The sequence below is a fragment of the Oenanthe melanoleuca genome, chromosome 5, assembly GCF_029582105.1.
Source record: "Oenanthe melanoleuca isolate GR-GAL-2019-014 chromosome 5, OMel1.0, whole genome shotgun sequence".
Taxonomy (NCBI): domain Eukaryota; kingdom Metazoa; phylum Chordata; class Aves; order Passeriformes; family Muscicapidae; genus Oenanthe; species Oenanthe melanoleuca.
Window position 1 is genome coordinate 57,156,746 of NC_079339.1, and position 144,179 is coordinate 57,300,924.

The following is a 144,179-nucleotide window of genomic DNA, read 5'->3' on the forward strand; positions in this document are numbered from 1 at the left end:
TGTCCTTCACACCAGGACAGGAGCACAGCACCCAGAGCTCTGCAGGAGCCCTCTGCTCCTGTCCTGTACCCCCAGCCAGCCTCACTCAGGGTTGGGATGCAGCTCCTGGGGTGCTGGGCATCCAATCCCACCCCAAAACCTTGCTCATCTCTCCCCTCTTCCCCAGTGCAGCTGTCTGGCATCAGAAAATTTTGCTCTTCCCCTGGATGTGCCCTCCCTGGCCCCAGGAGGGGAGGGGGTGTCCAGCCATCCCTCATGGCATTCCCTGTGCCCCTGCACCAGCCCTAAAAGCCTTCAGCCCTGCAGGTTAAGCTGCTGGATCTGGGAATATCCCCAGCTGGCTCCTGCCTTGCATTTGTCCTCCCTCTCCCATAAATCCAGAGATCCTTCAGCACTCAGAGCCCTGCCTGAATATTCACTGGCAGCAGCCAGAGCACGATAAATTCCCTCGTCCCTCTCTGGAACAGCCACATGTAAACCCTTCCTCCATGATTTAGGTGGAGGTGGGAGGGATTGAACACAAGCTGAGCTCACTTTGGGGGATCCTCTTCCACAGCTCCCCAAAACCTGCCGGGTCCAGGAGAGTCTCAGCATCACCTGGAGGAGGAATATGCTGTGCCAAGCTGAATCCATGGAAAACTGTACCTGGAGATGAGGAAGGAGGAAATCAGAGCCTCAGCTGCTGCCAGAGCCTGGCACAGAGAGGTTTTACTGCCCTGCAGAAATAAATTGTCCTGTCCTCTGCAGTCCTTGTAATTCCGCCGGCGTCCGTGTGCCCATGGCTCTCTCCCAGGCAGCTCGAGATCACAGCCAGGGCTGCTCCAGACACTTGCTGGGGCTTTTTTCTCAAAGAGTGTGTTGTCAAAACCTACAGGCTTTTTGCAGAAGGTTTAAAAGGGTTTTTAAAGGGAGTGAGGCTGCGATCTGCTCTTCCCAGCCACCCCAGATGGATCAGGATCCAGGAGGATGCTCCTGGGACAAACTGCAGCCAGTGGGTCCCCTCAGGCCACCAAACACTTGGCTCTCCCCACTTTCCTCTGCCTTGGCATCAGGTTTGATCAAAGAGATCTGGCTCCTGGCCATCCCACCCACGTTTCACTGAGGTTGGAAAAGACCTCCAAGATCACGGAGCTCAACCTTGGACCAAATATATTTGGTGAGTGCAGGGGGTCCTGTCCCCTCAGTGCCAGGCAGAAAAAAATCTGTCCCACCCAGTAATCCCAGTTCATCCCAGCCTGGCTGCTTGTAATCCCACCCAAATTTAAATATAATGGCAACAGTAAGTGCCTTGCATGGAGCACAAAATTCTTCCCTGTGAGAGTGGTGAGGCCCTGGCACAGGTGCTCAGAGAAGCTGTGGCTGCCCCTGGATCCCTGGAAGTGTCCCAGGCCAGCTTGGACAGGGTTTGGAGCAGCCTGGGATAGTGGAAATTGTCCCTGCCCATGGCAGGGGTGGGATTTGTTGAACTTTAATGTCACTTCCAAGCCAAACCCAACTCTGAGATGGAGAGATGTAATTGGTACAAGCATTTTTTTATTGCCCCCTCCCATTTTTCCCCTTGGCTGGACAGAGCCAGATGGATTCATCAACACCTGGGGAAGGGGATTTCAGCCCCAGGCTCCCTCCCAGCCTCACACTTGTTTTATTGCCCCATTGTGGTTATCATAACCTCCATGTCCCACCCTTTTCCCTCCACATCACATTTTCCCTCCATCACTTCCAGCTCCCTCCCCTTCTGCCACAAAGCCAGGAATGTTTCCAAAGCCCAGGAGTTTGCCCTCAGTGGGTTTGATGTGAACAAAATCCACATTGAAACACATCCAACCCCTCCAGGTACAATCCCACCCAGGGCTCTGAGCACCCACCCTATAGAAATCAGGAGGAATTATTGCCAGGAGCTTAAAATGGGTTAAATGTTCCCTGTGGCACCCCTAGATGGACCACAGCAAGATCCCACTTTGGTTTTTGCTTCACCAAAGCCCCAGGGCACTGGATGAGGGAATCCATCCCCAAAAACCAGCACAGGTGTGCAACAGCTCCAGATCTTTGTGTGGTTTTGAAGCACTTTCAAAAAAAAAAAAAAAAAAACAAACAAAAACCTCATTTGATGCCCATCTCCAGGGCAAACAATAGCAAAGGGCATTTTCAACCACACTTTTCAAACTACCCAAGCTTTCCTTGGTGGGGCACAGCTGAGGGGTGCAAATCTCAAAATTTCCCTCTGCTGTTTTCTGTAAAATGAGGCTTGAGCACAACTTTTGATTTCTCAGGGATCAAGTTTCATGTTGGAATAATTTTCCTGCTTTAAGTGTTACATTTTGGAGGGTCCATAATCAAATGCCTGGCAGGGAAGGGGAAAATTAAATTAATCCCCTCAGATTTTGACCACAAATGCTCCAGGGCTCAGATTTTTCCAGCTCATCTGAGAGCCAGCCCCTGTCCAAACACATCAGGTTTTCCTGGGAAAGCTGCATCTTCACACACACCACCAAGCCAACAGCCCCTGGTCCCTTGCAGCAATCCCAAATCCCTGCAGAAAATACAGATTTTTATTTATTTATTTATTTATTTATTTATTTATTTATTTATTGTCTGGCAAGGAGGATAAAGAGGGAAATGGCAGAATTAGCAACCCTTCTGGCAAGAAGGAGCTGTGTTTTTTGGTTTTTTTAGGGAACCAAACAACATCCCTGGCTCCAGCACGGGCATGGGGCACTCTACCAAAATCCCTGCCCTGATAATGAGATCCTTCCCTCCCCCACACCCCTTTCCCCCCTCTTTGCCAAGTCCCATCTGCACAGAAGGTCACTCAGTTCACTTTTTTTTTTTTTTTGTTGTTGTTGTTTATTCCCTTATTCGATTTTCCTGTCCCCAAATCCCTTGGTATTTTTGAGCCAAACCAAAGCCCTGCTCTAGGTTGGGTTATTGTTTTTAATTACTCATAATTAAGTGATTCTTGGCAGGGAGGCCCATGGAAAGAGCATTATCCCACAGACAGGAATTCAGCTAGGAATTTCCTCTTAGCCTCCTAACCCTAAATACATCTGGAAAAACGTATAATCACTTTATTACAGCAGAATTTCCTTGGGAATAAAGCACCACAGGGCCTTTATCACAAAACCAACAGCAAGGCCTCGAGCTGCACCTTTGGCTCCACTTTTTCTCCTGCCAAAATCACCAGGAAAAACCCTCCAGATTATTTTTGGGAAGGGGGTTTGAGCACCCTGGGATAGAGGAAGGTGTCCATGCCCATGGCAGGGGGCTGGGATGGAATGAGCCTCAAGGTCCCTTTGAACTCAAACCATTCTGGGATTCTGATTCCCCCAGCTCTGAAGGGGAATGAATTTTTTAATAAAATTGCTATTTCCTCCCTTCTCTCAGCATTTTAGGAAGGCCAGGTGGGTCTCCTAAGGGTGCAGGATTAAAACCAGCCCCCAGTCCCCTTTCCAAGCTCAGGGCCATAATCCAAAATGCTCAGAGCAGATTTCCTAGGGTGGGCTGCTCCCCAAAACCTCAGTGCCCCTGGGTGCCCAGAGAAGTTGTGGATGGCTCATGCTTGGAAGTGTTCCAGGACAGGTTGGATGGGGCTTGGAGCACCCTGGGATAATGGAACTGGATGAACTTTAAGGTCCCTTCCAACCCAAAGCACTCCATGGGATGGTGAAACATCACCCTCCCTTGAAACCCCCCAAATAAAGGAACTGAGTTCACACAACTCCAACACCCTGAGCTGCTCTGAGCTCATCACTCACTGGAGTTTAGCACCACTTTCCCAAACCAGCCCAAGGAAAAGCCTGTATCCAGGACTGTCAGCTCTCAATATTCATAAGTCATGAGACTGCCTTCAAAGTCAGCAGATTTTTTTAAAAATCTCACTCATGCATTGCTATTATTCAAATATGTCTTTTTTTTTTTTTTTTTTTTTATGTTCTATATTTGGCTTTCTTTTGATGTGTGTTCTCTTTGGGGCTGTGCTTCCCCCTGCAACCACGTGGGTTTTTAAAAATGGAAAATAAAGGATAGCTGCAATTCTGATACATTCACACAGCTCTAGATGCTAATCCTTAAAACAAAGCAGAGAGGAAAGGGGAAAAAAAATCAGGATGATGTCACAATAGCTGGTGGGGAGCTCCAGGAATTTCCTCCCACATCCAAAATCCTGGAATCCTAGAGTGCTTTGGGGTCCATGTCCTGTGCTAAGAGCAGGACAGGGACCAAGGTGGGGCATGTGCCAGGTTCCTTTTTCTTCTGACAGGTTTGGATTTGCTAGAAAAGTAGGAGCTGGCCAGAAACCTGCAGGTGAAATCCTGGAAAAAATCTCTTTGGGGTGTGAGGTTTTCAACCTCTGGTGCTCTAAGACACTCTGGAGCTCTTGGCTCCTACTTTGTTAGGTTATTTTAAACAAGCAAAGCAGCTAATAGTTAAAAAGGTTATTTATTACAGAGCACATTTTATTACAAAGTACATTAGTTTCAAAAGGCAGTGGTAAAAAGCAATGGTAAATGTAGTGGTAATAAAAGAATGGCTAAAAGTTAGAATGGTTAAAAGTACTAACTCCTTCTAATACAAACTTTTATATAGGATTTTTCTAACAAGTTGAGATGCAAACTCAGATCACTACTTCTTAACTTGTTAGAATTCCAGTTTTTTAGTACACTAAGTTCCATATAGAACTATGTATCAAATTTATCTTGTTTTATTTCAAAAATGGAAGCAATACTTTTACTATAGCTTTTTTATGACTAAGTCTTGTTTACAGCTGTGAGCTTGAAGCTTTTTGTTGAAAACATTAGTATGTTTTTAACTTTTACTAAACTTGAACTACTATTGTGGCATTTAAAACTTTTTACTTACTATAAGCATTACAGTTCTTACTAAAACTTACTAACTTACTTTTATTTAAATGTCTACTTTATATGTGAGTGGCTTAATATACATCAATTTATTTAAAGGCTTTATTTAATTCAATCCCTGCACTCTGATTTCTGTCTGAAAAATTCAGAGAGACCCCTGACTCACTGACTCCAGCACTGGGGTGAAATGAACCAGGAATGGATGAGCATCCCAAAAACAGCAGGACAAGGAGAATCCTCATTTCCCCCAGCAGCATCCTCCCCCCAGGATGAGAAATCCCAAACCTCTGTGATTCCTTTGCTGAGGGAATTAAAGGAAATCCCTGAGGAGCAGCGGGGGGGGCTCAGCAGTGCCTGCATCCCTCATCTCCATCCCCAAATCTGAGCTCATCCCAGAGCTCGTCCCACCGCAAACCACTTTGCATAATCCCATTAAAGAGAATGGAGGCAGGGCACGGGGCTAATCACCAGGGAATAAAAACAGCAAAACCTCCGGGGCTTTGATGGATGCTGGTGGATTCTGCAAGAGAGGCTTTACCTTGTGAATCCTGGAGTAGAGAGTTTGGTTTTATCGCTGTAGAAAGGAAAAGAGGAAAAAAGGAAAAGAGGAAAAAAATAAGAAAAAGAAAAAGAAAGGAAAAGAGAAAAAAAGAAAAAGAGGAAAAAGAAAAAGAAAAAGAAAAAGAAAAAGAAAAAGAAAAAGAAAAAGAAAAAGAAAAAGAAAAAGAAAAAGAAAAAGAAAAAGAAAAAGAAAAAGAAAAAGAAAAAGAGGAAAAAGAAAAAGAAAAAGAAAAAGAAAAAGAAAAAGAAAAAGAAAAAGAAAAAGAAAAAGAAAAAGAAAAAGAAAAAGAAAAAGAAAAAGAAAAAGAAAAAGAAAAAGAAAAAGAAAAAGAAAAAGAAAAAGGAAAAAGAAAAAGAAAGGAAAAGAGAAAAAGAGAAAAAAAGGAAAAGAGAAAAAGAGAAAAAAGGAAAAGAGAAAAAGAAAAAGAGAAAAAAAGGGAAAAAAAACGAAAAAATAAAAAAAGAAAAAAGAAAAACGAAAAAAGAAAAAAAGGAAAAAAAAAAAAGAAAAAAGAAAAAAGAAAAAGAAAAACGAAAAAAGAAAAAAGAAAAAAAAAAGAAAAAAGAAAATGGAAAAGAGAAAAAAGAAAATGAAAAGAGAAAAAAGAAAAAGAAAAAAGAAAATAAAAAGAAAATAAAAGAAAAAAAAAGAAAAAAGAAAAAAATAAAAAGAAAAAAAAAGAAAAAAGAGGAAAAAGAAAAAAATAAAGGAGAAAAAGAGGAAAAGGGGAAAAACCCAAGCTATTTGGGATTTTTTCAGAGAAACCCATCAGTGTGAGGTGTCACTGGTTCAGAAGGGCAGGACCTGGCTGCTCTGATCCTTGCTGATGGAGACACTGCTGGTGCTTTTCCCCCCAGGCTCCAGAGAACTGCCAAAGCCCCAGAGCTTCCAAACCTTCCCTTAACAAAGGGCAGGCCCAGAGCAGGCAGGTGCAGCAGCTCCATCCACCCTGCAGCAGCCAGGGCTCTGTGCTGGGCTGGGAATGGGCTTTTCTCTCCTGCCATTAATTGCAGACCTTGAATACAAAATATGCCAAATCCTCCCTATCTGCAAACAGGGTCTGGGTTCTGCTCCCAGCCAGTCTGGCACCCTGAGCCACTTGGAAAGACTTTGGGCTGTAGAGGGAATTTCTGCTGTTTGCTGGCACCTGTGATGTCTCTAGTAACCAGAATCACTGGGGAGTCAATGAACCCCTGAATTTTTCTGTAAATGTCACCTTAAGGATGTTTGGAGTATATTAATTTTGTTCTTTGAGATAAAGGTAAAAATGCTGTGAGCTGCTACAGAACAAACCACCCCCAACATTTGTGTTTGGAACCTGATGGAGGAGGGAGGATGCTCAGTGTGGAATTCACTCACAGCCAGCTGGTGGTGGTGTTCTGAGTTGGGAAACTTTATCCAAATCCAAAGTTTTTCTATTCAAAGCAGCCTGCAGTAGTGCAGCTTTGCATTTTTGAGCAAAGACCAACAAAAATTACCTTCCCTGGGAGCTGGATGGGATAACTTGGAGGATGCAGACAACAAGCTGCTCCTCTGAATACAGCACCCTGACACTGAGGCTGCAGATCCTGGGGCTTTGAACTAATTACATTTAAATAGGAACCTCCTCTTCCTCCACCTGAAAATCCCATCCAAGCAAAGAAAAAAGAGGTTTGGATATTTGTGTGCTTCCACATTCTGGAAATCTCTGGCTTGCAATGAGTCTTTAGGTGGGACTCAAAGACTGAGCTGGGTCCTGCACGGGCAGATCCAACCTGGAGTCTCTCAAGTTCAGGTTCTTGCTGCTCCACACGTGTCCAAGCCCTTTCTGCACTCCCTGGACACGGGAATGTCCTGAGTATTGCCTGGAAAGGCTGACCTAGAACAGAGACTGGGCAGAGCAAAAGGGATAAAATAGGAATTTATTGAAAGGATTCACCTTGGGCAGTGCAAGAGTCCTGGCTGGGGCTGCACCCAAATCAAATCCAAGATGGGTCCTGGTCATGAGTTTTTACACTTTTGTAAGTTTTGGTTCATTTACACATTTGGGTCAATTATCCAAGCACAGCCCCAGGCTGTGAAGTCTCAGCCCCTGCCTTGCCCCCTTTCCCTCACTGTTTCTGCTTTTTGGGTACTGGGTGTCCTTGATTCTCCAGCTGGGAAGGGATTGTTTTGTCACTACCCTGTGAAGAGAACTCACTAACACCTATTATGAAGTTTCAGAGTTACACACCAAGCAGCAGAGATTCTGAAAAATACAAAAGCTCAAAAGGAACAAGCAATGTCACAGTGGGAAGGAGTTCACTGTCACCACTCTGTCCACGAGCTCAGGATCCTGCAGATCACCATGGTGAGCACCAACATCTGTCCCACATGTGTGCTGGGGAGGAAAGATTTCCCCTCTGCTCCAGGGACTGCCTGGAAAAATCACTGCTCCTGCACTGGAGGCTCCTGGCTGTCTAGACACGCTGGGATTCAGGCACTCAAATCCCCCAGTGCTCCTGACCTGGCTGGGAGGGACCCTGCTGGCTCTGCTGCCAGCACAGCTCCCCAGCCAAGGGAAAGTGCCTTGGGTTGCAAGTACAGGATGTGACCAGCAATGTGAATTCTGTCCCCATCTGTTAACCCAGCTGGGGCAGTGACCCTGATCTCCTGGCACACATTATCTGCTCATGGGCCATCTTTAAACCAGCTGGGCAATCATCTTTATCTTCCCACAGCCCATCCTCCCTCCAGGAGATATCTCCTGTTAATGGCCAGTGAGTCCCAGGGCATGACTGATAAAATTCCATCATCCCACTGGGAGATGCTCCAGCCAGGGGAGGAGCCAAGCCTTTCCTACCCAGATAAAAACTGACATTTTGGACACCAAGGCACCTTCTTTCCACTGGATTCCAGAGGAAAACCAGACCTTTGCACATCATCCCTGCAGCCTTCAGAGGAAACTGCACCTTCTCCAGGAGCACTGCTCCAGCTGAACCACATCTGCCCCTGCAGGAGGATGCAGCCACCATTGAATGGGACTGTGCCAACACCCTGACTGACTGACGGGTGTCAGCTTGGATTCTGACTCTGGCAGGGCTTGGGATTGTTCTGTGTAATACTGCATTGCTATTTTAATTTTCCTAGTAAAGAACTGTTATTCCTAATTCCCATATCTTTGCCTGAGAGCCCATTAATTTCAAAATTATAATAATTTGGAGGGAGGGGGTTTCCATTCTCCATTTTAAAAAGTAGCTTCTGCCTTTATTGGTAGAAACCTGTCCTCCAAACCAGGACAGAAAGGCAGGAGGATCTCCATACCAAGGGCCCAGCCAGAGCACTCCAGGGCTGGGGTGGTGTATCCTGATGGGAAGGGAGAAAACAGATCCTGCCACAGGGACAACACTCCTGGGAGCATCCAGAGGGGGAGGGAAGAACAAACACTTGAAGGAAGACACTGGATTCTGCAGAGAAAATTCCCACTGGAAAAAAAAAAAAGGGACATGTTTATTATCTGCTTGCTGGGAGGGGATAAAACCACTTAGTGAAAAGCCAGATTTTTTTTTTTTTTTTAGAAAAATCTCGAATAGTTTCAGGCAGTGCCAGGTAGCCCTGTAGTTCCTATTCTCTGGATAGAAAAGGGGAAATGAAAACCAGCCAGCCCGAGGGCTGAGCAGGGAAAAGCCAAAAGTCAAACCTGCCCTCCTGTTATGTTAGCTCATTACTTCCTCTGGGAAAGGGGAATTTTTTAGCTTTAGGTGCCTGTGCAGCTCCTGTGACATGGGATGGATTTGGCAGCAGCCCTTGGTGCCTTTCTGCCTCTGGGAGCTGGAAAGGGACTTTATCTGGATAAAGGTAGAGAGACAGGACACAGGGAATGGCTTCACTGCCAGAGGGCAGGGATGGATGGGTATTGGGATAAAATTCTTGGCTGTGAAGGTGGTGATGCCCTGCCCAGAGAAGCTGTGGCTGCCCCTGGATCCCTGGAAATGTTCCAGGCCAGGCTGGAGCAGCCTGGGACAGTGGAAGGTGTCCCTGCCAGGGGATTGAATGAGATGATCCTTCAGGTCCCTTCCAACTCAAACCATTCCATGATTGCTCCAGGCCCACTCACAGGTAAGGTTTGCTAAAGCCAGAACAGAATCCCTGTGCACAGACAGAGTTTGGACAAAGCTCAGCTTAATCCTCATCTGGACCCTCTCATCAGGGGAATTGCTCTGGCCCATTCTCCTTCCTCCAGCCCTTCCCTGGCTCCTCACTTCCATTTAATCAGGCAGGAATACAGAGGGGAGGGGATGCTCCACAGCCCCAGGATGTGCCAGATGTTCTCCCTGCTCTCCCTGCCCAGCTGAGCTGGATTTGTGGCCTTTGCTCAACAGGCACCTTGGCCCAAATCCTGTCCCTGCTAACACAGCTGGATCCCAGCAGCCTGCCAGGGACACAGACCCTCCCTGAGGAAACCCAGAAACCCAGCAGCACATCCCATTTCTGGTCCCTGCCTCCCTTTCTGTTCCCCTTCTGCCCCTGTAGAGGACAATTCCTACCAGAATTAGCAGATTTTGGCTCAGTTCAAAGGCCAGGCCTTGCAGTCTTCTTTAAAAATACAGCATTTCAGGCCAATAGTCCCCAAAGAGTATTTCTTTGCATAAATAATTATTTAATTATCTACAGGCATATCTGAGATTTTAAGCCCTGATGTAACTGGAGTTCTACTGAATTCCTTTCTGCTGGGAAGTCTTTTCTCATCTCAAGCCTGTCTTCAGACAAGTAGAAAAGAAAAGAACTATCAGGCTCAGACTCCTCTGTCAAACTTCTGTCTTCCTTAGTTTTACATGAAAGAGATTTCTTAAGAAGTTCCTCCTAAAAATATGCATCCATACAGCCATGCCTTGAAAGGCAAAGAAAAGCAGGAGTCACAGATGCCCTGGAAACCTCTCACAAAGATGATTTCCCAGCAGCACAAGCTGCAGTGAGTAAGTAGTGAAATTTTACAGCCAGGTAACACAGATAGGAATCGATGCTCCCTTCAGAGAGAAGAAAAAAAAAAAAAAAAAAAAAAAAAAAAAAAAAAAAGAGACCACAACATCTTTAATCAGGGAGCTGGAGGGATGAGGAGAAAAGCAGCAAGGGACTGGGATCATTAGGATGATGTGTGGCTCTGTTGTCTTGCTTAAAATGAAGAGAGAATAGGCTGAAAGCTGAAGGTTTCAATTAAAAAACAAACCTGTCACAGAACTGATACAAAACCCGCACAATCTGCATTACAGCTCCCAGAGGGTCAGTCCTGAGGGGAACTGAGGATTGCTTCAGGATATGAGCTGGGACACTTCTGCTGCTCTGGAGCCAGGCTGGGAGAGCTGGGGGTGACACCTGGAGAGGAGGAAGGATCCAGGCAGAGCTCAGAGCCCTGCCAGAGCCTGAAGGGGCTCCAGGAGAGCTGGAGAGGGACTGGGGACAAGGGATGGAGGGACAGGATACAGGGAATGGGACACTGCCAGAGGGCAGGGATGGATGGGACTAGTGGGAATTGGGAATTCCTGGCTCTGAGGGTGGTGAGGCCCTGGCACAGAGGAGCTGTGGCTGCCCCTGGATCCCTGGAAGTGTCCCAGGCCAGGCTGGGCAGGGCTTGGAGCAGCCTGGGATGGTGGAATGAATGAGGTGAGTGATTCCCTAAGCCCTCTCCCCAGGCTGGGGCTACAGCAGCAGCACCTCAGCTCTGACCTCTCCTTGTTCCTGCCTTGAGGCTCTTCCCCCTCCTCTGAGGAGCAGCAGAAACATTTCCCTCACCCAGGCTCCCAGAGCTGCCCTGAGGCTGCCTTAGAACCCTGGGATGGTTCAGGTTGGAAAAGACCTCAAAGATCATCTCATTCCAACCCCCAAACTTCAACCCTTTCAAACCCTGCCTGTCTGTGCTCATGTGCACTGCCTTTCTCCAGGCACAGAACTCCTGCCCAGGAATCCACCAGGACCACATCCATGCCACAGGAGCATCTGTGGTGTCCTGGAGTGGAGCTGGACACAGCAATCCCTCAGGAAAGAGGGTTCACTCTTCTGTTGGGAGATGGACAGTGACACCCAAACACCCCAAAGCTTCCTGCTCACCCAGGAGCACCTTCCCTGGAAAGGATTTAGCACTCTTGACTTCCATGGAAGCACAAACTAGCAGATATCCTCATTTCCCTTCCCTGTGCTGCACACCAACACTCCTTTTTTCCAAGTCCCAAAAAACCCTGACAATTCATTTTAGCTCCTTTTAAAAAATGAAGCTCCTGTACTCACAGGGGCCACCTGCAAAAAAGGGACACAGAATACACAGATGGAAAACAAACCACTGAATTCCCATTATGGAAATTAATTTTAAGAGTCACAAAGCATATTATTCCTGGAAATTGCTTTTATTTAGCAATTACATTAACACTGCAAGAAGGCAGCTGGCACTGAAAACAAACAGTTCAATTGAAAAATCAGGGAAGGGAATTAACTGAAAATCCCAGGGCACTCACACCCAAATACGCTCCACTACCTCCAATATTTAAGAATCCTCAATCAAAGGCTTCAGGTTTTGTTCACTGAGTAGAAAGGGGATGAAAAAGTAAAAGAAACAATTTATTTTTGAAACTGTTTATGGTTTTTTGCAAATCAAAGTCAAGCTTAACCAACATACCAGCAGGGAAAATAAACTGAAGGAGTCAGTGACAATACTGAGATAATATTTTAATTCATTTTATAATTTTTTTTTTCCTGTAAAATGGCTTGTACTTCCACAGGTACAACAGCAAAAGAAATTATTCCAGTCCATTTCACACGGTGTATAAAAAGACAGATTTTACAAATATACCCAGAAGTTGAACAGCTGCTCACACTGTTTTGAAGGTAAACATCACCCAGGGCTCGCTGTGGGAGAGGCTTTTCCATGCTGGATCTGACCCAAGGGCAGAGCCATCCCCACCCCAAATCCCCAGCACAGCAGCAGGGGGGGCTTCAGGTGACTTCAGACTGGCTGGGCCACCAGGAAAGTGGAAATGCTCATCGAGGGAATCTGGACAGACACTGCTTTTTCTGGTGTTTGGGTGTCCAAGCAGCTCCTGTTTTAGTTCTGCTGCCAATAAATGAAAACTGAGCAGCTCAGGCAGTCAAGCTCCACCTTTACTGCCTGTCCAGGGTCACTCCACTGCTCTTCCCACTCAGTGGGACAGTTTGCAGAGCCACTGATTCCATCCTAGAAACTACCCCCTCTCCACCCCCACCCCCCAAAACCAGCCTTACCTTCTGTTTGTCCTTTCCACTCACATCACCGTGTGCAGAATTGTAAAATTGTAAAAAGACACTGCAACCCCAGGTTGTGTTTTGTTTCCTTCCAAACTATATTTATTTGTGTACCTGAAACTGTGTGGATAAATAGAAAATGAGGAGCCAAGGACTCATAGGAAGGTGAAAAACTGAGGAAATGAGAAGGAAGAGCAAGGTCAGTTTTCCTACCAGGCTGAAAATGGATTTAAATGCTGCCTGTCCTCACCACAGCCAGGTCACTACCGGTGGTTCTCCAACCCCAGGAAAGGGTTAAGACTGTAGGATGGAGGAACAGAAACATGATGGTCTTGGAGAAGTTTCCTTCCACTTCCAGAAGAATGAAAAGATGGTGAGGAAGTCACCAGCTACTGCAAGAGCACTAAAGGAGAGTGAGCACAGCTTTCCTAGGAGTGGTGTGAGCACTAAAATACAATTCAGTTCTGTTCACAGTTCCATTGCAGGTTCTCACTACCACACACTCAGCATCTCTGGCTCCTCAAATTCCAGGAACTGCCCTTAAAACACCAAGCAGTGTCTCACTGGGAAGGGCACAGGCTTTCCACAGCATCCCAGAATTTCCTGACAAACTGAGGAGAATCCTTTTCAGAGCATGGATGAGGACAGCTCCAGTCACATTTCCAAGCAGTTCCTGGCACACCTTTGCTTCAAGGTGGATCTGTCCCTCCTGGAACCAGCTCAGCCATGGCTTTCATCTCTTCTGATCCCCATTCCCACCCTCATAGTGGAAAAAAAAGATTCTTCTTTAATTACTCAGCCTGTACAGCACTACGACTGTACCCTGATGCATAAAGTGATCACATTTGAAAAAAATTAATGAGCAAAACACAGTCTTGTGTGAGCTCTCCTGTACAACTGGACAATAATGCTGTAAGAACAACATTCACCACTCATTTTATTTAGACTTCAGTGTTCTCCAAAAGCTGCCAGGAAAAAGGGAAGTGTTTCAGCTCCAGCCTGCATGGCTATGACAAATATAATCTTTTTAAAAAAAAAATCAGACTAGAAAAATACTTTTAGTTCTAAGTTATGCAGTCAAAGCTGCTTTTGAGGCATTCAAATAGAATCAACAGTAACAGGTGATAAAAAAATCCTCGTGGAATACATTGCCAGCATTGGAAAGGGGATGCAAGGAACATCATAACACTGAAATAATGAATAAACTTGAGGGTGGTTCTCAAGTTTACTGACTCCAGTTTTATTTATCCACAAAAATCCTTTTTTCTATTGAGGTACAGAGAAGGTGCTTATGGAGCTGAGGGAAGGTGAGGGCTAAGAGCTGAATGCTCCATCATTTCACCAGAGAAGGGTTTGAGGAAAATCATGTCACAAACTCTTCTGTCTCCCCAGCAAATCCAACTCTGTGAGACTGACCCTGGATTTGAACAGCAAAGTCCCTGAATTCCACACAAGCTTTGGAAAATTGCTTCCCAGCAAAGAATCCTGCCCCTCTGCTCAGCCCTGTGAGGCACACCCAGAGTGCTGTGCCCAGTTCTGGGCTCCTCAGGACAGGAGGGACACAGATGGATGCTGGAGATGCTGGAGCAGGAACAGCAGAGGGCAAATCCTCCCACGAGGATGGAGGGAGGGAGGAAAGGCTGAAGGAGCTGGGCATGCTCAGCCCTGAGAGGAGACAGCAGAGGGAACCTCATCAATGTGTGTAAATATCTAAAGGGGGTGCAGAGAGGATGGACCAGGCTCTGCACTGTGGGATAAGAGGAACTGATGCCCACAGGTTCCACCTGAACATGAAGAAGTTCCCTGTGCAGTGACCAAGCCCTGAACACAGACCAGACAGGTGGAGTCTCCATTACTGGGATATTCCAGAGCCATGTGGACACAATCCTGTGCCCCAGGATGGCCCTTCCTGAGCACAGAGGAGCACCAGATGAGCCCCTGTAGTCACTTCCAGCCTTGACTGTTCTGGGATTCTGGGAGTTTTCCTTCCTGCAGTACTCCTTGTGTTATACAGAACTGCTGACAGCAAAAGAAGAGGAAACAAAAAAAAAAATCTTGCTTAAACAGTTTTGAACAGACACTTCCCTTGGATACAAACCATTATCCAGAGTTCTGCTTCACACAAGCCAAACACAGCAAGCCTGGTGGTGTGCTGTTTCCAGAGAGGATTCTTCCAACAGCATACATTCACTCTCCACAGGGAACAGGATGGGATATGAAGCCCTGAAGCAGCAATTAAACTGCACTGGTGAAGGGAAGGAGCCAAGCAGCTGGGGGAGGGAGGGGGTCAGAGGAGACACCACCATGTGCACACCCTGCTCAGCTCAGCCCAGGGTGAGCAGAGCTGGGAATGGTGCACACAGAGCTCCAGGGCAGGAGCAGCTCCTGCAGGCGAGTCCTGAGCTTCTCTTCCAGCAGCAGGTGAAGCCTTGCAGAGTCCAGCAGGGAGGGGGTGAGGCTGCCTCTCCAGGTGAGGTATCTGTTAACCAGGAATGATGCTGCACTTGGGACCTGAGGAACCTGCACGGGCACCTCCACGTCCACAACTGAAGGCCAAAGGTGTTTCTTGCCCCACCTGGCTGGGCTGCCACTCTCCAAGGTTGCCTTGTGAGAGTAAGGACCTGGAATATGGAATCACAAGAGGATCTCTTTGAAAAGGCACTAGGAAGAAGCATAGAGTTGTAGGGTTAACAAGGTTTATCCTGTTTCCAATCACTGAGTGGGACAAAAAAACTGTACAGTTTGGGATTTTTAGAAAAAAAATGCTGCAGAGTTATATATATATATATTTTTTTTAAGACAGCAAAAGCATAAAAAGAAAAGTAAAGCTATTTTCAAATTATTAAAATGCTGAACATGTATACAGCAAAATCATATTAAAAACAGCAGCAGACAAAGTCCATCCCATCACCATTGGCAAGGGACATGTAAAATGTTTATAAGGTTAACTATAAAACAATTTTACAACCAAAATATGAACAGGCCAATTCAAGTATATATATATACAGAATATATTAAAATCATATAAATTATATATTTATACAAAGGGCACAAATATAGCAAAAAGCTATAGTTGATTAAACAGAACTGAGCTTGAATGATCAATTTCCTCTAGAGATGTTATAGATTTCTCCCAAATTATTTTTTTTTTTAAACCTGGATAGATTGATACCTCAGATACCAAGAATACAGAAAGCCTAAAAAAAAAAAAAAGAAACCCACAAATCAAAGTGTTATCATTCTGCATGAAATGAGTCTAACAGTGGGCAGGGTACACCTCATATGAAATTCTGATTTAATTATTTCCATAGTAAACATTTATCAGCTCTCTTAAAAAGTCACGAATTTCAAGTGATCCACTTCAGATGTACCACCCTGGTGCATATATTTGATTACATTTGAATGTTGTTTGATTTGCAAACATTTGGGGGGAAGAAAGAGATACAAACACAACTCAATCTGCAAAAGAAAAGGTGACAGATGGCAGCAAGTTGAAAAGTGAACAAAAATGCTCAGCTGAACTAGAAATGATGCTCTCCCTTCTAGTGAAAATGCTTTAAAGTGAGCTTAAAATAATTTATTTTAAATTGCTTTTTTTTTATTTCAAAACATAACAGCAAATAACCGCAATGCACTGAAGCTCTTGAGAATCTAAACAGTCCCAGCCGTGGGCTTGTATTTAAACACAGACTAAGTGCTTTCCTGAATTCAGGTTTATGTAAATAAATTCTGTACCAGCAGTACCTGAACCTCATGCTGTGCTGTGGCACCAGCCCTTCAGCACTGCAGTAAAGCCTGGACACATTTCTGGCTCCATCAGGGTGCCCAGAGCAGCTGTGGCTGCCCCTGGATCCCTGGGAGTGTCCAAGCCAGGCTGGACAGGGCTTGGAGCAGCCTGGGACAGTGGAAGGTGTCCCTGCCATGGCAGGAATGAGGTGAGCTTTAAAGTCCCTTCCAACCCAAACCATTCTGGGACTCTCTGGCCTCCACTCACCCAAAGGTGCTGGGTAAGTAAAGCAGAAATAAAAAGGCCAGACTGCACATACACAGAACATCAGCTTAAACCCCAGGGCTAAGAATGGAAAAGAGTAAAGTGGTTTCACCAGATGCAGGTTAAATGGAAAAAAAAAAAAAAAGACAGAAAATAATCAGCCATTTCCCATACCTAATAGCCAGTGGATATCTACTACACTGAAAGGAAATCAATGCAAACAGGATTTCCTCAGTTTCAAGTAATCTTTGATGCCTTTTTGGCCAGCTGTGTTATACCATAATAGATATTTTAATAGCTTTTATCCTCTACACTTTAGGCAGCTAATTTTTCTCTTACATATCCAATTATCTCTAGTGAACATTCACCTATGGCTGTCCACACATTCTGCATTTGCTCCTTGAGAAACTATTCAAGTTAAATTATATTGCAAATTAAAGACAGTTACATTCTGTATGTTCCTTCTAGATTTGAAAAATAGGTTTTAAAGGCTTGTCAAAGTTTAGAAGAAAAAACCTTTCCATTAAAAAACCTTAGCTTAAAAAAATCATTTAAGACACCTTTTTTTCTGATCCAGGGTACTAATAAAAAGATTACAAATATACTACAATTTGACCAAGAAGACTCCATGAATATGCTGCTTTTGAGCATGCAACACCACTGATATCTGTCAACTTCCAGGTATCAATGTATCCCAACTCCACCACGTTTCCTCATCGCCTCCCCCATCCCCACCCCACCACCCCCTATTAACAACATTATAAAAAAAGGTAAAACCTAGAGTTAGTGGCAAAAATCTTCACAGTAAACCGTTAAAGAAAACACTTTTATTGTGGCCAAGCCGTGTCTCAGTCGATGGGGCCCTGGAAGATGAGCTTGACGCAGCCGTTGTCCCCGGCCAGCTGCGTGGCGCAGAAGGGGCAGGCGGCGTGGAAGGCGTGAGTCCCGTGGGGCAGCGGGATCTGCGACCAGTACTTGGCGGATTTCTCGGAGCACACGTGGCCGCAGGGCGCGAAGGCGTGCGTGGGGGGCCCGGCGTCCACGTAGAACCCGGCCTCGCAGCCCAGCCACAGCGGCACGTAGGGGCCCACGGTTCTGCACATGGGGCACTCGCGCTCGTTGGCCTCCGTGTCGCTGCGGTGGCCCCAGTTGTGGTAGCCGTGCACGTGGCCGCAGCTGAGGTAGGCCCAGGGCTGCTTCTCCTCCAGCACGTCCTTGCGGTTGATGCTGGGGAAGGCCAGGGTGTTGAGCCCCACGGGGCACTGCGGCCGCGCCGCGTTGATCTCCTGCCGCAGCGCCTCGATGTGCTTCTGCGTGGGCGTGAGCAGCAGCCCGTCCGCCGTGCGCCACAGCAGCGTGGCCCCGCACAGGTCGATCAGAGAGCCGTCCTGCAGCACGTTGGTCTCGTTCTCTACCTGGGGGCAGGACACAAGGGGAGGCTGTTTAGCCTGACAGCTTTCACAGACACCAGCTGTGGGGTTCTTTCTGACCCCCGCTGCTCTGAGGCTCTATAGGCTCCAACTCTGAGCCCTTAAGCTTTTGGTTGTCAGGCAGTTTTTTAATAAGCAAAGCAGGTAACAGTTAAAAAGGTTATCACAAGGCACATCAGTCTTAAGGCAGGCAGTGGCAAAGGCAAAGGCAGTGGCAAAGGCAAAGGCAGTGGCAAAGGCAGGCAGTGGCAAAGGCAGTGGCAATGGCAAAGGCAGTGGCAATGGCAAAGGCAGTGGCAATGGCAAAGGCAGTGGCAATGGCAAAGGCAGTGGCAATGGCAAAGGCAGTGGCAATGGCAAAGGCAGTGGCAATGGCAAAGGCAGTGGCAATGGCAAAGGCAGTGGCAATGGCAATAAACAAACAGCTAGAAGCCCTGGGAAAAGCCAATAGCTAAAAAGCAACAACTCTCCCTATACATACTGTTATACAGGATTTTTCCAACAAGCTAAGATGCAAACTCAGACCACCACTCTGTTGTAATCCAATATCCAAGAGGTATAAGGAATGGTTTGTCCTAAAACCCCTGTAAATGTCCCACAGTATGACCCTTCCTCTCTGTTTCTATCCCATTGGCAAGGCCAATGCTTCCTCCAACCTTGCAACCTTCACTAGAACACTCTCTACTACTGTGGCATTCGGACCTTTTACTTACTAAAAGCATCAGAACTCACTCTAAGACTTATTCAATCCCTGCACTCTGATTTCTCTCTGAAGAATTCAGAAAGACCCCTAACTCACTGACTCCAACAGACACCATTTTCAGCATTAACCTCTGTAAAAGCTACTGAATTTTGTCTTGTTGCTGTCCTGAATCCACCTCACCTCCTAACCTACATCTAGGATTATAACAAGCCTCTAACAAGGTCTCTCATTCTGTGCTTGTACAGGGGATTTGCATTTGCAGTCGCAATACAAATTATTATACACAGTCTTTGGGCCCCTGAGCATGCATTTTTTTCTCCAATATTGATTTTCTCTGTGCCTTTGTCATATTTCAGTAAGTCCTGATAGACTGAAGAAAAGACATGTCACTCCCTGAGGGCTGCATTAGCAGATTCTCTCCTGGAATTCTTTGCCCACACAGACTGACAGAAGCTGCTCACACAGTTAAAAAAAAAAAAAAAAAAGTATTTTTGGACTAAAAACTGCTACCCAGGACAGGCCAGCTGTCCTGCCTCTCAGATATCATTTTTCCAAGCATTTTGCAGAAGCATGAGCTCCCAGAGTGTGCCTCAGCAGCAGCACAGGTACCTGCATGGCTCAGCCCTGCAGCAGACTGAATTACCAGCTGAATTTCTCAGGTGACAAATTTGAAGCCACACAGGCTCAGCTTATGAACAATTACCCACCCCACTCATTAGGCCTTTTATTTAATGAGGTATTCCAAGCAAATACAGCCCCAGTGTGCACTGCCTAAAGGCTGCTCTCTGATTAAAAGCAGGTACTTAAAACATTTTCAAGGGATTATGCCAAACACACGTTGCACTTGATTGAAATATTCTTTATTTTAATGTCACAAACATAAGCAACCTGTGCTTTTGGTATCAGTTCATTAATGATGAATATATATTAAAAAGGCTCTTTGTAAAATTAAAGAGAAAAACAGACCTGCTGCCTGGCTTTATGCACAGAAAGTATGCAGAAAATACCACTAATGCAGAACAAATAGCCAAATACAAACAAATGCATTAAGTAGGTCACATGAAATCATCACATCTGCCTAAGAATACTATGAATGACAACCAATTTAGCATTTACATTTTAATCCAGTTTAAATTCACAGATTAACTGTGGATCACCCTTGCACAAAACACCTCAGTGGAACAATACAGACTACAGATAAGAGGTCACCAGTGCAATTCCAGCAGAAAAATGTAGTGGTTCAAGTAAAGATGAGAGAAGCCTTGATCTGATGCTCTTTTCAGATAATTCCTCCACAAACAGCAAAGCAAAAAGCTCCCTCATATGCAATGTGCTCAGTTCATTATACAGCCTGCATTTGGTTTTATGAACCCAATCAACGAATACTGATCACATCAATACCAGTGTGCCATGCAATTTTATTTAAATGAGAATTCAACTCATTTTGGATGCAGGGAGGGGGATTCATTTGTTTTGCTGTGCCTCTCTTTAGCAGCACTAAAAAGGTGTTTTGCTAACCAAATACAAAGGCTGCAATTGCCACATCATCTGTCCAGGTCCCCAGGCAACGTTTGCCTGCCACCATCAGTGTGACAAAGCAATTTATGTCCTGCAGGGTGTCTGCTGAAAGCAGAACAGCCCAACTCCATTCCCCTAACTCTTTCAGCAGTCAGCTTCCTGCAAAGCCAATGGCAGAGTTGCAAAGTCAGTTCATTGAACTTCTCTCCTGGTTTTGTGTCACAAGTCCCTGGCAGCTGAAATCTCTCACTTCTGGGAAAGGCAAAGCCTGTCCTCTCTCACAAGAGAAAACAGGAATATACTTCCAGGGCTCCTCTTATCTTCCCAGTGGCAGGTAAATCAAACAGAAGCTGCCTTACCCAAACTGCTTTTGCACAGAAGTGGACTCTTCTGGCAGCACTGCAAAAGACAGCTCCACATGCAGCAACTTCCAGACATCCCCATGCCCAGGAGAACATTTCACAGGTGGAGATTCCAGAGCAGAGTTTATTTAACTTTTGCACTCTATGCTATTTCAGTTGGAAAAGTGGCATTAGCAGAAAGTTATGAGTGTTCTCCCATACAATCAGTACCAGAACAGCAGTGCAAAATCTGCCCTAACACACAGATTTAGATGCATGCAGTGTTCACTACTCAGGGACAGTCACCTTGTACCTGCCTCCATCCAAGCCAGAAAAACAAGTACCCCTTGATTAATCTGAGTTACTATAAGAGCAGTAGGAGTTTTGCACCACTTATTTAATGGTTTGTCTCAGTCTCTTCTGCCTTCACTCAGAGCCAGGATTAAAAAATACATGAAGGAAACAAATTTTCTCGTGTTCATGCTTGGTTGTTTATTAAATCTCATTAAAAGTACAGAAAGTTCAGCAGCACTTCTAGCTACCTGCCAGAAGTGAGCAAAATGGAGCCAGATCCAGCTGCTATAAGGTCTCTTAAAGCTAAACAGTCCAGTAGAGAAATAATTCCTATATGAGTTATCCTTTTAACCCAATAACCAAATTCCCATGACCCTCAGTGTGACACTGACTGTCCAACCAGAAACTACTGCCTGAAACATGAAGAAGGAATAAAAACACCAAAAGGAGATATCACCCAAAATCTTTCTCTTGTCCCATAGCTATTTCTATATTATAAAAACCTTAAATTTAAACCATGTGAAAGCACACACTTCTATTTAACTACACACCCATGATTTTAACTCCATCACTCAAATTTGGAAGCTTCTCCATGGCCTCAGCTCAAAAGCAGTGTTCCCCAGGGGGTCAGTGCCAGAAAGCACAGAAAGCTGAACAAGCCCAGGTTTCTGGGAGCCACCCAGCTCCTCCCACTCACCAGTTTTCCTCTCTGCTGGGCAGAGCGGGTCTCCCGGAGCGTGTAGACGTCCCCGCAGACGGAGATCTCCCGCCACACCCCGGGCTTGGACTCCTCTGTGAAGCCTCCCTTGGGGTGCATCACCAGCACCCCGTTGGTTGTCAATCCATCCATGTGGCCATCGGGGTTTTTCCATTTGGCTGCTTTTTCCTACGTGTGACAGTCACAGTGACTATCAGAAACACATCAAACCAACCTAAAGAAAATCCACTAACAGTTACTAAAGTGCAGCTTCATTGCTAAAGCTGGGGTTGTTTAGCCTGGAAAAGAGGAGGCTTAGAGGTGACCTTACTGCTCTCTACAACTTCCTGAAGGGAGGCTGCAGACAGGTGAGGGTCAGTCTCTTCCACTGGGCAGCATCTGACAGAACCAGAGGACACAGTCTCAAGCTACGTCAGGGAAGGTATAGGTTGGATGTTAGGAAGCAATTTTTCACCAAAAGAATAATAAAGTACTGGAATGCTCTTCCCAGAGAGGTGGTGGAATCATCATGTCTGGAAGTGTTCAAGAAAAGGCTGGACATGGCACTTAGTGCCATGTTATAGTCTAGACTCTGAGTTGAGGTGTTAGGACATAGGTTGGACTCGATGATCTTGGAGGTCTCTTCCAACCTCAGTATTCTGTGATTCTGTGTAAAGACAATTATGACCACGAGTGATAACTGGTGGTAACTCAGGCACATAAAAATGCAGTTTCTACTTAACACTGCAGCTGGTGCACTGGAGTAATAAAAGTCTAATGACAACACAAGTTTTCAACCAGCACAAGGAGATTTGGGGGCTGGAAAGTAACAGAATATAAACCAACTTGCTGGTTTAACATCATTATTAGCAGTACTTACACCAAGAAATATATTTTTAGACGAGTCAAAGCCAGCTGCAAAGATCCTTGCTGTGTATGGTGGGCTCCTGTCACAAACAATCCTGCAGGCAAATCGGGAGATGGTGCTCTGGGTAATCTGGGCTTCATCATTATTTTGATTTCCTGAAATAGTATCTGTTACTACAAAGTCTATAGGGCTTTCTGTAGACCTCCCAACCTGCAAAAAAATTAAGATAATGGTATAAACTAGAAATACCCACAGAAATATGAAGCACTGAGGACACAGTTTTGCCAGGTTAATATTGATAACATCAGTAAACTGTCTATTGAATTTTTGGATGGCAAGATCCAACCAGAGACTGCATTTCCACATCTGCCCTAGGCAGAAATACATCATAGACATGGAATGACAAATTTTTACTTACCACAAGTGATGTTCATGCTTGCTTGAAATAAATGCACAGATGATCTGTTTGATAAGAGTATTGTCACCAGAAAAAGTATTCTCACCTTGCTATTTCCTCACCCAACCACAGCAAATTACCTGCCACTACATTCTGTCAGTTAAGAAAACACTAGCTTGGATTGACAAGTTTTATTCACATTTTCCAGTTCCAAATATATTTGCCATGAAAATAAAGGACTTTTTTTTAGACCCAGAACTAGGTTATTTTGATATGTCATAAGAAAGAGCTACCCACCTTCATGTTTTCAGGATTTGTAGTTCCAGAAAGAAGAGTTTTCAGGCAAAACCCACCATATGATGTAATTTACTCCTAATCATGGACATGTATGACTAACAGAATTAAAAAAATTTCTTGAGTTGAGCAGAAATGAAACACACTTATCAGAAGACAGGAAGATTTTTCCATCTCGTCAGCTAAAAATTTTAATTCTAAATCTGGAAACATCTGGGACAGAAAACTTCATGACTGCATTGATGGAAGGATCTGACTGCCAGACAGACAGTGAAGCTTTATCAATATTTCTACAGTCAAATTAGTGTTACACCAACTTTGAGCTTAACTGGGAGAGTGGAGCTGAGGAACAAGAAGTGGAACAGAATATTAATTTTACAGACACCTGGTGATCAAACAGAATTAGGAATACTCATCACATGAAACTACCTTCAGTATCAGGTATCTGTATTGATATTAAATAACCTCCTCACTAAACATGATCTCATTGTCTCCCAAGAAGTTCCATTCTGCTCAGATCTTGCTCTTGAAAGCCACCTATGGGGAGCCATGTATGGTTCCATCATTAACAAACATCTCTGCAAACTAAACCTGCTTTAAAGAAACATTGTTCAAGAGTCAAGGAAATTAATATTATCAACACCTAAGCCTTGTAACATCTGGATTGACAGCAACAGTGCAGGGATCTCTGCTGTACTTCTCTCCTGCTTCAAGCTCTGCTTTGCAGGGTTTCACTCTCACACATGTCAAAATTCGTGTCTCCAGTGACACATCCAGTTACTGTCTCCATATCACAGGATTCAGCACAAGCAGAAAATGGGATGAGCTCCCTGCACAGGAAATACTCAACAAGGCCTAATCAAAAGTCTACATTTCAATTTCTCACAGAAAGTGTCTACTAGAATACCCAGGAGACAGAGTTTAGAAACTATTTAATATGGGATATTTCTGATTTATATAACTTGACAACTTGAAGTTAAATCTTACAAAGTAATATTCTTTTTCCTTCTACAGTATTATTTCTACCAGCTTCTATTTCCCATCCAAAGCAATTCCTGCTAAGAGTCAGCACTGAGAGCAGCAGCAGGAGCCTCATGAATAACTTTTGGTTATTCTCTATCTGTACATGGAGTCCCTTGAAGGATAATCAATAACAAATATGAAATTAATTTGTTCATAATAAGTTTCTGCCTCTTGCAGTCTCTGAAATAGATCATTCTCTCAAAGCTTTTAGATGCAATTAGAGAAAAATCTGCCTCATTTTTCCTTAAAGGATGACAAAGCACACAAGTGTGTGCTCCCAGCCTTTCTTACATCACACTAATCATTCACCATGAAATTCAAATTTGTTTGGATATAACCATTAAGATCTATAAACAATGCATGTATGTGCTTTTTTAAACCTCTAGAATGATATGTAGTATTTTATATAAACATTTAAGTACTTATCTCATTTGTGTCATAAGTATGTCTATGCAAAATCAAATATTTTTAAATATTTGGTTTTCTTCCCTTTTCCAGCTGAGAAAGCCTTCTAGAGGGTCAGTCTCATGTATTGTGCTACTTTTCAGCATCTGAATTTATTTGAAGAAGTGGCCTTCAAAATATACCAGTTTTCTCAAGCTCTGTATTAAATCAAGAATCTGGGTTTGAGATTACCTGAAAAGCAAGTACCTAAGGAATAAATGGAAAACTTGATGCTATCAACATCCACCTCCAAAACTTTTAACTCATCTGTCACTACAGACTGAGTCCATTATTCAGAGCTGCTCTTTACATACTTCATTACTCATTTCCCTCCCCTTTCCCTCCACAGCACAGAACACTTTCCTCTTCTAGCAATTTCAGGCTGTATTTTTGGACCCTTCTTGTTAACTCTCATATGATTTCCCTAAGTTGCTTCCAACAAGAACCCATAAATGTGCCAGGTGCTGCAGAGGCAGCAGAGTTGTGTCCTCTGCAGGTGATTGTTAAAGCTGTGTGAGAGGCAGGCATCCCAGGGTCTGCTGTCACTAAAACACTGCTCCTGACAAGGCAAAGCCTGCCAGCACAGAATTTAACAGAATTTCATCTGGTGAGAGCAAGAATTGGATTCTGCATCTTCTGAAGGGCTGTTCTTCAGGAAAAAAAAAATCAATGCTTTGTATTGAATGTACCTGCTTCTTGTATAAACTTGTAGTTATTTAGGGTAGGAGCTGCACAGTTTGTTTCTTTGTAGTGGTATGAACAGGTATAATCAACCCATTCTCACCCCATCAAACCATGATGGAACAGGTTTGACTTCACCTAATGCATCATCAACAAAATGGTTAAACTCTGAAGAAAATCTTAATTTATAGCAGCACATGGATGCTGGAGCATACAGAGTCTGGGAGATGCCAGAGGAACACATTTGTAGATTCTTTTTGTAATTAAATGAAGAAATCTGACCTGGATGTCACTAGGACAAAGGTGCACAGCAGCATTTGCACACAGATTTCATAATATAGTTACATTTAAAAAACCCAAACCTACAAACAACACAGCAGAACAAGAGCTCAAGAAGCACAGTGGGAATAAAGAACAAAAAGCCAAGTGATTTGCCCAGGATAATATATGTCAAAGTGGGGCCTCAAGGCTCAGGATAATCCTGTGGTCTAGGAATTATCCTTCTCTTTTCAACTTCCACTTCCTACACAAGCCAAGAACACACATTTGAAAAGCAAACATCAAACTCCAAGGATTGTCTGACCAAGTGATGCCTGAACCAACAATGAAATTCTACTCTGTGGATCAACAGACATGAATTTTGTCATCATGTACCCCAGGGCTGCACCAAACATCCTCAAGTAACTTTTCTCCAACAGATTCATGAGAACAGTTAAAACCTAAAGGCTCATATAAATAATGGAAACCTCTTCAACTGCTCTGGCATAGCTTCAGTGGGGAATTACTGCCACAGTCCTCCAGACCACTCCTGTTTCCATTCTCCCCAGCCATCAGCCCCTGCAGACCAAAGCATGGAATGCAATCCTCAGGAAACAGCCAGAGAGCAGAAACCTGAACCAGGACACAGCACTCGAGGTCACACTGAGATCAAGTCACAGCATCAAGGCTCAAATGGTGTCTTTTCCCCCCCAAAAAGCTGCACCCACCACTAGGACATTAGTCTATAAAGTATGCCCAGAAAAAGCAGCTGTTCTGCAACTCTTCATTCATTTTTTACTGTACTCAAGAAGAGGAAAAAATCCAGCTTTCAAAAATGGCTTTTCAAAATTTATATACAGGAAAAATTTTTACTGTAGCTACTCAAGAGCTAAACAAGCATCACACAGTAACCCCAATGGATGGGTTACATTTTTCTGTCACTAGTCAACACAGAAAAACCTATTTCAGCTCACCCTGGCTGTTCAATCCTTCATCCTGCAGCAAATGAATAAGACTGGGTTTTAATCAATTCCTATTTGGACCTAATAGTTTCAGTCACACTGGGAAAATTTAATATAGAGCAAAACACAGAAGTCAAGAGAAGAAATGACATCTCCAAAGAGTTATTTCCTCTCTGTCAACAGCACTCAACTGCTCACCCTTCTAAAAATGAAGGGCTGAATAAAGAGGGATAACAATTCCTGGTGAGATGCTCTGATTAGAGGTCAAAGATAACACAGATCTGACCAGTGCAGAATGAAAAAGGTTGTTTGGCATGTTTGGGCTCCCCAAATTAGAAGTCTGAATTCACACAGAATTTCTGCTCTCTCTTATATGTAAAAATAACCATGGTACAAGAAAATCTCTCAGGTTACCAGAATGTTAAATGATGCAGAAAAACACAAATGCAGACAGGGGACACTGAGCAAATGTTGGACAATAGATGGGAGCTTAGAGAAACTCAGCCCAGTCCCCTGCAGCACCTGAGAGATCTGCACACCCCTCAGGAACAGTTTATCATTTCTCACTGGTCTGTCTCTCCTACTGCTCAGCTCCTTTTACCTTCCTCCTTCCCCATCCCATGTCCTACCCCTCCCACTTCCTCTTTCCTCCAGCTCTGTGATTAACTGGAAGGTGGTGGGTGTAATTCTGTGCTCATTCATGAATCCAAACAGAGCACACATTTCTCTCCAGTACTGTTTGTCTCGGGAGAAAAGGCAGAGCACAATTGCAGCAGTAAGTCAGTAAGAATATTAACAGATGCTGGTGTGGGTTTGCAAAGAGCAGAATAATGCAAAATTTCCAACTGATCCCATATTAATGCAGCTGGGTCAGACTGTGCAAATCCCACAGGTCATGGAGAAAACCCAGAGGATAACACAGAACTGGGGTTTCTTATGTTACTTAAAAAAAATATAATCCAAGTATTTCAGAGCCTTACCTGAAACATGTCTGTATCTTTATCATGAATATATTCCACTATAACTGTCTGGCTCCTGGATAATGTGAAAGAGATACTGTGGTGACCTTTTGCGCTGATTGCCTGGTGGATTAAAAAACAGATGTCTATTACACACAAAAATATTGTAATCACATTCATTTTGCTACATAAACACCTTTGCTATGATCAGGAAAAGCAGTGTATTGTAACATGTTATTACAAGGTTGGGTAAGCACATAGAAAAGCATTTCTTTTGTTTGTTTTTAATGGAAAACTCCAAGCTTCATTTGTTTGTTTCTAGTTCAGAAGCACCCACCAATACTTACCATTTTTACAGTTTGGACCCCAAACACCTTTTTTCCCCTGAAATGATATTCAATTCCTAACCTTTGCAGCAACTTGTACCCTAGCAAGGACTTGAGGGAGTTTTGGCTTGTCTGTTTTTGAAGTAAGTGAGCAATAGAACTGATTTCCAGTTAAAAGCCAGGACTTCAGATTAAGTAAATTTCAGCCCAACAATTTTATATAACTGGTGACAAAATCCAAACACTTTCAGTGTGGTTTTCCTCACTAAAGGGTAGTTCTTTGTACCTGTCAAAGTAGAGTGGTGTCTGTAGATATGGATTTAGCATCCAAGATTAAATAGGATTTCAGTACTTAAAAGACAAGAGGAAGAAGAAAAGAAGAAGAGGACAGCTCCTGTTTTCTGCTTTATATTACCAAGACTGAGGGAAATGAGCTAAAAAAAACTGAATCTATTGGCTAACAGGGAAATAGATGTAAATATAAAGGTCCATATAACCACACACAATTCTGGAAGGTAATGACTGTTACTGCTCAGAAAACACTCTGCAGACACTTAAGCAATGAATTAATAGGTTAATTAAGGCTTTCTCCAGTTTTCAGCTAGGAGGATAATTTTCTCCAAGCAGTTCTCTCACTTGCTCCATTCCTTTGTTCTGCTTTTCACCTAAAGAATTCAGAGATAGGGATGATTAAACTAAACAACTGAATATATTCTACTCATCTGCCTGCCATCTCTCACTAAAGCCTAAGTTATGCCAAAGCTACATCAATTATTGAACAAATCATTAAAAATCCTTCTGAATGCTGGAGGTATTAAAAACATCTATGTGCATACTAAAAGCCTACTAAGGGTTAGCAAGAGTATTTGACACAGAATTATTGAAAACACATAATGGAAGAATTGTTTTTTGCAAACTTCATGCATTTTCAACCAGACAATGCTTTTACAAAGAGCCTCCTGCTGGAAGCTCCAGCACCTGGTCTAGTGGAAAATGTCCTTGCCAATGGCAGAGAGGTGGAACTGGATCCCCTTTATTGTCCCTTCCCACTAAACCATTCTATGATTAGGCAAGTACTTTCCCAGTACTTCTTTTCTGCAATAAAGCTTTTAACAAGACAAAGTGTAGGAATTGTAACAGCTGAAAAGTGATGTAAACACACTTGGTAACCAGTAATAGCTATATTCTGAATTCCCCAGATTATTTATAGTGTTTTGTATAACCACTACAGTGGCACACAGTTGCAAGAACAAATGGCACCAAGATGCAGTTTGGATTAAGTCACTAACACTCTGTGACCTGCCAGGACACTGAGCTGTGGTCTCAAAACTTTTTCCTCTGTGTCTGTTTGACAACGAAGGAAGGGATCTCAAACCCTGGGGAGGTCTCTGGTGCTCCTAGGATATAAAAGAAATAAAGTGATAAACAGGAGACCCTTATACTTAAAGTTTTATGCTTAATATAGCACTAATCAGTTCATACTCATATTATCAGATATCACCATTTCCACCATCAGAAAGCAATAGCTTTCATACACAAGGTTTCACTCATCTCCACAAAGCTCTGCTGCAGCTGGAATACAGCAGAGGACAGACTGTGAATGTGACAGTCCTGCCTGCAGCTCCAGCCCCTCTGTGCAGCACCCAGGCACAACTCCCAGGCAGGGATGTGTGCCCCAAGCTCATGCTGGTGTCAGACAAGCTCCTGGATTACATGGAAGCTTTGGTGAGAACACAAGCTGAAAGTTTTAAGGTCTGATGGAAAAAACACAGAGGGAAACACAAGGACTTCCTGAATTACTGAGTAAGGTTGTGCCCTACGCCTACAGAGCTCAGGGCTTAGATTTATTAATAATACTGACCAGGGTCAGTGTGTCCTCTGAAATTCCAGGGTAGGACATAATCTTCTTTTCTGTGTGTGCTCCTTTCCCCTCCCAACTTTTCTTCTACATCTACTTCCCCTCCTCTTTGTTTTCCACTATTTATACCTAGTTATTTTCAGTGAAGAAATGCTACATTTAATTTCCTGGAATTGTGTAATCAGTTTTGGAAAAAGCCAAGAACATTATGAGAAATGTTTCAACTTGTGTGCTTTCACAGCCGGCTCAGCACCAACAATTCCTCTAATTCAGACAATTCATTGGTATTTTAAGTGCTTGTCTCAAAGCAATTGGCCACTTCCAAGTCAAAAAAGAAAAAAAAAAAAAAAAAAAAAAAAGACAAGTAACAGTATTTTAGGAACTACACAAAACAGTGGAAGTTAAGACTCCTAATAAAACACTGTTGTGAGTGGAATGCAGACACAGGCAAAATCATGAAGGATTTTGACTGCTTGAGGAAATATAGAACCACACTACTACAAGTCCCAAAAGAGTCTGGAGATTGATTGCACAAATCTGGATTTTTTGCAACCAAAACAGTGAGCTTGCCCTTTTTACTGCTTTTAGCATTCCAATTTCCAGACTGTTTTTCCTGTCAGCAGGATTCCCTCCTCAAAACCCCTTGATGCTGTCACATAATTGTCCTGGTGCAGCAACTGAAGTTGTGAGAAAAGCCCTGACTCCCACAAGAACTACAGCAGCTTCACAAGTTCTAGCAGATAAATTCAGAGCTTCAGGCTGGACAACACCATGTCCACCTTCCAGGCAGGAAACAGGACAAGAAGAACAAGAACCTGGCACTAAACTCTACCTCTGTCTCTTCACCTCCACTCCAAGGCTGCCAAGATCCACCAGAGCAATACTGGGTATTTTCAAAGCTTTTTCTTAGAATCCACGAAGTGGATTTCTTAGAATGACTTCTGAGTGAGTGGAATTGTAGAACCATATTAGTTTTAAAACACCTTTAAGATTATTAAATCCCAACCATAAAGCCCAGGGTTGTGGTTTCACCTGAGTAGTCATGGAAGAGAAATCTTCCTTCAGGCACTTTCAGTATTTCAGGCTCCTTTACTCTTCCCTGCACTTACTTTGAACAGTTTGTTCCTATTTTTCAGGTATTTAAAAGTTTAATGAAAATTATAAATTGAACAGGAAAAAAAAAAAAAAAAAAGAACAAAAACTCACTCTGAATTGGTTTCCAACAGATACAAATGCTGGGAAAACCTGGCCATTATCCATAGCCTGAGCCTCCCAAGCCAATCCAAACCTTGGCCAGCAGGAATGTTGGTGGGGAAGCACAGGCAGGGTAAATTCTGCCTACACAACAGCTGGTTTCATACATTTCACTGCCTCAAGGTGCTGAGTTCCAGTAACTCCCTTTGGAGGAAACAGCAAAGAGAAGATAAACTGATCAAAACACTGGGGAGGGACAGGGGGAACAAACAGCAGCAAGAGATTTTTCCAGAATAATTCCACTGTCAGTGACTATGTCCACAGTGGGGCTGAGGGATTTTTAAAAGTCCAAATGCCAGAAAAAAGCAGCAGGGGAACCCTGAGTGCCACATTCAGGTGGCATGAAGGGACAGATTTGCCCAGCACTTTTCCAAGACAGAGCTCGTTTTTGCACAGCAATCCATCCATCTCCATGGGGTTTCCCAGATGGATGCTCCAAGCCCCACTGTGAGCAGGAAGATTCCTCCCTATTGCCCCCAGGCAAACCCCACAGCTCAAGATTGGTGATTTTGGATCAAACCTGCCTAATTTTAACAGAGACTGAAAGGAGAAGGCCCATGACCTCACAATAACGTGGCCCAAGCAAATCTTCCTTTTTGTTTTTATTATTATTTTTCATTTATCAACTTTGCTAGTAGCTCAAGTTTCCAGTTATATCCTTCCTGCTGGCTGGAATTTCACTTGGCCATGGTTTCTCCCCAGCCTCCTTCCACACACTTTTTCATTCTTGCTCCTTTCTCTCCGTTTTGAGAACAAAACCTCGTTCCAGCACTTTGCCCTCACAATCAAAGCAGCAGCTAAAGGCTATGACTTACAAATCTGTCAGGTCTCAGAGGAGCCAAGATCAAATAGAGATCAAACAGAGTCTGCTTTCCCAGCAGCAACACTGCAACTCTGCCAGCCCCTGGAATATCTCAGTCCATCTGAATTCTTTGCTCTCCACTCACTCCCCTGGAAAGGGGATGCTATCAGTTTTATCATCATTTCAAGAAGTGAGAAAACAGAATTCCCTCACCCCATGTAAAGTCACCTCGTAGATAAAAGGAATAAGAATATATAAGGGTTGTATTTAAAACCAGTGTTTCTTAGTGCTCTGCTTTTTTATCAAAGATACAGAAAAAGGAGGGAACAAAACTTAACAAATCTTCAACAGATTATCCCCAAGAGCAGAAATGTGCCTTTAGTCAGAATTTCCACCTTTTTCTCCTACACTGAATTTACATCTGTGCTGAGCCAGATGTCCCCTACCTAGGATGCTGTCCTGGTGTGCCACAGCAGAGCCCTGCACACTGACAGTGCTGCTCCTTCCCCTCTGTCACCTCCAGCCCCAGAGTTCAGGAACAGGTCAGCAGCTCACAGCACGACTGTATCAACTTAACACTATTAAGTCAAACCTTCCGTGTCAGGAGCGTGTCAATGAACTACAGAAGCAGATCCCAAAATTCTCAGAGCCTTGAGGCTGCTGCTTGCAAAGCTTGCAGGGAACAAGTCTAATCCACTTCTTGAAATAGAGATTTTATTGCTTCCTCCTGGCTTGCAAACCATGTTTCCAAGGAACGGAAAAAAATAAAAATCTCTGCATTTAGAAATTTAAAATTAACCACTCTCTTGTGCCAGGTGAGCTCCCCAAAGAGGGCAAGAGGGACTTAATGTTATTATGGTCACCAACTCTTATGCACTATAGCAGAAATAAAAGCTAAAATCCATTAAGAAAGAGGCAGATGTCTCACAGGAAGGGCTGCTTCATCAGAATAGGAGTTTTAGTTTAGTTAATTAGGTTGGATTAGGACAATAAAATGATTTATGGGAACACTTTAGTTTTCTTTGTTGGTAGTCGAGCTGACCGACACCACAGTGACGTGTTTAAAATTAATGACAGCAGAGCCTCCATGAGTTAAATGCTTTCAGACTTGGCTGCCAGCCTTCCATTGCTTTTATAAAAAGAGAACACAAGAAACACTCAGGGATGTCAGACAAAAGATCTTGCAACTTAAAAGGAAGCTTTAGCCAGGCAAGGAAGGAAGCCTTCAAAAGCAAAGAACACATCCCATTTCCACTGGATTTTTGGACAGATTGACTGCCAGAGCCAGCAGACTCTGAGTTATCATAAGAAAAACGTAACAAAAGCACATAAGCATCAGCCACTGATATTTTACCCACACCAGAAAAGTATGTCCACCACTTGGGAAGTTTCCCAGCAAATTAAGACAAATGCCAATTCATAGAACATTAGCTAAAGACTGTTTGCAATTTCACTCTGTCTCAAACCTAACAGTAATTGCCCAGAATTACTGCTTCCCTAACACAGCATTTCAATAAATTTACACTGACCTCTGCCTACTAACACAGCTATTATATATATACTGTAATTTTCCTATAGCCTTCTGCAAAGAAAGACACATTATTATGGAAACCTTAAGGGTTTCATGTGCCTGTAAAAGAGGCTGAAATGTCTGCATCAACAAGAACCACTGGCCCAGCTCTTCTAACTCTGCATCTGCTTCCTGCACAGCTCCACACAAGCCCATTCTTCCAGGGTCTTCCCTTTCCTCATAAACATTGCAACTGCAACAACATCTACACAGTCATTTTTGAAATACCAATGTTAACACCTTGTCTGTCTCTAATACTTCAGCTGTCAATATTCTCTTGACAACTAAATGAGTGTTAGGAAATGGCCAAAAAAAAACCAATAGCCAGTAACTGCATGTAGGGAAAGAAATGTGCCACCATCAAGAAATTAAATTTTGTCACTTTGAAGCGACCTGCATGTGGCACTGTCTGCAATGCCTGTCACAATGAACGAGTTGAAGCATGCAAATAGCAGCTCACCCACCCCACTTCAATCTACTGAGTGCACATCACCCCCCAAAACTCAAGGCTCAGTGAATACACACAAACAAAGTCAGCACAGCATGGTTTATTTACACTTCACGTTTTTATGGCTTTTGAAGCACTCCCAGGTTTGCTCTGTGCACCCTTTCCTGCTGAGGTTGGAGGGGGCAGAAGGGACAGCACATTTGTCTCAAGCACATGTCAAAGCCATCTGCTCCAAGTGCACATATGGGGCTGTGTGCTGCCACTAGAGCACTTCACCATTTATCAACTCAACAGGCAGATGTTAAACCATTTTCTCCATTTGCTGAATCTGTGTTGTTTTAGACAACCAGCCAATACCACACACAGCACCCTCTCCAGAGAGGCAGCATCAAAACATGCCATTCCCTAATTCTCTGCTTGGGTACTGCAGCAAGGAAGGAGGCAGAAAGGTTCAAGTTTTCCTAGATGAGCTACTGTAAAGCTACTGTAAAGGGCTGATGAGATACTTGGCTATACTCTGCTTTTCAGAAGAATGTGGAGTAGGCTACTCCTCCAACAAAAGGGAGTATTCAAAACATCTTCAAAATGCACAGGGGGTACAACTTTATAACACAGTAGCTCAGGAGTTGCTTTGTAAATCACCAGCTTTTGGTGGTTGTGAACCAACACTTTACAGAACCAACCTACCAATCATTTTCCTCCCCTCATCTCACCTTTCCACTTTCCTAGCCTGCAAGATCTTTCTTCTCTCCAATTTCTTCTGTCCATGTTCAGTGTTATTTTATCCTTCTTTGAAATCAGCTGTGTTTTTCCTCCTTTAGTCAGTTTGCTGAATTTGCTCCAAACAGACCAGAGACAGCTCAGAGGCATCACACAAAGCTGCAGCAGTGCCAGATACATCAACTACCCAAAGCACAAATCATCCTTCCCAAAATCCAGAACGCTCCTCTGGACACATTAGTGCCTGCACATTGCTCTGACACTTTCTGTCACAGCTGCTCTGGAGCTGCCTGCTGGGAATCTTGTGTTGAGGAACATTTCACCTGCTTTGGAACTTCAAGAGATATTTCTGTTTATCACTGTCCTATGCAGAGTTTCATCTGTTTGATAGGAGACCTTAAGTATTGTTGTATCAGACTGTCACGTGTGTATTTTTGGAAGTTTTCCTTTTTTTTTTTTTTTTTTCATATTTGCAGTCAACAATAACTTATCCATACTTTAAAAATAAAAGTCCCACTACTTCTTATTTATTCTAGCAGGGATTCTCTTTTCATTGTCTTAACTGATCACTACAGACTATATGGGGATCCCCCATTATATTACAGGTTAGATTTCTATATTCCAATATGGATTACAATCAAATTATTAGGATAATTTTTGAGATCTTCCCTCATGTGACTTCCTGAAAAGCAAAACTTCTGACCCCAAAACTCCTGGCATTAATTTCCTAAGAGTAGGATTTCTCTAGGAAGACTACAAGCCTATAGATTTAAACATGAAGGCATAAACATGATTTTGTCCCTGCAGCTGGATCACATCCCCAAAACTCTTGACACACCCACAAAAATATCAGTAATTAGAGAAGGATGCAACAGTGTTTGTAACTGAACATTCTGGTGCCAACAGTCTACAATTCATTTATACACATCAGGAACAAAAGCAGCAGATGCCTGGCTACACTCATGTATTTGGGTATGCCAAGCACACAAAATAGCCACAAATTAGAATCCTTAACTAAAAGCCAGACAAAAAAAAAAATATTGATAAAGTCCCCTCAAGGGCTTCTATCAATTCACAGCCTGAAAGATTTGTACACTGGCTCATCAGCAGTGAATGCTTCTGTGAATCAAAGCACCCCTGAGCACCAAGCTGTGCCTGCCTGCCAAGGGAGAGCACATAATAACCAGGAGAGGCTGCAGATCATTCCACAGCTCCCAGAAATCACCAACTGCATCTGACACAAGCCAGTTTTACATTAAGACAGCCAAAGACTCTCCAGACAGTTACCTTAACAGACCTGTTAAGCAGCTGCACAAAACTCTCTCAGGAGGGGAAAAATAAAGCAAATTCTTCTTGCCAAAAAGCCATTCAGTGCTTCTAGAAAGCAGTTTCATTTTATAGAGCCCATCAAGGGACAGAAGCTGCTTTCTAGAAATCACACTATGGAATATTGTGTTAGAAGGCACTCTGACAAAACAAACCCAAAAGCAATCAGGTTCTTTTTTACTGGTCTGAGATTGCTACAAGAACTGCAACAAGTCATTGCGAACTGGACTTTGTGGCAATTTCCTCCGTGGACACTTTCAATAATAAAAAAAAATCCTGTAGAGTAGTTCAACTGGTACTTGAACCAAGCTGGGCAAACTTGACAGTAGCTCTTGGGAGAAGTATGTTACACCCACCTTTCAAACAGAGCATCCTTACTGCAAGGGATTTCTGGGGGCAGAAGGTAAATCTGTAGGATCTGTCTCCTACAGGGACGAAAGGGATGATCTGACCTCTAAATTCACTAAACTAAGTTAATAGCCCACATCTTGCACGTGGAAAATTATCACTTTGGGTTTCTTTAGCACTGCAAGTGCACAGTGAACACAGTATTTGTAACCTTCCCAGTTCTCATTTATACACACTACCGAGCATCTTCCTGGGCAAAGTTCAGAGCTTACATTCCTCACACACAACTTAGTGTATTCAAAAACACACACACACTGAACTGTGTTTAACTGAGCTACTTAAGTGATTTAAGTCAACAAGATAATACATTAAACAGCAGTCAGAATTAAATCCTCATTTAAGTGCTGCACGGGAGTTGAAAAATCAACTTGCTAACAAGGGGAAGCAAGGAGCTTTCCTCTCCACATGTGCAGCTGCCAAGCTCATTTCAAAACACAAGTGACTGTAAACCCCTCTGGTGCTGTCTATGTGCAAAACTGAAAATAAGGCTAGCTCAGATTCCCAAACCTTTCTCAATTAAGGGAGGAAAAAAAAAAAAAGAGCATCTCAGCAGCCAGGAGGTATCACAGGCTCTGAAAGGATTTGGGACCAGTGCTGCCCCTCCAACCTTGCAAATGGAGAAAGACTGAGAAAGCAAATCCTACCTCATCACTCACCAGAGCTACAATTAAGTGCTTACAACAGAATTTAGGGTTCCTTTATCCCAGAATGTTTTGTCCCTGAGTGTTACTCCAGAACTTCCAGTGTCCAAGATACCAGCCAGCTTCACAAACACGAGCAACACCAGTACAGGGAGGTTCAGCTGAAAACCACACATTTAACTTCAGCATCTCTGTGTATTTACTGAACTCCAGTGTGGAATAAGGGATTGGGGAAAATTTCAATATCAACAGCACACTACAGCAAAGCAAGCACAAAAGAACTGGCTGAGAACACTTGAGCCAAAATACAGGTCATGTCTGCCACTGAACAGCTTTGATAGCAGCCTGGAGCCAAAGAGAACTTTCACAGGAGAGTCCAACACAAACAGTCACTGTTGTAAATGCGCCACATCCTCAGCCCCCATGCCCAGAGCAGAGGGCTCTGCCCCATGGTTTATAAAATCATGCAATTGTTTAGTTACATTTCAAACCCCAGGGTGTGAAAGGGCGAGCCGAGGGCAATTAAGAGCCAGCAGAATTCCAATCTGTAGGCAGGCTTTGACAGAGCAGCCACATCTGCTTGGCTCCCATCAGATAAAGACCACCACAGCCCATTACTATTCCGAGTTGGTAGCAAAATCCCTCCCTTTACAGCTTTGGAATGGAATAAATTTAGCTTACTCTAGATTGTACTGAAGGATATTCTGCAGCCCAATTCCCAGTGTTCAGAGAAAGTAATTAGAGGATTAGTCGCCTCCATTGCTCTCTGCTCCTGTTATTTTCATTGTGTTCTCAAATTCGAATCTTCTCTCGTTTTTCAGTAAGATTGATACAGACAGAGGAGAGGAAGGGAAATTTATTTCCCTAACATTTAAATCTATCATGCCAGCTTAAAAATTCAAGACACAAAGATTCGTTTTAAAATTTATGATCCTGGAATTTGGGTTTAGCAGGCTGTACTAGATGCATCCACATCAGGAAATTACCACTTATCTTTCCTGCAGTTTATTAAAATTTAAAGCAAGCTTTACAGGCAACTTGCTTTCTATTCATATGTAATGTCAGATAAGAGAACAGCTCATCAGAAGCTCTGCACTTCACACAACATGATTTTACCACTGATATGACCTGCTTTGCCCCTCTCCAAAACAGGCTGGCTCAGACAGAAGCCAGGCACAACTCCATCCCATATTAACACTTTTTTTTCCAGATGTACCTTTAGTAATAAGGCCCAAATTCTCTGAACACACACAAAGATTATAATATTGAAAATTATATTTTATTTTTATAATTTTATTTTTAAAATGAAGAGATAGAGCACAAGACTAGAGTTGCATGAGAAAAAAATATGGGATATGCCACTACTTCTATGAAAAGTACTATTTCCCCAGTGGTAGGTGGGATTTGGGGCTTTATATTGAATGAAACAAACACTGAGTAACTGTCTTAAATAAAGACACAATGCACTTAGCAGGCCCACAGTGTAAATAAGGCACAGTTTTAATTAGGGTTATAGAATATCCAGTGCTTCCTAGGATAAAAGAGCCCACATTTATGTGGAGAACAGGTTTATGAAATTACATACAGCAAAAAGCACTTCAAGGATCTTTCTTTTCCCCGCAGCATGCCTGGGTGGAAATTCTTTACATAAAAATTAATTGTGTTTCCCAGTATTAACTGATTTAAAGCATGGTTTTAATTTGGTGTCTTAAACTACTTGGTTTCTTAAATCAGTTGTTTAAGCTAGGTTTTAACAAGGAGGAAAATCTTTGCTGTGTTGATTCTTCTCCTGGCAGAGATCTGAATCCCAATCTCATGACAGTTAAGGGGATTTAACACACAGCACTATCAGGCTGCCCATAATAAAGATAATAAATGTGTTCAATATTACTGCTTAATTTAAGAAAAATTCATGAATTTACACAGGTTTGAGAGCAGTACTTGACATGTTTCAAACCACTTCACTATCCCAAATTTACAGGTTTACTGAGAGCAGGACTTGGAACAGCCATCACCCATTTCACACACAGCTCAAGAGATCACTGCTTACTCACTCATCATTTTTATGCTGGAGATAAGAAAGTTTCCCTTCTGCAACCCTCTGCCAAAAAACCCATTTTGACTTTGCAGAGAGCTGCCCCATAAATCCCAGAATCATGTAAATAATTTCCACTGTCCCTTTCCTCAGCAGTAACCTTCATCTCCAGACTTACCTGCCCTTTACACTCTCTTGATCACTGCTGTAATGTGATTTGGAAAACATACATTGTATACATATATATAAAATTGAAACCACTGAAATCACATGCTTTGGGTGCAGTGTTAGTCACATTCCTGTGCACTTCTGGAATGCCTGGATGGCATCCAGAGGAAGCCCCAATACACTCTGCAACTGGCAGTGAAGTCAGCTGTGGGTGAGTGAATTAAGAATCAGCTCCAGTGATTCCTTGGAGCAAACACTGCCTGCAAATAAATTATCAAATCATCTAATGCAGGCTGTAGAAAAATCATGAGTAGTCTTTTTCTTTTTAAATAAACAGCAGTGGCTGTAAGGATCAAATTGCAGGAACTCTGCCACCACTCTGCTGAGCTAAGAAAGCAATTTAAGAATAGTAACCGTGGGAATCTGTACTGAAATCAATTGATTCTTTCACAAGGTATGAACTGTAAAGCTACAAAACTCAGCAGGAAGCCTAATTAAAGACAACAGATGAAAATGGCAATCCAGATCAAATGCCAGATAAAAAAAAATAATTAAGAGCTTACATATTTTTAGAGCAAATATAATAAATGGAAATCCAAAAAGATAATCTCTTCAAAGTCAATATAAATGAAGAGTATATTCAAATTCACATTTAATATAATTATAACAGAAAAAAAAAACCTTAACCATTTTTCTAACAACCACCCAGCAAGCTGGTACAGATTCACTGATCCTTGAAAACAAGAACTTAATAGCACAGCAATGCTGAAGAAATGCAGACCATAGAGTGCAATGCCAACACAAAAATTCTTTATAGGTACAAATTGTACACAAATAGTTGGCTTTACTTAAAGAATTCCCTTCAGAAAACTGCAGCAGAACCTCTCTTGGGCTCTATAAACATTGAAGGAAAGGTTGGAGTGTCTCAAAAACTGAATGCACTCCCCACTGCAGCATGACTTCCAACTACCCCTGTCTCAGTGTATCTTGTCCTATCAAAACATTCATTTTTGCACTGACCCTCCAATATTTTATGAAATCTCTGGATAATGGCATGTATTCTTTAACAAGAAAGGTAATATGTAGAAAATATTTCACTCCTAAAAGGTGTTTTATTCAGCTACATTAACCCATCCTGCTCTCTCAACCTCTACTATTATTATTAATACAGCTATTACATGCAATAGGTAATTCAGAACAACTTTTATCACACTATCTCATTTTGACCTTGTCATTTCTGTATGTGGCAACAGATGTAAAATTATTTCCACTCAGGAGATTTGCCCTCTGACTGTTAAGTCAGGTCAGGGGGTGTGGATAAAAGGGAAATGATGGCACAGAAATCATAACCCAAAATTTGTGGTTGATTATAAACTACATTTTACACTTCATACAGTATCATTCCAAATTTACAATTCCCCAGACAAAATATGAACTCGAGTTTGAGGCTTTTTGGTATTGGATTTTGTTGCTGAGCCTCTGTAAGAGGAGCAAATAATCCCTTAAATCTCACATCTGCTTTGCCTAATGAAGCTCCAGGAACAAAAGGCCCCAAGAGCTGTGAGGGTTTCCCTGCATCCATCAAGGCTCAGAGCTCTCACCCCTTCCTTGATGTCTCTGCACACAGAGTGAAGCTACAAATCACATATGGGCTGTAAAGATGGGATCTTCCTTTAATCTTCCCACTCTAATGTTTCCCAGGTTTGTTTTTCCCCCACATTATGTACACAGAGACTTTCTCTCAATACAAGCATCACCATTTTCTACACAAAAAAAAAAAAAAAAAAAAAAAAAAAAAAAAAAAAAAAAAAGCTCCATTTTGGCATTTACTCACAAGGCAGCCCTAATTTGTTTTTACAACAGCCATTACCCTCCCATTCCACACACTGCACACAGTGACTACTACAGCACACAGCAACATTCTCCATCATTTTCAAAGCCCAGTTACTGGGATACAACTCACCTCCACCCAGACCCTAAAGACAACACTGAACACCTGCTTCAGAATAACCAAATACTTTTGCACATCTAATATTTTCTCTAAAACAGCACAAAGAAATTATAATTTAGATTTTTAAACAGGATTACTTCATCAGGTTGAATTTTCCCCATACCAGCTATTTTCCAAACTCATCCTGTTGTCCCCCATATTTAATTGCACATTTGCCTAAAATATGAAGCAGACTGACATGCTAATTTGGTTTCATCAATGAAGTGCAAAATATACTGAATTAAAAGCAAACCAGATTTCTTCAAAGAAATCAGTTTTCATACAGCAGCATGTGAAAATTCCTAGGCAGTTGCTGGAGCTCAGAATCAAATTGGTGAGGTGTTTTCTGCCAGGGTTTTTGGGTAGTTGTGATGAGTAACTTGTGGAATAGCTCATTTAAGCTGCCAGTTTTCATTTGCTGCTATACCAGGCAGAGTCTCTCCATTCCCTCCTTCAAATCAGTTTTGCTGCTCCTGTTTGAATGCTCTCCAGTATTTCAGAATCCTTCTGAACACCTGACAGCAGATCTGTAATGGGCAATGCAGCCTCAGCACAGACTGTCCAATTCCACAATTCCCTGCCCATCCCAGCCCAGAAATCCATTACATTTTTACCAACTGGAGACAACTCTCCTTTCCAAGGCACAGTCCCTGTTGTAACAGCTATAGGCCCTATTGAAATCCTCTCAAATATTTCACTTTGCTAGTATTTTGGTTACAGTTAATTAAAACTAATGTGTTTTTTTTAAAAACCCATATCACCAAGCCATTCAGACAACTCCATGCAGCTGTTTTATTTACCCTTCTAACACCTGAACTGCTACCAATTTTGTCAAATTTAATTAATGGGGTTTTCTTTGTTGTTTTTCATAGGTTTTCTTTCAGGTGATGCATTTAATGCTGGAAAATTGCTTACTACTATGGAATCCCATTAGTAACCAGCTCAGGAATTTCAATTTCACAAACAATTTACCGGGATTTAAATTAATTAATAACCAGCTGATAACAGTGAAGATAATATCACCTAAAGCTCCTTTCCATTTCTCTCTTTTTGACTTTTCATGCCAGTGTTCAGTGGTGCTGTATTCCCCATCCTGCACAGGGATCTGGTCCCTCCTCATCCCTTTCCAGCTCTTAGCAGACCATTAAAGCTCTTCAGGAATTCCCCACTGTTCTCACTCCAGCAATCAATTACCAAGCCAGCAGGTGCTCTCTCCCTCTCTCTTTAGCCACTTAGGATCCTTGGGAACACACTCATTTAGAAAATGGTATTTCTAGGAAGTCCTCAATAAACCAGGACTCACCTCACAACCCTGCAGTGAACAGACACCTGCTGTTCTGCTGTTTTCCCCAAATACAGGGAAAAAATGTGTGCAGAGGGATGGAAAGGCAGCAGGGAGGTGCTGTGCAAGCTTTGCCATGCCCACCTTCCTTTGGGAAGGGCACAGCCAAGGCTTTCCCCTCAAACTCAGAGAATGCCTCCTTACAGAAAAGGGATCCAATCCAACCCAAACGGATGAAGAACTCATGAACATAAATAGAATTCCTCATTCCTCTTCACTGTGTCCTCTCACTTTCTCAAGGTGTTTTTTATTGTATCAACGTCTCATTTACACTCAGCAAGTCACAGAAATGTCAGATTCCTCACATTATTATGTAAGCAAGCAAGGAATTCTTGGGACTAGAACCTGCTAAATGAGTTTCTCCCATTTGCAGCTTACCACACTCACCTGGGCTCACTCTACCTTGTCTTCAACCCCAATGATAAATCCCACCTGCAGAAGGTTGGGGTGATCCTTCATATAATCCATTTTCCATTGAAATGCAACAAAATAATGCACAACACCAGAGCATTTAATTCTCACTGGTCTTGGTTCATTTTTTCCCCCTCTCCTTGCTAAGGGCATCTAGGAAAGCCAGAACTTGCATCCTGCCAAATCTATGTATTGACATACTCTCTTTAAAGTAAAGTATTTTGAATAGACCTCTCCACATTACCACAATTTCTAAAAATAAATATTGAACAATAGCTAAAGCTCACTTTCCAGGCACAGAGCACTGTGAATTGCAGGTAGCTACTTAAGCACATTCTTTTCAAAATACTACAGACATTCCCTTAACAAGGAGTTAGAAATGCATGAATGAACTATTCAGTTCCCCTGACTTGCACTCAGTACTTAAATGCTGGCAAAGATATCACTATGAAAAAAGAACTATGTCCTACTAAAACACATAAACAAAAAAAGAGCATTTATTTGTTAAAAAAATATTTAAAGGGTCTTGAAACAACAGGTGTACAACAGAATTTTTTGCAGTGGAATGTACAAATGGAAGAGTTTTTGTTTCTGTAACCAAATGTATCCTCATTACAGTTTTGTGCTGCCACTCAAGCCTCAGCTTTGATAGCAAAAAATTATTAAAGGAGGTTTAAGTGTTATGAAAAGACAAAAGCACTACCTGAAGAAGGAAATGTCACAATGAAGTGTAACTAACAGCCTGGAGGGTCTGCAGTATTAAGTACTTGCCCTTAGGGTTGGATCAGCAAATCTAAAGTTCAGGAAAGCCTGCTTAAAGCCACACTAGTCCATCATGAAATTGTTGTTAGAGCGTGAGGCTTTAGGAGTTAGAGCATTACGTGCCTGTCAAATGGCATTAAGCAATATTAGAAGTGGAGCAGCTAAAGCCATTTTGGGGCTGGAGTGCCCTGTCTTTGGCTGGTAGCAGTGCAGCAGCTGAGGCAGCAGAACTGTCGATACTTCTGCCACATCACCATCAAACAAGTCGGTTTCAATAACACAAGCTCCGTCTGAACTCTCTCCTGTTACTAAAACAGCAAGAAAAACAACATAAAACAAACCCTCAGTTAAATGTTCCATCAGCAGGGATGAAATAATACATACACACAGAAAATAATAATTTGTTGTGTCTGTTGAATCCTGAACTTCACCTTGCTGGGACACGGCAGCGGGGAGAGAGGAGCTGCTGTAATGAAGCCCCTTGGGAGTACAAAGATAGAGATAATTGCAGCTTTGTCTCACTGCACATCAACCTGACTAACTTCTGTTAGGGAGTTCAAACACCATTTCACACATTAATTCAAGATTTTTATTTTTAGTGGGAAAACAAATGAAAAACCCACACGGCACTTATGGGGAAGGCATTCAGAAAAGAGCAACGCACTGGAGTTGTAAGAACAAAAGGCAGGCATTCCTCCTGGAGAAATGAGCTGAAATTCTGTCCTGACCTGGGAAGACTCATTTTATTTGTGACACCAGGAGATGACACATCAGTGTTGTGCCACCAGACACACAGATCCATGACTGACACTTTCTGCTCAGACTGGCTTCCCAGGAAAATAATAATAGTTTTGAGGAAACAGAGCTATGAAAGAACAGCATGTATCCTACATTTTTCCCTTCAGCAGCAAAAGGACTCAGTACCAAGGAAAATATCAAGACAGTGGAAGAGTTTCAAGTGTAACATGTAATTTTTAGTGCTTGTCTCTGTGCATCTCACGTAGTGAATGGGAAAAGTACTGATTTTCAGGAAAGCTGAAAGAGGTGATCTAGTGTAACTAATATGGTAATTACAGAATCATGTCTCTTAGGCCAGGATTCCCCTTCACAGAAACGTGAAAAAACCAGCAGTGCAACAAAATCCTATCATTTCCTGCTTTACAAAGTTAAGATCTGTTTATTCATGAAAATTTAAACCTAGGAGTCAGTGAAGATTTTAGGATTTAAGCCAGAACCATCAGGGCTCTGAAGTACTTTCATGAACACAGGCATGTGTTCATGAAAGGCATTCAAAACAAACAATGAAGAGATGAATTTGTAGTTCTAAATTTTTAGATTAATAAAAATCTTTTCTGGATCTAATATTGTATCCTGTCAATACATCCCCTCTATTCTGTTGGTGCACTGCTGCAATTTGTGTTCAGAGACCAGCAAAGAAACTCACTATGGCAAAAACAAGGTTCTCATTTTGCCAGCTCAAGAGAAAAGAAATAAAAACCAAAATACAACCAGCATGGAGTGACCAACACAATGCAAGTGTGATTGTACAAATGAAAACTGGGACACATCAAATTTCACAATTCCTGAGCACACCAGACTATTTTTACTTTATGTGTATTCCAGTAGGAGCAAGGCTCTACACCAGTAGTGAGTGCTAAGCACAGAGGATACATGTTTTATATATTAAATGCAAACTGAGAAGGAAAATTCTCTTTTAAAGCCCCATGAGTACAGTTTTAACATTTTTCTTTCCAAAAAGAAAATGTTCAGCAAGGTTTTCTTAAAAAGTTCAAAGGCAGCTCACTGATAAACCAACCAGAAAAAGCAAAAAGCAACATCTAGATTCCAGGTGTCCCTCACTTCCCAGGGACAAAAAAGCCAAGGAGAGGAGCAGCACAGGACAGGTCAGTGGCAGGAAACAGGAGAGGGGAGGTTTGACGGGAAGGAAAACAACAGCAGGACTTTAACCCAGGTTTACAAACCAGTTCATGAAATTAATTTCTTCTTTACATTCTGTATTTTGCCTGCATTTATAAGATGCACAGGAGGTGATGCATAAGGGGAAGAAAACAAAGCATAAGCTTCTGTATCAGTTTATTTCCACATTAAATGTCATCCTCTGATAAAAAGTTAATACTATACCTCCTTCCACAACTGTACCACAGCCAGGTTCTGTATGTCAATTATCAAAGAGTTTGATTCAAACCCTTTGGCCCCAACTTTATCCTTTAAAATCTTGGTAAATTTGGAATTAAGTGCCAGCCCAAGAATTTTGCAGCAGGAACACCACATCAGAGAGCAAGTCTCACTGTTTACACAGACAACCAACCCATCTGCCACTTGACAAGGAGACACAACCTGCCTCAGACAGGTATTAACCTTAGTTTCTGCCAAAAGCACTTTAATATAACCACAACCCCTATTTCCAAGGCAAGGTGTTTTCCCCCAATGTAGAGCAAAACATACTCCTGGTATAAGAAACTATTAATAGAGAACTAGTACAGCAAGGCACAATCAGAAATTAAATTAATACAGTACTATGATGCCAAAACATTCAGCACATTCTGGGCCTTTTTTGACTTTGCATGCAATTTCTTGCTGTTGACAAAGTTATCTCAGTGAATTCCAAAGCTGAATCTTATTCCACTTCAAGTCTCCACGAGCCTGCATGAAAAAGCATTCAATCATCATAGTGGCTATAGTTAGCAGGCACTAAATAAATAGATTTTAAACTAGTGAATGCTTCATGAGAAAGAATCATAATTGTAAATTACATTCCCCCTCCCAATAGTTTGTATGTCTTCTTTAACACTGCTCATCTATTTCAGTAATAAGAGGAACATGGTATCTAGATCAATGCATAAAAAAACAAAAAAAGAAAATCAGAATAAAGAAAGCACATATACAGCAGACCATCATGGCAAATAAATGTGCAAGCTTTTACCAGTCTGGAGACTGTGAGTACATAAAATATTTGAATGAGGAGGATTTCAGTTTTAAAGAAAATCTACTTTTTATCTTCACTGTTCTCCAAATACACATTGATACACAACAGGAAAAAAAGTTACCTAAGTGATAAAGAAGAGACATCATGTACCTGTAACAAGTGTTCTAAGTGCTCTCTCCTTCCTGTTAATCAAGCCTGAGAAACACAAGACTGAGACAATCCTGGAACACTGGACAGGCTGATCAGATACACAGATTATATCTGTGATTTATGAACTTTTACTGGTGTTAACACCACATTTCACAAGTAGGCAAGTGAAAGCTGGGAAAGTACTGCTAAAGGACAGCCTATGCACCATTTATGCACAATTAACAAATGATTCTGGATGTGACATTTCCTTGAAAACAACTTCCTTGACTTCAAAACAAAGAGTACCCGAATCTTGGCAGGAGCTCAGAAAATGACTCTGCAGACACTCAAGGTTTTGGCAGAAAAATGACTGAAGGACAATGGATTACATGAGGCTCCCAAGCTGTCAAACATCCCATGTACACAAAGTGGCTACAGCTCCTTCTGGAGTGACCTTCAGCCAGGGCTGTATCAGCAACTAAAATACCAAAACTGTTGCGACCTTCTGGACACATCTGAGTCACCAGAGCCTTGACCACATCCATGTGCTCTAAACCAGCTCATGCTGCTCAGCTGAGCCACCCCTGAGCCTCCACTGAGCCAAACCTGCACAGCCAAGCCTCCAGCATCTTCCCACTCAGAAGTTCCAGCACAGGCTCCAGCCTCAGCCCCAGGACCCTGGCATGGCTTTCTCCAGATTCAGGTGCTGCTGGCACAGCTGGGCTGCCACAGGGAAGGACTGTCTCCACTGCTGCCCTGGAGCATCCTTGTGGGGTTTCACCTAATGCTGAGTGCCTTATGCAGAACAAAACTAGGCAGGACTGTTACCCCTGAGCTGGGAGCATCAGAATCATCCAATTCACACTACTGCTCCACCACCAATGCTGCAGCCAAGCATTACCTGGTAAACACTGGAACAAAATGGATTACAGCTCCATGGAAACTCCAACATCCACTTACTGAGGCAACTATCACCTCTCATCCTTTGCACAGCCCCAGTCCAACCTGAGGCAGAAGTACCAATGAAATTTCAAAATCATCTTCTTTTCACAGATGTGTTTGAAGCCATCAAAGCCTTTCACTGAGGAAGATGCCTCCATACTCCTGTTTCAAAGTGGTTTAGTGTTTTTAATGCTAAATGAGGTAACTCACTGCCACCAAGTAAGAATCAATTACTACTTCAGCCTGGAAAAACCTCAGTGCATTCATAGTGCCACACTGTATGATGGTGTTCTCCCTTCTCATGCTGTATTTGGTATGCACATACAGATTTTCATTTACCACTATGGCTCAATTTTAATCAGAGGATTTCTACACAGAATTTCTCAGCAGTCAGAGAAAAATCAGAGCCCTACCTCTACATTTAGCAAGTACATCTTCATCTGGAGATGAAGAAAGGTTCCCTAGAAAGAGCCTTGTTTTTATATGTATCACATAATGGCACAGTGACACTTTCAACCCCAGCAGTATTTGCTACTACACTGCAAAGATACCAAGAGACAGCATTAAATAACCAAGGTATTTTTAACCAAGGAAACAGAGTTAGAGAGTTAGTTTCCAGTAACAGGCAAGATCATAACACAGGGATATTTTAAGACATTCAGCATGGGCCGTCTCTCCAACAAAATTGCAAACATTTTGTTTTGACTTCTGCAGTTTATTTATTATACTCAAGTAGCAACAGAATCAATTTTTGTGACAAAACACCAAACAAAGATTTGAGAAAGCTCTGAGAAGGAGGAATGAGTTAGGGAGAACACTTTATGTGCTTTTACAAGTTGTGCAACCCAGCTTTCCAAGGCCAGCTTTTCTTTGGGAACAAACTGGGAACAGCTGCCCATGCTGAAGCAAGGTCAGCTTTGTCCCTCCCTGCCTCCCACCTGGACCACCAAGGCACTGCCTCATTCCTGACCTTCAGCAGTGGAAGATTCTTTGGTAGGCTGAAGAAGAGACAGAGGTGTGGGAAAGCAAATGCTAATGTAGAGATGACAGGGAGGAGGAAAAACTTGTGCATGTTTTACTTTGTAGCCTGTTGTCCAAAATTTATAATGGTAAATGCCTTTACTGGAAGGCTACAAGTCAAAAGTAATCCACAAAGCCTCCCCAAAATTTCTTCCAGGCTCCCTTCCAGCTTTTGTGCATTTGCTCTCACTGCCCTATTCAATATTCCATCCAAACCTTTGTAGAAAATTCAAAACTGCATATTTGAAGTCCAGCACCTCAAAGGTTCAACCTACAGAAATCAGCCCATAACTGCTGTAGGATTTTTTCATTATTCACACAATTTTATTTGCATTTATGCAGTAGAGAAGTTTTGCTTTAGTAACACTCAAACTCTCTAAAAACCTCAAGCACAAAAAAAGCACCTCTCCCTCACCTTCTCTGGACCATATGATCTCTTGAATTACCCCTTCTGGAATCCTGGATGAATTCAGCTGAAATAAAGCTTCAGCAACAGCACTGTTAGGAACACTGTCTGGGGAAGGGCAGAACAGCTTCCACAGAATTTCTCAAAGAGCTGGAGAACAAGCAAGCTGCTGCAGGTTCAGAAATTCCCTGGTCATCCAGGGTGTAAATGTGTGTGCTCTGGTCCTACAAAATCCTGATTTTCAGAGCTCTGATACTACAAAACAAAGCTTCTCTTCAGTGAAACTCCTCTGGGATTTGAGGTTAGCAATAAAACCCAGAAATTTGCATTGCTGTAGTGCAAGTATAAAATCTGGCTTATCTCACCAGGGAAGCTCCATATTCTTTTCATATTTCCCTGCTCAAGAACACGCCCAACCAATGCTGAACAGAATTGTTTTAGACACAAGAGTTATCCAAGCTGCAAACTGGGAGTGCTTTGTCATCTAAGCCTTCCATCAGTTGGGAAGGCTGGGAGGAGAAACAGATTTGTGCAGCTACTGGCCCTGCAACCAGAGTTTCTTTGGCCACATGAGCTTCATGAAAGAAAATTAAATACTTAGAAATCAAACCTGTACTTGCTTCCCCCTTTTCTTATCCTGGGTTAGGGCAAAAGAGAAAGAAAGTGTCTCTCAGTATCTTAAACTTACAAAACAGGAGAGGTTGCCAGGAAAATCTCTGGGACTCTGAAGTGGCAGTTGTTGTCAACATTCAAGGCTGAGAATGCAACAATTCAGGATGACCCCAGTGTGAGACAGATCCCTGTTCAGACACTGGCCTTGTTCTCAGGCCAGTGAGAGTTCCCAGGAAATGTGCAATCCTGAGCTCAGTGCACCAAGTCCAGAGTTTTTCAGGGGCCAGAGAGTGACCCCTTGCTGCCTGCTGGTATCAAAAAGCAGAGAAGAAAGCATCCATCATTCCCTGGCTGTGCTGAACTCAGTGCAAGAGATCTCTCAGAGCTGGGGGAAGACAGAGCACTGAACAACAGAGCAAGCTGGCAGTGCTGGGCCCATGATGAGCTCCTCAAGTCAAAGTGATAGGCATCTGCTGCTACTGAAATTAGTAAAGTATAGATTAGCACAAACATTATCTCACAGCAAGCATCTGCAGAGCCCAGAACTTCCTGAAGAACTGGCAGAATCACTGTGGACAAGAGACATGCAGAATTTCAAGGCAAGTCTGTACAGAACACAGTCTGACACAGAGGTCACCTAAGTACAAGCTCTGATGTAGGTCCAGTGGCTGGACTCATGTTTTCATGGAAGGACACCTCAGGGATGATAAAAAAAAAAATGATCTTGTAGAAGCAAAGCCACAGTGCTAGAGAATTCTGAATTGCTTTATGACTGCCAGAGAATTTCTGCATGCAGAGCTAAGAGCTTGGAGCATCCAGCCAATGAAGCATCACCATAAGCACTTTTCTGGGGATACATCCCTTCAAAAGAGATTATCAGGATAAAGTACTCCCTGTTTTCTCCTAAAATATTTGTGAGGTCTTTGGTGTCGAATAGGAACAAACCAGCAGGATCTCAACACAAAGTAAATCTACAGCTAAAAGAAAGCATAAACATGTCTCAGACAAGAGACCTACAGAGTGGAAAGAGGAATCTCTGAATGTCACAAGAGAGTCACCCCACTTACTTCTTCTCTTGGCAAGCAGACAACATTACTCATTTTACAGATGGAGCCATAAGAGACTCCCAAAGAGAGAAATATTTAGATTGTGTTCTTTCCATCAACAAAATCTCTAAGCACTCTGGAAAACAAGAATTTTCTAATTTGTAAAACAGGAGTAGCAGCTGTTTGTTTCTTTGAAAAGTTACTGTTGACCCATGATGCTTCAATTGCTTTCTGTGTTTTCAAAATAATTGCCCCTCTCAACAAAGCCTTGGAGCAGAGAACTCTCATCTCCTCTTTGATGCAGTTCCAGCTCCCCTGTTCCAGGAGAGCAATTCCACACTCTCTGACTGAGTACACACTACCTGACTTCTCCAAAACACAATGTTCCATCCATTTAAGACAATTTCATTTGAGATAACAGGAAAAGCATAACCATCATCAGCTGCCATGTTCCCCTTGCCATGGCATCTTCTTCAGAGCATGAAACAACCTCTACAGAGAAGAGGAACTCCTGTATTACAGATGCTGACAGTCCCAGGCTCTAATAGTTGTACACAAGCCCCAGCAGCCATCAGGCTGTTCCCAACTGTGCTCCAGCACAGCCCACTCAAACCCTGAACACCACAGCAGATCCTCACCACTTCAATGCTCTACAGAGAATCCCTGAGCTCTGCCAACTTGCAGGGTGAGTTATCCTGACAAGTTCCAAAGGCAGTACCACCACACAGGCAGAATTACTACCTATGCTCAGGCCATCCAGCTTTATTTGATCCAAAACCAGACTGGGGAGTTTTCCTGACTTTCAGGAGGCTCAGAGCAGCCCAGCTCTCAGCAGACATGCACTTCTAAGACCAGATCCATTCCAGCCAATTGTGAGTCCAAACAGAATAAATATAAAACAGGACAGAGCTTCACTACTACAGTAGGTGGTCCAAAATTTCCACTCTAAATTCTGAGGAACAGTGGGGAAGCATGCAGGAACCAGGCAAACTGGAACAAGACAGTTTTAAACAAGTCATGCTACATTAAGCTCAAGCTGTGAAATCTTCATTTTCCAGTGAAACAAGTGGCTCTGCCATCTCCAGTACAAATCCTACTTGTGGCTTTTCCTGTGGCACAAAAAAAATCAAGGACATTCTGTGATGGACAGCAGGATTTTCAGTGTCTGACCTTACACTACAGCTGAGATGCAGCCTCTTCTTTCCCTGGTTCTGCATTATCACAAGCCCAAACTCCCCAGGTTGTTTCTGACATGGTCAAGGAAGCTGCAAAGTGACAGATCCTGCACAGCAGTGCTTCCACAGCCTGGCTCCCTGTGGGAAGCCAAGGGGAAGCAAATGGGGAAATGAAATATTCCCGAGTTTCTTGACACCAGCCCTGGTGATCACTGCATCTTCCTCTGCTTTCAAAGGGCACCACATTCAAGTAGAATCTGCTCTAAAATATTGATTTAGAGCAGATGTAGTTTAAAGAGAGTTTACGAGGAAAGCATTTTTTGATCTTTTTTTTTTAATCCTCTGAAGGGAGAGCATGAAAACAAAAAGCAACGTTAAGTCATAAAAAAATAATTGTTGTAGACCTCAGCAATTTTTAATTCCCCTTCCTTCACTAAACATCTGGGTTTTGTTAGAAAACACTATAAAATGATTTTCCAAAACCTTTGACATGCATTTCTGCTCAACAGGACCCAAAAGCTCAGGAGGGAGTGTTTCAAACCAAGCAAGGGTTGTTATTTTATTCAGCCTAACCAGTAAAACTGGTGCAACCATTTTCTCCTGCCTAACCATTTTCCCTGTTACATTCAAGGGCATAGGGGTAGGGAGTTAGCATGTTAAGATGATGCTCATTTAATAGAAGAAAAGGACATTACACCAAGGAAACTGTTATTCAAGCAGACTCAGAAAAAGCTGCCTCTGCACAAGCCAGGGCTCTCGAGACACCTATGTGATTAAGTTACTTCAGAACAAATTAGTGCTCCATGAACTGATTAGACCATAAATAAGCCCAACAGGAAAGAGAGAAGCCACTGACAGACACAGCATCCTCCTGACAGCAGCTGAGCTCTCATTCAGAATGAGCACCAAAAAGCTGTCAGTGCCAAAAGGATTTGTGGCCTTTTTACTCCCAATTCAAAGCAGATGCAATATCTACAGTAGATAACTCATCACAAGAATCCCATACTTTCATTTTCTCTCGTCACTCAAAGCACAAATTGCAGCTCTCTCCCCGACCTAATAATTATTCATATGGCTGTGTTTTGTTCTTCTCCAGCAGCAGCAGGAAACTTGATTAGAGCTGCAGGAACCCAGCCAGTGACTACCCAAGCTGCTGTTGTGATAGCACAAAGCAGAAGCCAACTCGGCAGGTAATTGGACTTGGAAGTCAGAGAGATCTTCCTCAGTCAGCTTGAAACAGTAATTTCATAGGGGAGAAAATAGGTTGCCTTTATCTACCACAGGTTACCAAAGGAAAACTTTGATCCTAAGAAAGACAGACATAATAAATACCAAGACACACCACCATAAAAAAGTATTAAAGGTGGGGTTTTTCAAGTCTTCAGCAATTCAAAAGGCATTTGGAATCTTTTCTGGAGTCACTGTTACACATGCAATCACTTAGGAAAGCACAACATTCCCCTGTTAAAAAGGAGTACTTTCAATGCTCAGCAGTTATATTCTCTTGCCCACTGACTTTATACTTTGGAAAATCTCAATTACAATCCACACCATACCAAGGGAATTCAGTCACCTTTTCAGAGTAATCCTAGGGAATCTTGGAGGGCTACTGTCAACAATTCCCACTTCCTAATGCCATACTTCAAGTAATTCAAATGCACACAAAGCCCCTTCTTCATATCTCTAAGCTTCACACCCATGGAAATAATTCTGAAACATCAGAAGCCAACAGAGAAATCTAAATGCTTGCAGAGCCAAAATCCAGGGGGATTCCAAGATCAGAGTTTTCAGTAACACCAGTGTGCTCAGTGTTAATGCCAGCTGCCAGCACCTCTCATATGGGACTGGGGGAGTTCTCTCCCACTGTTGCACAAAAAGAATCCTGACTGACAACATCCAGCAAGAAGCCAGGGATGATCATGGAGAGGAGCAATGAGGAGTGAAGATTCCCCTGTTATTGTACAGGGCCAAGTGTTAACCTAGTGATCCACTGACTCAAGAGACTGGGTGTGGACTGGAACAGGAACCTCCACACTTTGCAGAAATTGGGATCATACAGTTTTATTTTCATAGAATATTACTGGCCTGTTTAAGATCTGGAAGAAAAATACACTGTCCTCAAATTATTCCACAGTGATATTAAGCCAGTTTTGTTCCCAGTCAGACACCTCTTTCCCTTTTAGACTCAAATATAACCAACCAAAAAAAAAGTCACAAACTCCCAATATACAAAAAACCCTTATGAAAGCCTCTCCTATTCCTCCCAAAACCCAGTGAAGTCCAGTTCAGCATCCCATAATTCCCAGGTGATTATTCTAAAGACAACCTTTTATCCCACTCTCACCTGAAGTTCAGCACTTAGAGGAAAATTTCTGCCCAAGTAAGCCCTGTCATCATTTCAGACACCAGCAGACACTGACTGGAGTTTCACAGCATAGAATATTGTGCACAAAATCAACAGTTAACACCACTCAACCAAATGAAATAAACATAACAACTGACTTCTGACTTTGTTAAAACAGCTCCAATAGTTTGAAAATAAAAACCACCAACCCTAACTATGTTATGATGAGCCAACAGCAGCTGTGAGTTTGGTAATCAGAGGAAGCTTCTCACAAATTCTGTTATCATGACTGATAAACCTTCCTCTTCATCATGAGACTCAGGTCAAGAGGCAAGGAATGGCCTCTCCTGTGATGTGATGATTTTGAAATAAACTCTAATTCATCAAAGGGGATTATTTTGAGGAACATTTTGAGAAAGATCCATATGCAGTTATGAAGACTCACAGTCCCCCATTCCCCAGACATGTCCACACAGACAAGCTTAGGACAGCAGAACAGATCTAAGCTCTTTCTTATAGTAAAACCAATTTTGGCAAAGCTGGGTAAAGTCCATCTCAAATAGTCTGATTTTTGTCAAATAGGAGACATCACAAAATTTAGGCTGAATGGTGCCCTAGCACAGAGTCAATGAAACAGGTTTTAAAGTTCAGTGCAGAATGATGTAGATATGCCTCTGTATTTTAACAATGATAACAACTCTGAAAAAACTTGAGACTTACTATCCCTATGCACTGCTTATTCCCCTAAATACACCCATATACCCTCAGAAGGCCAAATATTTCTGAATTTTCCTCAGCACCTCAGAAGGCAGAGTGGCAAAAAACAAATGCTCAGTGCAAAAAACAAAAGGCAGTGATTCATATGCAATTAGCTCAGCTAAATTTACTACTGAAGCCATTGCTACTCCAGCTGTCCTTGACACCTGCACAGCAGGGACAATGGAACATGACAAGCATCCTCTTACCATCTACTGCAGTGTTCAGGCTGACACACCAACTTGAAATTGGTGACAGCTACAGTTCTTGAGCTGCTGCATTAATGCAATCAGCACAAAACCAGCCATGCACCTTATTCAAACCTCCATTTGCCACAGACAAAACCAATGGAGGCAGCCAGGGCTTCTCCCACTCTGCTAAAACCACCACCCAAAAAGCATCAGTACTCTACACTCACAGATTCAGTTTACAGTGACAGACAAGCAGAACAAAACAGAAAATTGTTACCTGAAAAGTTAAATGAAGGATGTAAAGGGAGGAAACTTGTTAACATCCTAAGCAGCACAATTTCTGCTGGTTTATCTTTCTTAAATAAAAGACTGAAAATCTGAGAGCACAACTAAACCTTTGAGGTCAAGTTGCCCATTATTTTCTAAGAACTAAGCAGCTCACTCTTTTTTAGCCTGTGTTTCTTTAGCCATTTACACAAGTTACATACAGAAACAATTCTCAGTAAAACAATTGGGCTCTGGTGCCTAAGATGTGAGAAAAGCTGATGACAGCATCTTTAAAAGATAAGTGTTCTTCCTGTGCATGGAAAGAGCACTCACTGAGAGCCACTGCACCACTGCTCTGGCACACATCCACCAGCCCTGCCCCAGACAGCAGCACAAATACACAAAAGCTCTTTTCTGAGGGTTCAGAGAAAGTGCAGAATACATTCAACTTGACATATCTCCCAAATCCAAAAGCTCAGAGGAAAGGCTTTAATGTCACAGATCCTTTGCTATCTTTATAAGGACACTAATTGGTACAGCACACATATTTTATCTGCACTACAATAACACCACAGATGAACATTAACCAGATTCCTTGTGGTGTCTGCCAGGTGTTTAAATATTTTGCAACTCAAATGCTGAAATACTATCTGCAGTCTAAATGCTTAAGATCATCCTGTTAGAACATGTGTATATTTTCATCCACTATTTAAAAAACATTTTTCCCCACTTGTTACATTTTAAGCAACAAACAGAATTACCAACATATGCTACAGGTCTGTGCTGAAGGTTGATGTCATCAGGAAGATTTAACTCACAAAACCTTTCATTTTGATACCAGAAATACTGAAAAATATTTACTGTAACTTTTAATCCAAAAGACTCCACATTTATCTGCAGGAGGCAAGCCCTACACAGTGTTCAAAGAGAACAAGCTCTGATATTGTGTATTTTGATAAGTTTAGGGATATACTGTGTATGGTGTCTATTAGAAAACAATCCCATACTATGTATTAAACAACATTCTTCTCTTGGTCCAAGTCAGACAACACATTTTTGAGCATGGTGTAGATTCTCAGTCCCAAGAGAAATTTCAGTGAGGTACATTTCATACAAACCATCCTCCTGTGTGAGTGCCAGCACATAGCTCCCCCTCCACTTTAGCATAAACTCTACTCACTTCTTGCTTCTAAGAAAAAGGCTTTGAGAAGAGATCTTTTGCAGCCTGAAATACATTCCACCACCAGAATTCTGACCTGGCCAGCCCTATACACTAACGTGTTAGTATGTTAATATATTAACTTTGCTGCTTTTCCTCATTCATCTACACTAAACTTCAGGTGAAAACTTGTACAGTATCATTATTAGCAAGAAAAATGAAAGGCCTAAAGGGATCAGAACACTTTTTATAGCATGTCAGTTATCTTTCTGAAGAGGAAAGAAATATCACTCCAGTGAGAAATAAACTAAAATACTTTGTGTTTTTTATCCCCTGTGTACTCTATGGCTCAAATGAAACAGCACTGACAGCCAGCTTTCTGAACTGGGCCAGGAAGGTCAGATTATCTCATACCTGAGCTTACAGACTATTTTAAACAGGTAACTGGATTATAGATATAAACCCCAGAAATCAAATCCACTGCAGCCTCCTCATTAAACAAAAGTATTCTACAAGCACAGAATAAACTGGCAGCAAGGTAAATCAGCAGCAATACCTGAGTTATTCTCCACTCAGGAGCATCAAAAAGCAGGACTTGCCCAGTGTCACATACCTTTGATGCTTGAGGAGTGGAGATGACATGAACAGTGCTGGGTTTAACTCCATTTGCCTTAGGTCGCTTATAAAGGGCAAATCTGCTTTTCCTGCGCCCCCTGTCACCATTAGGGAGGGATCCATTATACCTGGAAATAAAGGAAAAAAGTTTAGCATAAAACTCCACCAGGCTGGAATACAGCAAAGGAGAGAGAGGTAAATAGGCCACAATATTCTGGCATCAAATGCATGGGGCAAACTAAAAAGTAACAATCAGGCTAAGTTTTACTTCCTGAATTGAGCATTCAAACATTCTTTAGCTACCAATGATTGAAATTCTATTCTCATTAAAAAGGTATTTAACTACAAATTAAATACTCAGTTTTCCAGCCACAGAAACATCTCCTCACCTCCAGAATCAAATGAACTTGGAAAACCAAACTCTACGTCTTCACTTTAATTTCAGAACATGAGGAGTTCTAAAGTGTTTTTACCCTACCAGCCATCTCCCCATGTCATGCAGGAATGGAGGAAGAACAGAGGCAACATGGAAAACCAAAGTATTTAGGGGCAAGTAAAACTATGTGAAAAGAAATTTTACTCATATAGACTGTTTTGCTAGTTGTGTGTCCCCCCCCCATTTTTTACAAAAACTTTAATCTTAAAGGCTTCATCTATTATTAAGGAAAGAGGATGCAAGTGTTTTTAATTTATGTGACTATCTGAAGCCTCACTAATGACTTTCTTTATCAGGTGTAACATAGGAGCCCTTGACAGTTCTTTCATCTCTCCCTGAGGACACAGACCCAATGGATTAATTATTCAGAGAAGTCTGAAGCCTCAAGGGGACAGAGTTCCTTCCCCAGGGATGGGATCAATTGGCAATTTCTTTGCAGTGCACAAGTCCAGAATTCACGATCATCTCACTCCCAAGATTTAGGTCAGGTAGAATTTTCACCACCATTCCTGCCAACCCTCAGCTGGAAGAGCTTTCACAGCTTTACTGACTCTTCCATTCCTGATCCTCAGAGATTTCAGACTCACCCAAGAAACTGCACATGTTATTCCACTGACAATTCTCTTCTGTCTTACTGGTGAGGTCTGTTCTGTCCTGCTCTCCTACAGTAACCCAGAGTGTTTATTTTTTATCATTATATCCTGTACATGAAACTATTTGTATAACAGGGGAATGCACTTGGAGAGCCTCCTATCCTTCTAGGAATCCCAAAGGCAGGACTGCTCAATGACTGAGCACAAGCAAGAACAGATTTAAGATAATTTTTATCTCAAATCTCACAGCTCTAGAACTTAAAACCCAGGCATTTAAAAAATGCACATTTAATACATGATGCTAAAGTCACATAGAAAGATGAGAGATTTCCAGCTGAACTTGTCCTCTCACTCCCACTTTCCCAGGGAAGACTACAGTGTCTTCCTAGAATATTAAAGGAGATTTCCTAACACAGCACAAAACCAACAGGAGTTAATCACTATTTCATGCCAGACCTACTTGCACCTTGGAAATTTGTTATTAACTCTGCTCCAGAGAAGTGCAGCCTGTGGATCCTTATCACAAGGGACCAATCTCTAGAAAGACACATCAAAAATGTTCCACAGGCAGCTTCAATACCAGCACTTAAAATAGGAGTTATTTGATTGAATCTCCCTGGGTATATGCACATGCTTTCTTTTAAAGACACTATTATCAGGAATATGCCAGCAAGTTTTAACTTGTTGAAGACAAGATTCTTCCTATCACTATTTTTACCTAAAAAAACAATTCCCTCAGAAATAATATGTAACTACTATATATTACCATTTCTAGTTTTATATCCTGTAATTATTGATTTTCCTTATGCTTCTGTAACTGCTGAACAGTACTGAATTAAAGTAGTTTCACTGGAAGTTAAAATCAGGCAAGTGGTGTTCTATTGTTTGGGGTTTTTTTTCCTCATTTTCTGAACATAATTTTAAGTGGAGAAGGCCAATCTGTTTCATTTCAGGTCTCTGTGGGGTTTAATTACTTTTAAAACAGATAAATGGTAAAAGACCTCTTGGAGTCTTCAAATAGGAAGGAAATACAAGCCAAGTGAACACTGAACTCATTCATCCTCATCAGCACTGACAAATTTTCATGAAGGTTTTCCTTGTGCCCATTTCTACATTTCCACAAAGGGCAGGAAGAAGTGAGTGGTAGTTTTATGATTTGTTATGCTTCAGTTACAGACCTGCAAGTTTGATTTTGATCCAGCAGTGGTAGAAAGAGCTGGGCCTGTTCCTAGGGATACACATGTTTTACAAGGGAAAAAAAAAAAAAAAAAAAAAAAAAAGGTGGTGTGAGAAGTTGTCTCTTTCCATAATAGTGGTTCTGCATATTAGTAGCAGCTTCTTTCTTCCTCTGCCTTCACTCAGAGTCAGGATTGAATGCACAAGAGATGGATTTTCTTGTTCAGACTCAGCTGTTTATTAATTCTTATCTACAGTACAGAGAGTTCTGCAGCACTTCTAGCTAACAAGCTAAAAGTGAGAAAATGTTGGTAGACCTAGCTAGTTACAAGGTCTTTTAAAGGCTATCCAACTAAAAGCTAACATCTATATTATTTATACTTTTGACTCAGTAATCAAACACCTGTGACCCGCAGTCTAGTGCCAAAACTACCTGAAATCATGAAGAAGGAACAAGAAGGAAGAAGCGACAATGCCAAAGAACTTCCATCTTGTCCCACATCTATTACTATATTCTAAAACCCCGAATTCCAAGCCCTTCACCATGTGAAATCACACACTTCTAGTCAAACTACACACCAGTGATTCCAACTCCATCACTCAAATGTGGAAGCTTCTCCAAGGCCCCAGGTTAAAAGCAGTGCTCTTTGAGGGTCAGTGTCAGAAAGCACAGAAAGTTCAGAACTCCCAGGCTTTAGGGTTCAACACTTCCACAGCCAGCAGACACCTTCACTTCTAGGCCAGAACTCTCAGGCTGTTGGCCACAAACCAACCCTCCCCATGGCACTGCAGCCATGAACAAGCTCCCTGCCCAGCTTGCCCTGGGATGCTGCAGCCATGGCAGGATTGCTCCCTCCCAGCCTCTCTGTGCCCTGGCTGTGCCACAGCACACAGCTGGATTCAGCACCCAGGAGGAGGAATAGCTGCCCACACCTTGCTGGGTCAGCTTTCCTAAGCACAGGCACGAGGAGCTACAACAAAACCTGCCCTGCCCTCTCCTCTCCATCGCTCTCAGCAGTGCCTGGGTGAGCAACAAGCGCCTCCCTCGGAGCAGCAACAGCATGGAATCCCATATGGAGAAGGGACAAGGACTGAGGACACAAATGCCCCATCACCAAACACTTCCTCTCACAAAGCTGCTCCACAAGCAGAAGCCATTTCCTTCTCCTTTGCACTCTTCCAGCAGCTTCAGCTTAGGCACCAGCACATCAGCACACAACTTTTTGCTTAACAAGAAGTCCAGTACCAAAAGAACCAGCAGCTGGAACTCTTCACCCCACCAAAATGCCTGGATCAAATGCTGTTTCCAATTAATACACAAACCAGGAAAAAAAAAAAAAAAAAAAAAAAAAAATCTATTTCACAGCGACAGAACAACCATTTCTGAGAGCAACCTGCCCACAAACAGATCTGTAGGGCACTTTGGAAGTTCTCCAGATGTTCATCAGACCAACACACATGGAAGGAACAGTCCTATGCTTTTCCCAAATGCTTCTCAGTGACAGCAGTACTGGGACAAGCCGCATCATGAAACCTCCTGGGATAATTATCTCAGTTGATAGCACTATTCCTTGCAAATAAGGGAGTGGTGCTGGCATGGGCTATGGACACCATAATTATCAAAGCCAGTTTCCTACAGATTTACATCAAACACTTGAAGAGTTTGGGATACAATGAACTGCAAACTCCAATTAAGCTTTTCCCATGGCTGGGATATGTAATGAAAGCCTCTCCTCTGCCTGGATTCAGGGCTGTCTGGAGAGCAAGACCACACATGCTCTCTCCCACAGTCCACTGTGGCAAGCTCCTACTTTCTACAAGTCTTGTACTACTTGTACTACTACAAGGACTTGTCTGCTTCAGAGATCAGCAACAAGCTTTGAACTGTTTGTCAGAAGGCTTGTTACACAAGCTTGTTTGGTTTATGTATATTTTGGGTTTGTTTGTTTAAAAAAATTCAGCATAGACAGTGGCAAAGAGTAAATGACAGCTCTGTTATGTGGAGTAAGAGGTCTAAATCTTGACCTGCACCTTGGAAAGTTTGACTTCAACTTGAAGAAGTCATCCTTAGAATTAAGGTATCTACTAGCTGACAATAAAGGTGCTGCATGCAGCTGAGTTTTTTTACAATACTATCAAAATACCAGCCATCATCAACTTAAATACTTCTGCATACCTATGCAAACTACCTCCCAAAAGACTAAAACTGAACAACTCCTGGTTTTCACCGGTAACATTTCCCCCAGACAAACAGGAGTAATTTTATTTTGCTTTCCTTGTCTGTTACTAACAGATCTACAGCACACCTCGTTGGTTTTGGATGAAAACCATCCCAAATGACAGACTTGGGTACAAACAGATGAGATGCTGCAGTTCACTTGTTTCCACAGCTCTAGTGAGTCAAACAGCACATCTTTGCTCACTGAACAATAAAGCTGCAGAAGTGAAGTCAGACTTGAGGCAATCATCCCTTTTAAGTACACTCTGATCCCATATTTGGTAGAACCCTGTAGTACATAGTCCAGATAGCAGAATTCAGTTTGTGCTTACACTGTATTTTCACCATCCCTGAACCAGTGTGGTCCCACACTGCTGCCAAAAGCAGCAATCTCACCTTTTGTTTGTTAGTTGGTTCCCACTACTTCTCTCCTTGGTTCACATGAAGGCAAAACAAAACTAGATTTATGCTTTAAGTTCAGTTTTAAAACCACATTCCTCACTCTCCAGCCCACTGCAAAGCCAAAGAAGCACCTGTATCAGCAACATGGAAAACAGCAGAGAGCAGGAGAGATTCCCTTGGAAGTACTGTGAGTGTACAGCTATCATGACATCCCCCACATATGAAAGCTAAAATACATTATTCACCTTTGCAACACCCAGTCCCAGAGCTTTTCACAGCTCCACACTCAAGTCCTGACTAACTGGAAAACCCTGTGCTGCTGAAGCATCCAGCACTCCCTCTCTTGAACACGTTAAAAGGGAAAAGTTACACTTATAGTTTACAGCAAAGCACAAACAGAAAGCTTCAACATAAGCAAAGCTGACAACAAAATAATTGTATTTGTGTTTCTCTTTATATAATATCACTGCCAGCCAGTACTTCATAGTCTTTACATCCTCTTCCCCTGTATCAATCTCAACAATACATTTTGTATCTAGCAATATCTCAGCAAAAGAAAGGCTAAGACCTTTCTACAAAAAGGCAAGAATTGTTTCAAACACATTTTCTGCATCACAGCTTCAGAAAACAAGCACTTGCTGTCTGCCAGCTATCTGAGAATTTCAGTGAAACAGAACAGTGAAGTTATTCTCAAACTTGATCTCATGGGGAAGAGTTGCCAAATGGCAAAAGCAAAGCTAGGGAGTATTCTGTACCAACAGGATACTCCTGGTTCATTTCCTCCTTTGAACTGTGTTCTCTGCTGCTGTGTCAGTGTCTCAGATATTAACTCAATATGAATTTCAGTCTCAGCTTGTCTCCAGCTGATTGTATACATCCATGTCTGTCCCAGGAGCAGCCTCCACCACCAGAGGTATTGCTAATCCCATTCGAGTTTTGGCAGTGAGCACAACTGCAGGGCTCCACAGATCACTACAACAGATTGCAACAAACACCTTTAATGCTGAAGTTTCTTGGAGGCTGGAAGGAGGATATTGTTTTCTCCTTGTTGCCCTCATCCCCAGGCTCAAGGCTTGACTGACCAGAAGGTTCCCTTTCCCCACTACATCACAGGCACCTCTGGGAAAATGTACAGCTGCTTTCTGACCACAGAATACAGAAAACAGAGCTGGCAGAGCCACCTGCTCCATCCCCAACTCAAATGCCTGATCCAGCCAATCCATGACACCTCTGTTTAAGTCAGGCTGGAAGATCCAGGCCTCCCCACTGAGCTTCAACATCTTTAGAGTTAAGAGTTTCCCCATGCACACAGCAAGGGAGATCCAGGTCAAGCAAGTCTCTTGCACTTCCTGCCAAATCCACCAAAGAGCTTAAACAATCTGTTCTCTTCTTCTCACAGCAGGCTCACGTGCTAGAAGATTAATTCCCATTAGATTTTCTGAAGGAAAATATTTTAAGTAGTTACAACAGCAAAACTAATGTAGTATTAGGTAGGAAGGCTACAGCAATAAGCAAGTCATGGATAACCAAAGGGCTTCCATCCTTTGATTAAGGAAAAGCCACTGATCCAAGACCTTTGGTTTATGCAACCTGGGAGGGAGCCCTGAATGAAAAACACAGTCCCACCTCAGACTCTGCTGGCTAAGACATCTCCATAAGCAAAAATGCTTCCTAATCACTACCAGTTGTACAGCTTAACAAAGCCAGTCTTCCTGCAGAGCAAGAAAATCCAAACCAACAAGTTCCAAAGTTCCAAATAATCTCATCTCTTTACCCAATTAAAAGCAATGTTTTTGCATCTGTGAACTTGATTATCCATAAGAAAGGTATGCTGGAGTTGTTAATGGTGGCTATAATTAGATTGGGGTTGTTGGGGTTTTTTTTGGGTTTTTTTGCTTCTGAGACAAGTATTTGTTCTTACAACTTGCATCTGTGAAGTCATTTTACTATGATAAAACACTTCAGGAAGCATTCTCTTCTCCAGCACTTCTGGAACACTCACTGGCACAGTGATCAGCCCTGTGTGTGTTCACCACAAGACTTCTCTTCCCCAGCACCCAATTTTAGTACTCCTTGCTTTGTTCACTGCTCCCTGAACTGTCCTGGAGCCTTCAAAGAGGCTGCAGTGATTGAGTGAAAGGCAGCCTGACCTGATTTGTGCCATGACCCCAGATTTTTTCAGAGAAAAGGCTGATTTGCATCACTGACTCATGATTAGGAGTTACTTTTAATTACTTTTTTCAGCTACCTTTCAAAAGTTGCTCCTACCATCAGGAACCCAGCAGTGAGCTGGCCCCAAAGCCTCATGCTACACCCACAGAGCTTTTATGTTCACATCCACTCAGCCAGCCCCATGGATTAGCTGAGCACACACCACAAAAAAAACAAAAAAAAGCTTTCAGAGGCACCTACTGCAGATCAGATAAGCCAGAACCCACTTTCCTCCTTCACAGAGTATACAAATTAAGTAGAACCTTATCTACTGGAAACACCACAAGAAGTCACATGTGCAGTAGCTGAGGTTCTCCAGGTTGACCTTAATTATTCCCTGCTGTTCTGGAACAGAACTGGTCATTCTTCTGGTCTGGGGAAGCAAGGCTATTCCTGGCTGCTGTGACCTCCTCCTGTTCCCCTACCTCCACCCACCAAGAGAGGAAAGAATCTGGTGCCCTACAGATCAGATCATTATTTTTTAATCATTCCACTCCACACATCCCCCTCCAGCACCAGCAGGACTGCTATTATACAGTGGTAACATAAGAGTAATAAAAAATCAAGTTTGTTTCAGGGAGAATATTTATAGAAACTACAGCTGACTAATCTTCCTGCATGTTTAGCTTATGTAATACAGGCACTTCAAGGAAAATGCACCTGATCTGTGATAACCTCACTCTATACAAAAAGTTAAAGGATGCTCTTGGCTTGCAAATACCAAATGGATTGTGCAAGAACTGCTTTTAAACAGCTTCATTTACACCACACATCCAGCTTCCTCCAAGATTCCCAAAACTCTTTGGTATTTTGGTATTTTCTCCTCACTGAGGGGCAGAGGGAGAAATTCTGGAGTAAGAAAATACAGAAGTAGCAGAAGCAACCAGTCCTCAAGTGAGGGGCACAGGAGTCAGGGTTTTATTACTGCAGCTACTTGGCACAAGGGAGATCCAGTCAGGAATTCAAAAGAGCTGGTGTTTCTTCTGGGCTGGGAAAAAGTTTCTGCAGAAACTTATTGTTACCCTCTTTCCTTTTTCTTAGCAAGTGGTTTGTTACTTTTCCCAGATTATTCTTCTCAAGATAATTTTTTTTTTCAAGAATTTGTTCCTTTTGTTTTTGTGAAATCAAAGACAGCTGTGTAAGTAGCACAGGAGTTTGATTAAAAGCTGACACTCTGGAAGAACCCAAGGAACATGCTGATGCAGCCTGCTAGAGCATCAGGATAAGCTCCAATTAAAGCAGTCAAATAATCTGACAGTTCTAAACAACTTCATAGCTAAAAACTCTCTAGGCAGGGATGACCTGAGTCTCACAACATAAAACACAGAAGTCATCCATAACCATGATATGATCAGGGAAAAAGAAAGGTAGCAACTTTAACAGCAAAAACCCTACATTTAAGATATTATTATACCAATTCCCATAGAAGTAATATGCCAGCAGAGCATTAGAATGCAAGAGGGTTCCCTTTCAGAAAGCAAAGGGTAGGGGGTAAGGAAACCTCTTCTTTCACATAATGATTTCCTTAACAATCCTTATTTCCAACATTTTACTGCTCCCCCCAGCATTCATTTAACAAGGAGGCAATTTTATTCAGTGCTTTAAGCCCATCTCCAAAGCTGTCAGCTAAAACCATTCACCACTGCAGAAAACCAGCAATGTTAATGCACAGCAAAACACAGGGTATAAACTAATCAGGTTCATTTCAAAGCATGCTTTTTATTCCAGCTACAAGAGCACAAGAGGTGGGCAAAGCACCATGTTTAGAGAATCCTCTTTCCAATCCTAAACCTCTCATAGCACAAGGGAAATGCTACTCATCTGAGAAGGATCTGTAATCTACCAAATGTCACTGGAATTGTTTGATATGGCATTTGGTTAAATACACACAGATAAAACAGAAAGCTAGATCTGACTTTCACTGCATTCAAAACAAGTCAGAAAAAACACAAAATCCCTTTCAAAGCAAAGTACTATGCACAGCTGGGTTTCAGTGCACAAGAGGAAAGAAGGGAAGGAGGAAGATTGTTGATCCACACCACCAGAGGCTTAGGAACCACACAGCTTTGTTTGGGAACTATTTACAATCTGCTCTTAAATATCAAATTAAGAAAAGGCTGCAAGTTTCAAAATTGAGACAAATTAGACTTCATAGCATGCAAGGGGATGAGAGACCTCAAAACCCACCTGCTCTGACATTCTGAACATTTTCCCAATCTATTTGTACATCCCACTTGCTCAAGGGTGCAAAACCAAACTGCTCCAATTTTAGCCTGAGGAATGAACAGTAATAACACCATGTTACAGCTGAAACTGTGCTACATTAAACATTATGGAGAAACTACATTTCACTCAAAGGACCATTGGAGCCATTGAAAATAAAAGCACAGTCCCAATAGTCACTTCCTAAGAAATCAAGTGCTTTCCCTAAAACTCTATCAAGGACTATTTGTTAGTTCACATTTTCATAAGAAGAGGTGATAGCTTTCTTTAACTTCAAGCAGTGGCAATGTCATTTTTGTGATTTCATGGACAGTGGAAGAAGTTCCAGGATGTCTGTTACAGCTTTTTCAGACACTCAAGCATGACAAGAATCTTCTTAGGCTGGTTTCAGTACCATTTAGCACAGAGGAAGAGATCAAATTTGCATCCATTTTGTGAATATAGGTGATCTCACCACCAGTGCACTGAATAGAAAGTGAGGCACTCAACTGCTGCATTCTGAGCTGCAAACTCCAGGTCTAATTTTATCAATACTAACATTTGGTTTCCCAGGGAAAAAGACACCCTTACAAATGCAAAGCTCCCTGTTCAATCCCAACTGCTGAACAGAATCCCAAATATTTGCCTCAGAAACACAAAATAAAGAATGTGGTTTCCTTCTTTGTAGCATTTGCAAGCACTGCTGCCTCTGAGCACAGTATAATATCACAAATATAATATCACTGATTCTGCTTTATATCAACTGTTCCATGGCACAAGCTGTCAAAGGGAAGATAATCTACTGCACTGCTGCTCCTAGCACATTTAGAGTGGGTAAGTAAAGAGAAAAATCAAAGAATTACCTATCTGCCTGTTCTTGGTTAGCAAGTGTGTTATATGCCCTAAAATCCAGAGAAAATGAATTATTTTTCATACCCAGTCTGAAAGAACTACCTGGATCTGTGTGTGGACCCCAAGTACAGAGGCATCACAGCACTGCTGTAACTGTGGGGGATTTTTAAAAAGTCTTAATAAACCAGGAATTAACAGTGCAGCAGTGCAGAGAGCTAGACTTCAATATATCTTCTTCAGACTTAAAACACACTGACAGCTTACTAATTCACAGCAACCTTGGGTGTTTGCTTTTATCATAATCTATAACAAAGTTAATCAGACATCTCTAGCCAGGAGAAGATTTCTGCAAAGCCATTAAGTGTTTACTACTGATCAGCAAAATGAATTCTGATCTATGCACCTTTGTGACAGTAGAGACTTTGTTTCATACTTTCACTGACAAAAATGCCACAAAATTTCATTTCCAAAATGCTACATAAAATAAACACTGACCTTTCACAGGCCTCAGAAAACACCACTTACTAAGAATGAATCAAAGCAACAGTAGTGATGAATTCCCAATGTTTTTTCACGTCCAAATGCTCAGAGATTGTGATCTCTGAAGAATCTCACTACAGAGCTTCATGTAGCAGTGCCTGAACAAGAGATCTTGTGTGCTCTGCAAAAGGGAAGGCATCTCCTCACTGAAGCAGCAAGAGTTTTATGCAAGACAGCCACACAAGACTGTGTTTATACACAGATGCAAGCTCTGAAACTCTAAAGCCACACTGCAACTCTACAGCAGAGAAATTTCCTACAGCAAAATTGTCACCCAGCTCATTTGCAGGGCTATTCCAGCCTGCCCACTTCTGGTTACACTCTGCAAGCTGAAGTTTCATTCCAACAGATAGTAAGTAATGTGCACAAGTGGCACAATGGTTTGTAGAACAGAAAATAAGTTTTAAACCACAGATAGTTCTCCCTCATTTTTTTTTTTTCCTTTGGAAATCCAGCTCTTTTTCTCTGCCAACACCCACAAAGACAGACAGCATACTATTACTATTTTTGTTCACCAACTTTCAAGAAAACAAGCCACCCCATATGTTTCCCTCTAGTTCTCTGGATTCCTTTGATTTTAAAGGCAAGGACACCCTATGGGGCAAACCAGACCAAGAAAACAGAGGATCTGTTTAAAGCAGTGTTTCCCCATGTACAGGCCATAATACCAAACAGTATTACAGGACTCAGAAGTAGCTTTTGCAAGCCAAATGGAAATTCAGCTGTGGAAATAAAGCTCAAGAGCCCAAGACTGAAATTGGAAGTGCACTGCCCAGCAAAGCATGACTGCAGGAGCTAGTTCAGAGACACAGAAATCAAGTAATTGATTACAGCTGCCTGGCTCAGAGATTCCCTGTTGCCCTCAAGTTTTTATACCTGACATCACTCTCCATAAGGGCACCTTGGCCATGCTGCACTGCTTCCAGCTGAAGAGGGGAGTGGTACAAGGCTAAAGAGCTTTGCAGCCACTGCAGTGCAAGACTCAGATTATGTCTGTACAATCTCATTTTTATGTGGGTTTTGCAGATAGCAAAATTCTTATCTGTCCTCCCTTGCCCAGCTAAAGGTGCTACACACATTTCAGAACATAAATCACAATTCCCTTGCTACTCTGTCAATTCTTTGGCATTATACCCATAGGAATATCTCCAAGGGCCTCCCACAACTGTTTTCCTTTCCTCCTACAGCCCTATCAAAAAAAAGCGTTTGTAAAAATCTCCCAGGCTGCACCACCTTGAGGGGGAGCAGAAGATAAGAATGACATCCAGAAATACTCACACCCCATCAGTTTGTTTCAGTATCTTTGCAAAACTCAGAAGCAAACGTCCTGGAACTGCCCATTACAAAGGAACAAGCCTGAAATCTACTAGAGAGGCATTCATGTCTGGACAAATTCCAATTTTTTCTTTTCAGAGTTTTAGCCAAGGACAGAAATCCTCCAGTAGGCTAATTTACAACCACTAGGAAAAGGAGACTTTCCACATGCTGAAAATTTAAATGTTTGAGTAACACAGAATACTATTCTTAGCTCTGAACTGAGCTCATACATAAGGCAATGTAAGAGGCTGCTAAACTATGTGAGACATTGTTGACAATTCTCAAAGCAGTTTCAGGTCATGTTCAAAATGACTCCAAACAGCTGGTTTTCAAGGAAAAGACAACATTCTCAAACCTCTTCTACATCCACCCCTCAGTTACTTGGGGTAGCAGAACATTTGTGCCCATTCCCACTCAAACTCGACATCCCAACACTGTTATTACTACTGCAGGCAGCAGAGGTGAAGCAATAGTAGTGACAAGGAGAACAATGAAAAACAAGGAGTTTCATAAGCCAGGGAACCAGCAAAGCGTGATTTCCTCTGGGTACATGCCTTGCAGTTGGATTCCTTCTTTGTCTACTGAGGTGACAGCTCCAATTGAAGCTTTTCCTCAGAGGTGAGGATCAGCCACATGGATTCCCTGATGTCTAACAAGGAGGGGGTGCAAACCTCATTCATCTTTGCAGCCTCTCCTCACCAGAGCTCAAATAGCATCGGGAGGCTGTGGGATGAAATCAGTTCAGTGACATCCTTCATTTCCAGTTACAGACTACAACCTCAGCTGTCACCACACCTCTCAGTAAATCCCGGTGTATTCACCAGAGCAGATGGAAAATGACTGGGATAGGGAGCCCGTGGTGCCAGCAGGGCTGAGGATTCAGTGTCCTCCTGCAGGAAATCTGCCTGGACAGCCAGGAGCAGTGACTGCTTCTCTCCAGCTGTGGCATCTCCCTCCCAAAACTGACACCTCGTTCTGTCCCAACACCAGATCCTTAAACAGCTTATCCCACACCACAAACACCAGCAGTTCCAGAGGCTACAAGCAGTTATGACCATCAGTGTGAAACAAGCACCTGTTCCTCAGAACTTCTCCAGATTTTAGCCACCATTTCTTTACACCAAGACAAACTGCCCATCTAAACAGTCATTATCTGGACTTTTTTTCTTCCAAAACAAACAACAGGAAACTAAAAGGTCCAGTCAAATTCTGCTTGTTAAACCACATTTTTTAAATTTTGACAATAGTTGTCACACTGCATAGGTCTGCACATCAAATAAACTCCATCCTTTTCCAAATACAGAGTTAAGTCTAGGAAGAGAAGCAGGAAGAAAATTAAATGTGTATTATCCCTAAACAGACCAGCCTTTAGATTTAATAATAACTAATTAAACCAAAGGCTGCTCACAATCACTTACACAAGCTCCACTTAGTTCATGCACAAGTAAGAATGGTGCAGGAAGTGGGAGAACATCCCTTTGTACTCATGGTTACAACAGATGAGTTGTTTTACCAATGAATACACTTATTTTCTGGATATTAAAGAACATCATACATTCTTATCTTTTTAACTCAGCTACGTGTTATGGTCTCTTGACCTAGGCATGACAAACTGATCTTTAATTCATTTCTCAATCTCTGCCCAGCACAAAGTATCCCACTTTTACCACCTGACATATTCATAACTAATTTCATCAGTTCACAAAAGAGAGACAGCTGGTTTTTCTCAACTGTCATCTCTGCCCAAAACTTACAAACAAGCCCATACTCCTTCTGGCTTGGGTCTGAATAGAGTCTGCAACTGGACCCCAGCCAAGCCCAAATCCAGTTCCTTCCTGCCTGCACTGGCTACAAAATGCCCAGAGGTGAAAGAGCAAATCACTTTTGCCACAAGAATCTGCTTACCCTTTAACAAAAGTATCATTTTACTATTGTTCACTCTACAACAAGAGATTTCCAGCAGGTAAAACCATAACATAAACCAGTCTCCTCCAAAGAGCTGAAGGTGCAAACCAGCCAGACGTGATCAGAGGCCAATTCCTGAGCTGAATTTGAAGTCACATAATAAACTAGGAGGGTACACAGAGCTTGACTTAGACCCTGCTAATCACTTAAGCCCTGGCTTTGCTTACAGAGGGAACTGTACTTTCTGTAGTCTTCCTGCATCCTTACATGGACAGCTATTTGCTGGATAACACCAGTCTCTGCATGCTACAAACTCCAAACTTGCAATAAAACTGGATATATGGCACTCCAGTTTTGCAGCTGGAAATGGATTGCACAACCAGAGATAAGGCACAGCTAAGTGAGCAATGGAACTCCAGCATTTGTGCTCAAACATGGAAAAAGGCACCAAACCCAAGTCAAAAGTTAAAGCTCTTTTGCTCTGACTGCAAGCAGACTCTGAAAATACTGGAAAAAACCCAGCTTAGTTATCTGTCATAGGCAAAAGATGGAACATATCTAGAGACTTTGGGAAAGCTCCATTAAAGTCTTTCAAATGGGCACAGGGACTCATCACCAAAAAGGGTAGAAAAGAATATTTGGGTATTAAGAAAATATTTGTGGAAAAAAATTGCAGTGCACATCTCTAAAAGCAAACAAGCAGCTTGCAGTCTCCTCCCTGGCACCTTGAGCAAGGCATCTCACCCAGGGAACAAATCTCAGCAGTCTGTAAGACCAAAGCACCACAGCTTCCATGGCCACAGCCCGTGGAGCCAGATCCTGCAACCTCCCAGAACGGCAGCACCATCCCAAGGGGCACCTGCATCACCACTGCTGTTCTGGGGCATCTCTCATCTTTCATTCTTTTCATTCTTCCAGTGAATTCCAGCCTAAAAAGTAAAATAAAAAGCCATGCAAGGCTTATCCATTTGGCGATTGCCAAACTTCCTGCTCCAGTTTTTGCTCTGATGGAAGAAGTCACTCAGCTGCTCATATGGACAAACACCTGTTTCCTCATAGATCTGCCCCAATCATTCCATTTGCTTAATTTGCCAGTAGTTTTTTGGCAAAAGCCACCAAGGTACTGACAGCCCATTTAATTAAATCTTCTGGCAGAATCAGATGAGGGAACACTTAGGAAGAATTCCTCTGTACTGCAGTCCTGCAGCAGGGCACTGCCACCTCTCCCATCACACGCTGGAATGGGAACTTCTGCCACACAAAGAAAGCCACACAACAAACTCAGGAATCAAAACTCACTCTCTGATGCACTGAGAAACTACTCCAGCAAATTTTAAGATTCAGAATGCAATTCAAAGTAAGTATTGCACATATGTTAGCAGAAAGGTTAGGGCAAGCACAAGGTAATAAATCCTATCAAGTCTGAAAGATTCTTCTTCAGCATCAATATGATTTTGAATTCAAGCATTGAGCTGCACAGCTATTTGCTCTCAGAGGTCAAACACGCACTAGGAGGAAGGCAAGTTGAAAGTACAGCAACATTTTGGTATATTAGTCAATGTTCCATAAAAAACACAGTCAATCTGTGAGGTGCTGAACCCTGCCACAGGATGTGCTGGGAAGCAGGAACCACGCAGCCCTCGCTATCTTTCACCAGCTCAGAGTCTCCTGTGAAAGGAGAACACACAAACTCTGCTCCTGTTTCAAAGGCTGTGCCTCCACCAGCACTAAATCAGACACCAACAATCAAAATGAATTCATTCTGTTGCACATGAAGAAATACAGCTGTGCTTACATCAAAGTTTCAGCCCATTAACTTCTGTGTCCAGACTAAACAGTTCTTTCACTCTTCCTAGGGGCACATGCTCCAGGGTTTGCACATTTGGGCTCCAGTTTATTTGTAACAGGCAAGCAGAGATTTAATCTTTTATTCACTTCAATTTATTTACTTTCATACAGTGACTAATTGTCTTCACAGTCAGTCCCACTCTGTCCTCACCCATGACATTTCCATGCCTTAAGAGGATACACCTTAGAAGTTTGAAGTCTGCTTGTTTGTTGAGGCATTGCTAAAGCCAGCCAGTTTGAAGAATAAAGTTGTTTCATGACAGCTAACAAACAGTTTCATTCAGAATTCTAAATTAAAGACAGCACACATTTCTGGGTGGAGAGTAATTTCAAAGCCCACTAAACACATCATTACAGTTCAGTAAGTGCTTCAAAAAGTTAAAAAGCATTCCTCACAAAGACTGATAACTTCTTGTCCTCAATTCCTTGAATACAAAAAAAAAAAAAAAAAAAAAAAAAAATTTGCAACAACAGGGGTCAGTTAACATCACAGTACTCAAGGAGATGACCACAATGCTTCTTGGCCTTCTCCCTTTAACTTATGTGCCAGCTGTCTCATAACTTTTCTTGCCTGTCCCCAGTCCTTTGGGGAGGCACAATAGACATCTTACACAGTACTTGATGCACTGTGCAGCTGCCTGCTGGCACCTCTGGTAAATACAATTAGTTGCTACAGAGCAATGTAGCTATATCATAGTTAATACAAGCAATAAATGAGACAAAAGAACATCAGGTCTCTATTGACAAACACTGAGGGCACGTGTGGCCTTTGAACCAATTCCCTAGAACAGGAAGCCTTGTGCTACCCAGATCAGGTACAGCCCACACCTACTCCATCCTCCTTGAAACACGAGTTGTATCTACAGAGAGGTCAGAGTGCAATATTAAAAATTATACTGTTAAATAACCTGAAGTAAATCATTTCCAGAAACACAGAGCAGAGCTTGCTTGGTTTCCCTCCCTCCAGCAGAAACAAACTGCTGTTGAAAGCAGGATGCCTAAGCAGGTCCTTCAGCTATCAGCACCTTCATATCATTCCTCATCAAATAGAGCTCATCTCCAAACCACTCTGCTTTTAACACAATAAACTCTTTGGCTTTGTAGACGTTGTCTGTATCCATTTCCACAACTGCTGTTTATAATGTGATCCCTCCAGATGACATTTCTGTTGTGAAACAGAGGAAAGCTTTTAGCTGAATTAGTCTCTCTTCCCCATGAGCCAATAACTGCTGTACTACCCAGCTGTGTGCATGCTTCCCAGTGACCTCACACGAGCACTTCCAAGGCTGGAATAGGAAGAACTGAGTGAAACTTCATTGCAAAACAGCTGATACTTGCTATTTTTAGGAACAGGGGTTATACTAATCAGAACAAGTAATTGTAGAAGCATTGTCTAGATGAAGACAATGCAAGTCCAGTGTCACCTTGTTCACACATCACTCACAACCCCATCACAATAAAATGCTGCATCCTCCTGCCACACGGCCCTGCAGTGACAAGTCTTCCAAGACCAAATATTTTAAACTGCTGAAGCTTCACTGTACAGGGATTTCCTACAAGGACTGCCTTCCTGAATCCTAAAATCTTTTAACTCAAGCCAGGAAGTGTTGTTGTGGGAAGGGACAGGAGAGATGTTTATTCCCAGGCAAACACAAAGACAGGTTACTCTTAGTGCTGAATCCCCAGCACCACGATGCCTACTCAGACTTTAAGAAAACCCTACAAGCAGTTTGCTGCCTGCTGTCCTCCCCCGTTTGTTTGGTGTTAAATCGTTATTCTGTCATCAACAGTGCAGAGACTCAGGGACAGCATTTGCACAGGAGGTCACATCACAAGGTCACACCGAGCAGTCAGCACAGAGGGGACACAGCTGGTGCTGCAGAGGAGCTGGGACAGCACTGCTCCTGCTCCTGCCCTCAGAGCTCACTAACCTCTGCTTGGGAACCCCACTGCTCTCAACTGTACCCTTTGCTTAACATGAGCACCAAGACTATTCCAGGCTAGGGAGTAATAGGATTAAAGCTGTCTAATCCCAGATGTTACTTACAGTTTGTCAGACAAGCCACCAATTGGTCCCCCAAAGTACAGGAATGTCACTAGGAACTCAAGACCCAGGACTAACCCACATAAAGCTACACCAGGAGATGCCTAAAAACAAAAATGATGCAAAGATAACAGAGACAGAAAATTCCGAACTGCATCTTATCAAGAGGGAAACAAGCCCTCTAAAGCAAAGGCAGGAGCCCTTCAACATATTGGTCTACCTAGGTAAAGTGAAAAATGCAAGGGCACCATTTGGTGATGTCTTTATAAAACAAATAAATGAGCAGCTTTGCTTCAGAAGTCTCTGGAAGTGGGCACACTCCCTATGCCAGCATCCTCGTTCCTGTCCCTCAAGGTTTAAACTCGTGACAAGTCACATGCAAGCTTTCAGTGCTGACCTTGGGACAGAGCAAGAATAAGCATAAGGATTTCTGTTGATAAAAGAAAAAGCATCCTCAACACAAATGAGATTTAGGGTATCAAACAGTAGAGGCAAAAAAGGATTTGACAGCACAAAGTACACTGGAAACCAGCTCAAGATCCTGACTCAAGCTGGGAGCTTAGACCAAATTCTCCTCTACTTCACTTGCCTTGCTCACCACAGGACAAATAAGCCGTAAGTATGACAGTGAAGAATAAGCAGACAACAGAGATGACACCACAAGAAGCACTAAAAAACACTGCAACTACCACGCCAGAGGAGTCATTTCTGGAAGGTTTCACAGCCACACCAGTGACAACCACCCAGGACAAACTGAGAACCAAAGGCTGTGCAGACAACACCAACAGGAAACACAACACTTCTGTAGGACTTTGCAAACAGCTGTAAAACTTCTCTGCTGGTACCCTGAACTAACAAACCCCACCTAGAGCAAGGTACTACACTCACACACCTTCTCATTAGGGTACAGAAGCAGGAGGTTGTTATCTTAAAGTATCAAGTTTATACCTTCTATCACTGCTGAGCAAGTTGGAGAGCAGCATTAGTTCTGTAAGTATAAACCAGACAATTTCAGTTTGAACTGGATAATAAAAAGTTCCTGACTTCTTAGGAAAAATCTGTTCTCAAGCAACCTTGTAATCACAAAGAACAGCCTGCTGTTAAGAATGAAACATGAAATTGCTTAAGTAAGATGCTGCTTTCAGCAACCAAAAACAAACCTTAACAGCCTAGAAAGTAATTTCTTGGTTTATAGGCATATTTTAAAGTAGAATCAAGTGGACTGGTACAGAATTTACCCATTTACAAATTTCAGCTGAAAATGTAAAACTATTCATCCCTGATTCTGCCAGGACAGAAGAGGAACAGCTACTTGGTCCTACACAAGAAGTGCATCAAAGGCAAAGTCCTACATTTTCCAGATTTGTTTATTCAGAGTAAACCATATTCCATATTTTAAGAAAAACCCCTGAGTCTTTACTTCCACATGTGTGACCTCCTGCCTGTACACACCAAGGGGATTAGTTTAACTTGCAGAATGCACTCAGTTTCCTTTTTATAACAAACATTAAACATGCAGACGTTTGATGCTGTGATTTGCTTCAATAAACACAGATTTTAGAGTCTGACGTTTCTGCTCTCTGATTTTACATCGGTACTGAGATGTTGTGAATAAAGCCTACAGCTGGATACAAATCTGCACTCTGAGAAAGTCAAAAGTACTCCAAGGAATAGGATAGCTGCAGAAAACCAACTCAAGTATGTTTTCTTTCTTAGCTTAAATGAAGCAAAACGTTTGTTCTATCCAGCCATACACAAGCTCTCAAAAATTCCACAGACCTTTCCTCAGATATAATCCTTTCCACTGTTCTCCTACACTGCAGTTAATGTTCTATTCAGACACAATTCTTCTGGTGTTTGATTAATCTTCTTGCAAGTTCTGAACTGACCCTGATCACACATTCACAATATGCACATCATAAGATCCACCATAAACCCAGCACAAGACATAAATGTTTCCAAGAAGCCACTGTCAATACCGAAGAAAAAAAAAAAAAAAAAAAAAAAAAAAAAAAAAAAAAAAAAAAAAAAATCTGCTTCTCCAGAACAGCAGCCTTCCAGCCATGACTGCTGGAGCCAATGCTCCTCAGAGAATCATGACCTTGAACACATTTAACTGGTAGCTCCCATTATGTGCTACACTCACTCCTCTCTAAATGAAACCTAAAGTACATTCTCAAAAAAGGCTTAAAAGCAGAACTGAAGTCACCTAAGCAGTTTCACCAATATATCTTCACCAGCTAGTGCAGCAAATCACCAAGGCATTAAACCAAGCCTCAGCCTGGTATCAGACAGCAAATCTATCTTCGTGCAAACTAAGTCCCCAGTTCAATCCCACAGCCAGGATGACTCTCCCTCCTCCCCCAGCCCATGCACAGAAGCAAACAGCACTCAAGGACAAGCAGAGATCCCACACTTCATCTCCATTTGTCAACACCACTGGAAACCTGCACTGGCTTCTTCCTGAACAGCACAGCAAGAGATGAACTAGAGTTACATGAAAAGCCAGACAGGTAACTTCAAAAAAAATGGAAATGTGTTTATAAGCTGAAGACACTTCAGAAACTTTATTTACTCTGCAAGGAGGTAGTGGTAGTAGAAACTCTGATCAGTCAGAAAAAGCCAGTATAAAAAAGAAGAATTTAAAAATGAATGTCCCTTGAGATTAACACAAAAAGACTGTTTCAGATATAAGCTGCTTCAAGTATAAAGTGGTCTATCAATGAGAAGAGCTTCCCAAAAATTACCACACAATGTATGACTGTAAACATAAGTGAGAATTTTTGTAGAATTCTAGAATGGTTTGGGTTGGAAGAGACCTTAAAAACCATCTGGTTCCAACTCCCCGCTATGGATAGGGACATTTTCCACTAGACCAGGTTGCTCCAAGACCTATCCTTTCATTCTGTTTTCTCAGAAGGTTAAATTTAAGCAGAACTACAGCCTGTTTATTCAAGGATGTCCAACACTCCACATTAACAATGCTCACATAACTCACAGTGGCTTCTTCCAGCACTGAAGCCTCCAAATTAACCAATTCATTTATTTTAATGGTAGGCAATGGAAAATTCACACATATAATGTTGACAGCAGTTTCAAAGTGATTACTGTAACAACACTGAAGGACAGCCCCTAGAGTTTTGTCTGGTTAAATTTTAAAAATGCATTAGATATTGCAAAATCCAGTAAGTCTGTAAAACAAAGTCTTCCCAAGCTGAGGATGTACCAGGCTGCACCTCCTTGCTAAGGAGTAGCAAACACCAAGAAAGCCTTTAAGGTTAATAAGGAATATTCCATTTACATGCGCACAACCACCAGAAACCCCATCCAAAAATGCCATACAACAAAGCATGCAATGTCAGGTACAAATCTTTCACTGCTACAGAACTCAGCCACTGACTAGTGACTTCTTATTTCCCTGCTGCTCCATTTACATCATTTTAATCAAGTGACTTTCCTGAGAGGTCACAGCTGCCCCTCCCCATGGTGCAGTCCCAAAGGATTTAGGGGCACCGGGCCACTGACACCTGGACTCAGTGACAGTCCCCCTGCAGCCAGGGACCTTCACACTTCAGCTGGCTGGAATGACACTGCTGGAATAAAGGCTGCAGGGCACAATTCAAAGTTAGGGGACAAAGGGGCCAGGACACACACCTCAAAACATTAAGACACCAGAGAAATCAAACAAAAGCTACTGACAAACAACACCCTGACACTATTTAGGTACGTGGTACTGCATTCAGCATCTCCTTAACTCCCCCCAGCCCCACGTTCCAAGAAATATATAATGAGCCATTACTTTGACAGGACTTCAAACAATGCTGCTTTCTTTTTTTTCTTCAAAAAGAATTAGAATATGAATGTTTCTGCTTCACCAAGAAATCCAGAGCCTTTTGTGAGCAGATGATGCTACGAGCAGATGTACACAAGCAGATTCACAATAAAGCAGATGATCTCTTCTTTACCAGCCATCTTGACCTGTCTGGCTCGATTTACATAAACTGTTTCTATTCACTACAACATTGATTATGTAAACCTCGGCAAAATCTTAACCAAACACACGCTGCCACATCACTGCCAGCACAGAGCCGGGAGAAGGTTATTTAGAGATGTGTTTGCTGCACCGACCGACACGAAACGCCTCGGGCTTTACTGGGGCTCACATTAAGGCAGACTGAGCAATCACAACTATTGCGAGACAATAAGGAACGTGCCCTGCTGGCAGAGCCACCTCCTGCCAAAAAAACGCCTTCCCCTCGATGTAAAGGTCAAGGTACAGCAACCACGCTTTAATACTCTGCTAAGGCAGAGTGAGAGCAAAAGATAAAGGGAAAGTTTTGTCATCTTAAAAACAGGAGCTCAGCAGTTTGCCAGGTATGCCAATTCCTTTGTTCATCATCCTTTTCACCACCTAATTTAAAAGTCTCACAGTTCAAGACACAAGTTATTCATCAACATCACAATCAAGGCTTTAAAAAAAAAAAAAACAACCCACACAGCGTCTCAAAACAGCTTTTTCTATTTTTCTTTTTTTTTTTTAATCTAGCTGCGAGGCTGTGCTATCAATTTTAATCAGGCAGTTGTAACAAGAGCTGCAACACTACGCTTCTGCTGGTCCCCAGGTCTCAGTTTCACTACAGGGAGGAGAGCAGATTTACATTGTCTTATTTAAATGAAACTCCAGATTACAAGATTTTAATACAAAAAAGGTATTAAGTGGTTTTTTTAGCATACTGAACAGCTTAAGCTGTTCCAAGAGTTCCTAGTCACAAATGTTGAGTCACCAAAGAAAAGACAGGGATGTTTGCATTATTTATGATGCTACAAACAACATTTAAGACACCTTTGATAGGACACGGAGTAACCAACTCCTGAAGTAGCAAAGGGCACTTAAAACAACAATCTTCGGTCTAAAAATTAAAAATACAGTTACAGAAGTCATGAGATTTCCTGGACTGCTTCCATCACGTCTACCTAGCCCTACATCACATTGTGTGAGCAGTGGCAGCCCCATTGTTTGAGACACCGTGACCGGAGAGACCCAGTTCCCCTGCACAGGCTCCTTGTCCCCGGCTGCACTGCAAGGACAGGATCTGTTCGCGTTTTCTGTACATCTCACACCTACAAGATGCAACCTCAGTAGTTTCAGAGAGCAGCTGAAACTCAGACAGGACCTAAACGCAGCCATACACGTTTTATTTAGATTTTATTGGCGTGTTTCAACACACGCAGTGAAGATCAAGAGCCCAGCAGAACCGATAAGCCGAGATCAATGCGTTCCCATATTAAAGGCAAAGCGCACCAGACTTTGCCAGGTTAAGATCAGAGCCAAAACATTTCATACTTCTGTACTTTCAACTGCTGCTAAAAATAGTAAAGCAACAGAAAGGAAAATGCTTCCAGCTGTGCACAAAGAGCCTCTGCAGCACAACATCAATTTATGCACTCTAATTTAATTAAAGATCCTGCATTATACTATGACTTTATTGTCAGAGACAGTGCTGCACAGCTGAGCTCACCCTCCATTGCCACAACTGAAACACTAAGAACGTTTCTTGATTAAATTTAGTGTGATATGGGTATTTCTCACGAATCAAGGGACTTAAATTGAAGGATTCAAGTACCAGCTACACCACGCTCATGATAGCAGCTGTGTTTTATTCCACGGTAACTGCATCTTGACCCAGTCTCGTGACAGGAAACATTTAGCATCCCTTAAGGAAAAAAGGTGCACTACTGGATAGAGCACCCAGCCTGGACTGCTCTTTTTCAAACACTTCTTCTGCAAAGGTGAACACGGCTCTTTAGGAAAGGACCGAAATAAAACAAAAATCCCTAAGAAACCGGAGAGGGGTTTTCTACGACCTTGCAGCAGATCTGTACCAGATTCTGGGGGAGGCTGAGTAACGCAGCGAGGCTGTGACTGTGCTGCTTCGTGGCTGGCTCCAAACCTCTCCGTTGTGTTTAGCACTGAAAAATTACTCCATTAACCATACGTTAGCACGAATTAAACTATCAAAATTAAGCATCTCCGCCGAGGTTCGCGAGGGCTCTCAGCAAGGCACGGCTTAGACGCTTCTCCCTCATCTGCTTCCGCGGCGCCCAGAGGAGCTTTACCAGCAGGGCAAACAGCGTAATGCCAAGCCGATTACTTTAAGATCCATATCAAGCCGAGAAAATAAACATTTCCACGACGAATCCGAATGTAAGTGCTTCACCCTCCTCCTCCTCCCGCTCCTCGTTCCAAAGTCATCTCCCTGCCATCCGCACGGAGGCAGCGGCCGAGGGACGGGGCCCGCAGCGGGGCTAGTGAGCCAGAACCCCGCAAGAAGTTTCTTCCCCAGCCCCGCCGCGACCTCGATGTCCGAGAGCGGCCGGACCCCGCTCCGTCCGCCGATCGGCACCGGGACCTCGCTCCGTCCCTGCCCGCTCCCCGCTCCATCCCTGCCCGTTCGCCTCCGCCACCGGGACCCGCAACGGCCGCACCGCGCGCCCCGTCACGCACCGGGACCTCTCCCCCTTCACTCCTCCGTCCCTCCCCATCCATCCCTCCCTACTCCTCTCAACCTACGGGACTCCCCCCATCCATCCTTCGCTGCTCCCCCCATGGATCCCTCGGTCACCGGGATCCCCCCCCGCCTCCAGCGGCCGCGCCGCGCACTCGGCCGGCGGGAAGGCGCCAAGCGCCACGCGCCCCCTCGCGCCCCCCTCCAGCCCCGAGCGCTCGCTCGCAGCGCGGAGACGCGGCCGGCGCTGAGCCGGAGGCTGGGAGGGAACAGCCCCCGCCGCTCCGGGACCGCCGCGCTTCTCCCCCCTGCCCAGCACTCACCCCAGCACCACCAGCTCCCCGTACTTGACGGGCTCCTTGTTCAGCGCGCACAGCTCCTCCTGGCTGGGGGAGAACATGGGGCCGCCGCTGTGGTAGCACCGGCCGCCCCCGTCCCAGCCGCCGCCGTGGGGGCGCGTCCCGAGCGGGCTCCGCTCCGCTCTGCGCCGCCGGCCACCGGCAACGGCCACTACACCGCGGGGGGCGCGGGGGCGGAGCCACCGGGGGGGACGGACCAACCCGCCGCGCCGGGGGGGGGGGGGTGGGAGGAGCGAACCGGCGCCGTGCCCCCCCCCCCGCCGGGCTGCGAGTGGCCCCGCCCTCCCCGCGCTCATTAACTGTCGGCGGACGGGGCGGGGCTGGGCACGGCTGCGCTCCGCCCCCTCCCACGCACCGCGCACCCCCCGGCACTGGCAGTAGTGGTACGGCCCGGCCGTGTTATGTAAACATAGAGTAAAGGGGACCCGGCCGCTCTTAAAGGGGCCGCGCACCCGCGGCTCGGGGGCCGGGGTCACCTCAGCCTGGGTTCCACATCACCCGTGGGGCTCCACATCCCCTCCTGCCCTCGGGGCACGCCCAGATCCACGGGGTGTCCCTGGAGCCCAGGTTTGGGTCGCTGCGGGGCTGGGATCCTGCGTGGGATGGGGGTCCCGAACGGGCTCGCCGTGGCTGTGGGGATCTGTGGGGATCTGTGGGGATCTGTGGGGATCTGTGGGGATCTGTGGGGAGCTCCCGGCTCAGCTCCTGCCCCAGAGGGAAGGGCTCAGCCCAACCCACCACAACTTTCCCTGGGGTGTCCCAGCAGTGGGGCCACCCTCAGGCCCTGCCCTTGGGGTGCTCTCCTGCCCCATCTCCTGTCTCCCATCCCTGGAGCTGGCAGGAGCCGTGGAGCTCACAGTGTCCCCTTCTGTCCTGAATCTCTCTGAGGGGACAGAAATGCCCTCACCCCCTTTGTTCTTCAGTGGTCTTCCAGGTCCTTCCCAACCCAACCCATTCTATGACTTCAAGGATTTTTTTCCTGCCTCAGTATCTCCCCCACCACCACCCCCTTCTCTCCCCTTTGCCCTCTGCACCTGACTAAAGCCAAAACCAACAAAGATCGGCTTGATGTTAATCCATGGTGAGGACAGAAATTCTCATTAGCTGGTATTTGAGGTTTGCAACCCATTATCAAAGACAAAAGCAATGGGAGAATCCCCCTTTGCTGAGGAGCATCCCTGGGGCCGGCACAGTCACACTCCTCCTGCTAAAAGCTTTTCCTCTGACAGAAATTGTATTTAGCTATTAATTTTACCGGTAATATTATTTTTCTGTCGTTCTGGTGAAAAGGTGAAATGGAAAAACACAACCAATCTCGAAGGGCTGCAAAATGGAGATCTTCCCAGGGGCCGTGTGAAGAAGACAAGATTTTATTGAAGACAGGGAGCTGAATTATTACAGATTTATCTTCTTTATTGCTCTAACAAAATAGAAAAGAAAGCTGGGCTGTAAGTCACTGTCAAAGGAAACAAATACATTCCCAAAACCAGTGTGGAAAACAAAGCTCCCGGCGGCATCCTCTTCAACTTCTGCATTTCTCCCCTGAAAACAAAACCTTGGCAGCAGCCTGGCTTTCACATGGCATTAACAAACCCCAATACTCTTCCATAAAATGCTCAGCTCAGATGGGCTTCCACAAGTCAGTGATGTGTCTGGACTTAGAGTAAAAAAATCAACATCCATAAGTGCAACCAGTAAAGGGAAATAGAAATTTGAGAGAACTAAAGTTAGGTGTTCATGTAAATTTCTGTTCAAAGTTTAAACTTTCCCCCTGAATTTCCTTCTAAACCCTGAAAATTTTAATTAGACAGAAATATCCCTGTCTTGAGCACTTGCTATGAATGTGCCCTTGAACAAATCCTTCCTTCTCCTAATATGCTGACTGTATTGTAAAGCATTGACTGTTCTCTCCTATATTTGTATTATTCTTCTTCATTGTCACTCTCTCTTTTTTTCTCTACATATATTTATTTATTTATTTATTTATTTATTTATTTATTTATTTATTTATATACATATATACACAAAACAATGTATATCTGTATATCATGGATATACCTCAATAATTACTTATCCTTCTACCTAACTGTAGTGGTGGATGTTTGTTTGAACTAAGGTGATAATATTCCACTGCTTTTATGCAAAAGAAAACTGAAACTGTTATTTGGACTAAAAGCAATACACTCCAAAAGACCTGGTGGTCATGGCTAAATATGTTTCTTTCTTTTGCTGTAGATTTGATGGTTGTCTTATATGTAAAAACCTGGGGCTGGAGGGATGAGGAAGGACCTTGGAGGTCTGATTTTGACCCTCTTTTCCACTTCCTCATTTTCTAACACTGCTCTTTTTGGAAAACAGGGGGAAGTTGGGCAGCTCTACACCCTTTTCCCAAACCTGCACGTTTTTTTCCTGGCACACAAACCAGGTGCATTTGCTGTCCTTAAACACAGAAGTGACTCCCACTCCGTGACTACAGAAATGTACTGGTTTGCACTGCTGAAAAAAGTTATTAAATACAGAAAATTATCTTCTTGGCTTTGCTGAAAAATGAATGTGCAAGGGAAAAAAGATCCCAGTGGGATTCACAGGGGAGTATTTACATCTGTGGTGTTCATAGGAGGTGGATGAGCTGTGCTGGGTGTGGAGCACTCACCTGGCACGTACCTGTGGTGGGAGACTGTGACATAAACCCTGAGCTTGGCCTGATCCATTATTTTTTTCCTTTGAAATGTGCTTCACTTGTCCATGTCCAATCTCTTCATTCTGCCCATGGGGTGTTTTAGGCTGAGGAAGATCAGCCCCACAAGGTGTTCTGAGGGCTCTCTTGCCAAATTTTAGTTTTTCTCATTTCAATTCCCAAGAACCAATAGCTGCCAGCATGGGAAACCTGCTTAGAATTGTTTAATATTTAAAATTTCTACGTTTTGGCTAATGAAGCAGAGCCAGGAGGAGCAGCAGCTCTGCCACATGACACAGATCCCACCCCAAATCCCAGCCCCTCTATTTCCCCCAGCTCCAAAAAATTCATTTTGCAACTGCTACAAGCAACCCTTGGCTGGCATTTTCCCCCAACCCCATTGAAATAATTGAGAAATAAACCCACAGCTGCACTCTGCTACTTTTCAGCTCAAAACATCTTTCCTTTTTGGATTTGGGATATCTCAGGGTGGCTTTTTAGGGCAGTGAAGGGAGGTTTGGTTGTTTTCCAACCAAAAAATACTAAAAGTGGGAGTCACAGATAACTTGGAGCTCCTTCTAGGCTGCATCCACACTAAAAGAGGGATTTTGCTCCCAGGTTTAGCACCAGCAGCTGTTTGGCTGGATGGAGGAATATCCAGCCAAGCCAGGCAAGCATTAAAAATCAATGTTTGAAAAAAATAATAAAAAACCCTAACATGAAGAAATAGTACATGCCCATTTATTTTTAAAATGCAATAAAAAGTTATTTTAAATGCAGGAAGATTAATAATGCTCTAATTCAGCAAAGTACTTCCAGATGTGCTGGACTCTGAGTGTATTTCAGTGTTTTTATGAATCAGGGCTTAGGGAATGGGTTTCAAAAGCACTGAAAGAGGTTTTTAAAGGGGAATAAACCCAGGAAAGGAGAAAAACTCTCTCAGCTCTAAGATTAGCATCAAGCAGGTATCACCTGGGTGGGTGATACCTTTCAGGCTGGAAAGTCTCCAGCTGGCAGGTGAGTGAGGCTCTCAAGCAACCACCAAGTAGAAATAGCAGAAGAAAGAGCAGCAGGTGTTTTAAAAGTAGATTTGATAAATAAATTACAGGAAAAGTAAGATGTGATTGCTCATAATGATGCAATACCAAGATTAGCATGTTTGGGGAACCTCTCAGTCCATATTTCAGGGGTTCAGTGCCTAACTCAGGTCAGGCTAAAATAGATTTCCTTACTCCATTTGAGAAGCTCTCCTGTTGTCTTAATTTTCCACCACAGCATGTAATGTTCTTGATTCATAATACCACCTAAAATTTAGAGGGGAGAATTGCATTAAAAAATAAGTGGAAGAGCTAAAACGATAAAATACTTTCAAATACCCTGGCAGCAGCTTAAAGATATGGTACAGGCTCCAGCTTAATATGTAACACTCCTTAATAAAGACCCTAAAGGAATTTTTAAAAGCAAAGAAGTTAAGCAGCAGAGTGGGGAAGGCTATTAGGAACAAAAAAGATAGCTGTCAAAAATGAGGGAAATAGAATATAGCACAACCACTGGCAAATATAAAACCACAGCTAGGCAAGTGCAGAAGATATTTCAAAGCAGTTTACCAGAGGCATAAAAATGCTTATAAAAACATAGCAGAGACTGAAAGTCAACCAGGGACTCACTGGGACCAGCAAGCAGTGAAAGTGAGAAGCTTGGGGTGAAATAAAACACTGGTGGGTCGAGTAAATGAGCTCCCCACGTGTCTGAGCTTGAGACTCCCACAGAAAAACCCTCATTTTTTGCAGTAGCACTGATGAGCTTCTTAAATATAAGTATCAGCAAGAAAATTTTGGAATCAAAAGGTAAATTGACAGAGGAGTGAATTACCAGAGTGAGATGTCTCTGACCCAAGACTTGGAAAGAGATTCAAATACAATTATATGAATAATTGTATTTGTATAATTATATTCTGTAAAACATCGTATCAATATATTATTATATATTTGCATTTGTAAAGTTCTGTGAAGGATTGCACTAGTCTGCAGGATGAGAAATAACAAACTTGCCACTGAAGAAGCAAGTTTAAGAACTTTAAGTGTTGAAGTCTGACCTGCCACTACACAAATGAAAATACAGTGTAGTTCAGGAGACCTGGGATGCACTGGGAAGATCTGATACACCAGGGAAAGGGCAATAGGAAGCTTTTGTAGGAAGAAGTCAAAGTTTATAACACATTGAGACCCCTTAAAGCAATCAATGAATATGTTGGAGGAGGTGATTGCATGTATATCACATACCTGGGGTTCAGCAAAGCTTTGGCACCACAAGAGCTGTCAAAGAGATAAAAGTTGCTTGAGATAAAGAAAGGGCTGCATGGATTAGCAGCTGAGACAAGAGAAACCCAAGGCTGGAAATCAGTTTTCATTTTCACAGTGGAGAGAGGTTATTGCTGGGATTTTGTGGTATCATGGGGCCCTGGCCAGGCTGCCGACTTCTAATGGGAAAGTTTGCTGACAAGTCAAAAAAATTTTAAGCTGACTGCAAGGAGTTCTAGAAGAACCCAGCAAAAAAATGTCCAAGTAAAGTGGATACAAGATGACCTTAGCCATATCTGTCTGATGGCTGGCTCTAATTGAGCTATTGTCATTCCAGAAAGGCATCCCCGGGTGTTACAGGTCCTTCTCTGGAAAGAGAATTATCTAAGTCTAAAACACAAAATGTGCCCAGATGGTTCTGTAGGTCTTTTACAGCAACATGGGTTATTCCAGAGGGATGTTCTGAGTCCCTTTTCCTGTGCCCCACAGCCCACCCCCTTTCCTGGAACACCAGCTCTGTGCACTCACTTTGCAGCTCTATTCCTGAAGGACTTGTGTTAGCTAAGGGGGAATTAAAATAAACACCTTTTGTGTGTGTCTGCCAAAATGAGAACACTGATCCCAAATCTCGGTGTTGCATTTATTGCACTTTTCCCAGGATGATTCAGGTCCAGCCACAGCTCCAGCTCCTGCTGAGGACCTCACAGCCCAGAGCTAAGTCCCCTCTCAAATCACCACATCCTTCTATCCTATCCCAGCTGCTGTTGTGGGAATGGGCTTTTGCTCTTCAAGATGTCACCCCTTTTTCCTTTTAAATTTTGGCTTCATTGAAAAGTTAACACCACACAGTGGTGGGATGCAAAAGATGGGCACAGTTCCCTATAACTTACTTGTACCTAATTTAGGGGAAATCCTGCTACTCTGACCTTTATCCCAGCACACAAAGCTGGTGAATATGGATCTCTGGGCTTGGACCACATCATCTTCTTGAGGAGCCATCCCTGGCAATGATAGTCCCCATCCCCCAGGGGAGCAGCTTCCAGAGCAGATGGCTGGGTCCCCATCCACAAAGAGAAATTCAGCCATCCCATAAATCAACCAGTCAGCCATAATGAGAACACCCAAATCATTGCAGGATATGAGGTGGGAGAGGAGTTCTGGCAAAGCACAGATCTGTGGTCTCAGCCTGGCTCTGGTGTGAAAGGTTCCTTTGGTGAGTGTTTGTTATCCAATTGCACTGATCCCTGAAAACCCTCTCCAGCTGCTGGTATCAAACAACCAATTTTTATCAGCCAATAAATCCACTTTTCAGGGGATGCTCAAGGAGTTTCAGAATGATGGAAGCCATCAATACCAGCACCATGAACCTCAGACCCTAAACTTCTCCAGTCTGCAGGTGCCAAAATATCTCACACCAGCAACCCACAAAGACCCTTTGAAATCAAACATCACCTTCACATGTTTCTGCTACAGAGAATGAAGTGCATTTTAGAAATTATTGCATATTAGCAATGAGAGGCGTTTCCCTGGCTCCCATTCAGCCAGCAGATAATCAGCAGGTTACAGAAACCTCCTCCACATCTCCAGTGTGATCCAGCCTGAGCTGTTCCTGAGCAGGATTCAGCTCCACAGCCAAAAGCACTGAGCCCATGGCAACCCATCCCCTTGTCTCCCCAGATTCCTCATCACTGCCCTTGGCAATCTTTGCAGCACTGATTTTGGAGGAGAAGGAAGACACTCTGTGGCTTGGTGGGACTGAAAGGACTGTGGGATCTTGGTGAGACCTTGTGCTCTCTGAGGAAGGTTTTATCATGGGGGTGGTGGAGCACTGAACAGGATGGCCAAAGAGGTGGTGGGTGACCATCACTGAAAACATTCAAGGCAAAGGTTGGACAGCTCTGAGCACCTGCTCTGGTTGAAGACGTCTCTCCTCATTGCAGGTAAGGTGATGTGTAAGGGTCCCTTCCATCCCAAACTGCTCTGTGAGTCCATTCTGTGGTTAACAACAACTTGGGAGTTCTGTCTTCGTGGGCAGCAAGAGCTGGCAAATCATCAATTCCTCCTCGACATCTTGTTAGGGTAAAGAGATGCCAGGTCATACCTGAATATGTTATAAAAGCAGCATTTGGCCTCCGAAGTGTATACACCAGTAAAGCCTTATAACTCCCTCCCAGCATCTGACATTCTTTTCAGTGCTATAATTTACTGAGTGCATTGCCAGGTGCCCCTGGCAGCCTTCCAGGCTGCCTTCAGCCAGCCAGTGCATAAACTCGGGGTGGGGGGGGGACACAAAGAAGGCTGCAGCAGACCCCAAAATGCTTGAAATCTGAGCAAGAAGGGAAAAAAAAAATTAAAAGGAAGAAAAAACCCACAACAAACACACCACCAAAAAGCAGCGACCACCATCGGCGCGCAGATGTCAGGAGGATGCGGCAGAAGGAGCGACATCCTGCAGCATCCTGTAAAATCAGGCAGCGGCAGCTCCCAAAATCCGGAGCGCTGCCTTCCTGCCGGCTGTGGGAGCTTGAGTTACAAGATTATAGATGGTCACTTCTCCTCCGTCTGGGTAATTAGTAAGTCATTATCTGTACAAGCTGAAAGGCTCGCTATTGTCGGGAGCGGCCGGGATTCCGGTCGAGTTGTCGTTGTGATGGGCTCTTTAGGAGACGGACGGCTGGAACGGTGCTCCACAGCAATCAGGTAATGGCTGAGAAACACAATTCTGGTGGGCCCCTGATTGCTGCTGGAATGGTTGGGAGATGGAGATGCCTTGTAGCTCATCAGATAATGCCTTTCCTCGACAAAAGAGCCGAGTTATCATCGGAGAGGCTGAGAGCTTCTCGCCTTTTGGGCAGGGAAAAAGCACTCGCTTGGCTGAGATTTACCAGCTCTGCTAAAGAGGGGAAGATTTTGTATGGAAACACCAGAAGAATCCGTGAAAAGTGTGTGATACATTTTTTGGTACAAGAAGAGAGCACACACATACCTCCTGTTACCATTAAGAGACAGAAGATGAATGAGGAAAGCCTTTGAGCTGAAAGAAAATCAACATTAATTCATTGCTAAGGGTTAGCAATCATACACAGAGAGTAAATCCAACCCCAGCATAAGAAAATGCATTACTGAAGGAATCAAAAGAACAGGAAACCACTTGCTAATAAAAATCACCATCTGCCTTCTGGAGTGAAGGAGTCCTTGGATGTTTTAGTCAAATCCAAGAATCCAAGAAAGCAAAAGCAACCTTGTAAATCTAAATCTGATGGTGGCAAAATCTTGAGTTGGAAAGGACCTTAAAGCCCATCCAGTTCCAACCCTCTGCCATGAGCAAGGACACCTTCCACTAGCCCAGGTGCTCCAAGCCCTGTCCAACCTGGCCTTGCCCCAAAAGTTTTCATTTCACAGGATTCATTTTAAGTATTATTTTATTTGTTTTGCATTTCGTTTGCCTGGTTTTGGGGAAGAGATGGGAACAGAGCCATAGGAAGCCTCCTCATCCAAGACCTGACCCAACCTGCAAGTCATTAGGGAGGCCCTGCACAGCCAAACCCTCTGCTGGTCCCATCTGCAGCAGCCAAAGGCTGGGTGACCTCAGCCCCCCACCTGGGATCCCCAGCCCTGCCACGGCTGCTGATAAATCTTTACATCGGAGACGATCGATAATTCCGGGATGCAAATGGAGCATATGGAGGCCATAGCAGGCAGCACAAAGGCAGAAGCCACAGGCCATTTCCATGATCAGAAAGAGAAAGAGATGCTAATTATGCAAAGGTCATTGACTGAGCATGGTGCTACATTTAAATATTTCAGCGTGTCTGTGCCTGGATGCTCTCACGAATGTGTTCGTGTGGGTAAATGCTCCTCTGTTTTTGGGAAGATAAGGAGACACAGAAAAAGTGCAGATGTGTCTGTTTCGTGCCACATGAGAGCTTTAAAGCAGACTGAAGCGTCCTGAGGGCTTTGGGTTTCTTTCTTTTTTTTTTTTTTTTTCTTCTCTCGCTATAGTTAGCTATTCATGCTTTGACTCCTGCTTACTCCACACAGTTTCCAGCGGGAAGATAAACATTTCTACCTCCCAAAATTCGCATCTCTGTGCCTGGCTGAGGGATGCAGCCATGGCAGCTTGGTGCTGCGGGTGTCACCTCCAGCCCAGCCACTCTGTCACCTCCCCTGTGCCCACAGGGCACGGCTGGCACGGGCAAGGCCAAGGAGACAAAGTTTGATTTTTATTCTTTCCCCTCCTCCTCTTTGCAAGTGTGTGACAGTGAGAAGGGACATTGTCCACAGGTCCGTGGGAAGCACAAAGCCATGGCTGTGCTGACCTCCTTATAAAAATTCAAGCCTGTCCTCATTTTTCCTGGAGGTTTTGGTGGTTTGCACACACGTATCTTTGTCCTGCCCCCACCCCCAGCCCCTGCACTGACCAGTCCAACCAGTGCAGCCCAGCCCTGCTGCCCACACCAGCAAATCCTCACAGACCCGGCCAAAGCTTCAACAATCAGGGAGAAAATTTGAAAATTCTCTATTGGAGAAAAAAGAAACCAACTACAAAACAGCCCTGCTTTTATTTCCAGTGATGCTGCCAGTTCAGTTCAGTGAAGCTCAGCTGCTAATGCTGACAACTCAGCTTTTCCCAAAATCAAGCCCTTGAAGGGCTGGTCTCTCATCACTGCAAGCACAGGGAAGGGTGGAATGCTGGGTGTGTAATTTGGAGATTTTCACTTAAATGGATTCTCTGTGATCACTGAGGTCCCTGGCTGGAGTCTGTGAATTTTAAAAAGGATTAATGCTGTTGGAGCCTTCATCCAGATGCCCCCAAAGAGGTTTTGACCTGGTTGTGTGCTGAGTACTTTGCCCTCCTAAACCTACCACTTCAAATCCTTTTGCTTTCCCATTTCCAACTCTATTGTTTGGGGGTTTAACCCCCTTTCAGGCATTTAAATATTGAGGTTACTACTGGCATTAAATTTTTTTTAGAAGTTGTTGATTTAACAACTTCACACATATATTTTTATACATTTTTATATCTATATAAAATACTATATATTTTAATTTTTATTGTGATGTTTATACATTATATTTATATCTAGAGGATGGATGCCCACAGTTACACAGGGGAATTCATGAGGTAGACTGAGCTTTACCCTGGGATGTGCATGAAGGGTCCTCACCTCTCCCTGACTCCTGGCAGCATTTTTGGATTGATGCAGGATCATTCTGCTCCGCTTCTCTCTGAAAATTTGGGATTTAAACATTATTTGAGAGTTACACCATTGATAAATACATGGGATATGCTGGGTTTCTTTCCTTGGCCACAAGCAGGATTAAGGCCAAAGAGCTGCTTCCTGCCAAAAACAGGGAGAATAATCCTGTCATAAGCCATTAATATGGAGCTGTATTGGCACTTGGCAGCAAACCACCAAACCCACAAAGTTGTGTTTAATTTGCTGTTAGAGGACAGGCTGTGTCTTCTTCACTCAGTTATACCAAGACGACATTTCAGCACCAAGCCCTGGAAACAGGCCACCCCTCAGCTCCCCATGACTCCACATCTCCATCCCAGCATCACTGGCATTGCCCATCCACTGCTGCTCTAATGGAAATTCCAAGAGCTCCTGTTTGCTGGGATGGCCTCTGAGTAATAAATCCTAGGTTTTTCTGTTCACCCTGATGCTGCCATGGGAAGCAGGAGGTGTTTTGTCCCCCCAAGAGCCAACCCAGCCCTGGCACCCATCTCATTTAGGCCCCATGCACATAGCAGAGCAGCAAGAACAAGCAGAAACCACCCCCTTCCCCCCAGTAATAACAGCCAGGTTGGATTTTTGACTCTCACAAGGTTTGTTCTCCCTCCTCCCAACCCAGACCCCAGGCTCCCTGATAGTGCTGGGCTCTGCCTGGTGACTTCCTGCCTTCCCTGGCTTCCCATCCGACACAAAGCCTTCCCCATCATCCAGGATGTCTCTTTCTATTTTTACTCAAATCCCTTTAACTTTTTGACATTTTTAAAGCAGCAGCCTGGAGGAAATAGATTATCCCGCCGGTGGTACTGTGCAGCTCCAGTCCTTGCTTAAGAAGATAAAACTTCTTCTCAGGGTTCATCACATTCCTGAACTATCCATGACTCCTAAGTCACAAAAAAGGCAAATGAAATGCCCGTGAGCTTTTGTTCCATAAAATTTTATGGTTAGTCACCATATCCTTCATGTGGATGGTGAACAACAAGCAAGGAATGCCTCTTGTTTTAATGCAGACAGCCTGGGAGACAACTGCAGCCTTTTATCTCAGTTGCTTGGGTGTCTCTTGGCTTCCTCAAGTCCCATCTGAGTCTGGAAGCTGTTTAGCTGGCCTGACATTGTGTGGGGATATGAAAAGTGGGGCAAAGTGATGTGCTGAGGGTCTTTCACAAACCACAGTCACCAACACAGGGACTACAGCTGATATTCTGTCACAGAGTCACAGAATGGTTTGGGCTGGAAAGGACATTACAGATCAACTCATTCCACCCCCTCCATGAGCAGGGACACCTTCCACTATCCCAGGTTGCTCCAAGCCCTGTCCAACCTGGTCTGGAACACTTCCAGGGTTGGAGCATTCACAGTTTGTCCAGAGAACTCGTTCCATCATTCCACCCACACAGAATTGGAGCTTGATATTTCCTTCTTTTGGTTCTGTAATTGCAGGGGCAAATCCTGCTTTTAATTTTGGCCTGTATTTTTTGCCAAACAAACTTGCTGTAAGGTCTCACATCTCCTTTGTTTCCAGCACCTGGAGATGTGCAGAACAACCACAGCCTCAGGAATATTTTGAAGCAACAAGAGGAGAAACTCCAGAGCGGCTCCAGGGAGAACGCTCCCACGTTCCTGAGATTCCTCTTCCAACGCTCTCAGACAGACTCTCAGTTTTATTTGCAAAAACTGGGAATGCTTCCAAATCCCAGCCTGTAAAGCCTTTCACAAAAAAAAGAAGAAATTAAAAAAAAAAAAAAACAACAAAAAAACAACAGAGGAAAACCATGCTTTCCCCCGCTGTGGAGCAGGAGACCCTTGCAAGCAGCAAAGCCCCTGCAGCCGTGGCCCTGTGAAGGGCAGCGTGCTGTGAGTGTTCAGCACTGATCTGTTCTTCCCAGGAAGCATGCAGGGCCCAGGATTTCAATTTGCAAGCACGGATCTGGCTTCTGTCTCCAAGGATAACGTGCTCTTCATCCACAGGAAGAATTCAAGGCAGGAATAAACAAGGTTTGCTGGGAGCCCTGACAGAGCAGGGTCTCTTGGAAGAGCTCTTGAACACCTTCTTGTGTTGGTGCCCCCAGTGTGGAGCAGCTGCTGGATCCCATGCACCTGGATGACAGACCCTTGGATTTGCCCCCATTTTCCTAGTAAGTGCAAAAAATAATATAGAAAAGGAGAGTGTTTCTGCTTGTCAAGGGTAGGACACAGGTAACTCCTCACACTTGCAGCCAAGGCAGCTGGGCAAGCACAGGTGTGATGCCAACACTTGGACTGATGTGAGCAGCAGTGAGAAACCCCTTTTAGAGGTGTAAATTTGCCACGTGGGCTCAGGGTTTTGTTTTGCTCTTTATTTTCCCACTGGAGCTCAGAAAACACACTGACCTTGAGAGTTTCCCTTCTCTCCCAGATCTCCTCTCTGTCTTGGTCAGTTACTGCCAGTGACACCAACAAGAAGAGAGGAAAAAAAGTTGGAACGATCTATATTACATTGTTTTAGCCTCATTTTGCACATCCTGAGCACCCATTCTGCTGGTCATGGAGACAAATGAGCTCTGCCTTTTCAGATCTGATCTCCAGCTTGCTGCAGCCTTTCCTGGAGCTGCAAGGGGCGACAACTCCCCACCCAAAGGAAGGCAGATGGGTGGCACAACCTGTTTCTGAGGACAGGCTGATCTCAGAGGAGCTGAGACGGGACCAGAGGCACCCAGGCCTGTCTGCTGAGCTGAGCAGCCTCACCAATAAAAGCAATTAGTGTTTGTGCAGAGAGGGCTGACAGACCCTGTTCTGCAAATGCTGAAGTGTTGACACTTCCCAGCAAGGTGCATCTTGTGTTACTGGCAAAGAGGAAACTTCTCTGTTTGATTTGCAGCGTTTTCCTGCTACATCTTCCTGCTGCTCTAATTCAGGAGCAGCCCAGTGATGTCCATGCTCAGATCTGCAATCACAGAATTATGGAGTGGTTTGGGTTGGGAGAGACCTTAAAGATCATCCAGTTCCACCCCCCATTCCTGGAGAATGCACTTGTGCCTTGCAGCTATCAGGCTGCACAAACATGTGGAGTCTGGAAAACGGAATCTGCAGAGAAAGAATTCTGCTTGTAGCCTCCTATTTTATGTATTTCTGTTTCCTTCCTTCTTCTCCCTCCTGCTCCCCCCCAATTCCATTTACATCTAAATGGGGTCTTTGTTTTTTTCTGAGCTCATATTTAGTTCAAGGCTCCTGGCTGAGTTTCTCAGAGCAGAGGCATTCCCAGGGGAGAGCAGGGCAGGACGTGGATCCTGTGCCACGCAGCCCCTCCAGGTATTCACAGGCCACACTGGAAATGGCTTTGACATATGGATCTGCAACTGAGTGATGCAAACTTGTTTATTACCAGCACACAGACATAAATAGCACATCCTATATCACACAATCATTTAGGTTGGAAAAGATCTCTGAAGTCATCGAGTCCAACCTGTGACTGTCACCACCCAGACCAGAGCACTGAATGCCACCTCCAGTAATTCCTTGGACATCTCCATGGATGGGGACTCTACCACCTCCCCAGGCACTCCATTCCAATGCTTAACAACCCTTTCCATGAGGAAATTCCTCCAGATTTGGTATAACAGAAATCCAGGATTGAGCCCTCTTTAGATTAGAGGTAATTTTATCTGATACCACTACCAGACTGAAAGTTGTCACCACCTGAATTAAAGAGACACTTCCCAAAGACCCTGCTCAAACAAGGATGTATTTCCAGCTAATCATTTTAGATCCTCCCAAAGACTTGCATCAACTCCAGGAACAGACAAGGGAAACTGTCCATTAAGGGATTGATTTCCACTGAGGTATCAGCTCCTCTTTGTTCAACTCCTGTCACATCAGCCAATGGTGCTCTGCTGATTTACAAGGCTCCAGCACTCCTCAGCATCACTTCTTCTTGCCTTTTGCACTGAAGCTACAAGAATGTATGTTTTCTTCTAGGCTTGTCTATATGCAGTAGTATTATGGTCTTATCTGCCAGCTGGAACCCAAAGCTTGTTGTTATTTCAATGTAAGACACTGTTACATCATATCCTCTAAACTGGATTTAATTTCTGTTTGTAAATAAGCAGATACTTTAGGCAGGCAAAAAAGAGATATTTATAGGTTTAAATAAAGCATCTGCTTAGACTGACACTGAAATAAATACAGGTGGGCTTACAACCTATAAGCACAGCAGTTTTTCTAACCAGGGGACTGTAAGGTGAGACCTCAGACTGATTCCATCCAATCTAATTCACACAGCTGCACAGACTTTGGGGTTTGTTTTGTTTGCTCCAAGCATTTCCTGCTTCTGCTCAAGTCAGATGGGAATGGGACTTGGCTGTACAGCAGGATCTGACTTCCCATGGAGCAGCAATGGTTGAAAATCCAGGGATGCAGAGTTGGGTGCAGCTCTCAGGTGAGGATGAGAAGGTATCAGTCACCATCTGACTGTCCTTCCTGCATGGTTTGGCAGAATTGTCTGCACCTTATGCCAAGAATTGCCAAGAAAATAGAAATACTGGAGAGTTTATGCAGAAAAATAGATTCATCTTTGGTATGGGAGCACCAAGAGTTGCCCATGCCACAGAGGGTCCCAAATTATCAGTGATATATCAGTGCCCACACAGCAGCAGGATGGAGATGGGCTTCATTGTGACCAGGAGAAAAGCAGGAATGAGATTGAGGGGAGAAAGGGAGGGGAAGACACACACAAGGAGCTGTTGGGTGCAGGAGTGTACAATGGAGGGTAAGGAGCTCAGGAGGGTTTTGAGGATTTACAGTCATGGAGTGCTCTGGGTTGGGCTGGGAGGGACCTTTAAAGATCCAGCTCCAACCAGTCCCAACACCATCCTTTAAGGGACATCACTGCATGGTCTCACTGAGGCATTGACTACAACATTTTGGACATGATGATCTGGGTAATTCCTGCTCTTAGGCAGAATTTGTGTTTGTCTCAGAGACAAGGTGTGAGCAAAGAGGAGGGACCCATAGTCAGAGCTCTCTTGCTGAAATAGCTGGTGGAAAGAGGCTTTTCCAGGCATGTTGTTCACTGGCATCCAGCCCATTCCCCAGCCACCCCAGGGGCACAGACCCCACCAGGCCCTGCTTCCCTCCCTGATGGCAAATGCCAGCAGAGCAATGCTCTCTTCTCCCTCTATTCAGCTTGGCTTCATTGCCTTGGCACATCAGCATTTTTCAAAGTGAAAAACCCACTCCTACACCCCCTTTCTGTGGGGAGATTTAGGACAGACCACACTGAGATGCACCCATGTCCTTCAGCTGAGCCCTGCTGGGCACACACACAGCCTTAGAGACCCACATATTTAATTCTGACCAGCTGAATTCAAGATGTAAGAACATGGGGTTGGCACTTGGCTCCAAACCCCTCCTGCCTCCTCAGCTGTTGACCACAGCAGGATGATTCCACAGCCCAGCTCAGTGTAATTATTCTGCTTTTTGTCTTGGAGCCATGCAGAGATGGAGTTACATAACAATACTGCTTAAGCACTTGCAAAATGCACAATTTGATTAATCTCAGCAATGTGCCCGCTCCAGGATCTAAAAAGACAGCCATGTGCATTTTAACCAAGTTAAAGCCCAAAGCTTTTCATTTCACCCTAATGGATAGCAAAGGTCATTCTCCATCTGATAGATGGTGATAGCACTGCTGCATTTGTCTTGTGGCTGGCAGGGCTGGATCCCTCTGAAGTTGGTGTTAATGAGATTCCTCCTACCACCACAGGCACAAAATTCTCCAGTGAGGCATTGGCACTGGATTTATCGTGGAGGTGCCCATTCTGCATGCACACAACAGGATAAATGCAGCTTCCCATCATGCTGATGAGGTGCCCACGGCAGCTCGTCCTGATGGAATGGTGTTTTCCATGGCATAAATCCCAGGTGGTGGCAACTGACTCTGCTCCTCAACACATTCCTTCTCCTCATGACTCAGTTCAGCGACATTTTTCAGGAAGAACAGGTACCAGCAAAGAATTAAAGTGTAGATTCCACGTATTCCCGTTGGGAAAAACGCCTAAAATAAAGCTATCAGCTGGAATCCTGAAGGGATGATATTTATTTTACTTGCAGAACCATTTAGCAGCATCCAGAAGCCACGGAGTTCCCAAGCTGGACCACAAATTATCAGAAATAGGCTCATGTGCTTAATGGAGCTCTTGTGTCTCACACGGTGAGAGGTGGATGAATTGAAGCCACAGGAGATGTAGAGGTTCCCTTCCAAGAGTGAGGTAGGAGCTTTTCTTGGGTTGCAATACAGGATGTGGCCAGAAATGTGAATTCTGTCCCCATCTCTTGCAGCTGGGTGGGGCAGTGACCCTGATCTCCTGGCACACATTATCTGCTCATGGGCCATCTTTAAACCAGCTGGGCAATCATCTTTATCTTTCCACAGCCCATCCTCCCTCCAGGAGATATCTCCTGTTAATGGCCATTGATTTTTGGACACCAAGGCACCTTCTTCCCACTGGATCCCAGAGGAAAGCCAGACCTTTCCACATCATCCCTGGAGCTTCAGAGGAAACTGCACCTTCTCCAGGAGCACTGCTCCAGCTGAACCACATCTGCCCCTGCAGGAGGATGCAGCCACCATTGAATGGGACTGTGCCAACACCCTGACTGACTGACGGGTGTCAGCTTGGATTCTGACTCTGGCAGGGCTGGGATTGTTCTGTGTAATACTGCATTTCTATTTTAATTTTCCTAGTAAAGAACTGTTATTCCTAATTCCCATATCATAGCCTGAGAGCCTCTTAATTTCAAAATTGTAATAATTTGGAGGAAGGGTGTTTACATTCTCCATTTCAAAGAGAAGCTTCTGCCTTTATTGACAGACACCTGTCCTTCAAACCAGGACAGAGCTATGGTGGGGAAATGGGACCAGACAGCTGCACAGAACATGAGACTCTTCTGCAGAGGAGCAGGATGTGGTGAGAAGCTCAGGAGCAGACAGCAAGGGCTGTGTGACAGCCTTCCTCCATCTCCTCCATCTCCTCCTCCTGGAGCTGAAGGAGCCCAGCAGACCATCAGGGAGGCAGTGGAAGGAAAAGCCCAGGAGGTGAAATCTTGGAGAAGAATTTCTAGTTGGAGCATCAGCTGCTGAGCTGGGTATGACTACCTGGATCCCTTGTCCCAACAATTAATCCCAGCACTGTGGGTTTTGGGGGCTGTTCCTACAAGGAGACAGACCTTCCCAAAGACATTCCATGTCTTCATAGAATCACAGAAGGGTTTGGATTGGAAGGGAATTTAAAATCCATATCATTCCAACTCCTCCCATGGGCAGGGACACCTTCCACTATCCCAGATTGCTCCAAGCCCTGTCCAACCTGGCCTTGGACAATTCCAGGGATGGGGCAAGAGCAGATCCCTGATATCCTGGGCACTCACACACACATGTACACAAACTGTTCTTGGAGGTGGAGATATCCACCTGTAGTTTGCCTCTGGAGGGCCTGTGTTTTCCATCTGCCTCCTGCAAAGGCAGGAAGGTCCTGAGTGCTGATGAGGGACTTGAAGTGATTGGGAATGCTTCGAACACAGGGGTTTGTCCTTAAATTACATGGCCCATTAACAAGCCTAAATTAAAACAACACTATTAGCAGGAGATCTGAGGAAGAAGGTGGCTTCAATTTTCATACAAATGACACATAACTAAATACCAGAAATTTAATATACCAATAATAGCCCTTTAAATCCAGTCTTACCAACTGCAATTATTAAAGTCTACACCAAGGCCCCTAAAATCTTAAGACTGACACTGGAAAGATCAGCAAATCACAGAAAGCGTTCACCTTTTCTTTTTTTTTTTTTTTTAATTTGACATTGGTGTTTTGAGATTTCATCTTTTGAAACTGCTCAGTACCTGTGAGAAATTAATAATACAATTAAATACCCCATGCAGGACTATTTTGCAGGTAGTGAAGGAATTGAATTAGCCCAGGTGCCCAAAAGGCTTCTCTAACATACAGAATCATAGAATCATGGAATATCCTGAGTTGGAAAGGACCCACAAGGAGCACCAAGCTCAACTCCTGGCCCTGCACAGGATAACTCCAAAAGTCACACTGTGTGTCTGAGAGAACTGTCCAAACACTTCTAGAGCTCTGACAGGCTTCACACCACAACCTCTGCCCTGGGGAGCCTCTTCCAGTTCTCAATGATGCTCTGGATGAAGAATCTTTTCCTAATTTCCACCCCAAACCTCCCCTGACCCAGGCCTTGTGCTGCCTGGAATGACCACACACTTCTGCCAAGCATCCCTGGGCTGTTTGATGGGCTGAGCATCACCCCTGGGACCAGACAAACCCCTTGGCCCCAAAATCAAAGGTCAGCAATTGTGCTCAGAGCTGACACATGATGAGCCTGCTGAACACCAGGCCCTTCACGTGCTGGGCAGCAGACAAGCCCCCACAATGGTCCCTTTCATCCTGACCTCCCAAACCCCACCTCATTTTGGGCCAGCACAGAGTTCTCTCCATCCACATGACTTTGCTGCCTGCTTTTGCCTCGGGACAGGCATAGAAATCACTAGAGTGAAGTTTAAAGAGCTGCCAGCACCCAAAATTCCTGCTTATTAGACATAATCATAATCCTATAATGACAATATAGTACATTATAATTTGCAAGAGAGGGGAAATCTTGACAGAAATTGCTTGCCTCTGATTCAGAGCACAGTTCTGGCACGCTGGTTATGGGGAAGAGATCCTTTATCACAGAATCCCAGAATATCCTCAGCTGGGAGGGACCCACAAGGATCATCAAGTCCAGCTCCTGGCACAGGACAACCCTAAAAAACACACCATGCAATTTATTTGTAAGCCTGAAAAGATGTCTTGGTACGAGTATCACTCCCTTTTTCCACAGTAAAGGACTTATTTATGGGAAGTTCAGCACCCACCAGACTCAGCCCATCATGCTTGAGGTCATCTGCACCCCAGAAAGTAAAAATGTCCCCCTCACAGGCCAGGACTCACCTCTCCAAGCCATTGTACCAATAAATGGAGCCAGAAACGTGGCCCTTGGGGTCATGGGTGGGTGGTGGGGTTGGCAGTGCTGGGTGAACAATTGGCTGGATGACCTTAAGGGTCTTTTCCAACCTAAATGATTCCATGGTTCTATGTAATCAACACTGAGAAAAGTGAGGAGCCAGTTTTGAGCCAGAAAGGTGAGTTTTGGTCCTCACTCTGACTGAATTTCTGCTGCTTTTGGGTTTCTCCAGGGCCAGGCTGCAGCCAGACATCCTATCCCAGGCACACACAAGGATCAGCTGGGCAGAGCCTCCCTCCAGGAGCTGCAATTCTGCTGGAGCCTTTTAAGCCCTAAAACACAAATAAGATTTAGTGGGGATTGCTGCATTTTGAGGAAAGCTGAGTATGGGGCTCCCTCCCCACGGAATGTGGATGCTCTGTGGGAACTGAGTGCATTTCTTGGGGGGGTCTCCTTGGAACCCCCAGCAGACACCTCCTCATTTCACACCTCTGCCCTTTTACTCCATCCTGATCCCTGCTAATAAAACACTTAAAATAAGGAGCTGGGAGAGTCCCCAGGACGTGTTAAAGGTTATCCCTGAAGGGAAAGGCAGAGGGAAGGACCTGACTCACATCACCACAGGGAGAGGGGCTGGAGACACCAGAGCCTTGGGGCTGCTCCATGAGCACAGACTGTGATTTTCCTCCACAGCTGCTCCTTTTCCTGACTCCTCTCCCCAAAAGAAGCACCAGAGAACCTTAATTTCCCCTCTGCCTGTGTGGGTGTGTACCTGCAAGGGGATATCCTGCTTTTCCACCTGAATATCAACATCACTGCATAGCCCTGGGCTCTGAGCCTCTTCCAAAACTTCCCCCACATCCCATCCTTACCCCAGCTCATTTCCTGCTCTTTACTAAGAGGGAAAAAAAAAAAAAGCCAGCTGTCAAGCATCTAAAAAAATTGCCCCAAAGCCATGAAGGCTCTTATCAGAGCTAGAAAACCCCAGACACCCCAAAGGATGTGCCAGAGCTCTCAGCTCCACTCCCAGCATGGTCCAGGGGAGCTGTGGCTCTGCACTGTGGGGAAGGAAGGCTGCAGACAGGAGTGTTGGGAAAAGGTCATTTCTTGGCCTGGCACCCAGTCAGAGTTGTATTTTCTGCTTTTTGACAGCATTAACCAGAACACCCAGATGTCCAAAGTATTTCTGGAGGAAGGAGCCCATAAAGTTGACCAATTCCTTCTTGGTTCAGGGCATGGCCAGGGTGTCAAAACAGGTCCTGAGGGCTGTTTATACCCAAGCCTGACCTTTCAACCTTGATTACTTTATAGCAGCCATTTAAAATCATCCCCCATGCAAACACCATGGGCAACACCTCCTGGGAGTGGGAATGGGATAGGGAGCTGGGAGAGGGCTGCAAAATAAATGTTTCTTCTCTTCCCCACCAAACAGAGCAAACTCCTCTCCCAGCAAAGCAGCCTCTCCTTTTTTTTCCAGCCGTCTGTGTTATTTTTGTGTCATGTTGCTGGATAAAAATACCCCTTGCCAGCAAGAACAGAGTTATTTGGAGCACCCTTCTTTATCTTTGTTTGGGAAGAGCACACACCACCATCAGCTGCTTCCTTCCTCCTAAAAATTGTCTTCTGGGAAAAAAAAAAACCAACAAAACATCCAAAAAACAGTGCCTGTGCCTACTCTGTGGCCTTGGAGAGATGATTGTGGCCACAAGGGGCTTTCCAGGCCTAAACTCTCCAACAAATGGAACAAGTGCCTGTCACATGTAGGGTGTGGGGGAGACCTCCCAGTGTCCCCCTGGATGTCAAAGCTCTGAAGGGGATCCTGCCAGCACATTCCTGGCTGCAGAAAAACAACAACAACAACAAATATACATATCTGATTCTCACTGGAAGGTGTTTGCTCTTGGAGCATCTCCATGACACTAAGAATGAGAAGCCAGTAATGACCATAAATAATTTATGAGTGAGGCTGGAGTCAGTGATGGAGCCAGCACAGCCCCAGATTCCCCCCTGCCCTCCCACAGCTGCCACTTCAGAGGAACAAAAAACATGGGAAGAGTCCTCACAGCCCCTCTCCTTAGGGTGTCCAGGGAACACAAAGTCCCTTCAGGATACAGAACAAAACAATTTGATGGTACCAAAAGCCCAGGATATTCATTAATAGCCACAACTGTTAATAGTGTCCATGAACATCTCCCAAACTTCACACTCCCAGAAAGCATCCTGTAATTTAAGATGGCAAAACTATCTCCCTCAATCTTTAGCAATCTTTGGTTGTTTTTATTTACTGCAGGGCATTCTGAGACCTGAAAGAATTCCTGGGGAAACTGTAGCACCCTGTGCTCAGCAGTGCTGTTCCCTCGTCACTGAATCAGACCTTTCTTTTCTCCCCTTTTTTTTTTTTTTTTTTTTTTTTTCCAGGCTAAAGTAATCAGGGAGTAAAAGTCTGGAATCCAACCACAAGGAGCATGAAAATATTTGAATAAGCTGGTTTAAATCAAGGCTTTGACTTGCCTTTGTAATGGCCTCTTTGGTCAAGGTTTGAGCATGCTGCTGCATTTTGGAGTGGGAAGCAGAGGATGGATTTGCTCCATCTGCTCTCAGGGCAAGCACAGAGGCAGAAGCATGGCCTGTGGTCCCCAGTATTCCAGAGAAACAAAGGAAATACTTTAATGCTGTTTGGTTTTTTTGTTTGTTTTTCTTTTGTAGTGAATCTGAGCAGGGTGGTTTTGATCCAGCCTATGGTCAGCTGGGCTCATCCCTCTTCATCCTGCAGCTCCCTCTGAACACAGTGTGGAGCAAACCCAGAGCACAGAGGTGACACTACTCCTCCCAGTCACCCCAAATTCTTCATTCCATGGGTTTTTTCCTGTCTTCATGCACCCAGAGGAACCATGTGCCTCTATTTCCCACTGTCCTCCCTAGAAAACACATCAAAGCCCAGCCCTGCACTCAGCAAAGGCTGGAGCAGCCCAGTCTCTGCTTTCCAAGGTAAATAATGACTTTGATTAGGAACTATGCCTAATTAACCACGTGGAGCTGATGACTCAGCTGGCTGTCAAAAGCCTTTTTGCTCTGGTTTCCAGTTTTCACAGCTTGCCCCAGTGTCTGCCCCTGTGTGCATCAGTCAGACCCCAAAACTGGGAAATCCCAGTTACACCAACCAGCCCCTTCAGGCTGGCCCCAAGCTGTGACACCTTTTTGAGTGAATTTGGCAAAACCCCTCCTGCAGGGGCTTGCTGGCCTCCTGAAAAGGAGATTATTTTTGTCCTCATTTGAATTTTGGAAAGCAAACAGTCTCTGTTGATTCAGACATCACACTTGGGCTCGGGGCTGTAAATACTGCAAGGTTTGCTCTTTTTACCAGCTTGCTCTGCAAATCAATAGGAGGACTCCAAAACGTATTGTCATCATAAACGAAGGAATTCATTAATGCCCGTTGTTTGTCTCCATGTTTTAATGGAATGAAGAGCAAATACATCCAGATCAAATACATAGAGCACATCTAAAAAGCTCACTGAGGATCTCCAGCCACTTGGAATTTGCCTGGGAGAAAGAGGTGATGGAGGTGAAGAGGTGCCAGACCTGGAGGTCTGGGATTTGCATCTCTCTCCCTGTGCATATCCTGAGGGAAAGAAATTCATCCTTTGGATGTGCTCTCCAACACCTCCACTCCCTGGGAGGCATTTTGGGAATGGTGTCTGGCTGAACTCTCACCTCTCACAGAAGCCCTTATCTCACCTGGGGGAGAGATTTCACCTCGTTTAACACCTCTGGACAAAACACGTGAAAACTGCATTGCTTTAAATATTCTGTGCACCCTCCAACAGCCTGTTCCCTTTCCATGAATCACCAGGACCCAGCCAGAGCAGCTGTCCTGGAGGTTGTGCTCAGCAAATATGAGCATTTTCCCTGCAGTGCTGTTGAAGTGTAAAAGGGGAAAGATGCAAAGCATCAGCTCCACTGCCATTACACAGCTCCAGCAGCCAGAACCCACGATCCCATCCAGTCCCCTCTGTCTGGGCATGCCAAGAGGTTCATGTGTCCCATTTCTTAAACAAACCCTCCTTCCAGGCATATTGAGGAGCAGGATCAGATCCAGACACAATGTGGGATCCAGCTCTGGTACCTTTGCCATGTGCCATGGATTCTCCTGGGACTTAGCAGCAGGAACAAGGGAAATCCATGGCATTTGCCCAGCATCCAGGTACCTGCAAATATGTTTGGCTGGAAGACATTGCAGATACCTTAATAGATTTTGAAATCCTTGAAGGTTTTCTCCCCACTTGCTCAGCAGCAGAAGTGATCAAGCACTAGATCAGGACAACCCTTGGTGTTACAAGCTGGGGGATGAAGGGATTGAAAGCAGCTCTGCCAGGAGGGTTTGGGGTGCTGGTGGATGAAAGGCTGGACATCACCTGGCAATGTGCACTGGCAGCCCAAAAAGCCAAACGTGTCCTGGGCTGCATCCAAAGCAGCTCAGGCAGCAGGTGAGGGATTCAGGTGAAGGATTCTTCCCCTCTACCTCCTTCTCATGAGACCCCACCTGCAGTGCTGCATCCAGCTCTGGGACCCCCAAAAGAAGGACATGGATCTCATGGAGCCAGTCCAGAGGAGGCCATGGAGCTGCTCCAAGGGCTGGATTTCCTCTGCTCTGGAGCCAGGCTGGGAGAGCTGGGGGTGCTCACCTGGAGAGGAGAAGCTCCAGGGAGAGCTCAGAGCCCCTGCCAGGGCTAAAGGGACTCCAGGAGAGCTGGAGAGGGACAAGGGATGGAGGGACAGATACAGAGAATGGCTTCACTGCCAGAGGAAGGAAGGAATTCTTGACTGAGGGTGGGCAGGCCCTGGCACAGGGTGCCCAGAGAAGTTGTGGCTGCCCCTGGATCCCTGGAGTGTCCAAGGCAGGTTGGATGGGACTTGGAGCAACCTAGTCTAGGGTAAAGTATCTCTGCTCATTGCAGTAATTTTGGAAGGAGGTGGCCTTCAACCCAAACTGTTCCATGACTCTGTGACCCTTGTGCTGTCCCCATGGCAGACCATCCTGGCACAAGCCCTGCAGGCTCACACAGGGATTAATCTGGCCCCACAGAGCTCCTGCCTCACACGGAGCCGCCGCCAAAAACCAGCTCATTTGCACAGATTTGTCATCAGGAAAGAAATAGCCGCTCACTGATCCAGAACATTCATCTCTAAATATTTACAAAGCATTATTTATCTGAATAAAAGAGACATTTTTCACTCAACAGACCAGGCATATGGCAGCGGCGTGTGGTAGGAGACGAATTGAGCTGAGTAATTCTGAGCAGATTTAATGCCAGCAATAATTATTTTTAATCAGACAGAAAGTTCCCTGGGTGATAACCCAACATGCAGCATTTGAAAGCAATTCTGTCGACCTGTGTTGTTGGATATTATTTGTTCAAATGTGCTTCTTGTTCTTTGGTACTTCAGAGCAACTTCTACCCACCTTCCTATCGCCCTTTGGGAAGGAAAAAAAAAAAAGAGGGGAAAAAAACCACAAACCCCAAGCCCTCTGTCATTTATTTCAAGCATGTCTTTTAATTACAGCACTGCATTTAGATAGTGTACAAAATATTCCGGGCTGGATGCCTGTTTAACAGACTCCCCAGTTGCTGCTTGAAGCTGCTCAGCAGAACACAGTGTGAATCATTATGAAATCTCTCACTTCAGTACCAGGGAAAATGGAGAACCAAATGTACTGGTGGCAAACATTTAAGAAAGAATGGCACAGGAGGGGGGATTTTGCCAGGATTTGGGTTTTTGGAGGAGTTTTGATAGATGCTGAAGGTGAACACAGCAAGTTCCCAGCCCCAAATCGTTCCCTGCTGTGCTGCAGGATGAGATGTTTTGTGCCACCTACCTGTCCCCATGTCAACCTGCCCTCAAACAAGGAGTTTTTGTAGCACTGAGAGAGCACAGCTGGAGAAGATAGAGAAATCTTTGGTGTCTCTTGCAGTCAAATCATAGGATCATAGAATGGTTTGGGTTGGAAGGGACCTTAAATCTCATCCCATTCCAACCCCCTGCCATGGGCAGGGACACCTTCCACTATTTCAGGCTGCTCCAAGCCCTGTCCAGACTGGCCTTGGACACTTCCAGGGATGCAGGGGCATCATTTCTCCATAGCCTTGGGACTGTGACCCAGTGCCACATTCAGAACATCTCTCAAGCCCCAGGAATGGGTATGGCCATATCCAGGTCCCTCACCAGCTATTTCCATCTGGGAAGGTGAGGAACAATGCAAACAGAGCGCCAGGGACAGGCTGGGCTGGAAACACATTCCCTGACCAGACAAGGATAGAGCCAGAGGTGAGCAGGGCACACAAATGAGGTCAATGGCATATTAATGAGCAATAAGATCTACCTGGCAACAGCTCGTCCATCTGCTGAATAAGCCCCTGTAACGAGCTTACCTGGGCTCCTTGTTCTGCACTGGGGGGAGCAGCAGCACCCAGACCCTCCCTGCCAGCTCTGGGATCAGCACTGATCCCCTGCCACCACGAGAAGAGCAAATCCCCACGCTCAGCCCTCAAATGCAACAGCTCAGGAAAGATTAAGTTATGTTTCTGGCAGGGCTCAGGGTTTCCAAGTCCCCTGCAATTACAGTGACAATTACAGGGCTGCCAGTGGCTGCGGTCAGAGTCAGGGGAGCAGCGTGGGAGCTGCTGCAATTTGAGGGTTGGTTCAGTAGTTTCCAGCACTAGGGAATGTCAGTTCCTGCTGAGGGGTGTAACCAACACCAGGGACTCATTGCCTAAACCTGCACTGAGTGTGGGGGGTAATCCTGGCCTGACAAACCCACAGTTAGAGGGCAAAGATGCAGAAGGGATGAGGAAAAGCAGCCTGGAGGGAGCATGAGACAGCTTTCATTTCTGGCCCAGAAGAAAATGGGCCCAGAAGGAAAATACTTTGGATCTGATGGTCTCAGAGATGCTCAGGGCATCAATCTCATTGTCTCAAAGGAAAGTTATCCAGGAGAACCATGACCATCTACATCAGCTGGGGATAGCTGACTGGAGATGTGTCTCAGAGCTTAAACCTCCTCCAGGAGTGCTGGGGAGCTCAGAAAATCCTTTTCAGCCTCACTTGGGGGATCCAGCAGAGATTCCATAAGGACAGCTCCACTCCATTAATCCCTGAGGCTCTCCCCATGTCTGTCAGCCTATTTCAGATAAACCAGAGGAGGTGATCACCAAATTCAGGAAGGCAGCTGATGATGGGAAGCAAGATTTTCATCTTCAACTGCAGGAGTGGTAACAAAAACCACCTTAATTCAGCAAAATGCATCCCCTGCACCTGAAAATTGCCCTAACCTGCTTCTAAATGAGATGGACATCTCTGATTCTCCAACTGTTTGCATTCAGGAAAGACAAATGGGATTTTGCTTTCATCCCTGGAGACTTTGCACTTGGCTGGAGCACACACAGCCAGCACACACAGGTTGTTTCAGCAAGGAGAGAACTCAAGGGGAATCATCTTGAAGTGCTATTGTCAGGCTGAGAAGGTCTAGGGCTCGAGGCTTAATTGTAAAACATTATTTTCGGCAGGAAAAAACCATCACTGCTTCATCCGAAGTGCAGGAGGTAACTCTAGACTTGTCCTCCACCATGGCTTGTGGCAGGCCTGGGTGCTGAGATGCTCCTGGGGAGAATTTTGGGAGGTTGAACTTCCTGGGCTTGAGCATAAGCCCACCCAGGAGAGACTCAGCTGCCCATGCCAGCCCCAGCAGACACGAGCCCTGCCAAAAACCTCCACCAGCACTGACCACAACTTTCAGCCAAACCTCAGCCCCTGGGCCTGATGGTGGTTTTGCCATATTCCCAAGCAGGTTAATTTTGGGGTGATGCTCAGATTCAGCAGTGCTGTGCTCAGAGGGGAAATGGCTGCTCCTCACTGCCAGCATCAAAGCCGTGCTCTCCCAACGTTCCCAGCAGCTCATTATCCCTCCCAGCCTCCTTGTCCTGCCATAATAAGGCAGGAGGCAGAAGTCAAAGGCATCATTCCAGGGAAAGCTCTCAGGAACTGTTCATCAAACTTGCCCTTTTCTAATGAGAGTCATCTCATTTACATGCTCATTTAATGCTACACTCCACATCTAACAGCACATTCCAGCCACCTCCTTCCTTTACCTAAAAACCCATTTGCACAAAACACCATTTCCCCATAATCCTAATTAGGCCACTGTGACCCCACATAAGCTTCAGCAAACCCCTTTTGTGTCCAAACAGCACAGCCTCCCAAAGGCTTTATCCAAACACCCTCACCACGAGGTTAATTCCAGCCCAAGGAATTAACACTTCTTCCAGCTTCTCTGATTAACAAAACTGAAATGCCTGGGGGAAAAAACTAGGGAAATCATCCCTGGGTCTGTTCCTGCTGCACAACAAACACCCTTCTGCCCCAGGGGAGCCTCTCCCACCTCCCTCACACAACCCTTTCCAAAATTTCAAGTGTGGCTGGCAGCCCACAAACCTCCCTGCAAGGGCCTGTCCCAAAAAACACAGAAAACTTCATGATCCATCTGTCTGGAGGTTCTCAGGTTGCAGGAAATGCTCAGATTAACTGAGAAAAAAGTAAATTTCTGCTCTGCTACCATAAGGTGCTAACACAGTATTGTGGTCCCCATGAATAGGAGCAATATGCAGCAGCTCAGAGAGGGTTTGTGCCCACACATCCTTGTCTCAGGCAGGGCTGAGCATCCCTCACCAAGAGCATCTCCTGCTCATCAGCACAAGACCCTCACAAGCTCCTTTGTACCTACAGCAGGGAGCTGGCTGGAAGCCCCTGTGCTAATCCTGGTACCATCCAGTCTGGTGCAAGGAGGCATTTTCAGATATTCCTGTATTAATTTCAAATATTCCCTTTTTTTTTTTTTTTTTTTTTTTTTTTTTTGTTACAAATAGCATGGGATAGGCATGGAAAACACAAATAAAGAATCCTGTAGTGCTATGAATAGTCCCTACTCATATTACCATAGGCTCAGGGTCACTGGGATGTTGTGGATGCAGGTCAGGGAGCTCCCAGTAATTCACCCCCAAAGGGATTTCCCAGCTCAGCCCCCACTGTGCTGCAGGCAGAGAATGGCCCTGTCAGATCTTTCATCAGTTTAACAAGCTCTGCCTCAAAATTAGTTTTGAGGTCTCTCACCCCCAACAATCCTATTAGCCCCAGCCACCCCAGGATCCCACAGCCATGTGCTGATCCCCTCTCAGGTTTATTCCTGCCCAGTCCAGAGTGATTTGGTTTTCTGCTGACATGGCCCTTCCAGTTAAATCAGTTTGTTTCCCTGCCTGGTGTTTACATTCCCTCTGTATTTATAGACAGGCATCATGTCCTCTCCCAACATCCTTGGCCAAACTCAGATGATATTTTTCAGCTCCTTGCCTAAAATAGGCTCTTCTCCCCTGCCCTTCCCAACACCCCTGTGCTGCACCTGCTGGGATTTAAACTCACCCTTTTTGGGGGTAAACACCAGAACTCTGTGGCACATTCCCAAAAAGGCTTCCCCAGCATTTAGCAGAGTCCTTAAATAACTCCTCATCTTTATTTTGCTCATTGTGCTTCAAGGTCCCACTTTCCTTTTTCCCAGCAGCACCCCATACCAATGGCACATAGGGAATGCACCAAGGTTCTCTTTTTAATTTCCACCCAGGAGCCCTCAGTTCAGCAGAAAATCTGCTTCATCTCCCAGACTATTGAGCTCACCCTTTGCATCTGCCCTGTTTCACATCATCCCTAAGCCACCCCTTCACAGCCCTTCCCCAGGGCTCAGCAGCAGCCCTGACCCTCCTGCCAGCACACAGCCAGTGCTTTAGGGAGGGCAGGCAGACTCCAGACACTGAATTTGCCTTGCCTAGAAATTCTACTCCCTTTCAAAGAAAGATATCTGGTGACAGCAGGTTGGCCTGGCAAAATCCCATTTTCTAGTACCTGCTGGCAGCCAGCAGGGAAAAAAAAAACAAAAAAACCAAGGGGGAGCATCCTCATAGCGAGTTCTCGTGCCAGGGATTTAATTTTCATAGAGCTCATTAACTTCCCCAGCAGCAAGCTCGCTGCCCACACTTCATAACTCCAATTATTCCCTCCATCCCCTTTCATCCCACAGCCTCCCAAGCCTTGCAAGCTCAAGAAAATGAAATCATCTCGATGACTAGCTCTTTTTATCCCCCTATTTCAAGTCTTTTCTGTTCTCCAGTCAGATGATGCCACCTCTGACTTCTCTGTCCACAAAGGGCTACCTTAAGTATTTGATGTAAATGCTGCAGGGAGAAAAAACTCACTCAGTTTGGGGTTGTTATCTCACCAGAATGCCATACATTATCCAGCAATCTCCAGCCAAGCAGGGGGTCTGCTGTATCCCTGCATTATCTTGTTTGGAGCACACGGATTGCTCACTGGGTGGTTCTCACCACAAAAAATATACACCAAAAAAAAAAAAAAAAAAAAAAAAAAAAAAAAAAAAATGTAAATAGAAAGCATCCACTTAGCCTGCTGATATTATCCTGATGGGAAAAAAAAAATAAAAATAAAAAAAAAAGAATTGAGTGATTGCTAATGGCCCAGGATTCATCCTAAACACATGGAATGTCCCAAAGTCTGGCTTTTTACTTGGTGCCTGTAATTCTCCATGTGGCTCTGCACAGGTGTGTGTCAGAAAGGGATGCTGAGGTTCTGAGCAAAAGGCAGAGTTAAAACATCAGAGTTGTCTGAATACACCAGGGGATGGTGCCTTTCACTGTATTTCCTCCTGGAGCTCAGAAACCACGAGGAGACCATGAAGGTGATCACAGGGCTGGATTTCCCTGCTCTGGAGCCAGGCTGGGACAGCTGGGGCTGTTCAGCCTGGAGAAGGTTCCAGACTGGCTTCAGAGCCTCTTCCAGAGCCTAAAGGGGCTCCAAGAGAGCTGGAGAGGGACTGGGGACACAGGATGGAGGAACAGGACAATGGGGAGAGGCTTTAAGCTCAAAGAGGGCAGGTCTAGGTGGGATATTAGGAAAAAAGTCCTTCCCTTTGAGAGTGGGTAGGCCCTGGCACAGAGTGCCCAGAGCAGCTGTGGCTGCCCCTGGATCCCTGGAAGTGTCCCAGGCCAGGCTGGACAGGGCTTGGAGCAGCCTGGGATGGTGGAAGGTGTCCCTGCCCATGGCAGGGGGTGGAACTGGATGAGCTTTTAGAGTTCCTTCCAACCCAAACCATTCTGTGATTCTGTGAATCTGTCACAGTGTGTCAGTGCTTCCAGCATGTTTAGGATTGGCAAGTCCCACGTTTTCAGGCCAAGGGGTAGAGGTGAAACAAGGATAACCAGCCCTGATGAGCTAAGACCACCAGCATCAGCCTCATCCCAGCAATTTAAAAGCTGCCTCTGTCTTCTCCACCACTACAGACAAGGACAAGTCCTGCTGATTGGAGCAACCTGGAGCCACTTGAGACAGAAATCACAGCTCCCTGCTGGAGAGGCACCAGGCAATGGGCATAGATCCTGGATTTGTGTTTCTCAAGGGAAGGGACCCCACCAGCAACTCTGATCTCTGGGACTTCACGGGTATTCCATAAGTACATCAGCGTGAGTCCTTTATAGACTTAAAGAGATAAGACATTTTCATGGCCATGATAATCAATTCCTCTGCTCAATTAGCCTTGCAGATCTAAGAAAATATGAATCTTTTTTCTAGGGAAAAAAAGCCCAGCATTTCTACAGCAATGCTGCAGTCAAGGAGGCTCAACAGCAGCAGCAGCATGATGGGCACCAGCCCTTTGCCCTCTAAAGAGTGGCAGGGTCCAGGTGCCAAGGAGGGCAATAAGGTGGGAGCAGGGGCAGATGGAGCCAAGATCCTGCCCTGGGGCTGGGAAGGTGTTCAGGTTATCCATGGAGGCAGGAACACACAGTGCCTGTCCCCAGCCTGAGTTTCACCCATCACTTGCCTTTGCTGGAGAGAACAACTCAGAAAAATCCATGTCCATGTCCTCTAAGGTGGCTGGGGACTCTGCCTCCAGTAGGCTTAGTGCCCAGAGAAAGAGGGAAAGAGATTTAACCTGCCAAGTATGAGCTGCCAGGGAGAATTTCAAATACTAAATAAATGCAGAAAAGTGCTTCTATTCCCTGCCTTGATCCCTTCTTTGAGCTGGCTGGACTTTGTAAGTCTATGTCCATGCTCCTGGACAAGAGGTTGGGCCAGAGTGGTGTCCCCAAGAGTGAGCAGCACAGCCAGTGTCTCTGAGCCCACTGAGTTGTGGAATCATCTGTGATGGATGAAACCAGAGCACTCACATCCACAGGGATCAGATCAGCCCTGGATGGGGATGTTCAGTGCTGTTGTGCAGGACTAGGCCCCCAGCCTGTCTGTCTCCTCCAGCACCTTGCACTGACCCTGGCCACAGCCAGATGTTTCTGGGGAAGGTGAAAGAAGTCTGGGAGCAGGCAGACACCCACCCAACCCCAGTGTTTTCCCTCCTCTGCCCTATTTCTCTGCCATGCAAAGGGGACTGTGATGGGGGGTGTGCTCTGGCTGTGGGATGAGCTCTGTGTGCTGGAGGCTTTCATTATTTCTTTTTGAGTTATATTATTTCTGAGTTGTAGCAGCCAGAAAGATGCTGCATTTGGGGCTGGTGGCTGAGGTTGCAACGTGACCCACAGCACTGGGATAGAACAACTAGGATGGAGCAACCTGGGATAGTGGAAGGTGTCCCTGCCCACGGAATGGGGTGGAACTGGATGGGCTTTAAGAGATCCTTCCAACCCAAACAATTCCATGATTCTATGAAAGCAGGAAGATTAATATCCCCACCAGCTCTTCCATTACCTAAAACCACTGCAGCTCCAGCTTCTCTAAATTTCCACTACAGACTCACACAGGTCTGAACAGGTCATACCTCAGCCTCAGGAAATCCTGACATTGGCTGGATTCTGAAGTGAGTCACCTTTCATCAAACCTGACACCTGCTCAACCCCAAAATCATACCTGAAAAGCATTCAATGCCCTGCCTATGTCCCTCTCTCAGATAATTATCAACACCCCTGTGACTCCATAGCCAGGCCAGTGGGGCATCCCCATCCCCCTGTGCCACTAGCTTCAAAATCTAGCCTTGGATTAAATAATCATGCATTTGGTTGGGAAATAATTGGTGCCACTCTGTTTGTGAGCTATTGCTTTTGGTAATGAAAGCCTCTTCCAACCCAATTAGCAGGATACTCCAGAAAGGCAAAGGACAAAGCTATGATAGCTCAGAGATAAAAATAGTTAGTGGATTTGGATTGGAGGGGAAAAAAAGGAGAAAAAAGTGCACACACATCATAACCTTACAGCAGATTTTGTCTCAGCTGTGTCATTCTGGACTGAGAGAGGATTCACCAAGGACCTGAGGGTGCTGTAAAGAGGCTTTGCACCTCGTGGCAGGGATGTATCCCACATCATTCCTGCTGGGATGTGCACCAGCAGTTGAAACATCAACTGAGGGGAGACCTCATTGCAGCCTCCAACATCTTCTCAAAGGAAAGCAGAGGGGCAGCACCAACTTCACCCTCCTGAGTGACAGGACTTGGAATGGCTGGAGCTGAGTCAGGGAAGGGTTAGGTTGGATGTCAGGAAAATATTCTTCATCCAGAGGGTGCTGGGCACTGCCCAGGCTCCCCAAGGAATGGGCACAGCCCCGAGGCTGCCAGAGCTCCAGGAGTGTTCCACAACGGCCTCAGGATCCACAGGGTGGGATTGTTGGGGCAACAAACAAGTTGCACTCTGATCCGTGTGGGTTCCTTCCAGCTCAGGATGTTCTGTGATTCCATGAATGCAGTCTCCACCCCTCCTAGCCCGGCTATTAGGGCCAGAGGCTTCACTGAACTCAGCAATTTTATTCAGAAAGAAAATCTGACCCAATTGTTCGGGAACTAAAAAACTTTAATACTAGAAAATAACAAACCCAAACAGTTTTTACTGAATTAACTGGGAAAGATGGGACAGGGAGGTTTGATCCATGCACGATGGCAAATGGCCAAAAGCAGGTGTTAGGGCATGGCAGGGGTGTTTATAAACTGGGAGGAGGGGAAGAATTAGGGCAGAGTTTAGGGAGGGTATCCAATAAAGAAAGGAGATTAGGAATATTCAAATTATTGCAAAAGAAAGGAACCAATGGTAACAAGGGAAGCAATAATCAACATATTAGAACTGGAGGATTCTGGGGGTGATTTTTTACTTACCTCTACTTCAAGGGTTTTCCCACAGCCTTAAGCCATGGTCATCTGTGTAGAAAATGGACAACACTGAGGAGAACATGCAGAGCTTTGTCTCTCAGCAGAGCTGGGGCTTCCATCCTTACAGGAGTCCTCAGAAAACCTTTGCTGGCTCATGGTCTAAGGGTGTTATTTAGTCAAAGTCATGGTGGCAGGACAGAACCTGTGGACCCTGCTGAAGGCCTAGGCAAGTTTCAGCCAGGCCTTTTCCCATGTTCTGAGTCTTTTTCTCAGGTTCCGAGGATTTTTTCTCAGCTCCAGCCTGAGTCTTTCCCAGATAGCTTTCTTCTAAATAGAAAAGAATTAATAAACAGAGATTAGCACCTGGTGTTGACCATGGGACAGTGTGTGATGTACATGACAGGAGATGTTTTCTCCCATTATCCAATGAACCACTGTCCTACAAATATAGGTAGGGTTTTCAATAAAGTGCTTCCTTTGCCTAAGAAAAAATCCTCAGAACATGATAAAGAGAAAAAGACTCAGAACCTGAGAAAAGGCCTGGCTGAAATTTGCCTAGGCCTTCAGCAGTGTCCACATGAACCAGGCTCTAGTTGATGGTTTATGATTTTCTGCAGTCCTGCTGAGCTAGAGTTACAGTTTTTACTCTTTTATTATGTGTTGGTTTGTTGTTTTGGGGCTCTGAATTGTATTAAAGACCTCTCATTTGCATGTGGTTCATGTGCAAGTTCTTCTGGGAGCAGAGGATGTGCTCCCTGGCAGAAAGGGTCATGGACACAGGGAAGAAATACAAATACAGGATCAGCAGAACACATCAAGAGATATAAACACTTACCAATGACAACAAAAGGTAAGTTTTAGAATTTTAACATTTAACATTCCATAGTAAACTAACACTTTAATTAAGAGTTTATTAACACTTGATATTCAACAGTGAACCAACACCTTCATCAAGAGTTTGTGTCTTTGGAGTTTTGTTCTTTCCAATCTGCACTTGTATTGGGGCTAACCCCAACACATGGAATGTTTTCTCCAGGCACCCTGCGCTGGGGAGGGAATGCTGGAAGCTCAGCTCCCTTCTTTATTTGCTTTATTTGCTCCCTTCTTTTATTTGTGGGAGCTGAACCCCCAGGCCCAAGGCGTTAAACCAGCGTGAGCGGCCTCACGGCCCAGCTCTCACCAGGATACTAAACCTGCATTTCCAGGGGGTTTTGGGGCTCTAATCCCAGCTGCAATCCCAGCTCCTCACATAATGGGCTGCATTACGTGTAATCCATAAACTAATCTGCTCTGAGCAGGAGCCAGAGCTGATGTTGGGATGTTTTCCTGGGAAAAACCGCGTGGTGTGCTGCAGGGAGGCTGGGCTGTGCCTGGGGGTTCCTCCATGAAATAAACCAAACCTGGGCAGCTCTAAGCAAAAATTGGCATCCCTGGGAGTGTTCAAGGCCAGCTGGGATGAGTTTGGGAGCAGCCTGGTCTGGTGGGAAGTGTCCCTGCCCATGCCAAGGGTATTGGAACAAGATAGGCTTTCAATTCCCTTCCAGCCTGTCATAAATACTTATTATGGTGTTGGCTTTTTGCAAATATTAAAGTAAATACTGTATGTGTAGTGTTCAAATAGTTTTTTAAATATAGTTTTCTTTAAGAATAACATAAGCTAATAAAGTGTTTTATAATAACTAAACTAACTACTTAATTAAGTAACACCCAATAAAGACATCTGCTACTAATATTCCAGTCACCAACACCAACCATCTACAAAAATTAAAAACCACAGCCTAAATTAAAACTAAGAAAAATAAATTAAAACCACAGCTAAAAAACACACGTATTCTAAAAAGACAAACTCAAAAAGTAACCATGTAAAACAGTTCTTAAAATATAAAAAATAGTTTGTAAAAGAGTTTGAAAATGTATGATGAGTCTATAAATATGCAAACAAGTTAATAAATTTAAAAGGAGATCCAAAATAAGTGTGCTTTTGGCTAAATGCCAAACACCCTTCCATTATAACCTTTTACTTTATTATTTGTCTCTTATTATTTTTTATTAAACTTTTTAAATTTTACCCAAAAAATAAATCTCGTTTTTCACGCAACCCAAACCATTGTAGGAGTCTATAGGACAATTATGGAATGTAAATGAATTTGGGATGCTAATATATGGCTACACAACACACAGCTCATGTACAGCAGACAGAACAGAGGCAATATATAGCAGAAAAACAATATATAGCACACAAAAATATACAGCACAGAAACAATATATAGCTCATAATATATAGCAAATTTTTGTGGCTGTGTGGAAGGATTTACACAGGGAAGGCTGGAGGACGAGGGCAGACATTCCTTTAGAGCAAACCCCAACCACAGGTTCAAGAGGATTCAGAGCAGAAATCCTAGGGGGAAAAAAAAAAGAAAAGCAAAACAGCAAATATAGCTAAAACCCCATCCGTGTCAAAATAAAACTGACCAGATTTATGGATAGCATTTTAAATTAAAGGCTTTGCATAATGCACAAGGTTTGTGTTTTATTAGACTTGCAGCCAGAAGCAGGAGAAATTCATGGCAAGAGGGAAGAAGCAGAGGACACAGCTCAAATTCCCAAAGCTGCCCACCTCCCATCCAGGCTGGGAATGTGAGGGACACCATCCCAGTCTGAAACAAACTGCCATGGATTGTAAATGGGGTAATTGTGCCACCTAATTAGTGGCTTGTCTTCATTTTCTTCTGTCTTCACTCAAAGTTAGGATTAAAAACGAAGGAGATGAGTTTCTCGTGTTCAGACTTGGTTTTTTATTAAATCTTATCTAAAGTACAGAGACTTTGCAATACTTCTAGCCACCAGCTAAAAGTGAGCAAAAATGAGGTGAATCTATCTAGTTACAAGGTCTTTTAAATCTAAACAGTCCAATAGAGAATTAACATCTGTATTATTTATATTTTTGACCCAATAACCAAACCTCTGTGACCCCCAGTGCAGCACAAAAACTACTGCCTGAAACCATGAAGGAGAAGGAAGAAGACAGAAAGAGACAATTCCCAAGAGCTTCCATCTTGTCCCATACCTGTTACTATATTCTAAAAATCTCAGACTCCAAACCCTTCACCATGTGAAATCACACACTTCTATTCCAACTACACACCAGTGATTTTAACTCCACCACTCAAATTTGGAAGTTTTCTCCAAGGCCCCAAGTCAAAAGCAGTGTTCCCCAGGGGGTCAGTGTCAAAGAGCACAGAAAGCTCAACAAACTCATGTTTCTGGGTTCCAACAATGGATGATACAGGAATGAAGAGCAGGAGATTTAAATTTCTTTGATAAACTTGTTCCAGCTCCCTGTCCATCCCTGGGTGGGGGGCAAGTGCTGCTCCCACCACAGCTCCTCCCCAGGCACAACTTCTTCATCCAGCCTGACTTTTCCTGGGCTGAAAGCAGTTCTGTGCCTTCATGGCAAAGGCATCTGTAGCCAAAAGAACCCAAACAAACGCTCTGATGATCCCAGTAGGTCATTAGCACTTCACAACCTCAATCATCCCTGCCACCCCCAGTTTTCCAATATTCCTGTGTCATCCTGATAAAATCAGCTGTGTTGGCTTTTTTCTGCTGATCCAGACCAAGAGAAAACTTTGAGGCTAAAGAAAAAAATTCTTAATTAAAGAGAGCTGATTTGAAAATAACATCCCCCACGATTTTTCTTGAGGGAATGTGTTTCACATGGCTTTTCGCACACCATTAAAACTGAAGAATTTTTGGCCAGCCAACAGTTTTGGTTGGGAGTATCTGATGTTTTGCTTATATCTGTGTTTACTCCTATGTGCCAGCTATTGCCATCTGGAAACAGCCTTTTACTACAGTGGGTTTATCACACAGAGAAATAAGCTCAGTTGTCAACTTCTCTAATAAAGATGAGAGGCTTGCTACAGATCTAAAAGCAAAATGCTGTCCCATATTCCCTATTAGGCTGAATACTGTCAGGTTTCTCCCGTGTCTCTATTTGTGTTCCCTTCTCCCAGACATAATGAAAAAGAAACTGCAGGGCTGAGAAAAAAAGGAACTGTGTTGCTTAACCTGGAATGAAAAATCATTTTTGTTTGCAAGGATGCCCACGTGGTGAGTATATTAAATAAAGATATTAAAGATCGGGAAGAAATTCTTGGTTGTGAGGATGTGAGGTTCTGGCACAGGTTGCACAGAGAAGATGTGGCTGCCCCATTCCTGGAAGTGTTCGGGTTGGACAGGGCTTGGAACAGCCTGGGACAGTGGAAAGTGTCTTTGCTGGTGGAAAGGGGTTGGGACAAAATTGTGTTTTAGGTCCTAGGTTACAAAATGCCTAACCTTAAACATATATTTAAGGAAAAACTTGTTCAGTAAAGCTGAAATCACTGGGACTTCAGCACATGCTCCAATCCATGCTGCTCACTGCCACAGAGCTGGGGAGTCCCTGGAAAAGGGGCTGTCTTCCTTCTCTTCACAATGCCTGAATATTTCATAGCCCCAGGATGAAGCAGTGAGGGCATCTGTTTAACATAGAGAGAAAACATGTTTAACATAGAGAGATTTGTAGCTTAGGGCAAAAGCAGCAGGAATTTTGCCCATGTCGTTTCCCAGACTCCCCTGAGCTTCCTGCCCGATTTCAGGCTGCTCAGAAAATGCCAATATAACAGAAAATAATTATAATAATAAAAGAAAACCTCCTTCTCCCACTGCACTTTGCCAGACTGTGATTGTGTGTTTAATGGCCATCATGTGTTTGAAAGTCTTCCAGTGGGCAGCTGTGTGTCTTCTGCTTTGCTGCACAAAAGTGTTATTCTTTCAGCAGTGCTTGTCCTTTGTATTCCCAAAGCCATGGAATCCTCTCTCCCATTTCCCACAGCTCTGTGCTGCAGCCAGCCCAGGTGAGAGCCCAGGGAGTGCCACATGCCCAGAGAAGCTGTGGCTGCCCCTGGATCCCTGGAAATATTCCAGGCCAGGCTGGACAGGGCTTGGAGCAACCTGGGATAGTGGAAGGTGTCCTTGCCCATGGCAGGGGGTTGGAATGGGATGGGCTTTAAGAGCATATGGCCAGGCATGCATTTATTTTATTTTATTTTATTTTATTTTATTTTATTTTATTTTATTTTATTTTATTTTATTTATTTATTTTAAAGCTCTATTGATTTATTTTAAAGCCCTATTTTAGTGGTCCCAGAGTCACAGACTCTTCAAACAGGCATGTTTCTGTTGACTGCTTAGCAGCATGGACAAAAAATTGTCTGTCCTTGGCTAGAAAGCTCTTTCTGCACAAATTCGTGCCAGATTGCCAAATGTTCCCGTGATTATTTCATTTGTTGAACTTCTGCGGCTGAAAACATATGGAATTTTGGGATATGTAAGCTTTTAGGGCAAGGCCACATTGGATAGGGCTTGGATCAACCTGGAATAGTGGAAAATGTCCCTGTCCACGGCAGGGGATTGGAATAGAGGGTCTGGAAGGTACCTTCCAATTCTGGGATTAGATGATGCAGCTCTGCTGGAAGGACTAAAAGGATGAGCCACTGTTGGATTTCAGCTTGGCTTCACTCCAGGTTCACCTTGGAGATCTCACCAGAGGCTCCAATCCCAGGACCATGGTCATGCACTCCTCTCTGTCCTCAGTAGGACTGGGGGATCATCCCACATCCCATACACATGTTTCAGTCCCTTTCCCAAATTCTATATCAGCTTGATTTGAGATTCACTGGCTGGCTCCAGACCTGACCTCCCTGGTATTGGAGTCAGTGAGTTGGGGGTCTCTGAATTCTTCAGAGGGAAATCAGAGTGCAGGGATTGAATTAAAGCCTGTGGATGGATTGAAGTATATTTAGCCTCTCACACATAAGGTAGAGGTGCAAGTTTAAGTTTTAGGATAACTTAGTGAGTCAGTAAGTTTAGTATGAGCTCTAATGCTTTTAGTAAGTTAAAGGTTTAGATGCCAGAGTAGAAGTGTGAGTTCTAGTGAAGGTTCAAAAACATACTGATGTTTTCAGTGGAGTCTCCAGGACCATAGTTGTAGACAGTGCTTAGATTTAATAGAGTTACAGTAAGAATATTGCTTACATTTTTCAGATAGGTCTGAAAAACAGGTCGTATGTGTAGTCTATACTAAACCCAGCATGTTAAGAAACTGGAATTGTAATAGGTTAAGGAGTGGTGGTCTGAGTTTGTGTCTTAGCTTGTTGAGAAGATCCTATATGAGAGTTGGTATTGGTGAGAGCTGGGGCTTTTGCCATTGCTTTTTTGCTTTTTCTGCTTTTCCTGCCATTTCTTTTCCTTTTGCTTTTGCTCACTGTCATCAGTCAACACCCAAGCAGAAGGCAGGAGCTGCAGCACCAACATCACCTTCCCAGGACCTCTGACAAGAGCAGCTTCTGCTTCTGTTTGGGACTTTATACCAAAACTTAGCATGGACTTTGATGTCTGTGACTGTGCCTTTTGAGACTGATGTGCTTCTGCAATAAATAACTTTTTAGCAACTATTGGCTGCTTCACTCATTTTAGAAGATAACCCAATGAAGTTGGTCCCTAGAGCAACCAGAGGTCATAACCTCCCACCCTGGCTCTGGGGATGATTTGAAAACATCCCACTATCACTAAAGCTTGGAAAAGCCACCGAGACAGAAATCAGGCTGCTGGGGCCGAGTTTGGAGCTGATTCCCCAGGAATGGGAGGGGAAAAGCAGAGTGTTTGCTGGTGTGTGTGCCCAGCTTTGCCAACCCAGCTCATCTGTGGCAGCAAACAGACAGAGATTTGCAGTAATTGAATGGAATAACACACTGGAAATTTTAAATGTATTTCATTCACAGATAAATTAGGCTGTAATTAAACAGTGTCAATTAGTGTACTGCCCAATGGATGCAGTAATTGCTTATTTTTAAGAGGCAACATGGGAATATCTACTCATTCCTAAAGGGATAACGATGCTGATTTAACTTAGTGGAGGTAAAAACAGACACCCCATGTGTCACAGCCCAGTGCAGCAAACCCAAAAGTTCACTTTGATCACAAAATTACACTTCATCCCCTAATCCTTCTCCTGCTCCCATCCAAAGCAGCCAGGAATTAGCACTGGTTTCACAGGAGAAACGTGGATCCTGCTCCTTTCCTGCCCCAAAAGCTGAGGATATTTTCTTACAGGGGATTTTCTTCAAGGATGCAAAAGGGAAAGGGAACACCTTATCCTTAACTGTCTGCTCTGTATCCACACAAGACCACCAGTTTAACCAGTAAAACTACTGGAAGCTTAATGCCAGAGTTTCTGAAGAGCCTCAAAGAAACCCCTTTGGATTTGTGGTTTGTGGCATGAAGCTTATCCCAAGTTACTCTCAGGTATCTCTCCACTATGAAAAGTCTTACATCCAGAGCAAAAAAATAATTTCCCAAAATTTTAAGGGCTCCCTGTGAGTGTGCCCTCCCAACCAGCTCCTGGAGTCCCACATGTTGGGTTTTCCACCCCCCTTCATCTCTCTCCTTGCCTTGCTCCCTGCTGAGTTAATTCCCCTCCCTCTGAGCTGCCCTCTCCTTTCATCCCTCTTTTAATGAGCTAAGTTGTAGTTAAAGATTCTCCTTTTTAATGCAACAGGGGTAGGAACCAGGTTAAAACTGGGGGCTGTTCCCTCGGGCTCCCTGCAAATCCAGTCCAAGCCAAGAGACTGAATTGGCCACAGGAACTGGAGGCAACTCCTGACATATTTTTAGGGCTACACCAGCAAAGGCAGCCCTAAAAATATACTGATTTTCCAGGCAGCATCACTTCCTTCTAAGCAACTCTAGGTTTACTCACTGTCGATTTTTCTGCTTTTTTTTTAGTTAGACTGGAAGTTCATTTTACAAACAGAGCAGCTGAGGACTTGTAAATATGTATATACGTGTATTTATTTTTATGTGTGTGTGTATTTATATATGAGCATGCACACACATATAAATGTGGGATGGATATTTGAGGAAATTTTGAGAGTTTTGCAGCTTACAGCACCCAGTGCCTCCAACCCAAGGGTGGAAGCTGGCAGGAGGTGAACCCAAAACTGAGCCCCTGTTTGGAGAAGAGCCATGGTGCTCCCGCCGTGGCTGAGGAGGAAGGATGGGGAGCAGCCCTCACCAGTTAATTTTAACAAAGCTCACATTTTCCTGGCTCCATCATGCACTTGCATATTTTAACTCCTATCTTCTGTTCAGCAGCTAAAAAGAGACTTTCATCCCTTTTCTGGCTGCTGTGCCTCCTCTCCCATTGCCGGGCTGTTACACAGGCTCTATTCTTGCAGCCACCCAGTGCTGATAACAGGGGAGACACCCCAGAGCTGCTCCCCCAAACAGGTGGGGTTTTCTGCAAGCACCAACTTCCACAAACCAGCACTGTTGTGTCTGAGGCGAGCGAGGAATATGAATCAGCACAGAGGCTGAATTAGATTTCTGCCCACAGCTCTTCCCAAGGAATTCTTACAGAGATATATTTGTATTTGAGAAAAGAGATTAGAGAGAGCCATATAAATGCAATCCATCATCCACAATTAGGAATAAATGAGTGCAGGGGCAAGAGAAAGTTTCTGTCTTTGAGTTCTTTTTCAGAGCTATATATATTTTTTTCTAAATTTATATATATATACATATATATATATTTCTCTGTGTGTATATGTATATAAATATGCATGCTATTATATGCATATATAAATATATATGCTATTATATATATAAAAATACATGGTTTTATATGTTATATATATAAATATATATATAGACACAGGCACACACATATCTATATACACACATATATATATTCATATATTCAAGAATTTTTGTTAACATTTAGGCTGTACACTCTCTGTGTATATATATGTCTATGTGTTTATTATATATATATATAAATATGCATGCTATTATATGCATATATAAATATATTTGCTACTCTATTTATATATAAATATATATGCTACTCTATTTATAAATATATATGTTTATATGTGCTATTATGTGTATATATAAAAATTTGAGGTTTTATATGTTATTATATAAAAAATATATATACACACAGGCACACACACATATATATGCATATATATATTCATATATTCAAGAATTTTTGTTAACATTTAGGCAATACACTATATGTATATATATGTATCTGTGTGTATGTTATATATATAAATATACATGCTATTATATGCATATATAAATATATATGTTATTCTATTTATATATAAATATATATGTTTATATGTGCTATTATATGTATATATAAATATATATGCTATTATATATATGTGTTTATATGTGCTATTATATGTATATATAAATATATATGGGTTTATATGCTATTATATATATAAATATATATATAGACACAGCACACACATATATATTCATATATTCAAGAATTTTTGTTAACATTTAGGCTATACACTATACATATATATTTACATATATATAATACATAAATCTTTTTATAGATATAGATATTGCTGTATAGATTATATAGATACCTGCCCACTGTACCTACACACAAGCAGCCAAAAGAAGAGACCCTGCTTGCTTTGCCCAAGGCCTGACACATCATCACCCAAAGGAAGTTTTAGCCCAGAATTTCACCTTTTTTTTCCCTTAAAGACCCAACTCCAAGAATCAAGTGCATCTTTTCTAACCACAGCTTTCTTCCAAAAGGCAATTGGAAAAAGCTGTTTAATCAAAAATTATATTCTTGTTACCATTGTTTCATCTTCAGCCTCTCCCCATCAACATTCTGGTGCCACTCTGGGCTCCCAACAGGAGCAGGAGGATTCTCAAGGGACCTTCTCCACTGAAGGAAGGAACTGATGCATCAGCAAAAGCCACACCTCAACTTAACCGAGACATAAATCACTGCAAAACTCAGATTTCCACACCAACCCACAGCCCCAGAACTCCTTTCACTGCCTCTCCCAGGAGGAACTTTCAGGAGCACTAAACTCACCAAAATCATTTTTTAAAGGCTTTATTTGTTTGGAAGTGTGGGAGGTGAAAGGTTCCTTTAAGGAGATTTAACATGAACACCATTAGTAGCACATTGTTCATTCAGCCCCTCTACCCATGACATGAGAACAAAATGATCTGATCTAAGCAAAACTTCTGGTTTCATAGCAACAACAAATATATATATATTTTTTTTTTTTTTTTTTTGTTGGGAAATATAATGCAAATCAATGCTTAGGTGCATAACTTGTGACTACTTTATTTCCTGTACTAGAGTCTGTTGAAACACTATTAAAATATAATTTAACTAAATGCCTTCCTGGAAAATAATAATAAAAAAAAAACCTTTTCTAGTTTAAAAGTCAAAAAATGTCAAAGTGGTTCATGCATGAAAAATAAAAATGCTGTTTAGCTCTTACATAATTCTTTCCATGATATCTCAAAATAATTTTAGAAGGAAATAGTGCAGATTGCTCTTCCCTAGTGCTGGGAATCAAGAGCCATGTCTGAAGAGCAGACATCACTAAATCTACTAGAGACAGGTAATTTTGCATTTTGGATCACAGCAGCTTTTTCTGCCTCACTGATTTGAGGTGAAAATGGCCACGGGTCCCACTCTGCCTGTGCTGGGTGTTCCACAGATCTGAGGGAAAAATACCAGTTTTACAGGTAAAAAATAATTTCTTTTGCAGATGTTTTCAGCCTTGATCTGGAGGCAAGTTGGGTTTGTGATCTTCAGTCCTGACAAGCAGTGATGGCTAAATTTTATCTGGTTCTGGCAGCAAAAGAATTTGGACCATGATTTTCTGAGCAATTAATTTTTAAGCTACTTCAAGGACCCCAGTGTCCCAACCAAAGCAAAATTTGGCCAGTCCATGTCTTGCCTTTAATCTTCTTTGTTTCCTGCAAAATAAGGAAATAGTTCCATCAGGACAATCAAATCTATGAGTTTTCAGAGCTATTTTATCATAAGTCACTCCCACAGGCTGACACTTCCAGAGTTTCCCTTCCCCATTGGGAAAATGGGGCTAAAAGGATTTTGGGGTGATGCTCAGATGGTGACAAATGATGCCACACTAAGTTCTCCCCATCCCCAAAAATGTGCCCAAGTGCTTCACTGCCCTTCCCCTAAGAAAAAATGCTCCAGATGTTTAATCCAAACTCCCCGGCTGCCATTTAGAGCCTTTATTTCTTTTCATGTCCCTGATGAGCAATAACAGAGAAACATTATCACATAATATAAAATATTAAACACCTGTTGTAAATATTAAATTACATACAAATACAACCTGGCGAAGATAATACTCGATACAGTGTTTACATTGCTGCTGATTAATATTGGAGATTAAAATTAATACTCACACAACATAAACATCAACATGCTTTTAGCATGCAATTAAGCCAAACAATTTCATCAGCACAGAATGTTCTCGTCCTTTTGAAAGCAGACACACTAAAAACAAAGCTTCCCTGAAAACATCATTGAAATCAAACTCCAAGTGCAAAACATTTGCATCATTTTAAATATTTTTTTTCCCCCACTTTGGAAATGCTGTGCATATAAAGCATATTAGGAGGCCATGGTGGGATACAGTCAGAAATGAAGAAAGAGGGTGGTTTAGATGGGATATTGGGTAAAAATTCTTCCCTGTGAGGGTGGGGGAAGAGAGGGTGGCACAGAGGAGCTGTGGCTGCCCCTGGATCCCTGGAAGTGTTCCAGGTCAGGTTGGATGGGGCTTGGAGCAAACTGGGACAGTGGAAGGTGTCCCTGCCCATGGAAAGGGTTGGACTTGGGCATTAAGGTTCCTTCCAACCCAAACCAGTCTGGGATTCCATTCTGGGATCTGTGAAATCCCACCTCTATGGGCAGATCCTCATCTTCTGCATCACAATGCCCATCCCTCTCTTCATTGCTGTGACAGGACCATGAGAGATACTGGTATTTTCTTTCCTGAAAAAGCCATTTAAAAAGGAGGTGAGTTGAGATAATTGCTGGATTTAAGGTACATGAGCTCTTCCTTCAGCAAGGGTCACCACTGGAAGGCAACCACAGGAGAAGGGTGCAAACAAACTGATCAGAGCCTGAAGGGGTGAGACAAAGGTGATGAGAGGTTGTGAAAACCTGAAGTCTGAAAGAAATGGGGGAAAAAAGGCTGAGGAAAGGGTTTCCACCAGTCCTCAGAGGTACAGGAGTCCTTCAGACAGTTCTCCACAGCCACTGCAGGCAGGACATGGAGGGGTGAATTAAAGTGCAGCACATTCGAGGGAGGCTTAAGGAAATCTTTCAGATGAGAAGGTTAATTAAGCAGGGGTATAGATTAGCTGGGGAAGCACAGGAGTCCACATCACTGGAAATCTTTAAGAACAAGTTGGACCAGCATGTAGGATTGATGTGGAACAGAGTGTCACCTTGGAACTGCTGCTGTGTTAAACACACATCCCTTGGCTCTGATTGCTCTTAGCCCCTGCATTTTACCTCCACAGGAGTCTGCCCTGCTGGATTTTAGCCACATGGGAGCTAAGAGGTGCATTAGCTCCTCAGCAAGCTCTCAGACATCAGCCAGCCCAAGAGACAGAGCCACTGTCCTTGTCTGGGATGTCCCACTGCTCTGATGTGCAACACCCAGAGCTCTGCCTGAAAATCCCATGGCTGGTGCTCCTGCAGGGAATTAGGCAAATGTAAAGCAGAGGAGACAAAATGTGGGTGTGTAATTAGGTGACAGCACATGTCCTGGCAGATGATTGCAGTGCTAAAGCATGCCATATGCTCCAGCTCCTATGGAAATCTTCCTCAGCTGACATCATTGTGGAGCATCTGGGAACAGACACCCGTCCCTTATGTTTTCTCTGTCCTTCCTAAATGTTGCAAAGCACCAAATACCTAAACACAATTAACCTCTGACATTGCTGAAAGGTTCTGCAACAGCCTCAAAGAACAGGGAATTTCTCCCAAATATCCCTGGAGTGTTCTACCTGGAGAATTGCCCTCCAAGGCTGGGACAAAGCTGCAGGGCAGCCACCAAAGAACTGGTGAATCAGATGTGCCAAACTGGTCCCAGTTTGGGGTCAGCAATGACAGGACAGGACAGAAATGAGGTGGAGTGTCCAAGCAGTGCCCAGGGCATCCCAGCCATGGCCTGGATCTCAGCAGCCCAAGAGCTACAGGTGCAAATTGTTCAGGAATTTAGAAATATTAGATCAGAGGGAAAGCAAGGGAAGGGAAATTGCCAACAGGGATTTTGCCAAAGCGAATTCCTGTCAATCCTTCCTGCTCTTTGACAGGAAAACTGGCTGGGAGGATGGAGGGAAGGGAGGATGGAGGAAGGGGAGGATGCAGGGAATGTGTAGCTGTGACACAGCCTCACTCAGGGGAAGCTCTTGGTTGTGAATAAACAAAGGAAACCTGATCCAGATGAGGTTCTAAAGAGGGGCACAACAGAGGGGAGGAAACCTGCACCCCTCAAGCTGTTACCAGGCATTCCTTGCCAGGCTGCAAGGGGCAGCAGGTCCCCATAGATTCAAAATTTGCATTAGCAACTCAGTGATAGATTCCAGAGTGTGTTAGAAAGTGTGTGGATTACCCTGGGCTGTGAGGAGTGCCAGCTTTTTGGAAGGCAGATAGTTAGAAACAATAAATTCATGTCATTTGTTTTGAGAGAACTACACAAAATTCAGTAAGAGCAAAGAGGTGAACAGGCTGTTTTGGATGGGTAAATAACACCCACACCTAGACTGGGGAGTAGCATTTAGATAGGTCTAAAACACCATAAAAATAGCTGAGGAGGTTGTGGTGGGCACCAGCTTGGGATGATGCTCAGAGCAGGGAAAGGGCCACCTTGGGGGCCACCCATGGGAGGTGACAGAGGTGACAGCTCTCCCTGGGCACAAGGCAGTGCTCCACAAGGCTTAGGGATAGTACACATGAGCTGGAGCTGCTCCAGGAAAGAGCAACCTGACATGGTCTGGAAACAACAGCCAACGCAGAAGGGATTAAAGAATTGGGGGCTGCAGACTTTTTCACCATCTGCTATTTAGGAAAAAAAAAAAAAAAAAAAAGAGAGAGAGGGAGAGAAAGAAAAAAAAAAAAAAAAGGGAGAAAACAAGCTCAGGTTTTGTCTGCTTTACCCGGAGACAGGGTGATAATTGGATACATTCAGCTGCCTGTTTCGCAATCAGCAGCTTCACAGCAGTGGTTGGCTCCCCAAAGTGGGTCTCTGCTCCTGGGCTGAGGTTTCCCAGGCAGCACCTTCCCTTTGCAGCAATGCAACACGGCACACAGAGCCTGGTCACGATTTTCCTCCATCATGCTGGTCACCCTTGGCTGCTTCTTAACTCCCGAAGCTCACAGGAATGAGATCCTTTTATTTCTAGTAATTCTGCAAAAGTTGCACTGTGGACACCTGTGTTGTTTCACTGGGCCTGTCCTGGAGCAGCCACGTTGCTCTTGAAATTTCTGCTTTCCACCATTTTTTACAAAGCTGGTTCCCAAACCATTTCTTTGCAGTAGTGCTTTTTTTGTTGTTTTTTTTTTCCCTCGGGTGGGTTCTCTGAATTTTTTCCATTCCCAGTGGAGGTCTGGCATCCTAAGGAAGTGGGATAAGAGTCCCCATCACAAGGGGTGGGCAGAGCAGACATGGCACCCATTGTTCTCTGCATCCGCCACGGCTAGGAGAGGAGGAAATCAGCTTTATCTGGGGCAGAGAAGGACATCCATTAGGAAAATTATTGGGAAAAACTTCCTGGCAGCAGCAGAGCATGGGAACAGACACTACAGGCAATGGCAAAAACAGCCACGGTTTTAAGGAGCAGCCTTGCAGAGGATGCTGTCCCTACACAGGGAGGGGACATTGTCACCTCGTGGGACACACCTGATCCTCCCCAAAGGGTTCCCCACTCTCCCCACCCCATTATATCACTTTTCTGGGGTCCCTGCATCCTCCCTCTGCTGACAGCCCCAAGCTGCAGGGTCTCACCTCACCCTCTCACACCGAGCATCCCCTGTGAGGTTCAGAACATTCCACAGCTCCTGCAGGGCTGGGAGAAGGGCAGGTTTTGGACAAGGCACTGAGGTGGATGGGGGTGAGGTGGGGGTTTTATCTCCCCTCAAGAGCAGCATTTGGCAGGGGGAGGTGCCTGGTGGTGTCCCCTGGAGCCCCCTGCCACTGGCCCTGTGCAGGAATGTGCTGCACACATTTTGGAGCCCACCCAAACATCCCCTGCATGCAGGAGGTCCCTGCTAATGGGAAAGCCACCTGTTATTCCCTCAAAACCACAAGAAAATAAAATCCAGGGATTTTTTTTCTGCTAGCCCTTGCTGAGCAACCAAAAACCCCAAAGAGCTGCAAGCTGCCTTTTAACCAAATTATTCCCCCTGAGCAATATTCAAGGGGAGAAAATAAAGCAGAGGCAGCCCAAGCAGCCACAGCCACCAGGCTTGGCACATGGCAGCAGCCAACACCAAGAGCAGAGCAAGCTACTGGCTCAGAAACCCCATGTCTAATGGGTTTTACTTATTTTTTCATTTGTTAGGGGGGCAGAAAAATCAAACAACACAACCTGTTGGCACTTGGCACTTCTCAGATGTCTCCCTGCCCCTAATCTGGGATAAAAACCGTGGGGTGCTGAGCTGTAGGACACATATGAACATGGAAATGTGTGTTGGGATGGATGGTTCTGCCACTCAGCGTGGGCACACATTTCCTGAAAAGCCAGAGAACAGCCAAAAAAAAAAAAAAAAAAAAAAAAAAAAAAAAAAAAAAAAAAAAGCCCTTCCCTTCCACCTGTGTCCTTGCTAATCAGCAAGGATGTCTCAGCCCATCAGGAGTGGTGGAGGGACCCCCTCCTTGTCCCAGCAGGTGCCCAGGCCTCATGCTGGCCACCAAAGCCATTTGGATGCCCCTGGAATGGCACCAAGCCAGAGCCCAGGCTGGCAGACCTGCAGGCAGGAGGGTGCCACCAGGGCTCTGCCAACAAGCTGCTCCTGGCATCCCTGCCCTCCCCACAGCCTGTCTGCTCCAATATTTCCCTCTCTCCAATCCCTGCACTGACATTGTTGCTGTCACAAATGCAATGTTTAGGATCTCTGCCCTGAGTTAAACCCTGGTGGTCCCTGATATTCCCTGCTTTGCCTCTGAATCTCTCAATTTCCAGGCAGTGAAATGACACTGCTCAATTCCAGCTGGAAAAAAAAAATTAAAAAAAAAATAAATAAATAAATAAAATTTCAGCCTCCAGGCTGAGGCTCCCTGGGGCCCAGCAGGGTTGGGGCAGCTCATGTCAGGGAAAAGTCACGACCCACAGAGGAAGGAAGCTCCAGCAAAGAGTGTATTTTTGTTACTGTGGCTGTGCCTTAAGTTTCTATAGCTACCAGAAGAGCCTTGTCAGGAAATGCTGCTGCTCCCTCCTTCACACGCTGCTCTGGAGGGGAGAAGCAGGAAAAGGGCCCATTGGAAATTGCTGTAGCTTCCCATATTTAAGCACCTCTCTTCCTCTCGTCTCCAAACCCCTTTTCTGGGGTGGAAGAGCACATTTGGTGATGCTTCACCAAGCTCAGCAATCAGACTGCAGGGCCAGATGCAGCACAGTTTTCCTGCAGGGCTGAGTGATGGTGGCCAAGGATCCCAAAATCTCCTGGGAAGCAGAGTGCCAGGCTGGGCAGGGAATCTGCCAGAGGGGTTGGTCCCCAGCCCTTGGTTTCCAGCTCCTGGGCATGGATGTTTCCTGCTGCTGAGCATCCCTCTGTGCCCTGCAAGGACCCTGCAAAATGCAAACCTCACTCCATTTTATCTCCCTTTCCCTGACCCACCAGTCCTTTGGGGTTTATGTATAAATGAACTTGGCATGCAGTGGATAACCTTTAAATCACTTGTAATTCTGCTTTCTGTTTTCAAGGGAGCCCAGCCCTCAGAAGAGAAGGAGAAGGGCCAGAGGAGAGTCACAACCTCTCAAAATCCAGAAGCACCCCTTGAATCCTGAGACCACCTTTGCATTCTGCTGCTTGCATGCACAGCTCACTGCCCCAGCAATAAAATCCACCTTCCCCCTTCAAACAACGAGCCTGTGCTCCGTGTGTTTTCAGGAATATTGTGCACTGTGACCCACACAGTGCCTAAATTGCTCTGGTGCTCACAGGGGTGCTCAGACACAGGATGACAAACAGGGTGTAAAGACCATTTCCTCAAAGGGGCTGAGGTATTCGAGTCCTAAAAGTAACAAATCCCACTTTGTTCTGTGTTTCTGGAGGCATCATCCAGGCCCCAGGTGCTTCTCCTCCTTCTGCCAAGTGTTGGGACACAGCAGCAATGTGTTCACAGCCCTGAAAGTTCATTTTCTCTCACAATTTGGGTGTTTTTGCACAGCACACACAAACACACACACAGATGTCCGTGTAAATATTCCATCTGTACTTGTGAATCAGTAAAATGTGAGGCTGGGGAGGTCAGGGGTCGGGTTCACACAAACATCCTGAAGTTCAGCTGTTTCCCCAAAGCTTGTCTGAACTGTGTGTGACCTCCCTCAGTCTGGAAATGTGAGGCAGTGCTCCTCACGAGGTTACCAGCACTTCATGAATCTGGAAAAGTCTGCAGCACCACCAGCAAAAAAAACACTTTCCTTGGAGTGTTCATTTGATGCTGAGCAGCACCAGAAGGGCTCTGGGTCGTAGAGAAATGCCAGACAGGGTTTGCACAGCTTCCAGTGATGTGGGCACGGACTTCAGGTGTTCTCTGCCTGTTCTTGCTGCAGCCATTGAGACCCAAGGCACAGAGAGTGGTCAAAGTTTCCTAAGCAAAGGAAAGCTGCCTCTTTATCCTCATTACAAACTCTGCCTCCTTCCCACAGCAGGGAGATGACTCGGGCTGAGCCTGGGTGGAGGATCTTGCAGATATTCACAAGTGGGAAGGAGCCCCAAGATCCGGGTGGATATTCTGCTGCCTGCTCACTGACATCACAAGGCATTTCACAACATTAAAATCACTCTTTAGCATAACTCACAAACAAAACAAAGCCACCTCAGGCCAGTGTTTTAGTTGTAAGTTGCTTAACAGCAAATGATACTTCTGCCTTTTCTAACACAGATCTTGCTACATTTTGATGTTGTGTGAAATGCCAGGAGATTAACAGCCTCCCTCTCTCTCCTGGGGTCTGCAAAACCTCCTTTTACTGAAACTAATTATGCTGTTAACCACTAATGCCCACGAAGGAGAGCTAATGAGTCGCCAGACAGTGGGTGTTTTATCTCCCCTGCACAGGGAGCTGCAGCCACACAGCACCCAGCACCAACAGAAAACTCCCCTGGCAGACAGACAGACTGCCTGGCTGAAGGGAAAGCCAAGGAGGAGGTGACACAGCTGCTCCCAAGCACCTCTGAGCCTCCATCACCTGCAGTGCTCAGGGAAAACAGCGTGGAGATGTAAATGAAATGATGCCCCCGTTGCTTTTACACTCCCAGGACCTTGTCAGCCTTAATGAGTTAATATTGTTAAATCCTCCTGTGCTCATCAGCTGGGAAGCAGGGTGGGAAAGGTGCTTTCCAAAGGAGGCCCTCCCAGGACAGCATTTGTATATTCCCATCTCCTCCAGCCATCTGCTGCCTTTCCAGGTCCCCCCAGACCTGTCCTGGCACTGATGCTGGGTTTATTGCAATTGTCATCATCAGTTCTCAGTGTTAATATCACAGAAGCAGCTTGGAGCATTAATTGTGGTCACTTCCTGTCTCAGTAGGGCTGGAGCCATCAGACAAGGGAACTAAGAGAGGATGAATTTGTTGGACTCCTCTGTGAAGCTGAGATGGTGGATATCCAGGGAAAATTTCATTATTTTGTTCACCCTTGAACCAGGAGAGATGTCTGGTGGGGCAGAAACACTCCTAAATGGGCTCAAACATAACCAAACAATCTTGCTCATCAATTTCTCCATAGGGCTGACAATGCCTTCCACTGTCCTTAGGATACCACAGGAATTAAATCACCATTGCACAGCAGAGCTCAGAGGTGAGAGATGACCACAGGAACTGGTGATATCACAAATTTACCTCAGACCTTCCACCTGGAGCAGCCAGTTCAAATTCTTCCTTTTCCCCATCACATCACAAAGGTTGGATTGGATGATCCTGGAGGTCCTTCCCAACATTAATGGTTCTCTGGGAGCAGACTGAGAGCTGGGGTGCATCTCCAGGAGCCCAGCCTGAGTCCTTGGGGTGTTGGACACCTTAAACTCTGCAGCCCACTTTGTGTTCACTGTGGTGTTAATGCTTATTGGGAGTCATGCCATGGACCATGATCAGTGACTCCAATAGAAACAAACCTTCCTTGGCCTCAACAAATCTCCTGGCAGCAGAAAGAGACAGGCTGGTTGCTGGCTCCTTGGTGGGCAATCCCCAGGATAGGATTGGGACAAGACTGGGATGCCCAAACATGCCTGGGAGCTTTCCAGCTCTTTTTCCATCCTCAAACAACTAAATCTGCACTCACACCTGCACTTTACCACCTCTCACCTGTCCACACAGCAGGTGATTTTTTGCATTTTAAGGCTATAGGAGCAGCAAAAAGGATAATGCAACATAGTTCCTTGTGTAATGGAGAAGCAAGAGAGGAGAGAGCTTTATTTAAAGAAACACTACACATATATATAGGGTACAAAATACACATCTATATAGGATTTTTGTTGAAAAACAAAATAGAAAAGACTCATTGGTCCAAGAAGGCAACACCTTTTTGAAAACATGCTTTCTGCAAAATATCACAAGACACTCACACATCTCTCACGCACCATGCAGGTGCATGATCATTGTTATAATTTCTTGACCTTGTGAAGCCTGAGAAAGGTAATGCTTCAAGGCTGCTTTTCCCCTGGCTCCCAGCACCATCCAACACCAGTGATTTCCCTGCATTCAGCAGGTTTTGACCACATGTCCTGGTTGTTAGTGATGCTCAGGGAAAGCGGCAGCATCGCCGTCCCAAATCAGCCTCCGCATTTCCCTGCCTTCCCTCCCGACTCACTGAGCTCCCCTCAGCACCAGCTTTCTCTGCTCTGAAGCCTTTCCCTCTCCCCCAGTTTTGAGCCTGAGAACATTTTTATATCTCGTGCTTTGATGGATCATTCAAAGGCTTCAATCGCCGTGTCTCGGGTTCTGGAGCCTTTCCTGAGCGCTGCTGTTTACACCAGGGACTTGCACAACGGCTCCCTCATGAAAACCTCACTTCCTCACACTTGGGTTCAACTTGTGGCTTGAAGTTTTCTCTTTCCATGTGTTTGTAAACATTTTCTGTGTCTGCTATGGCCAAGCAGCAGCTCTCTGCTTCCAGGGAAGAAATTGCTGCTAAAAAAAACATCCCCTGCACAGCTGTGATGAGTTCTGAAGGCAGAGAATAAAGTATAAGCTGCCACGGAGGTAGAAGAAAGGAGGTCAAAAAGCTTCAGAGACTCCTGCAAGCCTGGAAAACTTCTGGAAGTGGAGCTGGGAGTGGGGGAAACTAGCAAAGGGAAAGTTGGTTTCTGCTATTTTTGCCTTCTCTGTCGCATTCCCTTTGCTCCCTGTGGAACTGTAGAGTTTTTGTGCCCAGAAAAGGAGAGTGGACCCATCACAGGCCAAACCAGGGGACAGAGGACAGGGCATGAAGAGCCCCTGGGGGCTGGAACATGAATGAGAACTCAAGTTACACCTTTGGGAGATACTTTTTTACAGGCAAATTCAGCATTTTGGGGGATTCAGGGACCAGCAGCATCACCAGTGGACACCAGCCCACCACAGACACACCCTTGGGGTTTCACAGCAGCGTGCAGGGACCTTGACTTATGTCTTCTGCCACTGCAAAGGTCTCCTGGGGCTCCTCAGCTTCCAAGCTGTGCCAGTGTCTTGGGTTGCAATACAGGATTTGACCAGAAATGTGAATTCTGTCACCATCTGTTACCCCAGGTGGGGCAGTGACTCCTTTTCTCCATGGCACACATTATCTGCTCATGGGCCATCTTTAAACCAGCTGGGCAATCATCTTTATCTTCCCACAGCCCATCCTCCCTCCAGGAGATATCTCCTGTTAATGGCCAGTGAGTCCCAGGGCATGACTGATAAAATTCCATCATCCCATGGGAGATGCTCCAGCCAGGGGAGGAGCCAAACATTTCCTAGCCAGATAAAAACTGACATTTGGGACACCAAGGCACCTTCTTTCCACTGGATTCCAGAGGAAAACCAGACCTTTCCACATCATCCCTGGAGCTTCAGAGGAAACTGCACCTTCTCCAGGAGCACTGCTCCAGCTGAACCACATCTGCCCCTGCAGGAGGATGCAGCCACCATTGAATGGGACTGTGCCAACACCCTGACTGACTGACGGGTGTCAGCTTGGATTCTGACTCTGGCAGGGTTTGGGATTGTTCTTTGTAATACTGTATTTCTATTTTAATTTTCCTAGTAAAGAACTGTTATTCCTAATTCCCCTATCTTTGCCTGAGAGCCCCTTAATTTCAAAATAATAATTTGGAGGGAGGGGGTTTACATTCTCCATTTCAAAGAGAAGCTCCTGTCTTTATTGGCAGACACCTGACCTCCAAACCAGGACACCATGCAAACCCCAGCCTGGGGTCAGCAGGGACCCCAGTGCCACCCTGGGAGAGCCCCTTTGCTCTGAATGAAGCCTGTGTTGCAGCTGACAGTGGCACCTCTGTGTGAGACACTCCAGGCTCCCTTCTGTACTGGCTCCCCTGGCCCAGGGTGGCACAGCCACCATCAGATCCCCCTCTGGATGCTCTGATCCCCAGGAGCAGATGTGCCATGTCGGGCCTGAAGCCCCTGTGGAGCCAGGAGGAGAGTCAGGATTGATTCCTGCAAAGCCTGGAGCAGGGAGCCAGGGATGTCATGGACAGTGAAATCTCCTATTTCAGAAGTCATTCAGATCTTCATCCCAGCTCTGCCTGTTCTTCCACATTTACACTGTGGGGCCACCATGGCTTTGGGACAGGCATTATGGCAAAGGTGGGTCTGGCTGTGGAGCACACCCTTCCCATGCCCTTTCCCCAGCACCCAGCAGCCTTTTGCCAGCAATCAGTCTGGTTTTCATGGGTACAGCCCAGGGCACCTGCAGTGCTGGGGCAGCACAGAGCCCCAGGCAGCAGCACAGCACACGGTGCAATGGGCAGTGAGGGGCTGGGTGTTTGGTCACCACCATCCCAAATATCTCTGCCTCCTCTGGGATCCAAACCTGGAGCCAGAGAGGAACCAGTATTGGTGGAGAGACTCGTGGTGTCCCTGGACTGGCAGACACAGCTGAACCCCTCCTGATGGACAAGGAAATCAAGTGTTGCACTCCCTTGGTTTTTGCTGTTGACATTTTTAAAGCAATTGGTTTGTCAATGCTGGATAAACAAAATGGGGGAAAGGCAATTACTGAGGAGAGCAGCAGCAGTGATTGCTATTAGTGTTATTGCCCTCTTCCCTCTGAGCCTTATTAGGTGCTTATATGAGAGACAGACTTCCCTGAAATGTCAGTGAGCACCAGACACTTGAAAATCCAGCCCTGAGGAGCTCCAGAAATCTTGTTGATTACTTTAGACGTTGTGTGAACATGGGAAACCACAGCAAGGCTGCCCTCAGGGGAATCCCAGCCACGTCCATCAGCAGGAACCAGGGGCAGAGGAGGGAGGGCAGAGGGGAGCTGTGCTTTGCAGAGCCCTTGCCCTGAACCAGCCATGCTGGGAGCACTGCACAGCAGCCCTTGGTGCCAGGGCACAAATCCTGACACTCACTTCCACAGAGCCATGGAAAGGTTTGGGTTGGAAGGGGCACCAAAGCACAGCCAGTCCCACTCCCTGCCAAAGGACACTTTCCACTGTCCCAGGTTTTTCCATCCAGCCTGGCCTTGGACACCTCCAGAGATCCAGGGGAGCCACAGCTCCTCTGGGCACCCCATGCCAGGGTTTCACCACCCTCACAGTCAAAAATTTATCCCTAATATCTACTCAGTTGCCCATTTCAAGTAAGGAAAAGGACCTCTGTGCATCCTCACCCACATGCAGAGCTCAGCATTATCAGAGATGGGTAAAGCAATGACCTTATTTCAAAGGGAAGACAGATCTCCCTCACTTTCCTACAAATGCCAAGTGGCTGCAGCTCTAAGAGCAGCCCCTGAAACTGTGGAGCTGAGCAGCATTTCCCAGCAGTGGGAAAGCAGGATTTGGGCTTTCTCTGCATTTTAGGTGTGTGGAGGAACATTCAGGGAGACAGTGCCAGCCCAGGAGAGCCTTTGGTTCAAGCAGAGAAAGAGCAGGGTGAGGAGTCAACAGCCTGTTGGGCTTGTTCCCAGTGACCCCAGAGCTCTGCTGAGGGTTGGAGAAGCTGTGTCAGACCCCTGGTTCCCAGTCCAGGGACCTGTTATGGTTAATGCTTCTTTAGAACCCTCCCTCCTTGGAGGTAACATGGCCATGGACAGCTGGACAGGACACCAGTGGGTTGAGTTTTGCAGACACAGTGGGCTTGCTGTCTCCTGGGGAGTTATATTTGCTCTGCCTTTCCTTGCTCTTTTCTTTAACCTAAAATAAAATGTCCCAGACTGGGAAAAAAAAAAAAAAAAAAAAAAAAAAAAAAAGTGAGCATGTTTTGATGTTTTGCTCCCTGTGTCTGGATAAACATATCACTTCCCAACCCTTAAATAGAGTTAATGGGATGAGCTGTGGGGAGCTCATTGAGATGCAGCAGCTTCAGAGGCTGGAGAGAATTGTAGAGGTGATGGGGTTTTCTTTCTTTTTCTGCCTATTTTCCTTTTTTTTCTGCTTGGCCATGCCCCACACTGTAAAGTCTGGGAAATCAGCCCCCATCTGCCTTGCCCTGGCTGTCCTGCAGTGCTCCTCGTTAGGAGAGCGTGGCTGTAATTAGCACAGCTCAGAGCTCCTCCTCGGGGGCAGCTGCTGGCTGGAACCAGCTATTTTTTGCCACCACAAAGCAGCATTCCTGTGCCAACTTGTCATTTGCTCTGCCCCCGACAGGGCTCCGTCCTCCTGCTCCTCTCTGAGGTCTGGGAAGGTTGGCTTTGCCTCAGAGGAGAGGCAATGATCTGTTTCAGCCTTTTGACAGTGGAGGAGTTAGTAGATTTTTTGCTTGGATGGGCTTTTTGTCAGCCTCAGACCACCTCTGCCTAGATTAAATGAAATGTTTAAATGTTATCAAGTGCAGATAGGGCTGAAATTACATCCTCCATCAGCTGCAGACAGGGCTGGCTGATTAGCCTTTCACATTTTGTATCCATTCAAGAATCAAAGATAGTGGGAGCAGGCTTGGTATCTCTCACAAACCCTTTCAGAAATGTCCAGAGCATGAGTTTGGAGGAGATGAGCTCTCAAAGGTGTGCCAGGCAGACCTCATGGCCCATCTCAGTACCCAAAGAAGAGCAGGAAGAGGCACCTGCACCATTCTCTGCACCCTGGACCCTCCTGTGCATCCCCAGCCCTTTTCCCTGGTTTTGGGGAACATTAGCAAAACCAATTTTAGTTGAACAGGAGAACATTCCTTCATTCTCTCACCTCCAGAAATGATCACAGGATCATTTATGTTGGAAACAGCCTTTAAGATCATTGGGTCCAATTGTTACCACACCACTACCAAGGCCACCACTGACCCCATGTCCCCAAGTGCCACATGCACACAGCTTTCAAATCCCTCCAAGGATGGGGACTCCATCCCTCCATCTCTGTGCCAATGCCTGCCTACCCTTTCTGTGAAAAATTCTTTCCTAATATCCAAATTAAACCTCCCCTGCTGCAACTTGAGGCCATTTTCTCTCACCCTGTCACTTGTCCCCTGGGATTTGGGTCCATCTCCTCCACTGTAATGGCTGAAGCTATTGTCCCACATAACCCAAACACTCATTTTCTAACAATCACAGCTCAAAGTTGCCAGTGCTCAGCAGCCAGACCAGCCCACTACTCCATTTCCTTTAGAATCTTGATTCTGCCACCAGACATTCCCATGGAGGAGTCACAGATCCATCTAGTTCAGCCATTAAATCAGCCCTGCAATGTCTCTCTGCTCTTTCTGTGTGACTTTATTTTGGTTGCTTTGATATATTTTTTCAGACTAATCCCCTTTAAATCTGGCCTTCTGCAAACAACCTTGCCTCTGGACAAGGAGCCCATCATCATCCTCTGCCCTCTTGAGCCTGACTTGCCCCTCTGGCTGCTGTTCCACCTCCAGGCTTCTCACTGACCCTGAGCCAATCTCCTGGAGCTGCTGCAGAGAAAAGCACGTTTTGAGACTGCCAGGATGCAGATGTCACCAGAGGCTGCCAGCCCAAGCAGCTTGGTTGACAGCTCAGAGATGTCCTGCAGCTGATGGGAAATGACCCAGGGAGGAGGGAGCTGCCTGGCAAGGGAAGGAGCTCTGCAGAAACAACGTGAGTCAGCACCAGAATGGGCAGTGACAGTGATGAGGGAGAGGGATGATGGGTGGGGACACTGAGCAGCTGATCCTGAAGCACCTCTGGAGCAGGGAATGGCTGCAGGGATGCAGGAGCTGCTCATGGACCCGCCAGCCCTGTCCTACCCACAGGGGATTTTCTCTCCAAAAAGGAGAGGATTTTTTTTCTGCCACCCAATGATGACCAAAAAAAACCAAAACTGTTGTGGAGGGAATGGGGCATGGGTTAAGCAGCCTACCACAGTGCTTCTGATGTACCATTTATTTACCACTGGGATTTAAATAACCTGCTCAGAGCTGGATGTGAAATATGACTGAGTCAGACAGACACAGCTCAGCGGGTGAAAGCCTGAGAAGAACAAGCATCATTTCCTTCAGCTCCAGGGTAAAAGTTATTTAAGGACAAGGACTTGTCCAAGGAGAGCCCCACAGTGATCTCAAAACTGTCCTCACAGCCAGTTGGCTGGAAAAGAAATCATCTCATGCATTGCTGAGGATTAGGAGCCTTTGGTGCCTGGTCCACTCTAATTTTCAAGGTAGGAGCCCCAGGGTTGTCTACCCCATTTTATCCCTTCCCTCCTATATACATCTCTGCTTGTGGAGCTGAGAAAACCAGAGAAAGTGTGTGAAATTCAAAGCCCTCACAGCATCTATTGCAATAAACATCTGCAGCACAACATCTGCAGCATCTGCACTGTGTGTTAAGCCAGATATCTGAGCTGTTCCTTGCACGTTTTCATAGCACAGAACTATTCAGAGGCTCAAAAGTTGGTGTCCAGCCATGCTGGATAAGATTGGCCCCTGGACTGAAGACCTTGCTGCAGGGAGGATGAAAGGACTGTAACCTCCATCTCCCAGAGGGGCCAGAAAAAAATAGGTGACCTCAGTCACTTTACAGCAGAGCCCTCATTGTTTGGTAAAGTTTCATGATGTTGTCTTAAAATAAAACTGTCTTTTATTAGAGATTTTCTTAGTGCAGCAGCAGGCTGAAACTCTTGTCATTGCATAGTTTAAAAGCCAGGCTGTAAAAGCAAAATGATACATCCCTGATCATTAATGCATCTCCAAAAAGGGCTCTCACTCCTTTGCTTTGCCTTTCACAGCCTGGATGAAAAAAAAAAAAAAGGCTTATGTGAGCAAATCTAAAATTAATCACCTGAATGTCTTACAGACTCCCAGGTAACAAGGGCAGCTGTGAATAGTTGTCTTGCAGGATGCAGAGACATCAAAGATCATCTCCTCTCTCCTCCTGCCCTTTCCCTGGATTTGTTGCTCCAAGACAAGAGCAAACCTCATCCTTACATGCAGGTCTTGGGGGCAGAAACTGGGCAGGCTCACATGGATGGGCAGAAACTTGCAAATGAACAAAATTCTGCCTCTGGAGCAGGTTGTGGGTGGCAGATCCCTTCCCATGGCTCTGCCCCATCCCCATTCCTCTTCCCTCCTGGGCTGTCAGGAAGAAATGATCCAATGGGCCAATGGGACAAACAGGAGCCAACAGCTTAGATTGCCACCAGCAATACCAGAATCATTTCTGCAACTGAGAGACAAGCTGGGCCTTGGGTTTAAGTCAACAATTTCACCTATGGAAAAAAAATATTCCTGGTGGAAAACATTCTTGGTGAGACAGACATGCCAAGATCCATCTGGTGAATACTTACTGTCAGCAAACTCTTCAGCACTGACTCCTTTGGGAATGAGAGAGGGATAAAAGTGTGTTTAAAGTGTGAGCATCAGCATTGGGGTGAGCTTGATCCACATCCCTTGAAGTCCAGAGGATTTTCCACTGCCTCCAGGCAGAGCCCAGGCCAAACATACTCTGGGAATCCTGACTGGACTAAGAAACAATCTCCAGGATAATTGGAGAGTCTTCCCAGGCAGGGATTAATTTGTAAGGAGAGCCTGATCTCCAGCCTGGCAAAAGGCTGCCCACCTGCACAAAGAGCATTCCCTGGGGTTCAGGCAGGAATTCCTGCCAGCATGATGCCAAGCTTTTATCAAAGAAAGGGAGGAGATCCTATATCTAACATCTTTTGTTGCCCTAAAACCCTTTCTGGAGGTTTGTCTCCCATTTTGTTCAGTCTCCTCACTCTGGTGCTGTTTTCCACCCTTCTGGCTCTCCCAGAGATGTGAGTCTGTGCAGATCTCCCAGATCCATTGTTCCCACTCTCTCCCCTGTAACTGGAAGTTCATCTTTTACCATCCATTCAAAGGAACCTTTCCAGGATGAGGAGAGCACCTCACCCCACCTGGAGCTTCTTCCACCCATCCTGGAGGCTGTGCTGAGTGTACAACCCAGGCTGCAAACTTTTCCTCACCTTTCTTTTTCCTTTCAAAACAGGCAAATCAGTGTTGCTCTGAATTCTCATGGCAACAAAGTCCTGGCTGAGAATAAATCAATCAAATTCAAGCCCAAAAATGAAGAGGCTAAGGGAGTTATAAACAGAAAGGGAATATTTCCTCACAGTGATGTTCATTAGCTCACACTCAGCATAGTGAGTGTGGGGCAGAGGGGATTGGCTGCACAACAGCAGACAAGGAAGGCAGGAATAAAGATAAACCAAGTGGATGGCGAGAAAAAAATTTTGATTTCAACAAAATGAGGCTCTCCTGCCATCAACTCCCTTTTCTGTGTGAATGCTGGGGGCTTTCTAGCCCATCTGTGATGGTTTTGAAATCAAAACCAGTGAGAGACTCCAAGTCAGAAATACAATTTAATAGAAAAAAAAGGGAAAATAAAATGCATGCAATAGTACAAAAGAACAAACCACTGACAGAGTCAGAATAGAACCTGACACCCCACTAGTTAGGTGGGTGGCAGCAGTCCAGATGAACTCATCTTGTTGAAGTGATCCTGTAGAAAGTTCTGGTAGCTCTTGCCCTCTGTAAACCAGAGGGTAAGGGCTGCCTTGGTGTCCAAAATCTCAGTTTTTATCTGGGTAGGAAAGGTTTGGCTCCTCCCCTGGCTGGAGCATCTCCCAGTGGGATGATGGAATTTTATCAGTCATGCCCTGGGACTCACTGGCCATTAACAGGAGATACCTCCTGGAGGGAGGATGGGCTGTGGAAAGCTAAAGATGATTGCCCAGCTGGTTTAAAGATGGCCCATTAACAGGAGATATCTCCCACAGAGATAAGGAATCACTGCCCCACCTGTTTTCAGCAGATAATGATAGAACACAGACTTTTGGGCACATTCCTACACTGTAACCTAGGACACCATCCCAAGGTGACTTTCTGTGGCCAGCAAGGAGACAGGATGGGGCCAGGGACAACCTGCAGCTTCCCCAGCCCTGGGACCACTCAGTCCCTCTGCAAACACATCTCTGCTCTCCAATCAGCAGCCTCTGGGAGTGGTTTTAAACCAAAATCCAGGGCTCCCTTGCACACAGGGTGCTGCAGATTCAGGGTTCAGGGTCAGCACAGGTGGGCATCACTTGTGTTTGGTGTCCCCTGTTTTGCAGAGCTGAACAGAGATCAACTTTCAAACAGTGCCTGGAACATCTTCCTCAGAGGCTTCTTGAAGGCCCTGGTGCTGCACAGCCTTGCCAGCTCCACAGGAGATGTTTGCCAGGAAAAGTGCTGCATTTGTTTTGTCTGAACTGGTAAGTCTG

At 44.3% G+C, this 144,179-nt stretch overlaps 1 protein-coding gene across 2 annotated transcripts; it reads right to left on the minus strand.

Moving 5' to 3' along the window:
* Positions 1-12,078: 12,078 nt before the first annotated feature.
* Positions 12,079-81,997, minus strand: PELI2 (pellino E3 ubiquitin protein ligase family member 2). Of its 2 annotated transcripts, XM_056492913.1 has the most exons (7): positions 81,746-81,997; positions 57,171-57,300; positions 29,118-29,225; positions 27,524-27,625; positions 22,497-22,694; positions 21,617-21,805; positions 12,079-18,048 (listed from the first exon to the last, which is right to left on the minus strand). In XM_056492913.1, exons 1-7 carry the CDS (start codon positions 81,820-81,822, stop codon positions 17,482-17,484), a joined length of 1,371 nt encoding a protein of 456 aa, XP_056348888.1. In that variant the 5' UTR covers positions 81,823-81,997; the 3' UTR covers positions 12,079-17,481. The 2 variants fall into 2 exon arrangements, with proteins under 2 accessions (XP_056348888.1, XP_056348889.1); XM_056492914.1 differs by lacking the exon at positions 29,118-29,225 and having other exon boundaries at positions 81,746-81,966.
* Between the last annotated feature and the right edge of the window lie 62,182 nt (positions 81,998-144,179).

Bases quoted from the DNA above. Each gene is read 5' to 3' on its own strand.
- PELI2 (XM_056492913.1), bottom strand. From the start codon at position 81,822: ATGTTCTCCCCCAGCCAGGAGGAGCTGTGCGCGCTGAACAAGGAGCCC. The intron at 29,226-57,170 runs GTATGTGACACT...TTTATATCCTAG, and splicing joins CCACTCCTCAAGCATCAAAG to GAGCACCAGAGACCTCCCCA. The intron at 21,806-22,496 runs GTAAGTACTGCT...TGTCACACGTAG, and splicing joins CTAAAAATATATTTCTTGGT to GAAAAAGCAGCCAAATGGAA.